Below are 144,179 nucleotides of genomic sequence, written 5' to 3'. Positions count from 1 at the left end.
TACAATCTCCATTAATGAGTATTTGGAGCTCTAAGTTGGTGAAGGAAAAAGGATATAATAATAATACAAATTATGTTTTCTCTTTCTACAAATGTGTCCTCCTCTAAAGTGTGTCCCCCTTTCTCTCTCCTGCCTTTCTCTTTATATAGGTGTTTACATAGTGAATGACAGCTAAGATGTAGTGGGATACATCTAATATTTCCCCCTATTTTCGGATCCCTTGTTATGTCCTCGAACGCTAAGGAAGTGAGTGAATCTCGCGCACTAACAAAATGTGTTGTGCAACATTCTGTCCCTACAAATTTATCTCATGTTTGCTTATATATTCCCTTGATATCTGTCTTATCTCGTAGTCTTTTTGTTTTTTTGTTTTTTTTTTTGTTTTTTTTAATCAAAAGGAAAAGCTATCGGGCAGTTTGATGTGATGCATGGACTATAGAATATTCCAAAGACACAGAAGTTGAATGCCATGTTCCTAGTTTAGATCGACAACAACTGGTTTTCTACTAGTCTTACTCAATTATGACGAAATCTATGAGATTCCATACCTTCATTATTACTACACCTTTAAACCCATACATAAGTTATATAGTCTCACAATATCAAATGATCGATATGATGATGAAGATTGGCCAAAAATTATTAATTAATGCGATAAAGCCTGGTTCATAATCTGCTCTTTTGATTTTTATTATTTGAAATAATCTACTCTTTTTATGTAGAAACGTATGGCTATAATTCCTTTTTTTTGATGGAAAAAGAAATATCTTAATCAAGCAATGAAGTATATAAGATTTACAATATCTTTTTTCTCAAAAATATTGAACATCACACTGGATTGAGATATCCTTAGCTGAATTTAGGGTGAGGAATTCCGAATATTCTTTACCCGCGCTTCCATATCCACCTTGTCCGCAGCTGAGTTATATCTTCTGTTAATATATAGCACCTGAGCTTGAGGGAGTTTTTTCATAATTGTTTGAGTCTCCTTTATGGTGTTTTCTGCACTCCAATCTGGTATTTTACATTCCTTATTGATGGTTTCATCTAGCATTTTGCAATCTGTAACTAAAGTAACACTAGATAAAATATTGTCACTCAGCCAAGAGGCGGCTTTTAATAAAGCTTTTGATTCCGCATGGAATGCTGAAGAATCTCTATCTGATCCCGCTGTAATTTGCATAAAAGTTTCGTTTTCCACCGAATATAGGATGAAATCATATCCCATGGTTGAATTCTCTCTTTTAAAAGCCGCATCTATGAATAGAATCCAGTCCGATGTTAATCTTGACCATTTTTCTTTATATATCTTACCTTGTTGAACCTTTTTGTTCTTCTCAATATTCTCTTGAGGATATTGTTGTAAGAATTTTCTTATTTGCTCTATAAGAGAATTTGGGTTTGGTTTAATTTTATCAAAAACTACTGAGCATTTATATTTCCATATAAACCAAGAGATTGTTGCAATTTTATCAGAGAGTTTGTAAAGATCTGGTCTCGTAATCCACTCTTTAATCCATGTTGCGATCGAATCTGTATCATATCTTGAGTTGACCACATCTAGAGAAATCCCAAACCAAACCGCTCTATCAAAAGGGAAAGATCTTAGTAGGTGGTGCTCTGTTTCTGTACTTGAGCGTTACACAATGGGCAATCCGTAATGAAATCTTTGTTATGTGCTCCAAGTCTTGCATTTTTTGGGAGAGATTTTTGAGCTAATTTCCAAATGAATAACTTTATCCTTGGAATTACTTTAATTTTCCAAATCTTTTGCCAAGGACTTCCACTGAGTTGTTGTTTTCTTGGTCTTGGTTAATAAGGAAATTGTAGACATTTTTTGCAGAGAAAATTCCTGAGGAGTGGTGTTTCCATCTAACCTTATCTTGTTCTTGACTATTTGTAAAGATGGCTAGAATTTTTTCTTTTACATCATTCGTGAAGAGAATCTCTAGTTTATCTTGATTCCAACCTTCTTCTTTTGTGATCAGTTCACTCACCCTTTGTGGAATAGGCTCTGTAGAATCAGTTGGTTTTTGAATAGTATTTTCAGTAGGAATCCATTTATCTTCCCAAATTCTGACCGAAGCTCCATTCTTGACTTGCCAAACGAAGTTTCCTTTTATGAGGTTTAACCATTTTTGTATGCTTGTCCAAATCCAGGATAAATTTGTTTTTCTAGAACCTTCTAATGGGTGGTTATTAGGAAAATATTTGGCTTTCAATAATCTAGCCCAAAGTTGATCGTGCTCTAAGATAAGTCTGCTAGCCAGCTTCGTTAGGAGGGAAATATTGAATTGTTGTGGGTTTTTAATTCCAAGTCCTCCTTGTGATATTGGTTTGCAAATGCTGGCCCAAGCCTTAAAATAACCTCCTCTTTTTTTGTTCTTATCTTTATTCCACCAAAAGTATCTTTGGATTTTATCCATTTTGTCTAGGGTTTCCTTAGGAAGGTCAAGGATCTGCATCTTGTAGGTAGGGTAGCCTTGTAGAACCGATTTTATCAGCACCGTTCTTCCATCTTGAGAGAGTAATTTCGATTTCCAACCTTGCAGAGTATGATAGTACTTTTGTAGAAGGGGTTCAAAATTCTCCTTTCTTTTTTTATCAAAAAAGCGGCGTTCCTAAGTATTTATCATTTTTTGTCAACAGAGGGACTTTTAGAATTTTCGCAATAATTTTCCCATGTTTCGGATGAATTCTATGGATGAAATATATTCCGTATTTTTGAAGATTTATCATTTGACCCGTAATTTCACCAAACCTGGATAAGATGTCTAGAATATATTTTGCTTCGCCTAAGTCGGCTTTTGTGAAAAGGAAGTAATCATCGGCGAAGAAAAGGTGGGAAATGTTGGGAGCACTTTTTTTTATCTTTAGACCAGAAATTTTCTTATCAGAAATCGCCTTTTCTAGAAGTCTAGAGAGGATTTCCATGCAGATTAGGAAGAGGTATGGAGAGAGAGGGTCGCCCTGTCTTAGCGCTCTAGAAGTTTTGAAATTTGGACCTGGAGATCCATTTAGAAGGATGGAGAAAGAAGTTGTAGAGATACATTGCATAATGAGATTAACCCAGTGATTGCTAAAGCCTAGCGCTGTAAGGGCCGAATTAATAAAATTCCATTCCACTCTGTCAAAGGGTTTGGAAAGATCTAATTTTAGAGAGAAGTGGCCTTTTCTGGCTTTGGAAGTTTTCATAGTATGGATAAGTTCATGGGCAATGATAATGTTATCCGTGATTTGTCCACCGGGTAGAAAGGATGATTGGTTAGGAGAAATTATTTTATTCAGAATTGGTTTTAGACAGTTGGAAAGAATTTTAGAAATGATTTTGTATATAGTATTACTTAGTCTAATGGGTCTAAAGTCAGCTGGCGTTTGTGGGGTGGAAATTTTTGGGATAAGAGTACTGTAAGAGTAATTTAAACTAGGGTCTAAGGTTCCGGATTTAAAGAAATCTTGTAAAAAATGGATTAAATCTGGTCCTAAAACATCTCAATTGGCTTTAAAGAAACCGTCCGGTCCTGGAGCTCCCCACTAATTCATATTAGAAATAGTGTTCCAAATTTCTTGGTGCGAAGGTATGATGGATAAAGAAAATTTTCCTCTTCGGAAATACATGGATCTATTATATTAGAGAGGTCTTCCAAGTAATTAGGGATCTGAGAAGTGCCTATCTGAGATAAATGATTTATCAGGAGCGAATTGATTTGATCTCTTTTGGAAATCCAAAGGCCTGAAGGTTCTTTAAGAGAATGGATATCATTTATTCTTTTTCTATTAGAAGCGGTGGCGTGGAAATATTCTGTGTTTTGATCATATTACTTGAAGAATTTATCCCTAGAAATTTGGTGATAATAATCATTTTTAATCTTATACCACTCGCCTAGTTCTGTTTGAAGTTTTTTAATTTTTTTAGATTGGCTGCAAAATTACCGGATTTATGAAGGGAATCAATTCAAATGTTTAAGGATTTTATATTTTTGTGAATATTTCCGAATATATCTGAATTCCAATGAGATAGGTCTGTAGACAGAATTTGAAGTTTGGAATGAATGTTATAATTCTGAGCACTACTGGAATGGAGAGACCAAGAATTAGCAATTAATGAGGAGAACGAAGGATGAGAAAGCCAGGATCTAATGCATCTAAAAGGTTTTTGTAATATTAGTTTTTCTGGGTATGAATCAAGCAAAAGTAGAGTGTGATCTGAACCTACTCTAGGAAGATGACTTACCTTGGGATTGGGGAAATTTTGCATCCATTTAACTGATGCCAGGGCTCTGTCAATTCTTTCACATATATTGGCGTCGCCTTTTCTGTTATTTAACCATGTAAAAGGAGCTCCCTCAAATCCCGCATCCTAAAGTCCCATTGAGTCGATGGTATGAATTATGAAAGACTTGTTGCTGGAACTAGTTTTGTTTTCTCCTTGTTTTTCATATGGGTCCAGAATCACATTTAAGTCTCCAATGAGTAACCAAGGCTTGTTTATCTGTTGTGCAATGTTAGCTATATAGGACCATTGTTCTATTTTGTCTTCTGATTCCACTGCACCATAAACACATGTTAAAATCACCTCATTTTCTCTAATTTTTGTATCAAAGTGACATACATTTAAGTTAGATGAAATCAACTTCAACTCTATATTATTATGCCAAGCTACTGCTAACCTTTTTGCGATTCCCACGGACGGAACAATAAACCAATCATAGAAATGGTATTTTTTTTAAAACGGATCCATTCTAGATAATGGGCTTTGGTTTCAGCCAGAAAAACAATATCTAGATTATAGTAAGAATTAAGATGATTGAAATGGTCATGAGTTATAGGAGCCCCAATTCCTTGGACATTCCAAAAAAGAAGCTTCACAACTGAATCAGAAAAAGACTACCAGGCCACTATAAAAAAAAAAAGAGACAGAAGATAAAACCAAAACCAACAAAGCTGGCTGTAAATTGCTGGGAAAACACAAGAAACAAAATGAAAGAAGTGGCAAAGCAGGGGGTCTTAAAAGTGAACACAGGTGTAAGTAGTAACACTGAAAAAAACCTGTGACAGAAGGACTACACATACTAGGAGAAAAGGCGAATTCGAAAACAAAATTAGACTGGTAGAAAGCGCCCCAGAGGAAATAAAGGAATAGTTCAAAGACTAGAGAAACCAGAGATGGGTCAAGATATTCTCAGTCCGGAAGGTTAAAGAAAACAAAAAACTGTACTGAAAAGAGTAATTCAAAAACTAAAACAATACATGTGACAGTTAGAGAATTAAAACCAACTTCACAGGAATGATCACTTATTCTGGAGAAATAAAAAAGAATTAAACTCTTTGTTTACCAGGAAATCTATATCAACAAAACTAACTTTGGCCAATGTTAAACTAAAAGATCAGAACTTCAATTAACCATGATAGGAAAATAGAAAGTTATATTACAAGGGACTAGCAAAAGAAATTACATAGAAGAAAATACAAACCAAGGGAAAATAAAAAGCTATATGTTATATTACAGGTAGGAAAAGAGAAATCTATATGCTAAAAGAAAACTATATTACAAGGGACTGAACTAAAGTTATATTACAAGCAAACTACTAAAAAAACAAACCAAAAAAATAAAGATAGAATAAAATACAAGACAGGAAGCTAGTAAGATATCACAAAAAAAAACATATAAGCCCTAATGGTTTCCTGATGATGTATTTCAAGATATGGATATTCACTTTAAGTTGGATTTGTGGGAGTTGTCATTTCCTTGTACTGCGCCTGAGCTTGATTGACCTTTGAACCATTTGTGTGGAGGATCCGTAAATGTGACAGTTGGTTCAATAACTATAACATCTCTAGATTCAGTTGTTGCAGTGTTTCTTTCAACTTCATTTACCCTCAGTCTTTTAGATGCTGGAAAATTGATGTCTTCATTGAAATACTTCTCCATTGTATTCCAATTGTTCCAGTAGTCTTGTTCAGCTGGAGAAAGTTGATGCTGTGATGAGGATGGTACACTATTTGTATCTGGAGGGTCTAAGAAGTCCAACATGTTGTGCACTTTCTGAAAAGCTACATGATGTGAGCTTTTATCTTCTTGACTTGTTATCTCTTCATCTAACTCTCGCTTTTTGCACCATGGCTGGGTGTACTTCCTCCATATTGTCATATGCAAAAGGATCATGATTCTGAATTTCAGCTTCTTGTTGATGTTGCATGGCTGCCCAGTGAGCTTCCATTTGATCTTGCTGTAGTTCAGCTTCTTGAAGTTCTGCTTGCTGTTGTGCAATCTCAAATCTCGCATATTCACTAATCTTATAGTCAATCAGATCATTGTAACCACAGAATAGTGTTGGGAAATTATGGATTCAAAGCTCACCCATTGAAATTATGGCTATAATTCCTTGATATTTGATAGTTCGTTGTGATGCATTAACTAATGAATATTCCATAGAAAACAGGAGTTGAATGCGATGTTTCCAGTTTAGACCGGCAACTACTGGTTTGTTACTAGTCTTACTCAATATGACGAATCACTGAGGTTCTGACAAATGTATACAAAATCTCATGACGAATCTCTAAGATTTTTTTTCCTTGAAAATCGGAGATATTATGGAAAAAAGAAGAAGAAGAGGAGATTCTAACAAATGTATGCAAAGTTCCAATTATTATGATATGTGAAGCACCGACACACCGGTATTGGTACAATGTCCGTGTCCGACGCGTGGGACACCGACACGACGCACATATAAAAATTTGTACTCTATTTTACTAGTTGGGTAATCTAGTATGTCATGCAAACTAGTATAATAGTTAATTTTACTACATATGGACCAATCTAACAGCATAAAATTGAGTTTTTTTTATATAATTATGTGATTAATGTATTTGATATACCACAACACTATGATTTTAGTATATAAAAATTATCTAATTAATATATATATATATATATAAACGAGTCTGTGTCTTAATAATTTTGAGTTTTTGAAATCCATGTATCTGTATCGCGTCGTGTCTGTGTCCGTGTCAGTGCTTTCCAGATTATGATTAGTCTTTGAGAATTTTTTCTTTCTGAACATTGGAGATATTGTAAAAACAAGAAAGAAGAGGTTCTGACAAATGTACATTATAAAAGTTCCAAGAAAAAACTGGGAACAAAAGCAGACAGAGACTCTAGAAATGTACATCAGGAATCTCTGAGATTCTATACTTCCATGATTACTACACCTTTAAACCCATATATATAATTATATATCCTCACAAGAGGGACCGATATAATGAAGATCTTCCAAAAATGATTACTTAATGTGAAAAATATGGTTCATAATCAACTTTTTTTTGTTGGTGGTGTTATTCGGCTTTCTATTCTCCACCTCCCTGTTTTACTCCCTCTAATTTAAACCCCACATTGAGAAAATGGTGAACCCCATTTACCTGAATGTGATCCAAATCGTAGATATGTGGTGTAGATCGGAGGGAGCAAAGTAGGGAGGTGAAGAATAGGGAGGCGGATAGCATTTCCGCTTTTTTATATACATATAATCCCTTGATATCTGATAGTTCGTTGTGGTGCATTGACTAATGACTACCTGTTGGTCCTCTCTTTGATAGTACGTTGGGATGCATTGACTAATGGATAGTCCTCTCTCAATCTGTCTTCCAATATACCACGTCCTCTAATGATTGAGTTTAGAAATTTCAATTTTTGAAAGGTACATCAGTCATTAGTAACAAAAAGAACAAGATTTTCTTCAAAAAGTAAAAGTGCAGTACAAGAGAAAAGAAGAAGAGCATATGCGCGGCAACATGATGCATTTTTAGTAAAGGTGGATCCACGCCACTTGATGCAATCTCTCCCGGCTACTAGCTGCTATATATATGAGAAGATTGCACTATAGTCGGCCACACTCTCAAAACTTTTAACTCTCCTTTGGATGGTATCAAATTTTCTCTACAATCAAGTGTTTTTTTCTAACTTTCGTACCTGAAGTTCGAAACCACACTCAATATCTTTAGCTTACTGGTTTTCCATGGAAACAGTAGATCAACTTTCATTGTTCTCATCATCAACACTTAATGAAAACAAAATTGAAATCAGTATTGTCTTGGTTAGCATCGTGTTAACTTACATCTTCATGCACAGATGGAATCAAAGGAATCTAAAAGGCCCCAAATCATGGCCATTCATTGGGGTACTAATAGAACTTCTTAGGAACTACCAAAGAATGCATGATTGGTTAACTGAGTACTTTGTTGAATCAAAAACCTTGACGCTTCAACTGCCATTTATAACTTCAGTTTACGTTGCAGATCCCGCAAATGTTGAACATATTCTCAAAACCAACTTCCCCAACTACCCAAAGGGTGAAGATTTTCAAACATGCATGAAAGAGTTGCTTGGAGATGGAATATTTAATGCGGATGGAGAGATATGGAGGCAACAAAGAAAGACTGCTAGTCATGAGTTTGCATCTAGAAACTTGAGAAATTTAAGCACTGTTGTTTTCAGAGACTGTGCACTAACTCTCTCTGGTATTTTACACCGGGCGTCACTCCATAACAAAGAAATCGATATGCAGGTCAGTCACTAACTCTCTCTGGTATTAGACTCAGATTATAGGAGTTCTAAGCTTTTTTACGAAAATCTACATTTTTTTACATAGCAAAAAGCATCTTGCAGTACATATTCATGTAAAACTCTCCTGGTGGATGCTTTATGTAATGAAAAGTTTGTTATTTGTCAGGAACTGTTGCTGAGGATGAATCTAGATTCTATATGTAAAATTGGATTTGGAGTGGACATTGGAACTTTGGCTCATGAATTACCCGATAATCGTTTCGCTAAAGCTTTTGAACAAGCAACTGGTGTCGTATCTTTTAGGTTCAGTAACCCTTTGTGGAAATTACAAAGATTCTTTAATATTGGGTCTGAAGCATTATTTGTTCAAAGTATCCAAGTTATTAATGAATTTACATACGGTTTAATTCGTAAAAGAAAAGCGGAGTTACAAGAAGCTAAGGCAACTGGTGATAATGGTGACAAGCGAAAGCATGATCTTTTATCAAGATTCATTGAGTTGAATGAAAATCTTGAGTTGAATGGTGACAAATACCTTAGAGATGTCATCTTAAGCTTTATTTTAGCGGGACGTGACTCAACGGCATCAACATTGTCTTGGTTGATATACATGATCATGAAGAATCCAAATGTAGAAGAGAAGATCTACGAGGAACTTATAGCCTTCGAAGAAAACCAAACCAAAGAAATGACTGCTTATGATCCTAAGGACCCAACAAAATCATTTCCTGAGAAATTAAAACAATTTGCAAGTCTATTGAATTATGATTCACTTGGAAAGTTATCTTACATGCATGCAACAATCACTGAGACACTACGGTTGTACCCTGCAGTGCCCCAGGTACCAAACCCTCTATCGAAGCCAGATTTTGAGGATTTTTACATATTGTTTTACTAATATAGTATCATATGAAAGTAAAATAAAGTTTCCTACTACACTTGCAGGACTCGAAAGGAGTATTAGAAGACGATGTTTTACCCGATGGAACAAAAGTGAAAGCAGGTGGACGAGTGGTTTATGTTCCATACGCCATGGGGAGAATGGAGTACAATTGGGGGCCGGATGCACTGTCTTTCAACCCCGATAGATGGTTCAACAAAGAGGGTTTATTTGAAAGTGCATCTCCATTCAAATTCTCAGCATTCCAGGTAGGAATCCAACTCCAATGAAATGTTGGTTATATTGACAGTTGTAATATCAATACTTAAATGTGTGAGACTCATGCTGTTGCAGGCTGGACCAAGAATATGCCTAGGGAAAGACTCATCATATCTACAAATGAAGTTGACGCTTGCTATCTTGTGTAGATTCTTTAAATTCCATTTGGTTCCAAACCATCCTGTTACGTACAAAATGATGATAACTATAGCTATGAAGCATGGGTTGAAGCTCACCGTAACTACCAGGCCATCTTGAAATGGTTCGGTAAGAAACATGAAGGGCCTTGTTATCTTGCCCACGTATGCACAAAATAAAGACTCGTGATTAGTCTACCTTTATATTGGGCATTTTAACTTTTGAACTTCTATGAATGTATTTTTATCTATAGAGAGGGTAATGCTTGCGATGATTTCATGGAATAATGGAGCTGCACAACTATAGAGGAATAGTGGTTGCTCGAACCACAAAGTATGATTTAAAATGTAATGACGGTGGTCGACAGAGATGTCTCATTTACTTATTGTTTTGCTTAGCTAGTTCAGTTTTCTTATTATTTTCTCTTTGGAGGTCAGGTTTTTTATCCCCTTCTTGTCCTTTCTTTGGCTTTTTTTGTTCAATAAACGCCTCTCTTTAGCTTTGCTTAAAAAAGGAGTAACTCACTGTGTCCCACTTTTTTTTGTCTGCATTGAGAAAGTGTAAAAAATAAATCGGAAATGCTATGGTGCGTCCTATATAACGCCCTACTCAGCGCCCAAGATGATGTGGCAAGCCTAGCTGTCACAAATTCACGGGAATGTGTTCTTTCCGTTTTTTTGTTTTTTTTATTTTGTTTTCCTCCTGTTTTTTCGTTTATGAACAAAATTCATTCTTCCCAGTTTCTGAAAAATCATGGAAATCATCTTGATAATTAATTCAAACTCATCCCCATCAGAAATGCGAAATTGATTAATCATCCCTGAAAATGCATATCCTATTGACATTTTAGAAAACCCAAAATGAAACGGATTAACCTAAGAGTACAGGATGCAAGTGGAGGAACAGAAGAAGTTCAAAGAGAACATATGCACCAAAACTCATTTTTTTTAACTCAATTTTTATAACCCAAAAAATAATAGTCATAATAGAAGATAAAAATTCTAGGAAAACAATTCTGAAATCCTCTTAGATGTATACTTGGTAGAAAAATATTTTTTAGGAAAACCATAAATCAATCCTAATTGAATTTGAAACGATTGTTTTTTCTTTAAAGCAGAATTATTTTTTAATTGAATCTCTATACGAAAACATGAGACCATTTTTCCAAAAACAAATCAAAATTGAACAACATTCATCTGTTCTTTGTACTTCTATCTAGAAAGGTGTTGATTGTTGAGAGAAGAAAACAATAGAAAAACAAGGTTTAATTGGGGGCCCCAAAAAATAATTAGTGGCCTCACATTAGAGGACGAAAAAGGTCATTAAAACCTATTTTGAGTCACTCTTTATTCAAAAAAATTTAAAATGACTAAATTGCCCATAATTGGTTAGTGTTAATAGGTAATTAACTTAAGTTAATAGTATGGTTAGATTAAAATCAGACTTTAGAATTAAATAATTTTTTGTTTTTTTGAGTAGAGAAGAAGAAGAGGAGATTTTAGAGGGATCATAGACACTATGTCAAAATTCAGAGAAAAAGTCGTTAATGTCGGGGATCTATTCCCTGCCGATTCCGAAATGTCGTCACCATATTGTCACAAAAGTTGATGACTCAAACTTGTAATTTTTGCAGGTTATGAAAAATCGTCAAGATACCATTTTATACCATAACGATTCTAATTATCATTTTATCTTTTTGACAAAAGGATCGTTATCATTTTGTCAAGGAAGGGCCATTATATAACAAACTTGAAAAAGAGTACAAAGATCAAAGGATCGTTGCAGAACGCTTTGTGCGTTAACATTTTTGTCATTAGTGGATAACTAATGTACAAGAGTTTATCATTTTTCTCCCTACATAAACGACTCACATTTTTGTCATTTAGTGGATAAGTAATGTACAAGAGTCGTTAACGACTCAGCCAATAGTCGTTATCATTTTTCGTTATATACTATAACGACCCTTCCATTTTAAGATGACGACCCTTCCATTTTTTCGGTCGGAGTGGTGATTTTGGGTTATATAAAATCGTTAGTGTATAAAAAGGGTCGTCATATTAGGGTTGTTAAATGGTTCTATTATATATTGACGATTCTATTCAGGGGAAAAAATCTTAAACCTAGGAAAAAGGGTCGTTATCTCCTACACCTTAGACATTAACGATTTTTCATACAAATTACATGAAGATGAAAAATTATTAGGGAATATAACTATCGAGGTTGACGACCCTTATTCTGTAATTGCTATTTTTCAGTTAAAAATCGATTATTTATTTTTTTGAGGAGGAGAGGAATGATTATTTTTTTGGGTTTAAAATGAAAATGAGTTTAAAGTTAAGGGTTAATAGAATTTTAAATTTTAAGTTTAGTGAAGGGTAAAATAGTATTTTCATTATATTTTGGGGCGGAAATAAATTATTTGGGGTGGGAATAAAATGGCTAAGACCCCTAATTGTTTTTCGGGACCCCCAATTAAGCCTTGAAAAAGCATCCTTGAATAGAGAGAGAATGCTATTCACGTGATTTTTTACACGTCACCACCCCACATCATTTTGGACGTTGTATAGCATTCCCGTAAATAAAGAAGAGCAAAGAATTTCCCCCTAAACTAATCTTGTTAAACGTCATATTGCCAATGTTAAGAATCACTTAAAATTGATAATATTGTTTTTAATATTCCCTCCATTTCTTATTAAACCTTATATTTCCAATGTTAAGAATCACTTAAAATTGATAATTTTGTTTTTAATACTCCCTCCATTTCAATTTCAATGATCTAGTTAGTTTTACATTTTGTCCCCAAAATAGATGATTTATGTCATAAAATAATGGGTTATTTCTAAAATTACCCTTTTAACTGATTGTTATTAGTATAAGAAATACGGACCGCGAGTTATAATTCCAAAGGTGTCATTATTCATGGACAAAAACTCCAACAAAACAAAATGTTCACAAAAACCCCATTTAACATAAATTGTGTATATTACCCTTCTAATTTAAATCACCCCAACAAAAACAAAAATCAACCCCAGTTTTAATTTTTATTATATTTCACCAACAACAACAACCCACCGCCATCAACTAGCAACACCACCGACCACCATCCGCCGCCGACCACCACCACCAATCGTCGTCGACCACCACCATCACCGACCTCCAGTCGCCACCCACCACCACCGCGCCACCACCGCCACCAACGACCGTCGTCGCCGCCGTCCACTGATAGACGCATTTATGTGTATTTTGTTCTCAATATTCTGTATTGTTAGACTCGATTAAGTACTTATTGTGTTATTTTGTGTTTTTGTAGATGTTTTTAGAGAAATAAGCCTTTGCGGCGAAATGAGCTCGAAAAGTAGTGTTTTACACCCCAGGATAATGTACCGGAGGCACCTCAGAAATGCACCGGAAGCGTCCCAGAAATGTACCAGAGGAACCCAGAAAATTACTATTTCCACCCCAAAATTACTATTTCCACCCCATTTGCTAAAGGGACACCCGTACAGGATTAGGAGGAGGACACTTTTGTTCTCATAATTCAAATTTTGGAAAAAGGCGGGAAAATATTTCTTTTCACTGGCAGTTGGGTCGATCGATTTTGGAGGAGTTAGAGTTCGATTAAACCTCTGATTTTCAATGGGTATTTGTGATATGGATAGAGGAAGACATTTTGGGTGTTAGGATCGATCATAATTGGCTGGAATCATCGCAATCAAGAAATCAGGAAGCACGTTCAAGAAATGAATATCACACGATCACATCAAATTTAGACATGTACTCATGTGTTTGGAGGGTGTTGAATCAATTCTACAGCGTGCAAGATCATGTTTGGAGTGTTTCTACATCATTTCAGCGCGTGGAGAGCTAATTAAAGGAAGAAAATATCCAAAAAATATTTTCTCTTTAAGCTGAGTAAAGAAAGAATTATCTTGAGTTATGGCGTGATTAAATGAGGCTGAGGAGTATAAATAGATTTCTGGTATCAAAGAGAATGGGTGTCGAGAGTTTGGGGTCGAGATAAGGTCAAGAGAAGCAGAAATCAAGAGTTGATGAAACTCTGTTTCTGCTGCTGCTGATGATGAAGAACACCAAGAACACGAAGAACAGACTCGCAAGGACAGTGGTTTATCAACAGTGTCTAAGACGCACAGCCGTGGGTCGCAGTGCAGTCTAAACATCAGCAGCACTTGTGTTTTATCGTTCACTCTGTGACGCTTTTTGTGCATCGCAGATTACAGTTTTACACCATTTTCTCCTTTTCTCTCCATTGTAAACACCATTTGAGCTATAAAAATATATTTTGAGCGTGTTTTCATCATGAGGAGCTAAAACCCAACACTGGGACGACGGAGGAGGCTGAATTTCATCCTTGGGGTAATTTATTTTATTCTTTTTTATGACTTTTGCATTAATCTAAAATTGAAATATGATTTGAATTAATTGGTTGTTATTTAATTTGATGATGTATGCTTAGATTAGGTGTTTTGATACATCATGCTTAGGACTTACAATCGATGTTTTGAGAATCTATCTTGGAAAAATCAGAGTCCATGTTAATTTTATTGAGTTTTAAATTGTCAAAGAATATATGAATGAACCCTGTGTAGTGAATTTGGCCAAATCCTTAGTCCCAGTACCTCTCTCCCATTGTTAATATTTTTGTATATATATTTTTATGAAATCTAAAAATTCCATTTCCTTCACAAGTCTGCAACGAATCCTATTTACTACAATCACAATCAAAAATCATTAATCATCCACCACCATCACCGCGCCACCACCACAGACCACAGACGACGACCACCACCATTATCGCTGGCCGCCACCACCAGCAACCAGCCGCCACCTCCACAAAAAATGAGTTTCATTGATCAGTATTCAATAAAATGAGAAAAATGACGAAACCAAACAGAAAAAATGATGAAACCAAAATTGGTTTCACCAAAATCAGATGAAACCAAAATTTGGTTTCATTATTTTCCACATATTGTAATTTCACCAACACAACTTCAATGATGAAACCAAACACGCCGACTTCCAAGTCAGGCTGAATAAACTTGAAAAAAATAAGATGAAACAAAAATTTGGTTTCATTATAAAAGAAAGGAGAAGGAAGAAAGAAGAAAAAATGAAACACAATAAGATGAAACCTAGCACCACCGTCACTGCACCACCCCTATCGCCGCCACAACCTCCAGCACCATAACCACCACTATAATTACCTCCTCAACTAAATTTAGTTTCAACAAAAAAGAATCCACCTGTGTCTCACCATCAAAAATTGGTTTCATAGAGATATATTCAACAAAATGAAAAAACTACGATGAAACCTAATTAGGTTTCGTTATTTTTCCTAAGATACCTAGGGATTCTCAAGGAACACCACATCGTGTTGCACACACTTTGTACAAAGAGTATACCGACCAACTTCCTTATGTCATCTTAGATCACGTTATATCCACCGACGATGTTGATGGGGATGGGAATTGTGGTTACCATGTTGCAACCGAACAATTAGGACATTTCGAGCAGGCGGACGAACTTAACCTCATCCAAATCGAGTATGCAAGAAAAAAAATGGCGGCTAAACTTGTCGAGGACAAGCAACTCTATTTAACAATGATCATGCAAGGAAATTCAAAAGAGAAATAATTGAATTTCAAAGAGTTGGTATCTAATGTGAAATGGAGGAAGGGGTCGAAGAAGGTCGGTTATAAGTTTTGGATGCAAATGCCTTTTGGTGGTCAACTTTTAGTGGACACATTCACTTCTGTTGTGATTGTATTCTGCAAAGGCTTCCCGAAGGGATCTTGTATGTACGTACCCTCAAGAACTAGGTGTGATGCGGCGATAAAGAAAAGAAGAATTATTATGGCACATGTCAACAATAACCATTACATAGGATTGAATATTTCGGAAGAATGTCCTTTACCACGGGTGGCCTATGGTGATTGGGGAGACTACGGAAAGGAGTGGAAAAACCAGTATGAGTATGGAATGAACTTGTGGAATGCTTTAGAGACACCAAGTTCAATGCATGAACACGTCAGCTTGTGCGACTAAATGGGGTAGGATATGTTTTGTTTTTTTGAGCTTTCTATTTTGAAGTATGATTTTGGAATATGGTTGTATCTACAACTTGGATATTTGTATATCACCTATCCTTAACGAATACAACGTGTTTTATCTTGTGTTATGAACTTCTGATTATAATTCTATTTTTGCAAAATAGGGTCGTTAATATGCTATTCCACTAAACCTAACGACTCTTAGTCTATCAACAAGGGTCGTTAGGTTTCTATTATAAAGAAAACGACTTTAAGTACACGTTTTTCTGGGCGTAAAGGACTCTATCTATTTCCTAATGACTTTAAGCACAACAACTTCTAAACATACTTGTAAACATAATTAACATAAGATACCGATAGTACGAACAACAGGAGATTACTAATGTATCTAAGAAAGACGTAAGTTAAAGTCGACAATACTAAAATACATAAGTTCTAGATGTTAAACCATACACTTTAAAGTTCTAGACATAAGTTCTCCTCACCCACGGATACCACCTCGACCTAGGCCTCGACCTCGTCCTTGCATTCTCTGGCTTCCCTGACTTGATGATGTGCGGATTTTCTTTGAAGGACCCTGTCTAGGACTGCCCCTTGGAGAACCGGCTTCTTCTCCACTAGCTTGATCCTCACCATCTTCGTTTCCTTCACCCTTTTCTGCACGTTCTTGTCTTAGTTGGCGAGTTGTTCTCCTTGTCATCTTACATTGCTTTTCTAGATCAGCAAACATTTTCTTTGCTTATGGATTTTTAATGCGTTGGAAGTACTCAGCGTACATACGACTTTGCTCAGGTTCAATCACTTCTCCTTTGTCGGCTTTGCAACAAAATGACTTCATAAAAATCTTCACTCGTTCCCTCTGTTTGCATTCAAATACCGATTAAGATTAACATAATTAAAATTGTATGTAAATGATTAACACAATTCGAAAAATAAGTACTTACCACAAGTTTAAGAATGGAGGAGTCATCTCTAGTGTCGGCCGCAGAAGCAGAGGAAGATGCTTTGTTGCTCCTCCTACCGGTAGTCTGATCAATCATTATCACCCGACCGTGGGAGAAGCCTTCATAGCATGGCATGCAATCATCGCTTACCTCGTGACCTTCATTAACATGCTCCCACCAAGAGATGTCTACCCTACTAGTACCCAAATGCCTATTATTCCAATGCTCAGTCTCGGGCTTAGGTTCGTAAACAACATCCAACACCTTTTTGTCCGCCTTGCATTTCTTTAAATTATATTTGAATGGTGATACATAATCCTCCTCGGGTGAATCTTGAATATACCCAAGCTGGCGCATTACTCTATTCGGATTGTACATTGAGTATCCATAAGGATAAAACAGAGGTTCATGGTAGTATGCAACATCTTGGAGTCCACCTACTCTACCTTTCTTATAAGGATCAAAGTTTACCTCTTTTCCTGTCATGTTTTCCAATTTTTTGGCGCATGGTTAACAACTTTAACTTCTGAGTTTCCTCCTTATCCTGAATTCCAGTGTACTTGTATCGGGTTCCTCTTGGTTTAGTGTTGTTCCATGTTGACTCCAATTGGATGTCTGCATTGTCTTTGGTCAATGAGGGGAAATGTTCGTAAATCCACACCTGAAACAACATTAAAACAATAAAAGAAAGTTAAATCTAAAAATATTGAACAACAAATATTACAAAAAATAAACGAATTTGATAACTCAAATTACCTGAAGTAAAGTCAAATTCCCGTTCATTTAAGAAGTTCGTTCTCGGGATGCCTTTGCCAGTTGAGCGTTCAAATGTGCTACCATGACAGTCCCCCACGAATACTTACTCACCTCCTCCAAGGGATCCAAAAGTTAAACAAGGTTGATGCTTACTATGTTTCCTTTGCTATCGGGAAATATAACTGAAGCAAGGACATACAACAAGTATGCGGCTGCCGTCGCACGAACTTCTTTCTCAGAGAGTAGTTCATTGTCTCCTTATCCTCCTGAATCTCCTCCTCCTCCTCCTCCTCATCATCATCATCATCATCACCACCACTACTACCATTATTTCTTTCCTTACCATTTTCATCATTACCATCATCTTGATCCCCCTCTTCATCACCGCTCGCACCACCATTTCCATCCTCATCATCATCATTACCTTCATCCTCCTCCTATTTAATCTCCTCCCCCTCCTCCTCCTCAATCTCCTCCTCCTCATTTCCACGAGTACCACCATTCCCACCATCACCACCATTACCATCATTACCATCATCATCATCATAAGCAACATATGCACCTCCTAAAGCAATTTCGTCATGTTATGCGATTTCTTCTTCTTCTTCACTTCCAGTAGTATATATAACAGGAGAGGATGAAGAGGACAATTCAGACGAATCATCACATGGGTCTATGGGTTTGCGGATAAGTAAGGCTACCTCACTCGGTGTTTTTCCTCGTAATAGACCGACATTTAGGTATTTTGTGTTGCAGGGAGGTCTGGATGGAGGAGTTACCATGACAAGCTTGTCTTGTTTTTTATTCTTGCTACTATAGGGCAAAGACAACAAAATGTCAAAGGGTCGTCAGAAAACAATCTTAAAATAAACGACCCTTAGAAATACAAACGACTACATTTAGTTTGTTAACGATTCTCAGTTTATGCTTGACGATTCAAAGATTATTCCTTAACGACCCTTCCAATTTTATTGATAGAGGAGCTACATATGTTTGTTGCAGATCGTTAATAATTACACTTTATGTGGATGACCCTTCCCACTTTAATCGTCAAATGAGAATCGTTAACCATAACAATTTATGTGTACGACTCTTTTATTATTTTGGACAGAGATGTGGTTTGACATATCGTGGAGTCGTTGATAAATAAAAATGGTCGTCCAACACAACCACACTAGAGTCGTTTTCACCTTTTAATAATGGTTAACGATTTTTGAAAAAGTTAACATGCATATCAAAAATCATTAAGAAAATAAAAAATGCCTAACGATTTTAACCTAACTACACCAGGGATCGTTTTATCCTACACCCTAATAGTTGACGATTTCTCCAAATTCAAACATGCAGAAGAAAAATCGTTAAGCAAACTAGCCTCGTGATTACCGACTCAATTTCTGAGAATCCAATTTTTTGGATTCAAACCCTAATTTTCAGTAGGACATCAAATCAAACACAAACCCAAGTTACAATTGGGGGTTTTGGTGGACATACCTTCTGATTGGAGCCATTTCCTTCACCGGCTGATTTGAATTTTGAGACTGTCTCTGATGCGCCTTCGCTGCATTAACTGCTTCCACCAGATTAGATATTTGATTTGTCTTTCTAGCGGTCTGCTTTGTACGAGCCATGTTTCTAGAAGAAGTTAATCGTCGATTGGTGAGTATAACGGATATAGTCATCACGTTTTCGATTGAGGTAGCCTTACTTATTCGCAAACCCATAGACCATATTTTAACAATTGTTTCAATATAAAAATATCATATGATTGACTGTATAAGACAATATCTTCCCAATTAATTTATAAATGTTTCTAAAGTGAGGGGTATAGTTATAAATTTGTTCATTAATTTCATTTTGTATAAATTCTTTAATAATTTTAATAATCTGAACAGATTTGACTGAGTATGATATTTGAAAAATGCACTAATCTCATTTTTGTTGTTACAGTTCGGTAGAAAATGCATTAAAAGAATTGCAACAAAGAGGTTTTTGTCATGGAGAGGTTTGCCCAAAAAATGTCGTAATTGTGTGCAACGGTGCTGAAATTAAAGGGAGCCATCGATAGAAATGTTGAGTGGTGGAGGAATGGTAATTAATCTTAATTAATATAAATCAGGCAATAATTTAAAATTATATTATAATAAATATTCTTTATTTCAGATTTTATCGGCTATGGGAAGATTCTAAATTGTTTTCTATCGGAATTTCCAAATTATATCGAGGGATCAGATTTTGCTCGAAGATTTGATGGATCTGATAGGTATCATAACTCTCTCTAATCGCAATATATATGGCTAGACTTATTTCCCTATCTCCTACAAACTTTGGTTTGTTTATTCATCATTACTGATTACCTTGTGTTTTTTTCCCTCAAGAATCGGAAACAAAAAAATGCTGTTTGCATATTTCGAGGATCCTTTGAATCTTAAGAAGCATCCAGCTCGGTGGAATGGCGTCAGATCTGTGAACTTTTTCTGTAAACTTTATGATTATGTTGATGCTTATCACAAAAGAGTAAGAAAAATCAAGGCCTCCGATAAGCGGTTATACAACAGAATCAGTAATATCACCATAACCGACTGGAAAGCTTCTTTGCCACGTGAATGCAAGGCTGAAGCTATGGAACGTGTAAAGGATTACAGCTCTACTTGGTCAATTCATTTTCTTGGATTTATACGACATTTTTGTCAACACAACGCCACAAGTGATACCCTCATACAGGTATTATTTCGTCTCTTTATATATTAAAATAAAATAAATTATTTGTTTTTTTGTTATTATTATTAGTGTTTCATTCAACAACAAAAATCCTTCGCAGAAATATTTCGGGGTGACCGGTGAGGGATACTAACGAACTTTTCGAGGATTGAATCAACAATTCCACATTCAATGCTTCACAGCCGTAGAGGAAGAATTTGACGGAACCAGTGGTCTGGTCCATCACGACTTCTTTGATGACTATTTAATCGTTCCGAGTGCGGTGGTTAAAGAACGACTTTAATTTAATCGCATGCGAGGAAATGGAAACTGATAGTAGGAGTTTGCGGTTTTCATTTTTGTTGGTTTTTCTGTGTGGTCTCTTTGATTTCGTAACTCTTAAACTATTGTCTGATGATGAACTTAATGTTTTCGTGTGGTGTGATCGACTTTCTAAGCTTATCATATTAGTGTATTATAGATTCAGTTGTACCTCTATGGAGATTTATTTGGCCTTCAGGCTCCAGGATTTTAAACATGAAATTCTGGTCAGCTCAAGCGTTAGGTGATGGGCATATGATCGTGGAAGCAATAGAAATGTTTTTTATTTTTTTAACTTATCAAGGAAAAAAAGAACATAAGAAGCGGTAGGTGAAATTGAAGATGATCCTCCAATTGATCATTATCCCGAACACCGACTACAGTGTTGTATCACTACCTCTATGATCAAGGTTTCCCTTTTTTTGCTAATTGTTCATCAAGACAATTATGCACGAATGAAAGAACCAAGAGGACCGTTACTCTGTTTCGCTCAAAGTGCTAAAACTTTGAGCTTACATGGATTGAAAATCTACAACAAATTCTAAAAATCATGTAATTTTGGTTTTTTCTCGTGTCTTCGGGGTTCGGACAGTTGCTCTTGTGTCTTCGGTATTCAGACAGTTAAAATGTTTGTATTGTATGATAGATTCTGCAGTAAAATCCTTGGCTATTTTTAAAGCGAGGCTTTCAGCTTAGTAATCTTTCAAGTGGACCGACCAGAATGTAAAACACAAAATTCTCAATCCACTCCCATATTAAACACCTTTAATGTACACTGCTGATCTGCAGTGGTATTCGAAGCAACAAAATGCCTGCTTCTTCTTTTGCCTGGATTTTTCTCTACCTTTAATGTTCCTAGCTTCCTGGAATCCATAAACTTCGACGGTAACCTCAGAATAGTAATCATCCTTTATCATGTTGCATAAATATAAAACATGGAAACAATAAAACTGAATGACCACAACTTCAAAGTACGCTACAACATATCCAAGTCACTGCCCCGTTCGTAAAAAAAATACCCATCCCCGCCCCGTTACCCATATGAATTGGGGTGGGGTGGTGTGAAAATGGGGTTGCACACAAAACTTGCAAGTATACAAGGCCAAGCTTTATAGTATAGGGATGAGTAGGGGTTAGTCCACAGGGAATGGGAGCATACAAGAAATTTTCCTAAGCTAGCAATGGAGACAAGGCACTATGGCAGTGAGCAAGGCAAGGTAATATGGCAGATGGGAAAGATGGGAAAACAGTTAACAAAGCAAAGCAAATGACATGTAATAAAAACAGCAAGGAACCAAGGCTGTGAGCCAAGGGCAGGGGTGAGTTTGTGCACTGATTTCAGTGCACAACAGCTTCAAAATGCAAGAAAAAACAGTGAAGGAAGGTAAATTTAGCAGGGAACAAAATAGAACTGAAATTAAGTGACTGTAAAAGGGATTGTGGCTAAGCTAAGGGCTTAGAATCCACCTTTGTGTCCTAGCCAAGCAGTGTGATCCTAGGTTGAGTTGAAAATCCTATGCATACATCTAGAATGGGAGGAAAACTAATTTGCTCACTAGTTTGCCCCTAGCATTGACTGTCTTTTGACAGAACAATCAATCACAGGCACTATGAGCATTAATCTCTTCCCATTGCTCAATCAAAACATACATCAGGACAACTATCCTAGCAATTCACCATTTGACAATGCACTAGGCTTCATCTGAGCCTCAGCCTATGCAGTTAGCTCATGCTAACATGTAACTAGCAATAACATTCATTGAGTATGATAATTCAAGCAACATTCAACATTCAAGATAATTGAAAAACAACCATGCACACATTCCTGTTAACTGCATAAGAAAGAACTGAAATTGGAATTGCATCAAAATAAATTTGTTTCCATTCTCTACTGGCTAGTCCCGAGATTATTACCAACACCACCCACACCTTCTTATTTATACCCAGAAATCAAAATTAGGGTTTACAATGTTTTCCCCAAATTATCAAATTAGGGTTAGATATTTACCTAATTTGATGTGACAAATCACTCAAAACGGTCGACCCATTTCTTCTCTGCCTCTTCTGGTCCTTCTATGCCTTCAATTGACGCCTCTTGCTGCTCTAATTGTTCCCTAGTTCGAGTTATTTTACTCACCCCAAAACCTAGGGTTTCAGTGGTTGTGAGATGGGGAAAATAACTAGGCTAGGGAGATGGGTTTGAGGTGGTGTCGGGGTATGGAGATGGTAGTGAGGAAGAGGGTGGCAGTGGACATGGAAGAGAGGCAGGAGCAGAGCTCGACTGCAACTGTCGGGGAAGAAGAAAGATTTTGGGGAAAAAAGATTTGGGGAAGAAGAACTTGCTTGGTGAAGTCGATGGTTTTGGATGCTAGGGTGTGAGGCGGGTTTAGCGAACTTTGATGAACAACAAGTAAAGACGTTGGATGATCCCATATAGATTGAATCGAACGGCTACGATGGAGAGGTGTGTAGCGACCGTGTGGATTATGAGATACAACAAAATTGACGGCTTCAGATGGAGTTAGGTACTATGTGTTTGACAGGAGCTTCGGATTTTGATGCACAATGATGAGGCGACCGTTGGATGACAAGATGGATCCAATCTGACGGCTCTCATGGAAATGGGTATGGATAATGGAAATGCTTTGGGTAAGGGTTTTGGGCCTTGGGTATGCCAAGCCCATATCTTCTTTAAGAACAATTCTTCCTCTTCAAGCCCACTTCTAGTTTGATCCGGCTCTTGCACATCATTCTTGCGGCTTCCTTGCGTAATTCTTCCCGCTTTCACTCTTTCGCTCCGAGATAACCAGACTTTATTTGTACCTAAAAATGCAAAATTAAGTAAGAAAAATATTTATTCTTGAAAACAATGAAAATACAGAATATGGGATAAAATGTAGAATTAATGCACAAAAGATGAGTTAAATGCCAACAAAAAGGGATAAATATATACTATTTGGCACTCATCAAATACCCCCAAACCTGAATTTTACTTGTCCTCAAGTAAAACAAAACTAAGGAAATCCTAACTATACCACTGTCGCTGGTCTCTCGAATGCATTTAGCGTATGCACTAAGCCTTTTAAACCACTAAGTGTCCCTAGTGGACGAGTTGAAGTCTCGTGAAGGTTTGCTTAGAACGTACCTACAAAGTTCTAGGTCAAAATATAAGCTCAGATTCCATCAAATGTGACATGTGCAAGTCAGTTTAAGCTCACAGCAAAATGGAGATGTCAATCTAGCTATAAGGCACAATCCTAGCACTGATAACAAAAAAGACATGTGATAAGAGTGTAAAGTGTATCTACACATGTGTAAAGAAAGATCTGAAGTTATGACTACTAATCACCAAGAGATAGTTTCTCAGGCTAAGAACCAAGGTCGAAATCTAGCTAGCTGTCCGGACTTTACGAGAATTGTGAATGAGTTGGAGGTATTTCACAATTACTCGCGTTGTACATCAATGGCATACACCCTCCTTGCTTATTACAATGAAACAACAAAATGACTATTTACATGACTCTTATTTACATTGACTACTCTCTTTTATTTTTGGAACAAGAGATGATGGAATTGATAAATACTTGTTTTTTTGTATTTTTCTGATATTTTTTTTTCTGAATATATACATCGTTTTTTTTTTTTTTTTTTTTTTTTTTTTTGTTGATTTTTACATAGGTAGCTCTTTTGATACATAACAAAAAGAAACAAAAATTACATGACACTTTGCAAGAGGTAGCCCTTTTTGATGCACCCAGTTAAATTCGATGGTTGTCTTTCTTAATGTAACCTCCACCTTCTATCCCAACCAACCAAAGAACAAGCTAGTCAAGTTTCGTTCAGTATTCTAAAGTGATTGGCAATCGTAACTTCCTATCAAACACCTTGAAGATCGAGGCATACATGTATTGGTAGATCGTGCGCGTGCAAATTTCTTATCACTATGTGAATTGTGCTAGAATCAGGGTGCCTAAATATCTAGACTAAGACTCCTAAAATTACATATTTGCACAAGAGTCAACATTTCAAGGTAAATGAGCTCCATTTTTATGATTTTTTTTTTTTTATTTTATTTTTTATTTTTTTTTTTTGGAATTTTTCAATTTTTTCAAAAAGAGGAGAGTTTTGTTTTCAATTATGGCATATTATCGTGGTATCTACTCTATACCCCCAAACCTAAACTAAACATTGTCCTCAATGTTTCAAAATATGGAAAGAATTATAAACATATATGAAGAGGAACATGCTGAGTAGAGTAAAAGGAGAGAGAATACCCGATTGTACGGCGAAAGCTCGATTAAAACTCCGTTATTCAAGGCAAAAATCCATCATATTAGGAGTCACAATGGATGAGCACAAAATATATACAAAGGAAATAAATTTAACTAACACATTATCTACAAGAAAATTTGGTTTTTAATGGGATTGGACTTTTTGGGAAAAATTTGGTTTTGTCGGGAGACATTTGGTTTTGATGGGAAAAAGAAAAATTTTGGTTTTTAGGGAAAGATTTGGAAAACTTTTTGGTTATTTAGGGAAAGAGTGGACCAGTTTAGTCCACATAGACGGGTCCTCCAGGTTGGTTGTTTCAATGTCGGGTGGAATGGCTCAAGGAATGGCTTTAATCTCTGCCCGTTGACTTTGAAAACGTTCTTGTTGGAACATCCTCCAGCTCTACAGCTCCATGAGGAAAAACTGTGCGTACTAGGTACGGACCCTTCCATCTGGAACGCAGTTTTCCTGGAAAAAGATGTAATCGGGAGTCATACAGCAAGACTTTCTGACCAGGAGTGAAGGATTTGCGAATACGCTTGTCATGAAACATCTTCATCTTCTGCTATATAACTTGGCACTGTCATAAGCCTCATTTCTCAATTCTTCCAACTCGTTGAGTTGAAGTTTCCTTTGAATTCCAGCTTCGTCCAGAGAGAAGTTCAGCTCTTTGATTGCCCAGTAGGCACGATGTTCTAATTCCACAGGTAGATGGCACGGCTTTCCATACACTAGACGATAGGGGGACATGCCAATTGGTGTCTTATAAGCTGTTCTATAGGCCCACAAAGCATCATTCAATCTTAATGACCAATCTTTCCTAGACGGGTTAACGTCTTCTCGAGAATGTGCTTAATTTCCCTAGAAACTTCTACTTGTCCACTCGTCTGAGGGTGGTGAGTGAGTAGCAACCTTGTGAGTTATGCCATACTTGCGTACTAAAGACTCAAAGTACTTGTTACGAAAATGTGAACCGCCGTCACTGATGATAGCTCTAGGGGTACCAAAACGTGCAAATATGTTTTCCTTTAGAAATGAAAGTACCACCTTGTGGTCATTTGTTCTGGTTGCTATGGCTTCTACCCACTTAGAAACGTAATCAACTGCGACTAGGATGTACAATCTACCGTCAGAAATAGGGAATGGACCCATGAAGTCGATCCCCCAAACATCAAAAATCTCCACAATCAAAATGGGGTTCAATGGCATCATGTTTCTCCTCGAAATGCTTCCTAGCTTTTGACAGCGTTCACAAGCAACACAATAATCATGGCAATCCTTGAACAATGATGGCCAATAGAATCCACACTGCAAGATCTTTGCAGCGGTTTTCTTGGCACTGAAATGGCCTCCACATGCTTGGTCATGACAGAAAGATATCACATCTTTCTGTTCAGTGTTGGGGACACATCTCCTAATGATTTGGTCCGGGCAGTACTTAAACAAATATGGGTCATCCCAAAGGAAATGTTTAACTTCAGCCAGAACTTATAGCGGTCTTGTCTCGACCAACGTGAGGGCATCCTACCTGTAGCGAGGTAGTTAACAATATCAGCAAACCAAGGAAGGTCTGATAGACATCAGCTCATCTGGGAATGATTCTCTAATAGCAGACTCATCAATAGACTCAAGTTAATCTAGACAAATGATCAGCAACCACATTCTCACAACCTTTCTTATCACGGATTTCGAGATCGAATTCCTGTAATAAGAGTATCCATCGAATAAGGCGAGCTTTAGCATCCTTCTTGGAAAGAAGATACTTCAAAGCCGCATGGTCAGTGTATATGATGATCTTAGATATCATGAGTAAGATCTAAACTTGTCTAATGCGAAAACGACGGCAAGCAATTCCTTCTCGGTAGTTGTAATTGAGTTGGCATCATTAAGGGTTTTGCTAGCGTAGTATATCACGTATGGTAGTCTATCAACACGCTGTCCTAAAACAGCACCAACAGCATAATCAGAGGCATCACACATGAGTTCAAACGGTAGTTCCCAGTTGGGTGGTCGGACTATAGGGCGGCGGTGGTGAGAAGGTTTTTAATTCCTCCCAGCTTCACACAAGCATCATCGAAATTGAAGGTAACATCTTTGGCGAGTAGACTACACAGAGGTCTTGAGATTTTGCTAAAGTCTTTGATGAATCGCCGGTAAAAACCAGCATGACCTAAAATGATCGATTTCCCTCACAGAGCGGGGTTTTGGTAAATGTCGGATGAGGTCTACTTTAGCTTTATCTACTTCAATGCCTTTTTCCGAGATGATGTGTCCTAGAACTATTCCTGAATTCACCATAAAATGGCACTTTTCCCAATTTAGAACAAGGTTCCTTTTCTTACATCTGGACAGCACAAGGGTAAGATGTCTTAAACATTTATCAAACGAAGAACCGAACACGGAGAAATCATCCATGAAGATCTCGAGAAAACTATCTATCATGTCAGAAAAAATGCTCATCATGCATCGCTGAAAAGTAGCAGGTGCATTACACAACCCAAAGGGCATGCGTCTATAAGCAAATGTCCCAAAGGGACACGTGAACGTAGTTTTTTCCTGATCTTCTGGTGCAATGTGAATTTGGTTATAACCGGAAAAGCCATCTAGAAAACAGTAGTGACTGTGTCCAGACACACGTTCTAGCATTTGGTCTATGAAAGGGAGCGGGAAGTGATCCTTCCTAGTTACTGTGTTCAACTTTCTGTAGTCGATACATACTCGCCATCCTGTGGTTGTACGTGAAGGGACTAACTCATTCTTGTCGTTCTGAACTACAGTAATGCCTGACTTCTTAGGCACAACTTGAATGGGACTAACCCATTTACTATCTGGTATTGGGTATATGATACCCGCATCAAGTAGTTTCAGGATTTTCCTTTGACTACATCTCTCATGTTAGGATTAAGTCTCCTTTGCATTTCCCTAGATGGTTTGGCATTCTCTTCGAGATTAATGTGGTGCATGCAAATGGTGGGGCTTATTCCTTTGAGGTCTGAGATGGTCCATCCTAAGGCCTCTTTGTGTTCCTTAAGTACTTCTAAAACTTTCCTGTTCCGTGTCTAAACATGATGAAATAATGACAGGTAGAGTATCAGAAGAACCTAGGAATGCGTACTTCAACGTACTAGGCAATGTTTTCAATTCAAGCTTGGGTGGCTCAACAATGGATGGAATGAGCTTGGAATCAGAGAGTAAGGGTGGTTCTACTTCATATTTCCTTTTAGTGACGTCCATTTGAGGTACAGATTCGAGCAGAGATAGGACGTCACTACAGTATGCATCATCATAGGAATCTGAGTTAAAGTTCTCCATACATGCTTGAAAGGGGTCGACGGATAGAATGTTAGTCAACGAGTCTTGTATTAATCCTTCAATCATATTAACTTCATGCACATCATCATCATCAAGATTCACATGTTGTTGACTAATATCGAACACATTCAATTTTACCGTCATGTTGCCAAAAGACAGTTTCAACACTCCATTACGACAATTAATGATTGCGTTGGACGTAGCCAAGAAATGACGTCCTAAGATGACAGGAATGTGACAGTCTGGGTTTTGTACAGGTTGAGTGTCTAAGACAATGAAGTCTACGGGAAAGTAAAATTTGTCAACCTTAATCAAAACGTCTTCGACCACTCCACGAGGAATCTTGACAGATCGGTCTGCCAGTTGTAGAGTGATAGATGTTGGCTTCAACTCCCCAAGACCTAACTGCTCATAAACAGAATATGGCAGTAGGTTAACACTTGCACCTAGGTCTAATAACGCTTTATTGACCGTGTGTTCTCCTATAGTGCAAGAAATTGTTGGACATCCTGGATCCCTAAACTTGGGTGGAGTGTTGTTCAGAATGATGGAACTCACCTGCTCAGTTAAGAAAGCACGTTTGTGCACATTGAGCTTGCGCTTTTGAGTACACAAGTCTTTGAGGAATTTAGCATATGCCGGGATTTGCCTAATTTCCTCAAGAAAAGGAATGTTGATATTGACTCTTTTGAATAGTTCTAACATCTCATTGTAGTAGGTGCTTTTCTGTTGATAAACTAACCTCTGAGGAAATGGGGCGACAGGAGCATGAGTTGGTAAAGGGACATTCACAGCAGTAGAATTGTCAGATTTTCCAACTTGCTCAGGCTCATTGGTTTTCTGGGGTGGTGTATCCAATGATATGTTTGGCTCAGATTCATTTGATTGTGGTATGCCTACATTGTTCTCAACAATCTTACCACTTCGAAGAGTGGTGATGGAATGGCCTTGATCGGGTGAGGTTTCATTGCAAGATGATGTGCCTGCTTGAAATATCCTCTTTGGATTTTGTTGGGTTTGGCTAGGAAGTGTACCCTTTTCTCTCTCGCTCATGGAATCGCAGAGTTGACCCATCTTTTGATCAAGATTTTTCTGACCTTGCACCAGACTCTGGACAATCTCCTCTAGGGAGGATAATCTCTTTTCGGTATTGTGTTGAGGATATGATTGTTGTTGAGAGCTTGATTGTTGTTGAGGGTTTCTCGGGTGTTGATAACCTTGATTGTTTTGATAGCTTTGGTTGGGTTGAGATAGGCCTCCCTGAGTGGGCCCTTTGGACCATGAAAAGTTTGGGTGGTTTCTCCATCCTGGATTGTAGGTCTGTGAATAGGGGTTATGCTCTTGTTTTTGAAACATGGCATGTGACTGTTCAAGCCTAGATTCCTGGACTACAAGCAAATCAGGGCAATTTTGGAATTGATGGTTGGGATCGTTACAAGCGGCACATACAGACGAAGCGACATGTTCTCGGAGAGTAGTGGTGGAAAGTTTTGAATTTTTATGTAGTTCTAACTCTTCTAATCTCCTAACTATTGATGCCATGTTTTCTCTTCCCTCGAAATCTGATTCAATCCTAAAAGCCTTAGCTTCGGATGTAGTCTTTCTGGGTTCACGGATGGATTCCCACTGTTGCGTCTTTTCAGCTACTTCAATCAAGAAGTCCCAAGACGCATCAGCAGTTTTGTCTACGAATAGACCATTACACATTGACTCAACCGTTGTTCGGGTGGACACATCTAGACCTTCATACAAAATTTGCACAAGTCTCCATTTTTCAAAACCATGATGGGGACATTGGAGCAATAATTCATTGAATCTCTCCAAGTATCTAGCTAAGGTCTCACCCTCTAATTGCACAAAGCTATTCAGACTTTGACGAATTGTCGCAGTCTTGTGATTCGGGAAAAACTTTTTGAAAAACTCCTTTATGAGGTTATCCCATGTCATGATGGATTGAGGCTGTAAAGCATAAAGCCAGGCCTTTGCCTTATCTTTCAGGGAGAAAGGAAAGAGCCTTAACTTTAGGGTTTCGTCGGACATTTGAGTGAAACGCAGAGTTCCACAAATTTCCTCGAATTCTCTCACGTGGTGGTACGGGTTTTCATTCTCAACACCTCTAAAAATAGGAAGCATGTGTATTGTGCTCGATTTCAGCTCATAATGGCCATTATCCTCGGGTAGCACAATACAAGAAGGTTGACTGGCTCTAGTTGGGTACATATAATCCTTGAGGGTACGGGGTTCTCCCATTGTTTCGGTTTGATCTGGGCTGTCTACCTCAGAACTCAAAATTTCGATAGGTTCTTCTTGATTAATTCTAACAAGTCTGTTTGTTTGGTCTCTATAGGTCACAATCATGTCCTTGTAGGTACCTCAACTAACATGTTGGTCAGACAGAGTAATCGGAAACAATTTTGGACCACAAAAAGGCCCAATATTTTGGTTTAAAATGGGTTTTGAGTGGGTTTTGGTTTTAATAAGGGATTTTGTTTTTGGTTTAAAATTGGGCTTTGGAAAAAATTTTGAACTAAACCTAGCATAAATTAGCACAACCCATATAAGAAAATTAAAACAATAATAATAATTAAGACAAGCCCATAAAAGAAAAAGAAAAAGAAAAAGAAAAATAAAAGAAAAATAAAGACAAAAAATAATTACAGTCCCAAAGAAAAAGAAAAAGAAAATAAAGGAAAAATAAAAATTATTACAATCCCAAATAAATTAATAAATTAATTATTACAAGCCCGAATTTGAATTTAAATGAGGCCCAAGTGGGTTAACTCATGGGTTAGGCTTACTTGATTTTTGGAGGGAAGCCCAAAAATAGGCTTTTGGTCCCCTTTTAGTTGCACAGCCCAGTTGGGCTTTAGGATCGTCCTTAGCAGCTTCGCGCTCAAGCCCAGCAACAACAGGTGGAACAGAGCCCAGCAGCAGCAGCAACGAAGCCCAGCTCACAGAAGACCACGAGCCCAGCAACAAAAGAAGGCAGAGCCCAGCAGCACTTGGCAAGCCCAGTTCAGTTGAAGTTGGTGAAGCCCAGTTCATAGAAGTACAAGCCCACCAGTAGAAGGAAGAGCCCAGCAGCTTCAGTTGGCAGCCCAGTTGCTTTGGCTTGGCAGCAGCATGCTTGGTTCACCAGCTCCAGCAACAGCAGCAGCAGCAGCAACTCAGTGGCACCTGCAAGTGAACAAGAGTGCAATGATCTCAGAAAACTCTGCAATGATCTTGTGCAATGATTGCAGGGCAGGACAGCAAAGGAAATCAGCAGATGGCAGCACCACTCCCCGGCAGCGGCGCCAAAAACTTGGTGTGAAAATGGGGTTGCACACAAAACTTGCAAGTATACAAGGCCAAGCTTTATAGTATAGGGATAAGTAGGGGTTAGTCCACAGGGAGTGGGAGCATACAAGAAATTTTCCTAAGCTAGCAATGGAGACAAGGCACTATGGCAGTGAGCAAGGCAAGGTAATATGGAAGATGGGAAAGATGGGAAAACAGTTAACAAAGCAAAGCAAATGACATGTAATAAAAACAGTAAGGAACCAAGGCTGTGAGCCAAGGGCAGGGGTAAGTTTGTGCACTGATTTCAGTGCACAACAGCTTCAAAATGCAAGAAAAACAGTGAAGGAAGGTAAATTTAGCAGGGAACAAAATAGAACTGAAATTAAGTGACTGTAAAAGGGATTGTGGCTAAGCTAAGGGCTTAGAATCCACCTTTGTGTCCTAGCCAAGCAGTGTGATCCTAGGTTGAGTTGAAAATCCTATGCATACATCTAGAATGGGAGGAAAACTAATTTGCTCACTAGTTTGCCCCTAGCATTGACTGTCTTTTGACAGAACAATCAATCACAGGCACTATGAGCATTAATCTCTTCCCATTGCTCAATCAAAACATACATCAGGACAACTATCCTAGCAATTCACCATTTGACAATGCACTAGGCTTCATCTGAGCCTCAGCCTAATGCAGTTTAGCCCATGCTAAACATGTAACTAGCAATAACATTCATTGAGTATGATAATTCAAGCAACATTCAACATTCAAGATAATTGAAAACAACATGCACACATTCACTGTTAACTGCATAAGAAGAACTGAAATTGGAATTGCATAAAAATAAATTTGTTTCCATTCTCTACTGGCTAGTCCCGAGATTATTACAACACACACCCACACCTTCTATTTATACCCAGAAATCAAAATTAGGGTTTACAATGTTTTCCCCCAAATTCTCAAAATTAGGGTTACATATTTACCTAATTTGATGTGACAAATCACTCAAAACGGTCGACCCATTTCTTCTCTGCCTCTTCTGGTCCTTCTATGCCTTCAATTGACGCCTCTGCTGCTCTAATTGTTCCCTAGTTCGAGTTATTTTACTCACCCCAAAACCTAGGGTTTCAGTGGTTGTGAGATGGGGAAAATAACTAGGCTAGGGAGATGGGTTTGAGGTGGTGTCGGGGTATGGAGATGGTAGTGAGGCAGAGGGTGGCAGTGGACATGGAAGAGAGGCAGGAGCAGAGCTCGACTGCAACTGTCGGGGGAAGAAGAAAGATTTTGGGGAAAAAAGATTTGGGGAAGAAGAACTTGCTTAGGTGAAGTCGATGGTTTTGGATGCTAGGGTGTGAGGCGGGTGTAGCGAACTTTGATGAACAGCAAGTAAAGAGCGTTGGATGATCCCATATAGATTGAATCGAACGGCTACGATGGAGAGGTATGTAGCGACCGTTGGATTATGAGATACAACAAAATTGACGGCTTCAGATGGAGTTAGGTACTATGGTGTTTGACAGGAGCTTCGGATTTTGATGCACAATGATGAGGCGACCGTTGGATGACAAGATGGATCCAATCTGACGGCTCTCATGGAAATGGGTATGGATAATGGAAATGGCTTTGGGTAAGGGTTTTGGGCCTTGGGTATGCCAAGCCCATATCTTCTTTAAGAACAATTCTTCCTCTTCAAGCCCACTTCTCGTTGATCCGGCTCTTGCAAACATCATTCTTCGCTCCCTCCTAGCGAGAGTCTTTGCCGTTCCTTTGCTCTTTTCGCTCCGTGAGATAACCAGGCTTTATTTAGTACCTAAAAATGCAAAATTAATTAAGAGAAGTATTTATTCTTGAAAACAACGAAAATACAGAATATGGGATAAAATGTAGAATTAATGCACAAACGATGAGCTAAATGCCAACAAAAAGATATAGAAATATGCACTTTTTAGCACTCATCATGGGGCAGGTATGGGGAATACCCATATGAGGCGGATTTTCCATGAGTTACCTGTAAACACTGAGTTAATACATAAATTTGGTTATAATAAAAACTTAAATATGATTCAAACAAAAATAATAATGTAAGAACGACGCATTCTGGAATCTTAAATTCAATAATTTATCTTAAAGTGAACAAAAGAATCTGTTAATGACTTATTAGTTTTTCTGTTTTTTCCTGTCCCGTTCTATCTTCGTCCACGTTAACCATTTCATTATCTGATTCATTTTCTCTATTTTAACTTTTAGAGAATGTGTTTGATCACAAAAAAAAAGAACGAAAGTGATGAATGTACAAGAACGATCGAGAATATCATAAATGAAAGAAAGCTCGACTAAGTGGTGGAAGTATAAAAATTATACAGATTGTTGCATAAAAGTATAAACCCCTAACTTAGTAAGATACGGGGCGGGTATGGGGCGGGGACCTTGAATCCCATCCCCATCCCATCCCCGTAGCTTAGTTTTCGGGTATTACCCATACCAGATCCCATCTCCATTTGTGCGGGTAAAACCCTACCCGAACGGGGCGGGTACCCACAGGGATGAGTTTGGGTGGGGCAAATGGCCATCCCTAAGTACATAACAAAATTATAAACCGTTATTTAATGTCCTATATTACTGCTTCGGGCTAATCCATTTTTTTCCTAGGGGTATTTGGTTTTTGGTACTCATTTTCTGACCAAAAACTGGCTTGAGTCTAACATTTGTCCAGTCTTTGCGTATGGTCCAAAGATCAATGTTGACCCATTTAAGTATTCACTTTCAGTTAATAATTATTAAATAGATTAATTAAAATTTAATTACTAAACAAGTTTACTATTATACCCTTTAAATTTGTATACAGCACTAAGAAAACAAGTTTTCTTTGAAAAAAAATCAATGCAGTTTCTGTGGGTGAGAGGGCCGGTTTGAGGCTGATTTCGATCCTCCTTTTATATTCTTCTTCGCCGGAAAATATGTTTTTCATAGACACATATCCTCGTTACATTTAGGCTGAAACACACTACATATCTCAGCAAACCATGAATGAAATCAACGACAAATGCAGCCACTCAAGGCTATTTTCCCGGTAGCAACAAAATCCAACTCTTCTTGTTTTTTCATTTACCGACAAACTTAAGCCTTTCTTACCAATATTGGCCTCTAAAATCTTGTCAAGCCCTACCGAGAACACCACAAAATTCACAGAACAGCTTGTTAAATGTGACATGGACAACTGCAATGCAGAGACTCCTTTGGAAACTTTCTTCAAACAGCTACAAAGTATGAATTGTTGTGGCTGAGATGAATTTGTTTTGTTCTTCTAACCCTTGTTTATCTCCTTCCCTGCAGAGAATTCAAGCATCAACAACTTCCTTCATCATTCACAAGAAAGAGCAACTTGCTTCTTCACTGATTTTAATGGATCCACAGTAGAGATGTAAACCAACACCACTGCTACCACGTAAGAAGAAGAAATTGATGAAGAGAAATAAAAATTAATCCAATCAACACCAAAAGCACTAAAATTTCCCCAAATCAAAAACCTAAAAATCAGAGAAATCAACCCAATCGCAACAAAATCAAAACCCTATTTTTAAACCTAAATCTCAATCAGCTGCAATTGCAGCAATAACGGTTTTAACAATGGATTCACCATCAATAACAACAGTTTCATCAAATCCACCTTCTTTGCTGGTTGATTATACTCACCAATTCAATCTTAGTATGTATACTGAATTCTCCAATTCACCAGCATCATCAAACACTGATTTCAGTATTGTTCTTCGGCTTCTGAAATTAATCTCTTGCATAAAACCCAGTAGCATCTTGTTCTTCCTCATTTTCTGAATAGCATTTTACTAAAGCAACTAATGTCACAACAAGCTGAAGCAAAAAAATTGATGAGGAAGATAAAAGAGAAGAACGCGCGATTGGGGATATTTAAACTAATCGAGGATATAAATTACTTCCTCCAACCAATCGTATTTGTTAAGAGTGTTTTCTAGAGGCAAAAATACTAAAATATCCTTCTTTCAAGATAAAAATCTAAAAACTTAAACAAAACTAGTGACAAAACACCTAGGTGACCAATTTTGTGGTACAAAAAATCCAACCATATTATTTTTAATAAATTAAAATAATTTCATAAGAAACACAAAAACCCCAGGTCAAATATTTATGAGCAAATTTAGTGTTTGTTATTTTAAAAAAACCCAAACATACCCTTTTACATTCTTCTCCTTCTCTCATTTCTTTTTTTCTTGGTTCTTCCGTCTCCTTCTTCCCACCACAATCACCACCAGCAACAACTTTTTTCTTCGTATCTCACTACTACCACCACCCTCCTCCGCCTCCTTCAATTTCTTCACCACCAACACCATTACCACCACCGTAAACATCACCACCCCAAACTCCTCTCAACGTCACAACAACCATAATAAAAACCCTAACCATAGTTTCATCTTCAAATTCAGAAGGAAATACATGTGGATCTGGTGATGTTGTGATGTTTCCGTAAGATTAGATGAAGAAATTGTTGCGACTGTAACTGCAATTGAAGAACAAGAAGAAAGGAGATGGGGTGGTATCTGTGGTTGAGTTCAGCTTGATATGTTTATCTGTGGTGACTGAAGTTACAGTTGGTATTTGTGATGTTATTGATGGGTCGGAAAATCGACTTTGTTTTACCGCAAGTGCACGGTGTCAAAAAGAGCACACAATAGCAAGCACGGTTCGTTCCCTCAAGGAGAGTGAAAACAACTACCAATCAATATCAAGAACTAACTAACCAATTCAATATTTCAGAGATTGTTGTACAAAGAAATAATCTAATGAACAATATAAAACAAATTTATAAAGATTGTAATCAAGAATATGGAAGTATTAAGGCTGTGGAATCCGTTGTAGGTTAGGTTTCACTCATGTTATATAACAAATGTCTCATTTAGCTCATGTACAATAGCAAACCTAGCTATCAAAACATGGAAGATATATTCAGTTAAGAACAATAGACATGAATTTTCACAATGATATGTCTGTTCTCGACCTAAAGATAGAAATCCAAAGTATTAGGCATACATGGCATACATAATCAAAGAATATTCATAAAGAAATTGTTACCAAGGTTTCTTATGGATGTTGTTCTAGAATTCAACTATGAAATATACATGGCATAAGACATGAAAAACTCATTAAACAAACAACCCATTTTTGAGAAACACAAACATGAAATTAAGCTTTTACTTTTGAAACCATTGTTTAAGAACACAAGAAATATTAACCTACAAGTTTATCCTTCACCCTAACAATAGGTTACCAAATCATAGCTTTCTCAAAAATCATAAAAATTGATAAAGGAAATAAACTAAGCATATTGAAAGTCAAACCCTAGTTTCTCCCTGTGTACCACCTCCTCTTTTTTTAGTCCGTGTAGTGAGTATTTAAAGGCATATGAATCCTTTCTTCATAACCGCTTACAGCACCTCCAAACCCAGTCCAATACTGATCCATTTCTAAGTCTAACTTTGGCCGTAGTACCTACACTTCCTTGTTAAACCTGAACCCAGCACCAGCTCTACCTGTTTGATTTCATAGTGCAATTTTCTCAAGCATTAGACTTGCATCCCTCCGGGAATAAACCCACCAAACTTCAGCACAAGACCACCCACAGCAACAACCCTTCCTGACTGCTTTCACGACACCAAATTCAGGCCAATTTTGACCCATCTGTTTATCCAGCCATCACCAGTATTATTCAGCTCAGCTCACCAGATAAAATACGATGAAGAGGGGGATCTATAGAAAGTTTTTTTCGACGATTGGGACTATTTGGATCATTCGAAAATCGAGGTTAAGTATTATGCTAACTTGCAGAAGTTCATCGATGTTTGGAGCAAGGATCATAAGAAGGTTGTTGAGTATTGCCTGAATACATGGTTGAATCCTTGGAAGGAGAAGTTTGTTTATGCATGGACCAATAGATACAAGCACTTCAAAAATGAGTCTACAAGCCTTGCAGAGCAGTCTCACGGGTGTTTGAAAAAAAATTTGGATCAAAATAGGGTGGGGTAGTAACGGTACAAGAAGCTATTCACGGGCACGCAGAGAATGTCCTAAGAAAAACAGTCACTCAGATGGAGTTGAGTAAAGATCGTTTTTTGATGCAACACATAAGGGACAAAGCTTTGTTACGGTTGGTAGCACACCAAGTATCATGGTGGGAAATTAACTATATGATGGATAAGTTTGCAGATTTTAGAGCTAAATCGGAAGCCGGAAAGGGAAAGATGATGAAGACGAAGTGTAATTGTACAACCGTTTTTTGGCTCGGCCTCCCTTGTAAACATAAACTGGTGGGTATAAAGATTACACTCCTCTTGAAGATATCGTTCCATTCTGGTAGCAACTTTCATTCATCCCAAAGCCTACGGGTTTAGCCAATGGAGAATTTGGAGACTTGGAGATTGGCAAGTACATCAACGAAAAATACCGAAAAATGAATTGTGCAGGAAGGCACATTTTGGTTGCTAACTTTTGGCCGGCCACCCGTAAGAGCTTGAGGTTTGAAGAAGAACCAGTCAAAGAAAAACCACCCGAAAGACCAACAACTAAAATGTCATTTAGAGGAACTGTTAACAATGGAAAGGGTTGCGATAGAGACCTATCACGTCATGAGAATGTCTAGGTGGAATATGAGGAGTACGAAAATTATTTCCTTCCTAAGTATCGAGTCGATCAAAAAAGCAAGAAAATGAAGATATGGATATTGTTGAGCATGTGGTCGAAAACCAGAAAATCCAAACTAGTGGTATGGTGGCAATAAGAGGAATAAAGAGTAATCCTAAGATACCTAGGGATTTTCAAGGAACACCACATCGTGTTGCACACACTTTGTACAAAGAGTATACCGACCAACTTCCTTATGTCATCTTAGATCACGTTATATCCACCGACGATGTTGATGGGGATGGGAATTGTGGTTACCATGTTGCAACCGAACAATTAGGACAATTCGAGAAGGCGGACGAACTTAACCTCATCCAAATCGAGTATGCAAGAAAAAAAATGGCGGCTAAACTTGTCGAGGACAAGCAACTCTATTTAACCATGATCATGCAAGGAGATTCAAAAGAGAAAGAATTGAATTTCAAAGAGTTGGTATCTAATGTGAAATGGAGGAAGGGGTCGAAGAAGGTCGGTTATAAGTTTTGGATGCAAATGCCTTTTGGTGGTCAACTTTTAGTGGACACATTCACTTTTGTTGTGATTGTATTCTGCAAAGGCTTCCCGAAGGGATCTTGTATGTACGTACCCTCAAGAACTAGGTGTGATGCGGCGATAAAGCACATGTCAACAATAACCATTACATAGGATTGAAGATTTCAGAAGAATGTCATTTACCACGGGTGGCCTATAGTGATTGGGGAGACTACGGCAAGCAGTGGACAAACCAGTATGAGTATGGAATGAACTTGTGGAATGCTTTAGAGACACCAAGTTCAATGCATGAACACGTCAGCTTGTGCGACTTAATGGGGTAGGATATGTTTTTTTTGAGCTTTCTATTTTGAAGTATGATTTTGGAATATGGTTGTATCTACAACTTGGATATTTGTATATCACCTATCCTTAACGAATACAACGTGTTTTATCTTGTGTTATGAACTTCTGATTATAATTCTATTTTTGCAAAATAGGGTCGTTAATATGCTATTCCACTAAACCTAACGACTCTTAGTCTATCAACAAGGGTCGTTAGGTTTCTATTATAAAGAAAACGACTTTAAGTACACGTTTGTCTGGTCGTAAAGGACTCTATCTATTTCCTAATGACTTTAAGCACAACAACTTCTAAACATACTTGTAAACATAATTAACATAAGATACCGATAGTACGAACTACAGGAGATTACTAATGTATCTAAGAAAGACGTAAGTTAAAGTCGACAATACTAAAAGACATAAGTTCTAGATCTTAAACCATACACTTTAAAGTTCTAGACATAAGTTCTCCTCACCCACGGATACTACCTCGACCTCGGCCTCGACCTCGTCCTTGCATTCTCTGGCTTCCCTGACTTGATGATGTACGTATTTTCTTTGAAGGACCCTGTCTAGAACTGCCCCTTGGAGAACCGGCTTCTTCTCCACTATCTTGATCCTCACCATCTTCGTTTCCTTCACCCTTTTCTGCACGTTCTTGTCTTAGTTGGCGAGTTGTTCTCCTTGTCCTCTTACATTGCTTTGCTAGATCAGCAAACATTTTCTTTGCTTATGGATTTTTAATGTGTTGGAAGTACTCAGCGTATATACGACTTTGCTCAGGTTCAATCACTTCTCCTTTGTCGGTTTTGCAACAAAATGACTTCATAAAAATCTTCACCCGTTCCCTCTGTTTGCATTCAAATACCGATCAAGATTAACATAATTAAAATTTTATGTAAATGATTAACACAATTCAAAAAATAAGTACTTACCACAAGTTTAAGAATGGAGGAGTCATCTCTAGTGTCGGACGCAGAAGCAGATGAAGATGCTTTGTTGCTCCTCCAACCGGTAGTCTGATCAATCCTTATCACCCGACCGTGGGAGAAGCCTTCATAGCATGGCATGCAATCATCTCTTACCTCGTGACCTTCATTAACATGCTCCCACCAAGAGATGTCTACCCTACTAGTACCCAAATGCCTATTATTCCAATGCTCAGTCTCAGGCTTAGGTTCGTAAACAACATCCAACACCTTTTTGTACGCCTTGCATTTCTTTAAATTATATTTTAACGGTGATACATAATCCTCCTCGGGTGAATCTTGAATATACCCAAGCTGGCGCATTACTCTATTCGGATTGTACATTGAGTATCCATAAGGATAAAACAAAGGTTCATGGTAGTATGCAACATCTTGGAGTCCTCCTACTCTACCTTTCTTATAAGGCTCAAAGTTTACCTCTTTTCATGTCATGTTTTCCAATTTTTGGCGCATGGTTAATAACTTCAACTTCTGAGTTTCCTCCTTATCCTGACTTCCAGTGTACTTGTATCGGGGTCCTCTTGGTTTAGTGTTGTTCCATGTTGACTCCAATTGGATGGCTGCATTGTCTTTGGTCAATGAGGGGAAATGTTCGTAAATCCACACCTGAAACAACATTAAAACAATAAAAGAAAGTTAAATCTAAAAATATTGAACAACAAATATTACAAAAAATAAACGAATTTGATAACTCAAATTACCTGAAGTAAAGTCAAATTCCCGTTCATTTGAGAAGTTCGTTCCCGGGATGCCTTTGCCAGCTGAGCGTTCAAATGTGCTACCATGACAGTCCCCCACGAATACTTACTCACCTCCTCCAAGGGATCCAAAAGTTGAACAAGGTTGATGCTGACTCTGTTTCCTTTGCTATCGGGAAATATAACCGAAGCAAGGACGTACAACAAGTATGCGGCTGCCGTCGCACGAACTTCTTTCTCAGAGAGTAGTTCATTGTCTCCTTATCCTCCTGAATCTCCTCCTCCTCCTCCTCATCATCATCATCACCACTACTACCATTATTTCTTTCCTTACCATTTTCATCATTACCATCATCTTGATCCCCATGACCGCTCGCACCACCATTTCCATCCTCATCATCATCATTACCTTCATCCTCCTCCTCTTGAATCTCCTCCTCCTCCTCCTCCTCAATATCCTCCTCTTCATTTCTATGAGTACCACCATTCCCACCATCACCACCATTACCATCATAAGAAACATATGCACCTCCTAAAGCAATTTTGTCATGTTATGCGATTTCTTCTTCTTCTTCGCTTCCAGTAGCAGATATAACAGGAGAGGATGAAGAGGACAATTCAGACGAATCATCACATGGGTCTATGGGTTTGTGTATAAGTAAGGCTACCTCACTCGGTGTTTTTCCTCGTAATAGACCGATATTTAGGTATAAGCAAAGCTAATCCGATGAATGAGATTGAATTTTAAGACCGGAGTATAGAAAGTCTGAATTCCTCAAATCCTCTTTGAACGACTCTTCAAACCAGTTATCATCTTGCGCATGCAACAAGGCGGACAATGAAAAATTCATGTAATTGGACGTGGAACTGAACATGTTTGTAATCCTCTTTCACTCAAATTCAAATTTCAAATTCATGTAAATTCTAACCACATATTTCCACTGCCAAGGGAACAACGTCCAAGGACCAAAATTGAAGTTAGTACTAGTCCTCATCAGCCTGGACCACAGGAGAAAAAAAATTCTAGCGAATATGGTACGTATCATTATTGCGTGTTGTTGGAATTATAACCTTACCCTGGTTAAAAATTAAAGCTCTGGAACTCACCCAGGTTATAAAATCTTATCTTATATGCATTTACATCTTAGTGATCACTTCTCTCGTTTTCTCTGTCTTAAACACTATGTCGACATTTACTCCACACTTTTTCAATAATTTAACAAAAATAAATAATGGAATTTAGCCTATAAATTACTTCTTCTGTTCTTCTTTTTTTCTCTACCAATTTTCATCGCTCTCCTTCTTTCACTCTCCCCAGTCCCCATTTCAGTTTCACCACCACCACTAAAGTCACACCATAAAAAATGGAGAACTATAATTGAATCGACTAAAGTTCAACGGGAATGTTACGACGAATATGAAGGCTATTTAAAGCAGCGGGGAGGGAGGCAACAACCAGTTCGAACAATGAAATTTCACGATGATTCGAACAACGAGGATATTATCAGATTCTTCATCCCATGGTTCATGCTGGTAGGAAATTCCTTTACTTATATATTAAATTATAAAGGGATTGGTGAGTATAACGGATATAGTCATCACGTTTTCGATTCGTATCAGAGTTCTTTGGAAAGATTTCCATTAGAAACCATGGATAAAGTTAAAACTCAAACCGTCAACGATCAAGAGGTTCCCATGAGTTTGGGTGACATAACAGAATTTACACTGAGGTAATGTTCTAGTGTGATTGATTTCCTTATGTTTCAATTTCGGGTTAATTGATGTTTGATACTTACATATGTTTGACTATATAAGACCATATTTTAACAAACTTTATAATATAAAAATATCATATGTTTGACTGTATAAGACAATATCTTCCCAATTAATTTATAAATGTTTCTAAAGTGAGGGGTATAGTTATAAATTCGTTCATTAATTTTATTTTGTATAAATTCTTTAATAATTTTAATAATCTGAACAGATTTGACTGAGTATGTTATTTGAAAAATGCACTAATCTCATCTTTGTTGTTACAGTCCGGTAGAAAATGTGTTAAAAGAATTGCAACAAAGAGGTTTTTGTCATGGAGAGGTTTGCCCAAAAAATGTCGTAATTGTGTGCAACGGTGCTGAAATTAAAGGGAGCCATCGATAAAATGTTGAGTGGTGGAGGAATGGTAATTAATCTTAATTAATATAAATTAGTCAATAATTTAAAATTATATTATAATAAATATTCTTTATTTCAGATTTTATCGGCTATGGGAAGATTGTAAATTGTTTTCTATCGGAATTTTCAAATTATATCGAGGGATCAGATTTTGCTCGAAGATTTGATGGATCTGATAGGTATCATAACTCTCTCTAATCGCAATATATATGGCTAGACTTATTTCTCTATCTCCTACAAACTTTGGCTTGTTTATTCATCATTACTGATTACCTTGTGTTTTTTTCCCTCAAGAATCGGAAACAAAAAAATGTTGTTTGCATATTTCGAGGATCCTTTTAGTCTTAAGAAGCATCCAGATCGGTGGAATGGCGTAAGATCTGTGAACTTTTTCTGTAAACTTTATGATTATGTTGATGCTTATCACAAAAGAGAAAGAAAAATCAAGGCCTCAGATAAGCGGTTATACAACAGAATCAGTAATATCACCATAACCGACTGGAAAGCTGTTTTTCCACGTGAATGCAAGGCTGAAGCTATGGAACGTGTAAAGGATTACATCTCTACTTGGTCAATTCATTTGTCAACACAGCGCCACAAGTGATACCCTCATACATGTATTATTTCTTCTCTTTATATATTAAAATAAAATAAATTATTTGTTTTTTTGTTATTATTATTAGTGTTTCATTCAACAACAAAAATCCTTCGCAGAAACATTTCTGGGTGACCGGTGAGGGATACTACCAAACTTTTTGAGGATTGAATCAACAATTCCTCATTCAATGCTTCACAGCCGTAGAGGAAGAATTTGACGGAACCAGTGGTCTGGTCCATCACGACTTCTTTGATGACTATTTAATCGTTCCGAGTGCGGTGGTTGCAGATCGACTTTAATTTAATCGCATGCGAGGAAATGGAAACTGATAGTAGGAGTTTGCGGTTTCCATTTTTGTTGGTTTTTCTGTGTGCTCTCTTTGATTTCGTAACTCTTAAACTATTGTCTGATGATGAACTTAATTTTTTCGTGTGGTGTGATCGAATTTCTAAGCTTATCATATTAGTATATTATAGATTCAGTTGGACCTCTATGGACATTTATTTGGCCTTCAGGCTCCAGGATTTTAAACATGAAATTCTGGTCAGCTCAAGCGTTAGGTGATGGGCATATGATCGTGGAAGCAATAGAAATGTTTTTTATTTTTTTAACTTATCAAGGAAAAAAAGAACATAAGAAGCGTTAGATGAAATTGAAGATGATCCTCCAATTGATGTTTGATACTTACATATGTTTGACTATATAAGACCATATTTTAACAAACTTTATAATATAAAAATATCATATGTTTGACTGTATAAGACAATATCTTCCCAATTAATTTATAAATGTTTCTAAAGTGAGGGGTATAATTATAAATTCGTTCATTAATTTTATTTTGTATAAATTCTTTAATAATTTTAATAATCTGAACAGATTTGACTGAGTATGTTATTTGAAAAATGCACTAATCTCATCTTTGTTGTTACAGTCCGGTAGAAAATGTGTTAAAAGAATTGCAACAAAGAGGTTTTTGTCATGGAGAGGTTTGCCCAAAAAATGTCGTAATTGTGTGCAACGGTGCTGAAATTAAAGGGAGCCATCGATAGAAATGTTGAGTGGTGGAGGAATGGTAATTAATCTTAATTAATATAAATTAGTCAATAATTTAAATTTATATTATAATAAATATTCTTTATTTCAGATTTTATCGGCTATGGGAAGATTGTAAATTGTTTTCTATCGGAATTTCCAAATTATATCGAGGGATCAGATTTTGCTCGAAGATTTGATGGATCTGATAGGTATCATAACTCTCTCTAATCGCAATATATATGGCTAGACTTATTTCTCTATCTCCTACAAACTTTGGTTTGTTTATTCATCATTACTGATTACCTTGTGTTTTTTTCCCTCAAGAATCGGAAACAAAAAAATGTTGTTTGCATATTTCGAGGATCCTTTTAATCTTAAAAAGCATCCAGATCGGTGGAATGGCGTAAGATCTGTGAACTTTTTCTGTAAACTTTATGATTATGTTGATTCTTATCACAAAAAAGAAAGAAAAATCAAGGCCTCAGATAAGCGGTTATACAACAGAATCAGTAATATCACCATAACCGACTGGAAAGCTGCTTTTCCACGTGAATGCAAGGCTGAAGCTATGGAACGTGTAAAGGATTACAGCTTTACTTGGTCAATTCATTTTCTTGGATTTATACGGCATTTTTGTCAACACAGCGCCACAAGTGATACCCTCATACATGTATTATTTCTTCTCTTTATATATTAAAATAAAATAAATTATTTGTTTTTTTGTTATTATTATTAGTGTTTCATTCAACAACAAAAATCCTTCGCAGAAACATTTCGGGGTGACCGGTGAGGGATACTACCAAACTTTTTGAGGATTGAATCAACAATTCCTCATTCAATGCTTCACAGCCGTAGAGGAAGAATTTGACGGAACCAGTGGTCTGGTCCATCACGACTTCTTTGATGACTATTTAATCGTTCCGAGTGCGGTGGTTGCAGATCGACTTTAATTTAATCGCATGCGAGGAAATGGAAACTGATAGTAGGAGTTTGCGGTTTCCATTTTTGTTGGTTTTTCTGTGCTCTGTTTGATTTCGTAACTCTTAAATTATTGTCTGATGATGAACTTAATTTTTTCGTGTGGTGTGATCGAATTTCTAAGCTTATCATATTAGTATATTATAGATTCAGTTGGACCTCTATGGACATTTATTTGGCCTTCAGGCTCCAGGATTTTAAACATGAAATTCTGGTCAGCTCAAGCGTTAGGTGATGGGCATATGATCGTGGAAGCAATAGAAATGTTTTTTATTTTTTTAACTTATCAAGGAAAAAAAGAACATAAGAAGCGTTAGATGAAATTGAAGATGATCCTCCAATTGATCATTATCCCGAACACCGACTACAGTGTTGTATCACTACCTCTATGATCAAGGTTTCCATTTTTTTGCTAATTGTTCATCAAGACAATTATGCACGAATGAAAGAACCAAGAGGACCGTTACTCTGTTTCGCTCAAAGTGCTAAAACTTTGAGCTTACATGGATTGAAAGGCTACAACAAATTCCAAAAATCATGTAATTTTGGTTTTTTCTCGTGTCTTCGGGGTTCGGACAGTTGTTCTTGTGTCTTCGGTATTCGGACAGTTAAAATGTTTGTATTGTATGATAGATTCTGCAGTAAAATCCTTGGCTATTTTTAAAGCGCGGCTTTCAGCTTAGTAATCTTTCAAGTGGACCGACCAGAATGTAAAACACAAAATTCTCAATCCACTCCCATATTAAACACCTTTAATGTACACTGCTGATTTGCAGTGGTATTCGAAGCAACAAAATGCCTGCTTCTTCTTTTGCCTGGATTTTTCTCTACCTTTAATGTTCCTAGCTTCCTGGAATCCATAGACTTCGACGGTAACCTCAGAATAGTAATCATCCTTTATCATGTTGCGTAAATATAAAACATGGAAACAATAAAACTGAATGACCACAACTTCAAAGTACGCTACAACATATCCAAGTACTCTCCCTGCGTGCTCAGCACATTTCAGCTTATCAGTACATGGTCAAGGGGCGGGTAGTGTAAATCCCAGTCACTGCCCTGTTCGTAAAAAAAAATACCCATCCCCGCCCCGTTACCTATATAAATTGGGGCGGGGCAGGTATAGGGAATACCCATATGGGGCGGGGTTTTCATGGGTTACCCTTAACACTGAGTTAATACATAAATTTGATTATAATCAAAACTTAAATAAGATTCAAACAAAAATAATAATGTAAGAACGACGCATTCTGGAATCTTAAATTCAGTAATTTATCTTAAAGTGAACAAAAAAATCTGTTAATGACTTATTAGTTTTTCTGTTTTTTCCTGTCCCGTTCTATCTTCGTCCACGTTAACCATTTCATTATCTGATTCATTTTCTCTATTTTAACTTTTAGAGAATGTGTTTGATCACAAAAAAAAAAAAGAACGAAAGTGATGAATGTACAAGAACGATCGAGAATATGATAAATGAAAGAAAGCTCGACTAAGTGGTGGAAGTATAAAAATCATACACATTGTTGCATAAAAGTCTAAACCCCTAACTTGTGAAAGATACGGGGCGGGTATGGGGCGGGGACCTTGAATCCCATCCCCACCCCATCCCCGTAGCTTAGTTTTCGGGTATTACCCATACCCGATCCCATCTCCATTTGTGCGGGTAAAACCCTACCCGAACGGGGTGGGTACCCACGGGGATGGGTTTGGGTGGGGCAAATGGCCATCCCTAAGTACATAACAAAATTATAAACCGTTATTTAATGTCCTATATTACTGCTTCGGGCTAATCCATTTTTTTCCTTGGGGTATTTGGTTTTTGGTACTCATTTTCTGACCAAAAACTGGCTTGAGTCTAACATTTGTCCAGTCTTTGCGTATGGTCCAAAGATCAACGTTGACCCGTTTAAGTATTCACTTTAAGTTAATAATTATTAAATAGATTAATTAAAATTTAATTACTAAACAAGTTTACTATTATACCCTTTAAATTTGTATACAGCACTAAGAAAACAAGTTTTCTTTGAAAAAAAATCAATGCAGTTTCTGTGGGTGAGAGGGCCGGTTTGAGGCTGATTTCGATCCTCCTTTTATATTCTTCTTCGCCGGAAAATATGTTTTTCATAGACACATATCCTCGTTACATTTAGGCTGAAACACACTACATATCTCAGCAAACCATGAATGAAATCAACGACAAATGCAGCCACTCAAGGCTATTTTCCCGGTAGCAACAAAATCCAACTCTTCTTGTTTTTTCATTTACCGACAAACTTAAGCCTTTCTTACCAATATTGGCCTCTAAAATCTTGTCAAGCCCTACCGAGAACACCACAAAATTCACAGAACAGCTTGTTAAATGTGACATGGACAACTGCAATGCAGAGACTCCTTTGGAAACTTTCTTCAAACAGCTACAAAGTATGAATTGTTGTGGCTGAGATGAATTTGTTTTGTTCTTCTAACCCTTGTTTATCTCCTTCCCTGCAGAGAATTCAAGCATCAACAACTTCCTTCATCATTCACAAGAAAGAGCAACTTGCTTCTTCACTGATTTTAATGGATCCACAGTAGAGATTTAAACCAACACCACTGCTTCCACGTAAGAAGAAGAAATTGATGAAGAGAAATAAAAATTAATCCAATCAACACCAAAAGCACTAAAATTTCCCCAAATCAAAAACCTAAAAATCAGAGAAATCAACCCAATCGCAACAAAATCAAAACCCTATTTTTAAACCTAAATCTCAATCAGCTGCAATTGCAGCAATAACGGTTTTAACAATGGATTCACCATCAATAACAACAGTTTCATCAAATCCACCTTCTTTGCTGGTTGATTATACTCACCAATTCAATCTTAGTATGTATACTGAATTCTCCAATTCACCAGCATCATCAAACACTGATTTCAGCATTGTTCTTCGGCTTCTGAAATTAATCTCTTGCATAAACCCAGTAGCATCTTGTTCTTCCTCATTTTCTGAATAGCATTTTACTAAAGCAACTAATGTCACAACAAGCTGAAGCAAAAAAATTGATGAGGCAGATAAAAGAGAAAACGCGCGATTGGGGATATTTAAACTAATCGAGGATATAAATTACTTCCTCCAACCAATCGTATTTGTTAAGGGTGTTTTCTAGAGGCAAAAATACTAAAATATCCTTCTTTCAAGATAAAAATCTAAAAACTTAAACAAAACTAGTGACAAAACATCTAGGTGACCAATTTTGTGGTACAAAAAATCCAACCATATTATTTTTAATAAATTAAAATAATTTCATAAGAAACACAAAAACCCCAGGTCAAATATTTATGAGCAAATTTAGTGTTTGTTATTTTAAAAAAACCCAAACATACCCTTTTACATTCTTCTTCTTCTCTCATTTCTTTTTTTCTTGGTTCTTCCGTCTCCTTCTTCCCACCACAATCACCACCAGCAACAACTTTTTTCTTCGTATCTCACTACTACCACCACCCTCCTCCGCCTCCTTCAATTTCTTCACCATCAACACACATTACCACCACCGTAAACATCACCCCCCAAACTCCTCTCAACGTCACAACAACCATAATAAAAACCCTAACCATAGTTTCATCTTCAAATTCAGAAGGAAATACATGTGGATCTGGTGATGTTGTGATGTTTCCGTAAGATTAGATGAAGAAATTGTTGCGACTGTAACTGCAATTGAAGAACAAGAAGAAGGGAGATGGGTTGGTGACGAATTATGTCGTTCAACAAAAAACATCAAATCGCCCAAGATCTTAAACTTTTCCGGTAAATCATCTCTTGTTTACAACTAATCTTAGATTCACAGAAAAGGTAAATCGGAGGTCAAATTTAGGGTTTCTTTTTTGATTGATTCTTTTTTATTAAATCTCAATGGTTTGTTAGAATGGGTTTTAACATAAATTGAAGTTAGGGTTTGTAGTGAATCTGTGTTTGAGATTTGATTGAGAAGCTGGGAGGAATTGATTTTTGTAGATTGGTGCTCTGGTGAAACTGAAATGGGTTTTGTGGTTGAGTTCTAATTACAGAGAACTGGCAGTGAAGTTGCTCGATTTTGGAAGTGTACTGGATGAACATGATTGTACTGAACCTGAAATGCAATTGTAAATGGTATGTTTTTTCTTGTGATTCATGTCAGGGATAGTTGTTATGGCTAATGGCTGCAGTTATCAGTGTTGGTGACGGGTAATTATGTTGCAGGTGATAAAGATGAAATGGCAAAAGTTCAAGTTACAAGATGAATAGATGTATGCCTAGGTTGTGTGTTGTGAATTGCAGGAACACATGGAGCTGTAAATTGAATTGCATTGAGAGGAGGCAGTGATGTTGATTGCAATTGCAGGGAGAACTGGAGCTATGAGACCGCAGTTCAGATAGAGGTTTGTGATGCTGTGTAGAGGGGTGGTATCTGTGGTTGAGTTCAGCTTGATATGTTTATCTGTGGTGACTGAAGTTACAGTTGGTATTTGTGATGTTATTGATGGGTCGGAAAATCGACTTTGTTTTACCGCAAGTGCACGGTGTCAAAAAGAGCACACAATAGCAAGCACGGTTCGTTCCCTCAAGGAGAGTGAAAACTACTACCAATCAATATCAAGAACTAACTAACCAATTCAATATTTCAGAGATTGTTGTACAAAGAAAATAATCTAATGAACAATATAAAACAAATTTATAAAGATTGTAATCAAGAATATGGAAGTATTAAGGCTGTGGAATCCGTTGTAGGTTAGGTTTCACTCATGTTATATAACAAATGTCTCATTTAGCTCATGTACAATAGCAAACCTAGCTATCAAAACATGGAAGATATATTCAGTTAAGAACAATAGACATGAATTTTCACAATGATATGTCTGTTCTCGACCTAAAGATAGAAATCCAAAGTATTAGGCATACATGGCATACATAATCAAAGAATATTCATAAAGAAATTTTTACCAAGGTTTCTTATGGATGTTGTTCTAGAATTCAACTATGAAATATACATGGCATAAGACATGAAAAACTCATTAAACAAACAACCCATTTTTGAGAAACACAAACATGAAATTAAGCTTTTACTTTTGAAACCATTGTTTAAGAACACAAGAAATATTAACCTACAAGTTTATCCTTCACCCTAACAATAGGTTACCAAATCATAGCTTTCTCAAAAATCATAAAAATTGATAAAGGAAATAAACTAAGCATATTAAAAGTCAAACCCTAGTTTCTCCCTGTGTACCACCTCCTCTTTTTTAGTCCGTGTAGTGAGTATTTAAAGGCATATGAATCCTTTCTTCATAACCGCTTACAGCACCTCCAAACCCAGTCCAATACTGATCCATTTCTAAGTCTAACTTTGGCCGTAGTACCTACACTTCCTTGTTAAACCTGAACCCATCACCAGCTCTACCTGTTTGATTTCATAGTGCAATTTTCTCAAGCATTAGACTTGCAAAACTCCGGGAATAAACCCACCAAACTTCAGCACAAGACCACCCACAGCAACAACCCTTCCTGACTGCTTTCACGACACCAAATTCAGGCCAATTTTGACCCATCTGTTTATCCAGCCATCACCAGTATTATTCAGCTCAGCTCACCAGATAAAATACGATGAAGAGGGGGATCTATAGAAAGTTTTTTTCGACGATTGGGACTATTTGGCTCATTCGAAAATCGAGGTTAAGTATTATGCTAACTTGCAGAAGTTCATCGATGTTTGGAGCAAGGATCATAAGAAGGTTGTTGAGTATTGCCTGAATACATGGTTGAATCCTTGGAAGGAGAAGTTTTTTTATGCATGGACCAATAGATACAAGCACTTCAAAAATGAGTCTACAAGCCTTGCAGAGCAGTCTCACGGGTGTTTGAAAAAAAAATTGGATCAAAATAGGGTGGGGTAGTAACGGTACAAGAAGCTATTCACGGGCACGCAGAGGATGTCCTAAGAAAAACAGTCACTCAGATGGAGTTGAGTAAAGATCGTTTTTTGATGAAACACATAAGGGACAAAGCTTTGTTATGGTTGGTAGCACACCAAGTATCATGGTGGGAAATTAACTATATGATGGATAAGTTTGCAGATTTTAGAGCTAAATCGGAAGCCGGAAAGGGAAAGATGATGAAGACGAAGTGTAATTGTACAACCGTTTTTTGGCTCGGCCTCCCTTGTAAACATAAACTGGTGGGTATAAAGATTACACTCCTCTTGAAGATATTGTTCCATTCTGGTAGCAACTTTCATTCATCCCAAAGCCTACGGGTTTAGCCAATGGAGAATTTGGAGACTTGGAGATTGGAAAGTACATCAACGAAAAATACAGAAAAATGAATTGTGCAGGAAGGCACATTTTGGTTGCTAACTTTTGGCCGGCCACCCGTAAGAGCTTGAGGTTTGAAGAAGAACCAGTCAAAGAAAAACCACCCGAAAGACCAACAACTAAAATGTCATTTAGAGGAACTGTTAACAATGGAAAGGGTTGGGATAGAGACCTATCACGTCATGAGCATGTCTAGGTGGAATATGAGGAGTACGAAAATTATTTCCTTCCTAAGTATCGAGTCGATCAAAAAAGCAAGAAAATGAAGATATGGATATTGTTGAGCATGTGGTCGAAAACCAGAAAATCCAAACTAGTGGTATGGTGACAATAAGAGGAATAAAGAGTAATCCTAAGATACCTAGGGATTTTCAAGGAACACCACATCGTGTTGCACACACTTTGTACAAAGAGTATACCGACCAACTTCCTTATGTCATCTTAGATCACGTTATATCCACCGACGATGTTGATGGGGATGGGAAATGTGGTTACCATGTTGCAACCGAACAATTAGGACAATTCGAGAAGGCGGACGAACTTAACCTCATCCAAATCGAGTATGCAAGAAAAAAAATGGCGGCTAAACTTGTCGAGGACAAGCAACTCTATTTAACCATGATCATGCAAGGAGATTCAAAAGAGAAAGAATTGAATTTCAAAGAGTTGGTATCTAATGTGAAATGGAGGAAGGGGTCGAAGAAGGTCGGTTATAAGTTTTGGATGCAAATTCCTTTTGGTGGTCAACTTTTAGTGGACGCATTCACTTTTGTTGTGATTGTATTCTGCAAAGGCTTCCCGAAGGGATCTTGTATGTACGTACCCTCAAGAACTAGGTGTGATGCGGCGATAAAGCACATGTCAACAATAACCATTACATAGGATTGAAGATTTCAGAAGAATGTCCTTTACCACGGGTGGCCTATAGTGATTGGGGAGACTACGGCAAGCAGTGGACAAACCAGTATGAGTATGGAATGAACTTGTGGAATGCTTTAGAGACACCAAGTTCAATGCATGAACACGTCAGCTTGTGCGACTTAATGGGGTAGGATATGTTTTTTTTGAGCTTTCTATTTTGAAGTATGATTTTGGAATATGGTTGTATCTACAACTTGGATATTTGTATATCACCTATCCTTAACGAATACAACGTGTTTTATCTTGTGTTATGAACTTCTGATTATAATTCTCTTTTTGCAAAATAGGGTCGTTAATATGCTATTCCACTAAACCTAACGACTCTTAGTCTATCAACAAGGGTCGTTAGGTTTCTATTATAAAGAAAACGACTTTAAGTACACGTTTGTCTGGTCGTAAAGGACTCTATCTATTTCCTAATAACTTTAAGCACAACAACTTCTAAACATACTTGTAAACATAATTAACATAAGATACCGATAGTACGAACTACAAGAGATTACTAATGTATCTAAGAAAGACGTAAGTTAAAGTCGACAATACTAAAAGACATAAGTTCTAGATGTTAAACCATACACTTTAAAGTTCTAGACATAAGTTCTCCTCACCCACGGATACCACCTCGACCTCGGCCTCGACCTCGTCCTTGCATTCTCTGGCTTCCCTGACTTGATGATGTGCGTATTTTCTTTGAAGGACCCTGTCTAGAACTGCCCCTTGGAGAACCGGCTTCTTCTCCACTATCTTGATCCTCACCATCTTCGTTTCCTTCACCCTTTTCTGCACGTTCTTGTCTTAGTTGGCGAGTTTTTCTCCTTGTCCTCTTACATTGCTTTGCTAGATCAGCAAACATTTTCTTTGCTTATGGATTTTTAATGTGTTGGAAGTACTCAGCGTATATACGACTTTGCTCAGGTTCAATCACTTCTCCTTTGTCGGCTTTGCAACAAAGTGACTTCATAAAAATCTTCACCCGTTCCCTCTGTTTGCATTCAAATACCGATCAAGATTAACATAATTAAAATTTTATGTAAATGATTAACACAATTCAAAAAATAAGTACTTACCACAAGTTTAAGAATGGAGGAGTCATCTCTAGTGTCGGACGCAGAAGCAGATGAAGATGCTTTGTTGCTCCTCCAACCGGTAGTCTGATCAATCCTTATCACCCTACCGTGGGGGACGCCTTCATAGCATGGCATGCAATCATCTCTTACCTCGTGACCTTCATTAACATGCTCCCACCAAGAGATGTCTACCCTACTAGTACCCAAATGCCTATTATTCCAATGCTCAGTCTCAGGCTTAGGTTCGTAAACAACATCCAACATCTTTTTGTACGCCTTGCATTTCTTTAAATTATATTTTAACGGTGATACATAATCTTCCTCGGGTGAATCTTGAATATACCCAAGCTGGCGCATTACTCTATTCGGATTGTACATTGAGTATCCATAAGGATAAAACAAAGGTTCATGGTAGTATGCAACATCTTGGAGTCCTCCTACTCTACCTTTCTTATAAGGCTCAAAGTTTACCTCTTTTCATGTCATGTTTTCCAATTTTTGGCGCATGGTTAACAACTTCAACTTCTGAGTTTCCTCCTTATCCTGACTTCCAGTGTACTTGTATCGGGGTCCTCTTGGTTTAGTGTTGTTCCACGTTGACTCCAATTGGATGGCTGCATTGTCTTTGGTCAATGAGGGGAAATGTTCGTAAATCCACACCTGAAACAACATTAAAACAATAAAAGAAAGTTAAATCTAAAAATATTGAACAACAAATATTACAAAAAATAAACGAATTTGATAACTCAAATTACCTGAAGTAAAGTCAAATTCCCGTTCATTTGAGAAGTTCGTTCCCGGGATGCCTTTGCCAGCTGAGCGTTCAAATGTGCTACCATGACAGTCCCCCACGAATACTTACTCACCTCCTCCAAGGGATCCAAAAGTTGAACAAGGTTGATGCTGACTCTGTTTCCTTTGCTATCGGGAAATATAACCGAAGCAAGGACGTACAACAAGTATGCGGCTGCCGTCGCACGAACTTCTTTCTCAGAGAGTAGTTCATTGTCTCCTTATCCTCCTGAATCTCCTCCTCCTCCTCCTCATCATCATCATCATCATCACCACTACTACCATTATTTCTTTCCTTACCATTTTCATCATTACCATCATCTTGATCCCCCTCTTCATGACCGCTCGCACCACCATTTCCATCCTCATCATCATCATTACCTTCATCCTCCTCCTCTTGAATCTCCTCCTCCTCCTCCTCCTCAATATCCTCCTCTTCATTTCTATGAGTACCACCATTCCCACCATCACCACCATTACCATCATAAGAAACATATGCACCTCCTAAAGCAATTTTGTCATGTTATGCGATTCTTCTTCTTCTTCGCTTCCAGTAGCAGATATAACAGGAGAGGATGAAGAGGACAATTCAGACGAATCATCACATGGGTCTATGGGTTTGTGTATAAGTAAGGCTACCTCACTCGGTGTTTTTCCTCGTAATAGACCGATATTTAGGTATAAGCAAAGCTAATCCGATGAATGAGATTGAATTTTAAGACCGGAGTATAGAAAGTCTGAATTCCTCAAATCCTCTTTGAACGACTCTTCAAACCAGTTATCATCTTGCGCATGCAACAAGGCGGACAATGAAAAATTCATGTAATTGGACGTGGAACTGAACATGTTTGTAATCCTCTTTCACTCAAATTCAAATTTCAAATTCATGTAAATTCTAACCACATATTTCCACTGCCAAGGGAACAACGTCCAAGGACCAAAATTGAAGTTAGTACTAGTCCTCATCAGCCTGGACCACAGGAGAAAAAAAATTCTAGCGAATATGGTACGTATCATTATTGCGTGTTGTTGGAATTATAACCTTACCCTGGTTAAAAATTAAAGCTCTGGAACTCACCCAGGTTATAAATCTTATCTTATATGCATTTACATCTTAGTGATCACTTCTCTCGTTTTCTCTGTCTTAAACACTATGTCGACATTTACTCCACACTTTTTCAATAATTTAACAAAAATAAATAATGGAACTTAGCCTATAAATTACTTCTTCTGTTTTTGTCATGGAGAGGTTTGCCCAAAAATGTCGTAATTGTGTGCAACGGTGCTGAAATTAAAGGGAGCCATCGATAGAAATGTTGAGTGGTGGAGGAATGGTAATTAATCTTAATTAATATAAATTAGTCAATAATTTAAAATTATATTATAATAAATATTCTTTATTTCAGATTTTATCGGCTATGGGAAGATTGTAAATTGTTTTCTATCGGAATTTCCAAATTATATCGAGGGATCAGATTTTGCTCGAAGATTTGATGGATCTGATAGGTATCATAACTCTCTCTAATCGCAATATATATGGCTAGACTTATTTCTCTATCTCCTACAAACTTTGGTTTGTTTATTCATCATTACTGATTACCTTGTGTTTTTTTCCCTCAAGAATCGGAAACAAAAAAATGTTGTTTGCATATTTCGAGGATCCTTTTAGTCTTAAAAGCATCCAGATCGGTGGAATGGCGTAAGATCTGTGAACTTTTTCTGTAAACTTTATGATTATGTTGATTCTTATCACAAAAAAGAAAGAAAAATCAAGGCCTCAGATAAGCGGTTATACAACAGAATCAGTAATATCACCATAACCGACTGGAAAGCTGCTTTGCCACGTGAATGCAAGGCTGAAGCTATGGAACGTGTAAAGGATTACAGCTTACTTGGTCAATTCATTTGTCAACACAGCGCCACAAGTGATACCCTCATACATGTATTATTTCTTCTCTTTATATATTAAAATAAAATAAATTATTTGTTTTTTGTTATTATTATTAGTGTTTCATTCAACAACAAAAATCCTTCGCAGAAACATTTCGGGGTGACCGGTGAGGGATACTACCAAACTTTTTGAGGATTGAATCAACAATTCCTCATTCAATGCTTCACAGCCGTAGAGGAAGAATTTGACGGAACCAGTGGTCTGGTCCATCACGACTTCTTTGATGACTATTTAATCGTTCCGAGTGCGGTGGTTGCAGATCGACTTTAATTTAATCGCATGCGAGGAAATGGAAACTGATAGTAGGAGTTTGCGGTTTCCATTTTTGTTGGTTTTTCTGTGTGCTCTCTTTGATTTCGTAACTCTTAAACTATTGTCTGATGATGAACTTAATTTTTTCGTGTGGTGTGATCGAATTTCTAAGCTTATCATATTAGTATATTATAGATTCAGTTGGACCTCTATGGACATTTATTTGGCCTTCAGGCTCCCGGATTTTAAACATGAAATTCTGGTCAGCTCAAGCGTTAGGTGATGGGCATATGATCGTGGAAGCAATAGAAATGTTTTTTATTTTTTTAACTTATCAAGGAAAAAAAGAACATAAGAAGCGTTAGATGAAATTGAAGATGATCCTCCAATTGATGTTTGATACTTACATATGTTTGACTATATAAGACCATATTTTAACAAACTTTATAATATAAAAATATCATATGTTTGACTGTATAAGACAATATCTTCCCAATTAATTTATAAATGTTTCTAAAGTGAGGGGTATAGTTATAAATTCGTTCATTAATTTTATTTTGTATAAATTCTTTAATAATTTTAATAATCTAAACAGATTTGACTGAGTATGTTATTTGAAAAATGCACTAATCTCATCTTTGTTGTTACAGTCCGGTAGAAAATGTGTTAAAAGAATTGCAACAAAGAGGTTTTTGTCATGGAGAGGTTTGCCCAAAAAATGTCGTAATTGTGTGCAACGGTGCTGAAATTAAAGGGAGCCATCGATAGAAATGTTGAGTGGTGGAGGAATGGTAATTAATCTTAATTAATATAAATTAGTCAATAATTTAAAATTATATTATAATAAATATTCTTTATTTCAGATTTTATCGGCTATGGGAAGATTGTAAATTGTTTTCTATCGGAATTTCCAAATTATATCGAGGGATCAGATTTTGCTCGAAGATTTGATGGATCTGATAGGTATCATAACTCTCTCTAATCGCAATATATATGGCTAGACTTATTTCTCTATCTCCTACAAACTTTGGTTTGTTTATTCATCATTACTGATTACCTTGTGTTTTTTTTCCTCAAGAATCGGAAACAAAAAAATGTTGTTTGCATATTTCGAGGATCCTTTTAGTCTTAAAAAGCATCCAGATCGGTGGAATGGCGTAAGATCTGTGAACTTTTTCTGTAAACTTTATGATTATGTTGATTCTTATCACAAAAAAGAAAGAAAAATCAAGGCCTCAGATAAGCGGTTATACAACAGAATCAGTAATATCACCATAACCGACTGGAAAGCTGCTTTGCCACGTGAATGCAAGGCTGAAGCTATGGAACGTGTAAAGGATTACAGCTTTACTTGGTCAATTCATTTTCTTGGATTTATATAGCATTTTTGTCAACACAGCGCCACAAGTGATACCCTCATACATGTATTATTTCTTCTCTTTATATATTAAAATAAAATAAATTATTTGTTTTTTTGTTATTATTATTAGTGTTTCATTCAACAACAAAAATCCTTCGCAGAAACATTTCGGGGTGACCGGTGAGGGATACTACCAAACTTTTTGAGGATTGAATCAACAATTCCTCATTCAATGCTTCACAGCCGTAGAGGAAGAATTTGACGGAACCAGTGGTCTGGTCCATCACGACTTCTTTGATGACTATTTAATCGTTCCGAGTGCGGTGGTTGCAGATCGACTTTAATTTAATCGCATGCGAGGAAATGGAAACTGATAGTAGGAGTTTGCGGTTTCCATTTTTGTTGGTTTTTCTGTGTGCTCTCTTTGATTTCGTAACTCTTAAACTATTGTCTGATGATGAACTTAATTTTTTCGTGTGGTGTGCTCGAATTTCTAATCTTATCATATTAGTATATTATAGATTCAGTTGGACCTCTATGGACATTTATTTGGCCTTCAGGCTCCAGGATTTTAAACATGAAATTCTGGTCAGCTCAAGCGTTAGGTGATGGGCATATGATCGTGGAAGCAATAGAAATGTTTTTTATTTTTTTAACTTATCAAGGAAAAAAAGAACATAAGAAGCGTTAGATGAAATTGAAGATGATCCTCCAATTGATGTTTGATACTTACATATGTTTGACTATATAAGACCATATTTTAACAAACTTTATAATATAAAAATATCATATGTTTGACTGTATAAGACAATATCTTCCCAATTAATTTATAAATGTTTCTAAAGTGAGGGGTATAGTTATAAATTCGTTCATTAATTTTATTTTGTATAAATTCTTTAATAATTTTAATAATCTGAACAGATTTGACTGAGTATGTTATTTGAAAAATGCACTAATCTCATCTTTGTTGTTACAGTCCGGTAGAAAATGTGTTAAAAGAATTGCAACAAAGAGGTTTTTGTCATTGAGAGGTTTGCCCAAAAAATATCGTAATTGTGTGCAACGGTGCTGAAATTAAAGGGAGCCATCGATAGAAATGTTGAGTGGTGGAGGAATGGTAATTAATCTTAATTAATATAAATTAGTCAATAATTTAATATTATATTATAATAAATATTCTTTATTTCAGATTTTATCGGCTATGGGAAGATTGTAAATTGTTTTCTATCGGAATTTCCAAATTATATCGAGGGATCAGATTTTGCTCGAAGATTTGATGGATCTGATAGGTATCATAACTCTCTCTAATCGCAATATATATGGCTAGACTTATTTCTCTATCTCCTACAAACTTTGGTTTGTTTATTCATCATTACTGATTACCTTGTGTTTTTTTCCCTCAAGAATCGGAAACAAAAAAATGTTGTTTGCATATTTCGAGGATCCTTTTAATCTTAAAAAGCATCCAGATCGGTGGAATGGCGTAAGATCTGTGAACTTTTTCTGTAAACTTTATGATTATGTTGATTCTTATCACAAAAAAGAAAGAAAAATCAAGGCCTCAGATAAGCGGTTATACAACAGAATCAGTAATATCACCATAACCGACTGGAAAGCTGCTTTTCCACGTGAATGCAAGGCTGAAGCTATGGAACGTGTAAAGGATTACAGCTTTACTTGGTCAATTCATTTTCTTGGATTTATACGGCATTTTTGTCAACACAGCGCCACAAGTGATACCCTCATACATGTATTATTTCTTCTCTTTATATATTAAAATAAAATAAATTATTTGTTTTTTTGTTATTATTATTAGTGTTTCATTCAACAACAAAAATCCTTCGCAGAAACATTTCGGGGTGACCGGTGAGGGATACTACCAAACTTTTTGAGGATTGAATCAACAATTCCTCATTCAATGCTTCACAGCCGTAGAGGAAGAATTTGACGGAACCAGTGGTCTGGTCCATCACGACTTCTTTGATGACTATTTAATCGTTCCGAGTGCGGTGGTTGCAGATCGACTTTAATTTAATCGCATGCGAGGAAATGGAAACTGATAGTAGGAGTTTGCGGTTTCCATTTTTGTTGGTTTTTCTGTGTGCTCTCTTTGATTTCGTAACTCTTAAACTATTGTCTGATGATGAACTTAATTTTTTCGTGTGGTGTGATCGAATTTCTAAGCTTATCATATTAGTATATTATAGATTCAGTTGGACCTCTATGGACATTTATTTGGCCTTCAGGCTCCAGGATTTTAAACATGAAATTCTGGTCAGCTCAAGCGTTAGGTGATGGGCATATGATCGTGGAAGCAATAGAAATGTTTTTTATTTTTTTAACTTATCAAGGAAAAAAAGAACATAAGAAGCGTTAGATGAAATTGAAGATGATCCTCCAATTGATGTTTGATACTTACATATGTTTGACTATATAAGACCATATTTTAACAAACTTTATAATATAAAAATATCATATGTTTGACTGTATAAGACAATATCTTCCCAATTAATTTATAAATGTTTCTAAAGTGAGGGGTATAGTTATAAATTCGTTCATTAATTTTATTTTGTATAAATTCTTTAATAATTTTAATAATCTAAACAGATTTGACTGAGTATGTTATTTGAAAAATGCACTAATCTCATCTTTGTTGTTACAGTCCGGTAGAAAATGTGTTAAAAGAATTGCAACAAAGAGGTTTTTGTCATGGAGAGGTTTGCCCAAAAAATGTCGTAATTGTGTGCAACGGTGCTGAAATTAAAGGGAGCCATCGATAGAAATGTTGAGTGGTGGAGGAATGGTAATTAATCTTAATTAATATAAATTAGTCAATAATTTAAAATTATATTATAATAAATATTCTTTATTTCAGATTTTATCGGCTATGGGAAGATTGTAAATTGTTTTCTATCGGAATTTCCAAATTATATCGAGGGATCAGATTTTGCTCGAAGATTTGATGGATCTGATAGGTATCATAACTCTCTCTAATCGCAATATATATGGCTAGACTTATTTCTCTATCTCCTACAAACTTTGGTTTGTTTATTCATCATTACTGATTACCTTGTGTTTTTTTCCCTCAAGAATCGGAAACAAAAAAATGTTGTTTGCATATTTCGAGGATCCTTTTAGTCTTAAAAAGCATCCAGATCGGTGGAATGGCGTAAGATCTGTGAACTTTTTCTGTAAACTTTATGATTATGTTGATTCTTATCACAAAAAAGAAAGAAAAATCAAGGCCTCAGATAAGCGGTTATACAACAGAATCAGTAATATCACCATAACCGACTGGAAAGCTGCTTTGCCACGTGAATGCAAGGCTGAAGCTATGGAACGTGTAAAGGATTACAGCTTTACTTGGTCAATTCATTTTCTTGGATTTATACGGCATTTTTGTCAACACAGCGCCACAAGTGATACCCTCATACATGTATTATTTCTTCTCTTTATATATTAAAATAAAATAAATTATTTGTTTTTTGTTATTATTATTAGTGTTTCATTCAACAACAAAAATCCTTCGCAGAAACATTTCGGGGTGACCGGTGAGGGATACTACCAAACTTTTTGAGGATTGAATCAACAATTCCTCATTCAATGCTTCACAGCCGTAGAGGAAGAATTTGACGGAACCAGTGGTCTGGTCCATCACGACTTCTTTGATGACTATTTAATCGTTCCGAGTGCGGTGGTTGCAGATCGACTTTAATTTAATCGCATGCGAGGAAATGGAAACTGATAGTAGGAGTTTGCGGTTTCCATTTTTGTTGGTTTTTCTGTGTGCTCTCTTTGATTTCGTAACTCTTAAACTATTGTCTGATGATGAACTTAATTTTTTCGTGTGGTGTGATCGAATTTCTAATCTTATCATATTAGTATATTATAGATTCAGTTGGACCTCTATGGACATTTATTTGGCCTTCAGGCTCCAGGATTTTAAACATGAAATTCTGGTCAGCTCAAGCGTTAGGTGATGGGCATATGATCGTGGAAGCAATAGAAATGTTTTTTATTTTTTTAACTTATCAAGGAAAAAAAGAACATAAGAAGCGTTAGATGAAATTGAAGATGATCCTCCAATTGATGTTTGATACTTACATATGTTTGACTATATAAGACCATATTTTAACAAACTTTATAATATAAAAATATCATATGTTTGACTGTATAAGACAATATCTTCCCAATTAATTTATAAATGTTTCTAAAGTGAGGGGTAATTATAAATTCGTTCATTAATTTTTTTTGTATAAATTCTTTAATAATTTTAATAATCTGAACAGATTTGACTGAGTATGTTATTTGAAAAATGCACTAATCTCATCTTTGTTGTTACAGTCCGGTAGAAAATGTGTTAAAAGAATTGCAACAAAGAGGTTTTTGTCATGGAGAGGTTTGCCCAAAAAATGTCGTAATTGTGTGCAACGGTGCTGAAATTAAAGGGAGCCATCGATAGAAATGTTGAGTGGTGGAGGAATGGTAATTAATCTTAATTAATATAAATTAGTCAATAATTTAAATTTATATTATAATAAATATTCTTTATTTCAGATTTTATCGGCTATGGGAAGATTGTAAATTGTTTTCTATCGGAATTTCCAAATTATATCGAGGGATCAGATTTTGCTCGAAGATTTGATGGATCTGATAGGTATCATAACTCTCTCTAATCGCAATATATATGGCTAGACTTATTTCTCTATCTCCTACAAACTTTGGTTTGTTTATTCATCATTACTGATTACCTTGTGTTTTTTTCCCTCAAGAATCGGAAACAAAAAAATGTTGTTTGCATATTTCGAGGATCCTTTTAATCTTAAAAAGCATCCAGATCGGTGGAATGGCGTAAGATCTGTGAACTTTTTCTGTAAACTTTATGATTATGTTGATTCTTATCACAAAAAAGAAAGAAAAATCAAGGCCTCAGATAAGCGGTTATACAACAGAATCAGTAATATCACCATAACCGACTGGAAAGCTGCTTTGCCACGTGAATGCAAGGCTGAAGCTATGGAACGTGTAAAGGATTACAGCTTTACTTGGTCAATTCATTTTCTTGGATTTATACGGCATTTTTGTCAACACAGCGCCACAAGTGATACCCTCATACATGTATTATTTCTTCTCTTTATATATTAAAATAAAATAACCAAGAGGACCGTTACTCTGTTTCGCTCAAAGTGCTAAAACTTTGAGCTTACATGGATTGAAAGGCTACAACAAATTCCAAAAATCATGTAATTTTGTTTTTTCTCGTGTCTTCGGGGTTCGGACAGTTGTTCTTGTGTCTTCGGTATTCGGACAGTTAAAATGTTTGTATTGTATGATAGATTCTGCAGTAAAATCCTTGGCTATTTTTAAAGCGCGGCTTTCAGCTTAGTAATCTTTCAAGTGGACCGACCAGAATGTAAAACACAAAATTCTCAATCCACTCCCATATTAAACACCTTTAATGTACACTGCTGATTTGCAGTGGTATTCGAAGCAACAAAATGCCTGCTTCTTCTTTTGCCTGGATTTTTCTCTACCTTTAATGTTCCTAGCTTCCTGGAATCCATAGACTTCGACGGTAACCTCAGAATAGTAATCATCCTTTATCATGTTGCGTAAATATAAAACATGGAAACAATAAAACTGAATGACCACAACTTCAAAGTACGCTACAACATATCCAAGTACTCTCCCTGCGTGCTCAGCACATTTCAGCTTATCAGTACATGGTCAAGGGGCGGGTAGTGTAAATCCCAGTCACTGCCCTGTTCGTAAAAAAAAATACCCATCCCCGCCCCGTTACCTATATAAATTGGGGCGGGGCAGGTATAGGGAATACCCATATGGGGCGGGGTTTTCATGGGTTACCCTTAACACTGAGTTAATACATAAATTTGATTATAATCAAAACTTAAATAAGATTCAAACAAAAATAATAATGTAAGAACGACGCATTCTGGAATCTTAAATTCAGTAATTTATCTTAAAGTGAACAAAAAAATCTGTTAATGACTTATTAGTTTTTCTGTTTTTTCCTGTCCCGTTCTATCTTCGTCCACGTTAACCATTTCATTATCTGATTCATTTTCTCTATTTTAACTTTTAGAGAATGTGTTTGATCACAAAAAAAAAAAAACGAAAGTGATGAATGTACAAGAACGATCGAGAATATGATAAATGAAAGAAAGCTCGACTAAGTGGTGGAAGTATAAAAATCATACACATTGTTGCATAAAAGTCTAAACCTCTAACTTATGAAAGATACGGGGCGGGTATGGGGCGGGGACCTTGAATCCCATCCCCACCCCATCCCCGTAGCTTAGTTTTCGCGTATTACCCATACCCGATCCCATCTCCATTTGTGCGGGTAAAACCCTACCCGAACGGGGTGGGTACCCACGGGGATGGGTTTGGGTGGGGCAAATGGCCATCCCTAAGTACATAACAAAATTATAAACCGTTATTTAATGTCCTATATTACTGCTTCGGGCTAATCCATTTTTTTCCTTGGGGTATTTGGTTTTTGGTACTCATTTTCTGACCAAAAACTGGCTTGAGTCTAACATTTGTCCAGTCTTTGCGTATGGTCCAAAGATCAACGTTGACCCGTTTAAGTATTCACTTTAAGTTAATAATTATTAAATAGATTAATTAAAATTTAATTACTAAACAAGTTTACTATTATACCCTTTAAATTTGTATACAGCACTAAGAAAACAAGTTTTCTTTGAAAAAAAATCAATGCAGTTTCTGTGGGTGAGAGGGCCGGTTTGAGGCTGATTTCGATCCTCCTTTTATATTCTTCTTCGCCGGAAAATATGTTTTTCATAGACACATATCCTCGTTACATTTAGGCTGAAAACACTACATATCTCAGCAAACCATGAATGAAATCAACGACAAATGCAGCCACTCAAGGCTATTTTCCCGGTAGCAACAAAATCCAACTCTTCTTGTTTTTTCATTTACCGACAAACTTAAGCCTTTCTTACCAATATTGGCCTCTAAAATCTTGTCAAGCCCTACCGAGAACACCACAAAATTCACAGAACAGCTTGTTAAATGTGACATGGACAACTGCAATGCAGAGACTCCTTTGGAAACTTTCTTCAAACAGCTACAAAGTATGAATTGTTGTGGCTGAGATGAATTTGTTTTGTTCTTCTAACCCTTGTTTATCTCCTTCCCTGCAGAGAATTCAAGCATCAACAACTTCCTTCATCATTCACAAGAAAGAGCAACTTGCTTCTTCACTGATTTTAATGGATCCACAGTAGAGATTTAAACCAACACCACTGCTTCCACGTAAGAAGAAGAAATTGATGAAGAGAAATAAAAATTAATCCAATCAACACCAAAAGCACTAAAATTTCCCCAAATCAAAAACCTAAAAATCAGAGAAATCAACCCAATCGCAACAAAATCAAAACCCTATTTTTAAACCTAAATCTCAATCAGCTGCAATTGCAGCAATAACGGTTTTAACAATGGATTCACCATCAATAACAACAGTTTCATCAAATCCACCTTCTTTGCTGGTTGATTATACTCACCAATTCAATCTTAGTATGTATACTGAATTCTCCAATTCACCAGCATCATCAAACACTGATTTCAGCATTGTTCTTCGGCTTCTGAAATTAATCTCTTGCATAAACCCAGTAGCATCTTGTTCTTCCTCATTTTCTGAATAGCATTTTACTAAAGCAACTAATGTCACAACAAGCTGAAGCAAAAAAATTGATGAGGCAGATAAAAGAGAAGAACGCGCGATTGGGGATATTTAAACTAATCGAGGATATAAATTACTTCCTCCAACCAATCGTATTTGTTAAGGGTGTTTTCTAGAGGCAAAAATACTAAAATATCCTTCTTTCAAGATAAAAATCTAAAAACTTAAACAAAACTAGTGACAAAACATCTAGGTGACCAATTTTGTGGTACAAAAAATCCAACCATATTATTTTTAATAAATTAAAATAATTTCATAAGAAACACAAAAACCCCAGGTCAAATATTTATGAGCAAATTTAGTGTTTGTTATTTTAAAAAAACCCAAACATACCCTTTTACATTCTTCTCTCATTTCTTTTTTTCTTGGTTCTTCCGTCTCCTTCTTCCCACCACAATCACCACCAGCAACAACTTTTTTCTTCGTATCTCACTACTACCACCACCCTCCTCCGCCTCCTTCAATTTCTTCACCATCAACACCATTACCACCACCGTAAACATCACCACCCCAAACTCCTCTCAACGTCACAACAACCATAATAAAAACCCTAACCATAGTTTCATCTTCAAATTCAGAAGGAAGGAAATACATGTGGATCTGGTGATGTTGTGATGTTTCCGTAAGATTAGATGAAGAAATTGTTGCGACTGTAACTGCAATTGAAGAACAGAAGAAGGGAGATGGGTTGGTGACGAATTATGTCGTTCAACAAAAAACATCAAATCGCCCAAGATCTTAAACTTTTCCGGTAAATCATCTCTTGTTTACAACTAATCTTAGATTCACAGAAAAGGTAAATCGGAGGTCAAATTTAGGGTTTTTTTGATTGATTCTTTTTTATTAAATCTCAATGGTTTGTTAGAATGGGTTTTAACATAAATTGAAGTTAGGGTTTGTAGTGAATCTGTGTTTGAGATTTGATTGAGAAGCTGGGAGGAATTGATTTTTGTAGATTGGTGTTGCTCTGGTGAAACTGAAATGGGTTTTGTGGTTGAGTTCTAATTACAGAGAACTGGCAGTGAAGTTGCTCGATTTTGGAAGTGTACTGGATGAACATGATTGTACTGAACCTGAAATGCAATTGTAAATGGTATGTTTTTTCTTGTGATTCATGTCAGGGATAGTTGTTATGGCTAATGGCTGCAGTTATCAGTGTTGGTGACGGGTAATTATGTTGCAGGTGATAAAGATGAAATGGCAAAAGTTCAAGTTACAAGATGAATAGATGTATGCCTAGGTTGTGTGTTGTGAATTGCAGGAACACATGGAGCTGTAAATTGAATTGCATTGAGAGGAGGCAGTGATGTTGATTGCAATTGCAGGGAGAACTGGAGCTATGAGACCGCAGTTCAGATAGAGGTTTGTGATGCTGTGTAGAGGGGTGGTATCTGTGGTTGAGTTCAGCTTGATATGTTTATCTGTGGTGACTGAAGTTACAGTTGGTATTTGTGATGTTATTGATGGGTCGGAAAATCGACTTTGTTTTACCGCAAGTGCACGGTGTCAAAAAGAGCACACAATAGCAAGCACGGTTCGTTCCCTCAAGGAGAGTGAAAACTACTACCAATCAATATCAAGAACTAACTAACCAATTCAATATTTCAGAGATTGTTGTACAAAGAAAATAATCTAATGAACAATAAAACAAATTTATAAAGATTGTAATCAAGAATATGGAAGTATTAAGGCTGTGGAATCCGTTGTAGGTTAGGTTTCACTCATGTTATATAACAAATGTCTCATTTAGCTCATGTACAATAGCAAACCTAGCTATCAAAACATGGAAGATATATTCAGTTAAGAACAATAGACATGAATTTTCACAATGATATGTCTGTTCTCGACCTAAAGATAGAAATCCAAAGTATTAGGCATACATGGCATACATAATCAAAGAATATTCATAAAGAAATTTTTACCAAGGTTTCTTATGGATGTTGTTCTAGAATTCAACTATGAAATATACATGGCATAAGACATGAAAAACTCATTAAACAAACAACCCATTTTTGAGAAACACAAACATGAAATTAAGCTTTTACTTTTGAAACCATTGTTTAAGAACACAAGAAATATTAACCTACAAGTTTATCCTTCACCCTAACAATAGGTTACCAAATCATAGCTTTCTCAAAAATCATAAAAATTGATAAAGGAAATAAACTAAGCATATTAAAAGTCAAACCCTAGTTTCTCCCTGTGTACCACCTCCTCTTTTTTAGTCCGTGTAGTGAGTTAAAGGCATATGAATCCTTTCTTCATAACCGCTTACAGCACCTCCAAACCCAGTCCAATACTGATCCATTTCTAAGTCTAACTTTGGCCGTAGTACCTACACTTCCTTGTTAAACCTGAACCCATCACCAGCTCTACCTGTTTGATTTCATAGTGCAATTTTCTCAAGCATTAGACTTGCAAAACTCCGGGAATAAACCCACCAAACTTCAGCACAAGACCACCCACAGCAACAACCCTTCCTGACTGCTTTCACGACACCAAATTCAGGCCAATTTTGACCCATCTGTTTATCCAGCCATCACCAGTATTATTCAGCTCAGCTCACCAGATAAAATACGATGAAGAGGGGGATCTATAGAAAGTTTTTTTCGACGATTGGGACTTTGGCTCATTCGAAAATCGAGGTTAAGTATTATGCTAACTTGCAGAAGTTCATCGATGTTTGGAGCAAGGATCATAAGAAGGTTGTTGAGTATTGCCTGAATACATGGTTGAATCCTTGGAAGGAGAAGTTTTTTTATGCATGGACCAATAGATACAAGCACTTCAAAAATGAGTCTACAAGCCTTGCAGAGCAGTCTCACGGGTGTTTGAAAAAAAAATTGGATCAAAATAGGGTGGGGTAGTAACGGTACAAGAAGCTATTCACGGGCACGCAGAGGATGTCCTAAGAAAAACAGTCACTCAGATGGAGTTGAGTAAAGATCGTTTTTTGATGAAACACATAAGGGACAAAGCTTTGTTATGGTTGGTAGCACACCAAGTATCATGGTGGGAAATTAACTATATGATGGATAAGTTTGCAGATTTTAGAGCTAAATCGGAAGCCGGAAAGGGAAAGATGATGAAGACGAAGTGTAATTGTACAACCGTTTTTTGGCTCGGCCTCCCTTGTAAACATAAACTGGTGGGTATAAAGATTACACTCCTCTTGAAGATATTGTTCCATTCTGGTAGCAACTTTCATTCATCCCAAAGCCTACGGGTTTAGCCAATGGAGAATTTGGAGACTTGGAGATTGGAAAGTACATCAACGAAAAATACAGAAAAATGAATTGTGCAGGAAGGCACATTTTGGTTGCTAACTTTTGGCCGGCCACCCGTAAGAGCTTGAGGTTTGAAGAAGAACCAGTCAAAGAAAAACCACCCGAAAGACCAACAACTAAAATGTCATTTAGAGGAACTGTTAACAATGGAAAGGGTTGGGATAGAGACCTATCACGTCATGAGCATGTCTAGGTGGAATATGAGGAGTACGAAAATTATTTCCTTCCTAAGTATCGAGTCGATCAAAAAAGCAAGAAAATGAAGATATGGATATTGTTGAGCATGTGGTCGAAAACCAGAAATCCAAACTAGTGGTATGGTGACAATAAGAGGAATAAAGAGTAATCCTAAGATACCTAGGGATTTTCAAGGAACACCACATCGTGTTGCACACACTTTGTACAAAGAGTATACCGACCAACTTCCTTATGTCATCTTAGATCACGTTATATCCACCGACGATGTTGATGGGGATGGGAAATGTGGTTACCATGTTGCAACCGAACAATTAGGACAATTCGAGAAGGCGGACGAACTTAACCTCATCCAAATCGAGTATGCAAGAAAAAAAATGGCGGCTAAACTTGTCGAGGACAAGCAACTCTATTTAACCATGATCATGCAAGGAGATTCAAAAGAGAAAGAATTGAATTTCAAAGAGTTGGTATCTAATGTGAAATGGAGGAAGGGGTCGAAGAAGGTCGGTTATAAGTTTTGGATGCAAATTCCTTTTGGTGGTCAACTTTTAGTGGACGCATTCACTTTTGTTGTGATTGTATTCTGCAAAGGCTTCCCGAAGGGATCTTGTATGTACGTACCCTCAAGAACTAGGTGTGATGCGGCGATAAAGCACATGTCAACAATAACCATTACATAGGATTGAAGATTTCAGAAGAATGTCCTTTACCACGGGTGGCCTATAGTGATTGGGGAGACTACGGCAAGCAGTGGACAAACCAGTATGAGTATGGAATGAACTTGTGGAATGCTTTAGAGACACCAAGTTCAATGCATGAACACGTCAGCTTGTGCGACTTAATGGGGTAGGATATGTTTTTTTTGAGCTTTCTATTTTGAAGTATGATTTTGGAATATGGTTGTATCTACAACTTGGATATTTGTATATCACCTATCCTTAACGAATACAACGTGTTTTATCTTGTGTTATGAACTTCTGATTATAATTCTCTTTTTGCAAAATAGGGTCGTTAATATGCTATTCCACTAAACCTAACGACTCTTAGTCTATCAACAAGGGTCGTTAGGTTTCTATTATAAAGAAAACGACTTTAAGTACACGTTTGTCTGGTCGTAAAGGACTCTATCTATTTCCTAATAACTTTAAGCACAACAACTTCTAAACATACTTGTAAACATAATTAACATAAGATACCGATAGTACGAACTACAAGAGATTACTAATGTATCTAAGAAAGACGTAAGTTAAAGTCGACAATACTAAAAGACATAAGTTCTAGATGTTAAACCATACACTTTAAAGTTCTAGACATAAGTTCTCCTCACCCACGGATACCACCTCGACCTCGGCCTCGACCTCGTCCTTGCATTCTCTGGCTTCCCTGACTTGATGATGTGCGTATTTTCTTTGAAGGACCCTGTCTAGAACTGCCCCTTGGAGAACCGGCTTCTTCTCCACTATCTTGATCCTCACCATCTTCGTTTCCTTCACCCTTTTCTGCACGTTCTTGTCTTAGTTGGCGAGTTTTTCTCCTTGTCCTCTTACATTGCTTTGCTAGATCAGCAAACATTTTCTTTGCTTATGGATTTTTAATGTGTTGGAAGTACTCAGCGTATATACGACTTTGCTCAGGTTCAATCACTTCTCCTTTGTCGGCTTTGCAACAAAGTGACTTCATAAAAATCTTCACCCGTTCCCTCTGTTTGCATTCAAATACCGATCAAGATTAACATAATTAAAATTTTATGTAAATGATTAACACAATTCAAAAAATAAGTACTTACCACAAGTTTAAGAATGGAGGAGTCATCTCTAGTGTCGGACGCAGAAGCAGATGAAGATGCTTTGTTGCTCCTCCAACCGGTAGTCTGATCAATCCTTATCACCCTACCGTGGGGGACGCCTTCATAGCATGGCATGCAATCATCTCTTACCTCGTGACCTTCATTAACATGCTCCCACCAAGAGATGTCTACCCTACTAGTACCCAAATGCCTATTATTCCAATGCTCAGTCTCAGGCTTAGGTTCGTAAACAACATCCAACATCTTTTTGTACGCCTTGCATTTCTTTAAATTATATTTTAACGGTGATACATAATCTTCCTCGGGTGAATCTTGAATATACCCAAGCTGGCGCATTACTCTATTCGGATTGTACATTGAGTATCCATAAGGATAAAACAAAGGTTCATGGTAGTATGCAACATCTTGGAGTCCTCCTACTCTACCTTTCTTATAAGGCTCAAAGTTTACCTCTTTTCATGTCATGTTTTCCAATTTTTGGCGCATGGTTAACAACTTCAACTTCTGAGTTTCCTCCTTATCCTGACTTCCAGTGTACTTGTATCGGGGTCCTCTTGGTTTAGTGTTGTTCCACGTTGACTCCAATTGGATGGCTGCATTGTCTTTGGTCAATGAGGGGAAATGTTCGTAAATCCACACCTGAAACAACATTAAAACAATAAAAGAAAGTTAAATCTAAAAATATTGAACAACAAATATTACAAAAAATAAACGAATTTGATAACTCAAATTACCTGAAGTAAAGTCAAATTCCCGTTCATTTGAGAAGTTCGTTCCCGGGATGCCTTTGCCAGCTGAGCGTTCAAATGTGCTACCATGACAGTCCCCCACGAATACTTACTCACCTCCTCCAAGGGATCCAAAAGTTGAACAAGGTTGATGCTGACTCTGTTTCCTTTGCTATCGGGAAATATAACCGAAGCAAGGACGTACAACAAGTATGCGGCTGCCGTCGCACGAACTTCTTTCTCAGAGAGTAGTTCATTGTCTCCTTATCCTCCTGAATCTCCTCCTCCTCCTCCTCATCATCATCATCATCATCACCACTACTACCATTATTTCTTTCCTTACCATTTTCATCATTACCATCATCTTGATCCCCCTCTTCATGACCGCTCGCACCACCATTTCCATCCTCATCATCATCATTACCTTCATCCTCCTCCTCTTGAATCTCCTCCTCCTCCTCCTCCTCAATATCCTCCTCTTCATTTCTATGAGTACCACCATTCCCACCATCACCACCATTACCATCATAAGAAACATATGCACCTCCTAAAGCAATTTTGTCATGTTATGCGATTTCTTCTTCTTCTTCGCTTCCAGTAGCAGATATAACAGGAGAGGATGAAGAGGACAATTCAGACGAATCATCACATGGGTCTATGGGTTTGTGTATAAGTAAGGCTACCTCACTCGGTGTTTTTCCTCGTAATAGACCGATATTTAGGTATAAGCAAAGCTAATCCGATGAATGAGATTGAATTTTAAGACCGGAGTATAGAAAGTCTGAATTCCTCAAATCCTCTTTGAACGACTCTTCAAACCAGTTATCATCTTGCGCATGCAACAAGGCGGACAATGAAAAATTCATGTAATTGGACGTGGAACTGAACATGTTTGTAATCCTCTTTCACTCAAATTCAAATTTCAAATTCATGTAAATTCTAACCACATATTTCCACTGCCAAGGGAACAACGTCCAAGGACCAAAATTGAAGTTAGTACTAGTCCTCATCAGCCTGGACCACAGGAGAAAAAAAATTCTAGCGAATATGGTACGTATCATTATTGCGTGTTGTTGGAATTATAACCTTACCCTGGTTAAAAATTAAAGCTCTGGAACTCACCCAGGTTATAAATCTTATCTTATATGCATTTACATCTTAGTGATCACTTCTCTCGTTTTCTCTGTCTTAAACACTATGTCGACATTTACTCCACACTTTTTCAATAATTTAACAAAAATAAATAATGGAACTTAGCCTATAAATTACTTCTTCTGTTTTTGTCATGGAGAGGTTTGCCCAAAAAATGTCGTAATTGTGTGCAACGGTGCTGAAATTAAAGGGAGCCATCGATAGAAATGTTGAGTGGTGGAGGAATGGTAATTAATCTTAATTAATATAAATTAGTCAATAATTTTAATTATAATAAATATTCTTTATTTCAGATTTTATCGGCTATGGGAAGATTGTAAATTGTTTTCTATCGGAATTTTCAAATTATATCGAGGGATCAGATTTTGCTCGAAGATTTGATGGATCTGATAGGTATCATAACTCTCTCTAATCGCAATATATATGGCTAGACTTATTTCTCTATCTCCTACAAACTTTGGCTTGTTTATTCATCATTACTGATTACCTTGTGTTTTTTTCCCTCAAGAATCGGAAACAAAAAAATGTTGTTTGCATATTTCGAGGATCCTTTTAGTCTTAAGAAGCATCCAGATCGGTGGAATGGCGTAAGATCTGTGAACTTTTTCTGTAAACTTTATGATTATGTTGATGCTTATCACAAAAGAGAAAGAAAAATCAAGGCCTCAGATAAGCGGTTATACAACAGAATCAGTAATATCACCATAACCGACTGGAAAGCTTTTCCACGTGAATGCAAGGCTGAAGCTATGGAACGTGTAAAGGATTACATCTCTACTTGGTCAATTCATTGTCAACACAGCGCCACAAGTGATACCCTCATACATGTATTATTTCTTCTCTTTATATATTAAAATAAAATAAATTATTTGTTTTTTTGTTATTATTATTAGTGTTTCATTCAACAACAAAAATCCTTCGCAGAAACATTTCGGGGTGACCGGTGAGGGATACTACCAAACTTTTTGAGGATTGAATCAACAATTCCTCATTCAATGCTTCACAGCCGTAGAGGAAGAATTTGACGGAACCAGTGGTCTGGTCCATCACGACTTCTTTGATGACTATTTAATCGTTCCGAGTGCGGTGGTTGCAGATCGACTTTAATTTAATCGCATGCGAGGAAATGGAAACTGATAGTAGGAGTTTGCGGTTTCCATTTTTGTTGGTTTTTCTGTGTGCTCTCTTTGATTTCGTAACTCTTAAACTATTGTCTGATGATGAACTTAATTTTTTCGTGTGGTGTGATCGAATTTCTAAGCTTATCATATTAGTATATTATAGATTCAGTTGGACCTCTATGGACATTTATTTGGCCTTCAGGCTCCAGGATTTTAAACATGAAATTCTGGTCAGCTCAAGCGTTAGGTGATGGGCATATGATCGTGGAAGCAATAGAAATGTTTTTTATTTTTTTAACTTATCAAGGAAAAAAAGAACATAAGAAGCGTTAGATGAAATTGAAGATGATCCTCCAATTGATGTTTGATACTTACATATGTTTGACTATATAAGACCATATTTTAACAAACTTTATAATATAAAAATATCATATGTTTGACTGTATAAGACAATATCTTCCCAATTAATTTATAAATGTTTCTAAAGTGAGGGGTATAGTTATAAATTCGTTCATTAATTTTATTTTGTATAAATTCTTTAATAATTTTAATAATCTAAACAGATTTACTGAGTATGTTATTTGAAAAATGCACTAATCTCATCTTTGTTGTTACAGTCCGGTAGAAAATGTGTTAAAAGAATTGCAACAAAGAGGTTTTTGTCATGGAGAGGTTTGCCCAAAAAATGTCGTAATTGTGTGCAACGGTGCTGAAATTAAAGGGAGCCATCGATAGAAATGTTGAGTGGTGGAGGAATGGTAATTAATCTTAATTAATATAAATTAGTCAATAATTTAAAATTATATTATAATAATATTCTTTATTTCAGATTTTATCGGCTATGGGAAGATTGTAAATTGTTTTCTATCGGAATTTCCAAATTATATCGAGGGATCAGATTTTGCTCGAAGATTTGATGGATCTGATAGGTATCATAACTCTCTCTAATCGCAATATATATGGCTAGACTTATTTCTCTATCTCCTACAAACTTTGGTTTGTTTATTCATCATTACTGATTACCTTGTGTTTTTTTCCCTCAAGAATCGGAAACAAAAAAATGTTGTTTGCATATTTCGAGGATCCTTTTAGTCTTAAAAAGCATCCAGATCGGTGGAATGGCGTAAGATCTGTGAACTTTTTCTGTAAACTTTATGATTATGTTGATTCTTATCACAAAAAGAAAGAAAAATCAAGGCCTCAGATAAGCGGTTATACAACAGAATCAGTAATATCACCATAACCGACTGGAAAGCTGCTTTGCCACGTGAATGCAAGGCTGAAGCTATGGAACGTGTAAAGGATTACAGCTTTACTTGGTCAATTCATTTTCTTGGATTTATACGGCATTTTGTCAACACAGCGCCACAAGTGATACCCTCATACATGTATTATTTCTTCTCTTTATATATTAAAATAAAATAAATTATTTGTTTTTTTGTTATTATTATTAGTGTTTCATTCAACAACAAAAATCCTTCGCAGAAACATTTCGGGGTGACCGGTGAGGGATACTACCAAACTTTTTGAGGATTGAATCAACAATTCCTCATTCAATGCTTCACAGCCGTAGAGGAAGAATTTGACGGAACCAGTGGTCTGGTCCATCACGACTTCTTTGATGACTATTTAATCGTTCCGAGTGCGGTGGTTGCAGATCGACTTTAATTTAATCGCATGCGAGGAAATGGAAACTGATAGTAGGAGTTTGCGGTTTCCATTTTTGTTGGTTTTTCTGTGTGCTCTCTTTGATTTCGTAACTCTTAAACTATTGTCTGATGATGAACTTAATTTTTTCGTGTGGTGTGATCGAATTTCTAAGCTTATCATATTAGTATATTATAGATTCAGTTGGACCTCTATGGACATTTATTTGGCCTTCAGGCTCCAGGATTTTAAACATGAAATTCTGGTCAGCTCAAGCGTTAGGTGATGGGCATATGATCGTGGAAGCAATAGAAATGTTTTTTATTTTTTTAACTTATCAAGGAAAAAAAGAACATAAGAAGCGTTAGATGAAATTGAAGATGATCCTCCAATTGATGTTTGATACTTACATATGTTTGACTATATAAGACCATATTTTAACAAACTTTATAATATAAAAATATCATATGTTTGACTGTATAAGACAATATCTTCCCAATTAATTTATAAATGTTTCTAAAGTGAGGGGTATAGTTATAAATTCGTTCATTAATTTTATTTTGTATAAATTCTTTAATAATTTTAATAATCTAAACAGATTTACTGAGTATGTTATTTGAAAAATGCACTAATCTCATCTTTGTTGTTACAGTCCGGTAGAAAATGTGTTAAAAGAATTGCAACAAAGAGGTTTTTGTCATGGAGAGGTTTGCCCAAAAAATGTCGTAATTGTGTGCAACGGTGCTGAAATTAAAGGGAGCCATCGATAGAAATGTTGAGTGGTGGAGGAATGGTAATTAATCTTAATTAATATAAATTAGTCAATAATTTAAAATTATATTATAATAAATATTCTTTATTTCAGATTTTATCGGCTATGGGAAGATTGTAAATTGTTTTCTATCGGAATTTCCAAATTATATCGAGGGATCAGATTTTGCTCGAAGATTTGATGGATCTGATAGGTATCATAACTCTCTCTAATCGCAATATATATGGCTAGACTTATTTCTCTATCTCCTACAAACTTTGGTTTGTTTATTCATCATTACTGATTACCTTGTGTTTTTTTCCCTCAAGAATCGGAAACAAAAAAATGTTGTTTGCATATTTCGAGGATCCTTTTAGTCTTAAAAAGCATCCAGATCGGTGGAATGGCGTAAGATCTGTGAACTTTTTCTGTAAACTTTATGATTATGTTGATTCTTATCACAAAAAAGAAAGAAAAATCAAGGCCTCAGATAAGCGGTTATACAACAGAATCAGTAATATCACCATAACCGACTGGAAAGCTGCTTTGCCACGTGAATGCAAGGCTGAAGCTATGGAACGTGTAAAGGATTACAGCTTTACTTGGTCAATTCATTTTCTTGGATTTATACGGCATTTTTGTCAACACAGCGCCACAAGTGATACCCTCATACATGTATTATTTCTTCTCTTTATATTAAAATAAAATAAATTATTTGTTTTTTTGTTATTATTATTAGTGTTTCATTCAACAACAAAAATCCTTCGCAGAAACATTTCGGGGTGACCGGTGAGGGATACTACCAAACTTTTTGAGGATTGAATCAACAATTCCTCATTCAATGCTTCACAGCCGTAGAGGAAGAATTTGACGGAACCAGTGGTCTGGTCCATCACGACTTCTTTGATGACTATTTAATCGTTCCGAGTGCGGTGGTTGCAGATCGACTTTAATTTAATCGCATGCGAGGAAATGGAAACTGATAGTAGGAGTTTGCGGTTTCCATTTTTGTTGGTTTTTCTGTGTGCTCTCTTTGATTTCGTAACTCTTAAACTATTGTCTGATGATGAACTTAATTTTTTCGTGTGGTGTGCTCGAATTTCTAATCTTATCATATTAGTATATTAGATTCAGTTGGACCTCTATGGACATTTATTTGGCCTTCAGGCTCCAGGATTTTAAACATGAAATTCTGGTCAGCTCAAGCGTTAGGTGATGGGCATATGATCGTGGAAGCAATAGAAATGTTTTTTATTTTTTTAACTTATCAAGGAAAAAAAGAACATAAGAAGCGTTAGATGAAATTGAAGATGATCCTCCAATTGATGTTTGATACTTACATATGTTTGACTATATAAGACCATATTTTAACAAACTTTATAATATAAAAATATCATATGTTTGACTGTATAAGACAATATCTTCCCAATTAATTTATAAATGTTTCTAAAGTGAGGGGTATAGTTATAAATTCGTTCATTAATTTTATTTTGTATAAATTCTTTAATAATTTTAATAATCTGAACAGATTTGACTGAGTATGTTATTTGAAAAATGCACTAATCTCATCTTTGTTGTTACAGTCCGGTAGAAAATGTGTTAAAAGAATTGCAACAAAGAGGTTTTTGTCATTGAGAGGTTTGCCCAAAAAATCGTAATTGTGTGCAACGGTGCTGAAATTAAAGGGAGCCATCGATAGAAATGTTGAGTGGTGGAGGAATGGTAATTAATCTTAATTAATATAAATTAGTCAATAATTTAATATTATATTATAATAAATATTCTTTATTTCAGATTTTATCGGCTATGGGAAGATTGTAAATTGTTTTCTATCGGAATTTCCAAATTATATCGAGGGATCAGATTTTGCTCGAAGATTTGATGGATCTGATAGGTATCATAACTCTCTCTAATCGCAATATATATGGCTAGACTTATTTCTCTATCTCCTACAAACTTTGGTTTGTTTATTCATCATTACTGATTACCTTGTGTTTTTTTCCCTCAAGAATCGGAAACAAAAAAATGTTGTTTGCATATTTCGAGGATCCTTTTAATCTTAAAAAGCATCCAGATCGGTGGAATGGCGTAAGATCTGTGAACTTTTTCTGTAAACTTTATGATTATGTTGATTCTTATCACAAAAAGAAAGAAAAATCAAGGCCTCAGATAAGCGGTTATACAACAGAATCAGTAATATCACCATAACCGACTGGAAAGCTGCTTTGCCACGTGAATGCAAGGCTGAAGCTATGGAACGTGTAAAGGATTACAGCTTTACTTGGTCAATTCATTTTCTTGGATTTATACGGCATTTTTGTCAACACAGCGCCACAAGTGATACCCTCATACATGTATTATTTCTTCTCTTTATATATTAAAATAAAATAAATTATTTGTTTTTTTGTTATTATTATTAGTGTTTCATTCAACAACAAAAATCCTTCGCAGAAACATTTCGGGGTGACCGGTGAGGGATACTACCAAACTTTTTGAGGATTGAATCAACAATTCCTCATTCAATGCTTCACAGCCGTAGAGGAAGAATTTGACGGAACCAGTGGTCTGGTCCATCACGACTTCTTTGATGACTATTTAATCGTTCCGAGTGCGGTGGTTGCAGATCGACTTTAATTTAATCGCATGCGAGGAAATGGAAACTGATAGTAGGAGTTTGCGGTTTCCATTTTGTTGGTTTTTCTGTGTGCTCTCTTTGATTTCGTAACTCTTAAACTATTGTCTGATGATGAACTTAATTTTTTCGTGTGGTGTGATCGAATTTCTAAGCTTATCATATTAGTATATTATAGATTCAGTTGGACCTCTATGGACATTTATTTGGCCTTCAGGCTCCAGGATTTTAAACATGAAATTCTGGTCAGCTCAAGCGTTAGGTGATGGGCATATGATCGTGGAAGCAATAGAAATGTTTTTTATTTTTTTAACTTATCAAGGAAAAAAAGAACATAAGAAGCGTTAGATGAAATTGAAGATGATCCTCCAATTGATGTTTGATACTTACATATGTTTGACTATATAAGACCATATTTTAACAAACTTTATAATAAAAATATCATATGTTTGACTGTATAAGACAATATCTTCCCAATTAATTTATAAATGTTTCTAAAGTGAGGGGTATAGTTATAAATTCGTTCATTAATTTTATTTTGTATAAATTCTTTAATAATTTTAATAATCTAAACAGATTTGACTGAGTATGTTATTTGAAAAATGCACTAATCTCATCTTTGTTGTTACAGTCCGGTAGAAAATGTGTTAAAAGAATTGCAACAAAGAGGTTTTTGTCATGGAGAGGTTTGCCCAAAAAATGTCGTAATTGTGTGCAACGGTGCTGAAATTAAAGGGAGCCATCGATAGAAATGTTGAGTGGTGGAGGAATGGTAATTAATCTTAATTAATATAAATTAGTCAATAATTTAAAATTATATTATAATAAATATTCTTTATTTCAGATTTTATCGGCTATGGGAAGATTGTAAATTGTTTTCTATCGGAATTTCCAAATTATATCGAGGGATCAGATTTTGCTCGAAGATTTGATGGATCTGATAGGTATCATAACTCTCTCTAATCGCAATATATGGCTAGACTTATTTCTCTATCTCCTACAAACTTTGGTTTGTTTATTCATCATTACTGATTACCTTGTGTTTTTTTCCCTCAAGAATCGGAAACAAAAAAATGTTGTTTGCATATTTCGAGGATCCTTTTAGTCTTAAAAAGCATCCAGATCGGTGGAATGGCGTAAGATCTGTGAACTTTTTCTGTAAACTTTATGATTATGTTGATTCTTATCACAAAAAAGAAAGAAAAATCAAGGCCTCAGATAAGCGGTTATACAACAGAATCAGTAATATCACCATAACCGACTGGAAAGCTGCTTTGCCACGTGAATGCAAGGCTGAAGCTATGGAACGTGTAAAGGATTACAGCTTTACTTGGTCAATTCATTTTCTTGGATTTATACGGCATTTTTGTCAACACAGCGCCACAAGTGATACCCTCATACATGTATTATTTCTTCTCTTTATATATTAAAATAAAATAAATTATTTGTTTTTTGTTATTATTATTAGTGTTTCATTCAACAACAAAAATCCTTCGCAGAAACATTTCGGGGTGACCGGTGAGGGATACTACCAACTTTTGAGGATTGAATCAACAATTCCTCATTCAATGCTTCACAGCCGTAGAGGAAGAATTTGACGGAACCAGTGGTCTGGTCCATCACGACTTCTTTGATGACTATTTAATCGTTCCGAGTGCGGTGGTTGCAGATCGACTTTAATTTAATCGCATGCGAGGAAATGGAAACTGATAGTAGGAGTTTGCGGTTTCCATTTTTGTTGGTTTTTCTGTGTGCTCTCTTTGATTTCGTAACTCTTAAACTATTGTCTGATGATGAACTTAATTTTTTCGTGTGGTGTGATCGAATTTCTAATCTTATCATATTAGTATATTATAGATTCAGTTGGACCTCTATGGACATTTATTTGGCCTTCAGGCTCCAGGATTTTAAACATGAAATTCTGGTCAGCTCAAGCGTTAGGTGATGGGCATATGATCGTGGAAGCAATAGAAATGTTTTTTATTTTTTTAACTTATCAAGGAAAAAAAGAACATAAGAAGCGTTAGATGAAATTGAAGATGATCCTCCAATTGATGTTTGATACTTACATATGTTTGACTATATAAGACCATATTTTAACAAACTTTATAATATAAAATATCATATGTTTGACTGTATAAGACAATATCTTCCCAATTAATTTATAAATGTTTCTAAAGTGAGGGGTATAATTATAAATTCGTTCATTAATTTTATTTTGTATAAATTCTTTAATAATTTTAATAATCTGAACAGATTTGACTGAGTATGTTATTTGAAAAATGCACTAATCTCATCTTTGTTGTTACAGTCCGGTAGAAAATGTGTTAAAAGAATTGCAACAAAGAGGTTTTTGTCATGGAGAGGTTTGCCCAAAAAATGTCGTAATTGTGTGCAACGGTGCTGAAATTAAAGGGAGCCATCGATAGAAATGTTGAGTGGTGGAGGAATGGTAATTAATCTTAATTAATATAAATTAGTCAATAATTTAAATTTATATTATAATAAATATTCTTTATTTCAGATTTTATCGGCTATGGGAAGATTGTAAATTGTTTTCTATCGGAATTTCCAAATTATATCGAGGGATCAGATTTTGCTCGAAGATTTGATGGATCTGATAGGTATCATAACTCTCTCTAATCGCAAATATATGGCTAGACTTATTTCTCTATCTCCTACAAACTTTGGTTTGTTTATTCATCATTACTGATTACCTTGTGTTTTTTTCCCTCAAGAATCGGAAACAAAAAATGTTGTTTGCATATTTCGAGGATCCTTTTAATCTTAAAAAGCATCCAGATCGGTGGAATGGCGTAAGATCTGTGAACTTTTTCTGTAAACTTTATGATTATGTTGATTCTTATCACAAAAAAGAAAGAAAAATCAAGGCCTCAGATAAGCGGTTATACAACAGAATCAGTAATATCACCATAACCGACTGGAAAGCTGCTTTGCCACGTGAATGCAAGGCTGAAGCTATGGAACGTGTAAAGGATTACAGCTTTACTTGGTCAATTCATTTTCTTGGATTTATACGGCATTTTTGTCAACACAGCGCCACAAGTGATACCCTCATACATGTATTATTTCTTCTCTTTATATATTAAAATAAAATAACCAAGAGGACCGTTACTCTGTTTCGCTCAAAGTGCTAAAACTTTGAGCTTACATGGATTGAAAGGCTACAACAAATTCCAAAAATCATGTAATTTTGTTTTTTCTCGTGTCTTCGGGGTTCGGACAGTTGTTCTTGTGTCTTCGGTATTCGGACAGTTAAAATGTTTGTATTGTATGATAGATTCTGCAGTAAAATCCTTGGCTATTTTTAAAGCGCGGCTTTCAGCTTAGTAATCTTTCAAGTGGACCGACCAGAATGTAAAACACAAAATTCTCAATCCACTCCCATATTAAACACCTTTAATGTACACTGCTGATTTGCAGTGGTATTCGAAGCAACAAAATGCCTGCTTCTTTTTTGCCTGGATTTTTCTCTACCTTTAATGTTCCTAGCTTCCTGGAATCCATAGACTTCGACGGTAACCTCAGAATAGTAATCATCCTTTATCATGTTGCGTAAATATAAAACATGGAAACAATAAAACTGAATGACCACAACTTCAAAGTACGCTACAACATATCCAAGTACTCTCCCTGCGTGCTCAGCACATTTCAGCTTATCAGTACATGGTCAAGGGGCGGGTAGTGTAAATCCCAGTCACTGCCCTGTTCGTAAAAAAAAATACCCATCCCCGCCCCGTTACCTATATAAATTGGGGCGGGGCAGGTATAGGGAATACCCATATGGGGCGGGGTTTTCATGGGTTACCCTTAACACTGAGTTAATACATAAATTTGATTATAATCAAAACTTAAATAAGATTCAAACAAAAATAATAATGTAAGAACGACGCATTCTGGAATCTTAAATTCAGTAATTTATCTTAAAGTGAACAAAAAAATCTGTTAATGACTTATTAGTTTTTCTGTTTTTTCCTGTCCCGTTCTATCTTCGTCCACGTTAACCATTTCATTATCTGATTCATTTTCTCTATTTTAACTTTTAGAGAATGTGTTTGATCACAAAAAAAAAAAAACGAAAGTGATGAATGTACAAGAACGATCGAGAATATGATAAATGAAAGAAAGCTCGACTAAGTGGTGGAAGTATAAAAATCATACACATTGTTGCATAAAAGTCTAAACCTCTAACTTATGAAAGATACGGGGCGGGTATGGGGCGGGGACCTTGAATCCCATCCCCACCCCATCCCCGTAGCTTAGTTTTCGGTATTACCCATACCCGATCCCATCTCCATTTGTGCGGGTAAAACCCTACCCGAACGGGGTGGGTACCCACGGGGATGGGTTTGGGTGGGGCAAATGGCCATCCCTAAGTACATAACAAAATTATAAACCGTTATTTAATGTCCTATATTACTGCTTCGGGCTAATCCATTTTTTTCCTTGGGGTATTTGGTTTTTGGTACTCATTTTCTGACCAAAAACTGGCTTGAGTCTAACATTTGTCCAGTCTTTGCGTATGGTCCAAAGATCAACGTTGACCCGTTTAAGTATTCACTTTAAGTTAATAATTATTAAATAGATTAATTAAAATTTAATTACTAAACAAGTTTACTATTATACCCTTTAAATTTGTATACAGCACTAAGAAAACAAGTTTTCTTTGAAAAAAAATCAATGCAGTTTCTGTGGGTGAGAGGGCCGGTTTGAGGCTGATTTCGATCCTCCTTTTATATTCTTCTTCGCCGGAAAATATGTTTTTCATAGACACATATCCTCGTTACATTTAGGCTGAAACACACTACATATCTCAGCAAACCATGAATGAAATCAACGACAAATGCAGCCACTCAAGGCTATTTTCCCGGTAGCAACAAAATCCAACTCTTTTTTTTTCATTTACCGACAAACTTAAGCCTTTCTTACCAATATTGGCCTCTAAAATCTTGTCAAGCCCTACCGAGAACACCACAAAATTCACAGAACAGCTTGTTAAATGTGACATGGACAACTGCAATGCAGAGACTCCTTTGGAAACTTTCTTCAAACAGCTACAAAGTATGAATTGTTGTGGCTGAGATGAATTTGTTTTGTTCTTCTAACCCTTGTTTATCTCCTTCCCTGCAGAGAATTCAAGCATCAACAACTTCCTTCATCATTCACAAGAAAGAGCAACTTGCTTCTTCACTGATTTTAATGGATCCACAGTAGAGATTTAAACCAACACCACTGCTTCCACGTAAGAAGAAGAAATTGATGAAGAGAAATAAAAATTAATCCAATCAACACCAAAAGCACTAAAATTTCCCCAAATCAAAAACCTAAAAATCAGAGAAATCAACCCAATCGCAACAAAATCAAAACCCTATTTTTAAACCTAAATCTCAATCAGCTGCAATTGCAGCAATAACGGTTTTAACAATGGATTCACCATCAATAACAACAGTTTCATCAAATCCACCTTCTTTGCTGGTTGATTATACTCACCAATTCAATCTTAGTATGTATACTGAATTCTCCAATTCACCAGCATCATCAAACACTGATTTCAGCATTGTTCTTCGGCTTCTGAAATTAATCTCTTGCATAAACCCAGTAGCATCTTGTTCTTCCTCATTTTCTGAATAGCATTTTACTAAAGCAACTAATGTCACAACAAGCTGAAGCAAAAAAATTGATGAGGCAGATAAAAGAGAAGAACGCGCGATTGGGGATATTTAAACTAATCGAGGATATAAATTACTTCCTCCAACCAATCGTATTTGTTAAGGGTGTTTTCTAGAGGCAAAAATACTAAAATATCCTTCTTTCAAGATAAAAATCTAAAAACTTAAACAAAACTAGTGACAAAACATCTAGGTGACCAATTTTGTGGTACAAAAAATCCAACCATATTATTTTTAATAAATTAAAATAATTTCATAAGAAACACAAAAACCCCAGGTCAAATATTTATGAGCAAATTTAGTGTTTGTTATTTTAAAAAAACCCAAACATACCCTTTTACATTCTTCTTCTTCTCTCATTTCTTTTTTTCTTGGTTCTTCCGTCTCCTTCTTCCCACCACAATCACCACCAGCAACAACTTTTTTCTTCGTATCTCACTACTACCACCACCCTCCTCCGCCTCCTTCAATTTCTTCACCATCAACACCATTACCACCACCGTAAACATCACCACCCCAAACTCCTCTCAACGTCACAACAACCATAAAAAAACCCTAACCATAGTTTCATCTTCAAATTCAGAAGGAAATACATGTGGATCTGGTGATGTTGTGATGTTTCCGTAAGATTAGATGAAGAAATTGTTGCGACTGTAACTGCAATTGAAGAACAAGAAGAAGGGAGATGGGTTGGTGACGAATTATGTCGTTCAACAAAAAACATCAAATCGCCCAAGATCTTAAACTTTTCCGGTAAATCATCTCTTGTTTACAACTAATCTTAGATTCACAGAAAAGGTAAATCGGAGGTCAAATTTAGGGTTTCTTTTTTGATTGATTCTTTTTTATTAAATCTCAATGGTTTGTTAGAATGGGTTTTAACATAAATTGAAGTTAGGGTTTGTAGTGAATCTGTGTTTGAGATTTGATTGAGAAGCTGGGAGGAATTGATTTTTGTAGATTGGTGTTGCTCTGGTGAAACTGAAATGGGTTTTGTGGTTGAGTTCTAATTACAGAGAACTGGCAGTGAAGTTGCTCGATTTTGGAAGTGTACTGGATGAACATGATTGTACTGAACCTGAAATGCAATTGTAAATGGTATGTTTTTTCTTGTGATTCATGTCAGGGATAGTTGTTATGGCTAATGGCTGCAGTTATCAGTGTTGGTGACGGGTAATTATGTTGCAGGTGATAAAGATGAAATGGCAAAAGTTCAAGTTACAAGATGAATAGATGTATGCCTAGGTTGTGTGTTGTGAATTGCAGGAACACATGGAGCTGTAAATTGAATTGCATTGAGAGGAGGCAGTGATGTTGATTGCAATTGCAGGGAGAACTGGAGCTATGAGACCGCAGTTCAGATAGAGGTTTGTGATGCTGTGTAGAGGGGTGGTATCTGTGGTTGAGTTCAGCTTGATATGTTTATCTGTGGTGACTGAAGTTACAGTTGGTATTTGTGATGTTATTGATGGGTCGGAAAATCGACTTTGTTTTACCGCAAGTGCACGGTGTCAAAAAGAGCACACAATAGCAAGCACGGTTCGTTCCCTCAAGGAGAGTGAAAACTACTACCAATCAATATCAAGAACTAACTAACCAATTCAATATTTCAGAGATTGTTGTACAAAGAAAATAATCTAATGAACAATATAAAACAAATTTATAAAGATTGTAATCAAGAATATGGAAGTATTAAGGCTGTGGAATCCGTTGTAGGTTAGGTTTCACTCATGTTATATAACAAATGTCTCATTTAGCTCATGTACAATAGCAAACCTAGCTATCAAAACATGGAAGATATATTCAGTTAAGAACAATAGACATGAATTTTCACAATGATATGTCTGTTCTCGACCTAAAGATAGAAATCCAAAGTATTAGGCATACATGGCATACATAATCAAAGAATATTCATAAAGAAATTTTACCAAGGTTTCTTATGGATGTTGTTCTAGAATTCAACTATGAAATATACATGGCATAAGACATGAAAAACTCATTAAACAAACAACCCATTTTTGAGAAACACAAACATGAAATTAAGCTTTTACTTTTGAAACCATTGTTTAAGAACACAAGAAATATTAACCTACAAGTTTATCCTTCACCCTAACAATAGGTTACCAAATCATAGCTTTCTCAAAAATCATAAAAATTGATAAAGGAAATAAACTAAGCATATTAAAAGTCAAACCCTAGTTTCTCCCTGTGTACCACCTCCCTCTTTTTTAGTCCGTGTAGTGAGTATTTAAAGGCATATGAATCCTTTCTTCATAACCGCTTACAGCACCTCCAAACCCAGTCCAATACTGATCCATTTCTAAGTCTAACTTTGGCCGTAGTACCTACACTTCCTTGTTAAACCTGAACCCATCACCAGCTCTACCTGTTTGATTTCATAGTGCAATTTTCTCAAGCATTAGACTTGCAAAACTCCGGGAATAAACCCACCAAACTTCAGCACAAGACCACCCACAGCAACAACCCTTCCTGACTGCTTTCACGACACCAAATTCAGGCCAATTTTGACCCATCTGTTTATCCAGCCATCACCAGTATTATTCAGCTCAGCTCACCAGATAAAATACGATGAAGAGGGGGATCTATAGAAAGTTTTTTTCGACGATTGGGACTATTTGGCTCATTCGAAAATCGAGGTTAAGTATTATGCTAACTTGCAGAAGTTCATCGATGTTTGGAGCAAGGATCATAAGAAGGTTGTTGAGTATTGCCTGAATACATGGTTGAATCCTTGGAAGGAGAAGTTTTTTTATGCATGGACCAATAGATACAAGCACTTCAAAAATGAGTCTACAAGCCTTGCAGAGCAGTCTCACGGGTGTTTGAAAAAAAAATTGGATCAAAATAGGGTGGGGGTAGTAACGGTACAAGAAGCTATTCACGGGCACGCAGAGGATGTCCTAAGAAAAACAGTCACTCAGATGGAGTTGAGTAAAGATCGTTTTTTGATGAAACACATAAGGGACAAAGCTTTGTTATGGTTGGTAGCACACCAAGTATCATGGTGGGAAATTAACTATATGATGGATAAGTTTGCAGATTTTAGAGCTAAATCGGAAGCCGGAAAGGGAAAGATGATGAAGACGAAGTGTAATTGTACAACCGTTTTTTGGCTCGGCCTCCCTTGTAAACATAAACTGGTGGGTATAAAGATTACACTCCTCTTGAAGATATTGTTCCATTCTGGTAGCAACTTTCATTCATCCCAAAGCCTACGGGTTTAGCCAATGGAGAATTTGGAGACTTGGAGATTGGAAAGTACATCAACGAAAAATACAGAAAAATGAATTGTGCAGGAAGGCACATTTTGGTTGCTAACTTTTGGCCGGCCACCCGTAAGAGCTTGAGGTTTGAAGAAGAACCAGTCAAAGAAAAACCACCCGAAAGACCAACAACTAAAATGTCATTTAGAGGAACTGTTAACAATGGAAAGGGTTGGGATAGAGACCTATCACGTCATGAGCATGTCTAGGTGGAATATGAGGAGTACGAAAATTATTTCCTTCCTAAGTATCGAGTCGATCAAAAAAGCAAGAAAATGAAGATATGGATATTGTTGAGCATGTGGTCGAAAACCAGAAAATCCAAACTAGTGGTATGGTGACAATAAGAGGAATAAAGAGTAATCCTAAGATACCTAGGGATTTTCAAGGAACACCACATCGTGTTGCACACACTTTGTACAAAGAGTATACCGACCAACTTCCTTATGTCATCTTAGATCACGTTATATCCACCGACGATGTTGATGGGGATGGGAAATGTGGTTACCATGTTGCAACCGAACAATTAGGACAATTCGAGAAGGGGACGAACTTAACCTCATCCAAATCGAGTATGCAAGAAAAAAAATGGCGGCTAAACTTGTCGAGGACAAGCAACTCTATTTAACCATGATCATGCAAGGAGATTCAAAAGAGAAAGAATTGAATTTCAAAGAGTTGGTATCTAATGTGAAATGGAGGAAGGGGTCGAAGAAGGTCGGTTATAAGTTTTGGATGCAAATTCCTTTTGGTGGTCAACTTTTAGTGGACGCATTCACTTTTGTTGTGATTGTATTCTGCAAAGGCTTCCCGAAGGGATCTTGTATGTACGTACCCTCAAGAACTAGGTGTGATGCGGCGATAAAGCACATGTCAACAATAACCATTACATAGGATTGAAGATTTCAGAAGAATGTCCTTTACCACGGGTGGCCTATAGTGATTGGGGAGACTACGGCAAGCAGTGGACAAACCAGTATGAGTATGGAATGAACTTGTGGAATGCTTTAGAGACACCAAGTTCAATGCATGAACACGTCAGCTTGTGCGACTTAATGGGGTAGGATATGTTTTTTTTGAGCTTTCTATTTTGAAGTATGATTTTGGAATATGGTTGTATCTACAACTTGGATATTTGTATATCACCTATCCTTAACGAATACAACGTGTTTTATCTTGTGTTATGAACTTCTGATTATAATTCTCTTTTTGCAAAATAGGGTCGTTAATATGCTATTCCACTAAACCTAACGACTCTTAGTCTATCAACAAGGGTCGTTAGGTTTCTATTATAAAGAAAACGACTTTAAGTACACGTTTGTCTGGTCGTAAAGGACTCTATCTATTTCCTAATAACTTTAAGCACAACAACTTCTAAACATACTTGTAAACATAATTAACATAAGATACCGATAGTACGAACTACAGAGATTACTAATGTATCTAAGAAAGACGTAAGTTAAAGTCGACAATACTAAAAGACATAAGTTCTAGATGTTAAACCATACACTTTAAAGTTCTAGACATAAGTTCTCCTCACCCACGGATACCACCTCGACCTCGGCCTCGACCTCGTCCTTGCATTCTCTGGCTTCCCTGACTTGATGATGTGCGTATTTTCTTTGAAGGACCCTGTCTAGAACTGCCCCTTGGAGAACCGGCTTCTTCTCCACTATCTTGATCCTCACCATCTTCGTTTCCTTCACCCTTTTCTGCACGTTCTTGTCTTAGTTGGCGAGTTTTTCTCCTTGTCCTCTTACATTGCTTTGCTAGATCAGCAAACATTTTCTTTGCTTATGGATTTTTAATGTGTTGGAAGTACTCAGCGTATATACGACTTTGCTCAGGTTCAATCACTTCTCCTTTGTCGGCTTTGCAACAAAGTGACTTCATAAAAATCTTCACCCGTTCCCTCTGTTTGCATTCAAATACCGATCAAGATTAACATAATTAAAATTTTATGTAAATGATTAACACAATTCAAAAAATAAGTACTTACCACAAGTTTAAGAATGGAGGAGTCATCTCTAGTGTCGGACGCAGAAGCAGATGAAGATGCTTTGTTGCTCCTCCAACCGGTAGTCTGATCAATCCTTATCACCCTACCGTGGGGGACGCCTTCATAGCATGGCATGCAATCATCTCTTACCTCGTGACCTTCATTAACATGCTCCCACCAAGAGATGTCTACCCTACTAGTACCCAAATGCCTATTATTCCAATGCTCAGTCTCAGGCTTAGGTTCGTAAACAACATCCAACATCTTTTTGTACGCCTTGCATTTCTTTAAATTATATTTTAACGGTGATACATAATCTTCCTCGGGTGAATCTTGAATATACCCAAGCTGGCGCATTACTCTATTCGGATTGTACATTGAGTATCCATAAGGATAAAACAAAGGTTCATGGTAGTATGCAACATCTTGGAGTCCTCCTACTCTACCTTTCTTATAAGGCTCAAAGTTTACCTCTTTTCATGTCATGTTTTCCAATTTTTGGCGCATGGTTAACAACTTCAACTTCTGAGTTTCCTCCTTATCCTGACTTCCAGTGTACTTGTATCGGGGTCCTCTTGGTTTAGTGTTGTTCCACGTTGACTCCAATTGGATGGCTGCATTGTCTTTGGTCAATGAGGGGAAATGTTCGTAAATCCACACCTGAAACAACATTAAAACAATAAAAGAAAGTTAAATCTAAAAATATTGAACAACAAATATTACAAAAAATAAACGAATTTGATAACTCAAATTACCTGAAGTAAAGTCAAATTCCCGTTCATTTGAGAAGTTCGTTCCCGGGATGCCTTTGCCAGCTGAGCGTTCAAATGTGCTACCATGACAGTCCCCCACGAATACTTACTCACCTCCTCCAAGGGATCCAAAAGTTGAACAAGGTTGATGCTGACTCTGTTTCCTTTGCTATCGGGAAATATAACCGAAGCAAGGACGTACAACAAGTATGCGGCTGCCGTCGCACGAACTTCTTTCTCAGAGAGTAGTTCATTGTCTCCTTATCCTCCTGAATCTCCTCCTCCTCCTCCTCATCATCATCATCATCATCACCACTACTACCATTATTTCTTTCCTTACCATTTTCATCATTACCATCATCTTGATCCCCCTCTTCATGACCGCTCGCACCACCATTTCCATCCTCATCATCATCATTACCTTCATCCTCCTCCTCTTGAATCTCCTCCTCCTCCTCCTCCTCAATATCCTCCTCTTCATTTCTATGAGTACCACCATTCCCACCATCACCACCACCATTACATCATCATAAGAAACATATGCACCTCCTAAAGCAATTTGTCATGTTATGCGATTTCTTCTTCTTCTTCGCTTCCAGTAGCAGATATAACAGGAGAGGATGAAGAGGACAATTCAGACGAATCATCACATGGGTCTATGGGTTTGTGTATAAGTAAGGCTACCTCACTCGGTGTTTTTCCTCGTAATAGACCGATATTTAGGTATAAGCAAAGCTAATCCGATGAATGAGATTGAATTTTAAGACCGGAGTATAGAAAGTCTGAATTCCTCAAATCCTCTTTGAACGACTCTTCAAACCAGTTATCATCTTGCGCATGCAACAAGGCGGACAATGAAAAATTCATGTAATTGGACGTGGAACTGAACATGTTTGTAATCCTCTTTCACTCAAATTCAAATTTCAAATTCATGTAAATTCTAACCACATATTTCCACTGCCAAGGGAACAACGTCCAAGGACCAAAATTGAAGTTAGTACTAGTCCTCATCAGCCTGGACCACAGGAGAAAAAAAATTCTAGCGAATATGGTACGTATCATTATTGCGTGTTGTTGGAATTATAACCTTACCCTGGTTAAAAATTAAAGCTCTGGAACTCACCCAGGTTATAAAATCTTATCTTATATGCATTTACATCTTAGTGATCACTTCTCTCGTTTTCTCTGTCTTAAACACTATGTCGACATTTACTCCACACTTTTTCAATAATTTAACAAAAATAAATAATGGAACTTAGCCTATAAATTACTTCTTCTGTTTTTGTCATGGAGAGGTTTGCCCAAAAAATGTCGTAATTGTGTGCAACGGTGCTGAAATTAAAGGGAGCCATCGATAGAAATGTTGAGTGGTGGAGGAATGGTAATTAATCTTAATTAATATAAATTAGTCAATAATTTAAAATTATATTATAATAAATATTCTTTATTTCAGATTTTATCGGCTATGGGAAGATTGTAAATTGTTTTCTATCGGAATTTTCAAATTATATCGAGGGATCAGATTTTGCTCGAAGATTTGATGGATCTGATAGGTATCATAACTCTCTCTAATCGCAATATATATGGCTAGACTTATTTCTCTATCTCCTACAAACTTTGGCTTGTTTATTCATCATTACTGATTACCTTGTGTTTTTTTCCCTCAAGAATCGGAAACAAAAAAATGTTGTTTGCATATTTCGAGGATCCTTTTAGTCTTAAAAGCATCCAGATCGGTGGAATGGCGTAAGATCTGTGAACTTTTTCTGTAAACTTTATGATTATGTTGATGCTTATCAAAAAAGAAAGAAAAATCAAGGCCTCAGATAAGCGGTTATACAACAGAATCAGTAATATCACCATAACCGACTGGAAAGCTGTTTTTCCACGTGAATGCAAGGCTGAAGCTATGGAACGTGTAAAGGATTACATCTCTACTTGGTCAATTCAATACATTTGTCAACACAGCGCCACAAGTGATACCCTCATACATGTATTATTTCTTCTCTTTATATATTAAAATAAAATAAATTATTTGTTTTTTTGTTATTATTATTAGTGTTTCATTCAACAACAAAAATCCTTCGCAGAAACATTTCGGGGTGACCGGTGAGGGATACTACCAAACTTTTTGAGGATTGAATCAACAATTCCTCATTCAATGCTTCACAGCCGTAGAGGAAGAATTTGACGGAACCAGTGGTCTGGTCCATCACGACTTCTTTGATGACTATTTAATCGTTCCGAGTGCGGTGGTTGCAGATCGACTTTAATTTAATCGCATGCGAGGAAATGGAAACTGATAGTAGGAGTTTGCGGTTTCCATTTTTGTTGGTTTTTCTGTGTGCTCTCTTTGATTTCGTAACTCTTAAACTATTGTCTGATGATGAACTTAATTTTTTCGTGTGGTGTGATCGAATTTCTAAGCTTATCATATTAGTATATTATAGATTCAGTTGGACCTCTATGGACATTTATTTGGCCTTCAGGCTCCAGGATTTTAAACATGAAATTCTGGTCAGCTCAAGCGTTAGGTGATGGGCATATGATCGTGGAAGCAATAGAAATGTTTTTTATTTTTTTAACTTATCAAGGAAAAAAAGAACATAAGAAGCGTTAGATGAAATTGAAGATGATCCTCCAATTGATGTTTGATACTTACATATGTTTGACTATATAAGACCATATTTTAACAAACTTTATAATATAAAAATATCATATGTTTGACTGTATAAGACAATATCTTCCCAATTAATTTATAAATGTTTCTAAAGTGAGGGGTATAGTTATAAATTCGTTCATTAATTTTATTTTGTATAAATTCTTTAATAATTTTAATAATCTAAACAGATTTGACTGAGTATGTTATTTGAAAAATGCACTAATCTCATCTTTGTTGTTACAGTCCGGTAGAAAATGTGTTAAAAGAATTGCAACAAAGAGGTTTTTGTCATGGAGAGGTTTGCCCAAAAAATGTCGTAATTGTGTGCAACGGTGCTGAAATTAAAGGGAGCCATCGATAGAAATGTTGAGTGGTGGAGGAATGGTAATTAATCTTAATTAATATAAATTAGTCAATAATTTAAAATTATATTATAATAAATATTCTTTATTTCAGATTTTATCGGCTATGGGAAGATTGTAAATTGTTTTCTATCGGAATTTCCAAATTATATCGAGGGATCAGATTTTGCTCGAAGATTTGATGGATCTGATAGGTATCATAACTCTCTCTAATCGCAATATATATGGCTAGACTTATTTCTCTATCTCCTACAAACTTTGGTTTGTTTATTCATCATTACTGATTACCTTGTGTTTTTTTCCCTCAAGAATCGGAAACAAAAAAATGTTGTTTGCATATTTCGAGGATCCTTTTAGTCTTAAAAAGCATCCAGATCGGTGGAATGGCGTAAGATCTGTGAACTTTTTCTGTAAACTTTATGATTATGTTGATTCTTATCACAAAAAAGAAAGAAAAATCAAGGCCTCAGATAAGCGGTTATACAACAGAATCAGTAATATCACCATAACCGACTGGAAAGCTGCTTTGCCACGTGAATGCAAGGCTGAAGCTATGGAACGTGTAAAGGATTACAGCTTTACTTGGTCAATTCATTTTCTTGGATTTATACGGCATTTTTGTCAACACAGCGCCACAAGTGATACCCTCATACATGTATTATTTCTTCTCTTTATATATTAAAATAAAATAAATTATTTGTTTTTTTGTTATTATTATTAGTGTTTCATTCAACAACAAAAATCCTTCGCAGAAACATTTCGGGGTGACCGGTGAGGGATACTACCAAACTTTTTGAGGATTGAATCAACAATTCCTCATTCAATGCTTCACAGCCGTAGAGGAAGAATTTGACGGAACCAGTGGTCTGGTCCATCACGACTTCTTTGATGACTATTTAATCGTTCCGAGTGCGGTGGTTGCAGATCGACTTTAATTTAATCGCATGCGAGGAAATGGAAACTGATAGTAGGAGTTTGCGGTTTCCATTTTTGTTGGTTTTTCTGTGTGCTCTCTTTGATTTCGTAACTCTTAAACTATTGTCTGATGATGAACTTAATTTTTTCGTGTGGTGTGATCGAATTTCTAAGCTTATCATATTAGTATATTATAGATTCAGTTGGACCTCTATGGACATTTATTTGGCCTTCAGGCTCCAGGATTTTAAACATGAAATTCTGGTCAGCTCAAGCGTTAGGTGATGGGCATGATCGTGGATAGTGAAGCAATAGAAATGTTTTTTATTTTTTTAACTTATCAAGGAAAAAAAGAACATAAGAAGCGTTAGATGAAATTGAAGATGATCCTCCAATTGATGTTTGATACTTACATATGTTTGACTATATAAGACCATATTTTAACAAACTTTATAATATAAAAATATCATATGTTTGACTGTATAAGACAATATCTTCCCAATTAATTATAAATGTTTCTAAAGTGAGGGGTATAGTTATAAATTCGTTCATTAATTTTATTTTGTATAAATTCTTTAATAATTTTAATAATCTAAACAGATTTGACTGAGTATGTTATTTGAAAAATGCACTAATCTCATCTTTGTTGTTACAGTCCGGTAGAAAATGTGTTAAAAGAATTGCAACAAAGAGGTTTTTGTCATGGAGAGGTTTGCCCAAAAAATGTCGTAATTGTGTGCAACGGTGCTGAAATTAAAGGGAGCCATCGATAGAAATGTTGAGTGGTGGAGGAATGGTAATTAATCTTAATTAATATAAATTAGTCAATAATTTAAAATTATATTATAATAAATATTCTTTATTTCAGATTTTATCGGCTATGGGAAGATTGTAAATTGTTTTCTATCGGAATTTCCAAATTATATCGAGGGATCAGATTTTGCTCGAAGATTTGATGGATCTGATAGGTATCATAACTCTCTCTAATCGCAATATATATGGCTAGACTTATTTCTCTATCTCCTACAAACTTTGGTTTGTTTATTCATCATTACTGATTACCTTGTGTTTTTTTCCCTCAAGAATCGGAAACAAAAAAATGTTGTTTGCATATTTCGAGGATCCTTTTATCTTAAAAAGCATCCAGATCGGTGGAATGGCGTAAGATCTGTGAACTTTTTCTGTAAACTTTATGATTATGTTGATTCTTATCACAAAAAAGAAAGAAAAATCAAGGCCTCAGATAAGCGGTTATACAACAGAATCAGTAATATCACCATAACCGACTGGAAAGCTGCTTTGCCACGTGAATGCAAGGCTGAAGCTATGGAACGTGTAAAGGATTACAGCTTTACTTGGTCAATTCATTTTCTTGGATTTATACGGCATTTTTGTCAACACAGCGCCACAAGTGATACCCTCATACATGTATTATTTCTTCTCTTTATATATTAAAATAAAATAAATTATTTGTTTTTTTGTTATTATTATTAGTGTTTCATTCAACAACAAAAATCCTTCGCAGAAACATTTCGGGGTGACCGGTGAGGGATACTACCAAACTTTTTGAGGATTGAATCAACAATTCCTCATTCAATGCTTCACAGCCGTAGAGGAAGAATTTGACGGAACCAGTGGTCTGGTCCATCACGACTTCTTTGATGACTATTTAATCGTTCCGAGTGCGGTGGTTGCAGATCGACTTTAATTTAATCGCATGCGAGGAAATGGAAACTGATAGTAGGAGTTTGCGGTTTCCATTTTTGTTGGTTTTTCTGTGTGCTCTCTTTGATTTCGTAACTCTTAAACTATTGTCTGATGATGAACTTAATTTTTTCGTGTGGTGTGATCGAATTTCTAAGCTTATCATATTAGTATATTATAGATTCAGTTGGACCTCTATGGACATTTATTTGGCCTTCAGGCTCCAGGATTTTAAACATGAAATTCTGGTCAGCTCAAGCGTTAGGTGATGGGCATATGATCGTGGAAGCAATAGAAATGTTTTTTATTTTTTTAACTTATCAAGGAAAAAAAGAACATAAGAAGCGTTAGATGAAATTGAAGATGATCCTCCAATTGATGTTTGATACTTACATATGTTTGACTATATAAGACCATATTTTAACAAACTTTATAATATAAAAATATCATATGTTTGACTGTATAAGACAATATCTTCCCAATTAATTTATAAATGTTTCTAAAGTGAGGGGTATAGTTATAAATTCGTTCATTAATTTTATTTTGTATAAATTCTTTAATAATTTTAATAATCTAAACAGATTTGACTGAGTATGTTATTTGAAAAATGCACTAATCTCATCTTTGTTGTTACAGTCCGGTAGAAAATGTGTTAAAAGAATTGCAACAAAGAGGTTTTTGTCATGGAGAGGTTTGCCCAAAAAATGTCGTAATTGTGTGCAACGGTGCTGAAATTAAAGGGAGCCATCGATAGAAATGTTGAGTGGTGGAGGAATGGTAATTAATCTTAATTAATATAAATTAGTCAATAATTTAAAATTATATTATAATAAATATTCTTTATTTCAGATTTTATCGGCTATGGGAAGATTGTAAATTGTTTTCTATCGGAATTTCCAAATTATATCGAGGGATCAGATTTTGCTCGAAGATTTGATGGATCTGATAGGTATCATAACTCTCTCTAATCGCAATATATATGGCTAGACTTATTTCTCTATCTCCTACAAACTTTGGTTTGTTTATTCATCATTACTGATTACCTTGTGTTTTTTTCCCTCAAGAATCGGAAACAAAAAAATGTTGTTTGCATATTTCGAGGATCCTTTTAATCTTAAAAAGCATCCAGATCGGTGGAATGGCGTAAGATCTGTGAACTTTTTCTGTAAACTTTATGATTATGTTGATTCTTATCACAAAAAAGAAAGAAAAATCAAGGCCTCAGATAAGCGGTTATACAACAGAATCAGTAATATCACCATAACCGACTGGAAAGCTGCTTTGCCACGTGAATGCAAGGCTGAAGCTATGGAACGTGTAAAGGATTACAGCTTTACTTGGTCAATTCATTTTCTTGGATTTATACGGCATTTTTGTCAACACAGCGCCACAAGTGATACCCTCATACATGTATTATTTCTTCTCTTTATATATTAAAATAAAATAAATTATTTGTTTTTTTGTTATTATTATTAGTGTTTCATTCAACAACAAAAATCCTTCGCAGAAACATTTCGGGGTGACCGGTGAGGGATACTACCAAACTTTTTGAGGATTGAATCAACAATTCCTCATTCAATGCTTCACAGCCGTAGAGGAAGAATTTGACGGAACCAGTGGTCTGGTCCATCACGACTTCTTTGATGACTATTTAATCGTTCCGAGTGCGGTGGTTGCAGATCGACTTTAATTTAATCGCATGCGAGGAAATGGAAACTGATAGTAGGAGTTTGCGGTTTCCATTTTTGTTGGTTTTTCTGTGTGCTCTCTTTGATTTCGTAACTCTTAAACTATTGTCTGATGATGAACTTAATTTTTTCGTGTGGTGTGATCGAATTTCTAAGCTTATCATATTAGTATATTATAGATTCAGTTGGACCTCTATGGACATTTATTTGGCCTTCAGGCTCCAGGATTTTAAACATGAAATTCTGGTCAGCTCAAGCGTTAGGTGATGGGCATATGATCGTGGAAGCAATAGAAATGTTTTTTATTTTTTTAACTTATCAAGGAAAAAAAGAACATAAGAAGCGTTAGATGAAATTGAAGATGATCCTCCAATTGATGTTTGATACTTACATATGTTTGACTATATAAGACCATATTTTAACAAACTTTATAATATAAAAATATCATATGTTTGACTGTATAAGACAATATCTTCCCAATTAATTTATAAATGTTTCTAAAGTGAGGGGTATAGTTATAAATTCGTTCATTAATTTTATTTTGTATAAATTCTTTAATAATTTTAATAATCTAAACAGATTTGACTGAGTATGTTATTTGAAAAATGCACTAATCTCATCTTTGTTGTTACAGTCCGGTAGAAAATGTGTTAAAAGAATTGCAACAAAGAGGTTTTTGTCATGGAGAGGTTTGCCCAAAAAATGTCGTAATTGTGTGCAACGGTGCTGAAATTAAAGGGAGCCATCGATAGAAATGTTGAGTGGTGGAGGAATGGTAATTAATCTTAATTAATATAAATTAGTCAATAATTTAAAATTATATTATAATAAATATTCTTTATTTCAGATTTTATCGGCTATGGGAAGATTGTAAATTGTTTTCTATCGGAATTTCCAAATTATATCGAGGGATCAGATTTGCTCGAAGATTTGATGGATCTGATAGGTATCATAACTCTCTCTAATCGCAATATATATGGCTAGACTTATTTCTCTATCTCCTACAAACTTTGGTTTGTTTATTCATCATTACTGATTACCTTGTGTTTTTTTCCCTCAAGAATCGGAAACAAAAAAATGTTGTTTGCATATTTCGAGGATCCTTTTAGTCTTAAAAAGCATCCAGATCGGTGGAATGGCGTAAGATCTGTGAACTTTTTCTGTAAACTTTATGATTATGTTGATTCTTATCACAAAAAAGAAAGAAAAATCAAGGCCTCAGATAAGCGGTTATACAACAGAATCAGTAATATCACCATAACCGACTGGAAAGCTGCTTTGCCACGTGAATGCAAGGCTGAAGCTATGGAACGTGTAAAGGATTACAGCTTTACTTGGTCAATTCATTTTCTTGGATTTATACGGCATTTTTGTCAACACAGCGCCACAAGTGATACCCTCATACATGTATTATTTCTTCTCTTTATATATTAAAATAAAATAAATTATTTGTTTTTTTGTTATTATTATTAGTGTTTCATTCAACAACAAAAATCCTTCGCAGAAACATTTCGGGGTGACCGGTGAGGGATACTACCAAACTTTTTGAGGATTGAATCAACAATTCCTCATTCAATGCTTCACAGCCGTAGAGGAAGAATTTGACGGAACCAGTGGTCTGGTCCATCACGACTTCTTTGATGACTATTTAATCGTTCCGAGTGCGGTGGTTGCAGATCGACTTTAATTTAATCGCATGCGAGGAAATGGAAACTGATAGTAGGAGTTTGCGGTTTCCATTTTTGTTGGTTTTTCTGTGTGCTCTCTTTGATTTCGTAACTCTTAAACTATTGTCTGATGATGAACTTAATTTTTTCGTGTGGTGTGATCGAATTTCTAATCTTATCATATTAGTATATTATAGATTCAGTTGGACCTCTATGGACATTTATTTGGCCTTCAGGCTCCAGGATTTTAAACATGAAATTCTGGTCAGCTCAAGCGTTAGGTGATGGGCATATGATCGTGGAAGCAATAGAAATGTTTTTTATTTTTTTAACTTATCAAGGAAAAAAAGAACATAAGAAGCGTTAGATGAAATTGAAGATGATCCTCCAATTGATGTTTGATACTTACATATGTTTGACTATATAAGACCATATTTTAACAAACTTTATAATATAAAAATATCATATGTTTGACTGTATAAGACAATATCTTCCCAATTAATTTATAAATGTTTCTAAAGTGAGGGGTATAGTTATAAATTCGTTCATTAATTTTATTTTGTATAAATTCTTTAATAATTTTAATAATCTGAACAGATTTGACTGAGTATGTTATTTGAAAAATGCACTAATCTCATCTTTGTTGTTACAGTCCGGTAGAAAATGTGTTAAAAGAATTGCAACAAAGAGGTTTTTGTCATGAGAGGTTTGCCCAAAAAATGTCGTAATTGTGTGCAACGGTGCTGAAATTAAAGGGAGCCATCGATAGAAATGTTGAGTGGTGGAGGAATGGTAATTAATCTTAATTAATATAAATTAGTCAATAATTTAAATTATATTATAATAAATATTCTTTATTTCAGATTTTATCGGCTATGGGAAGATTGTAAATTGTTTTCTATCGGAATTTCCAAATTATATCGAGGGATCAGATTTTGCTCGAAGATTTGATGGATCTGATAGGTATCATAACTCTCTCTAATCGCAATATATATGGCTAGACTTATTTCTCTATCTCCTACAAACTTTGGTTTGTTTATTCATCATTACTGATTACCTTGTGTTTTTTTCCTCAAGAATCGGAAACAAAAAAATGTTGTTTGCATATTTCGAGGATCCTTTTAATCTTAAAAAGCATCCAGATCGGTGGAATGGCGTAAGATCTGTGAACTTTTTCTGTAAACTTTATGATTATGTTGATTCTTATCACAAAAAAGAAAGAAAAATCAAGGCCTCAGATAAGCGGTTATACAACAGAATCAGTAATATCACCATAACCGACTGGAAAGCTGCTTTGCCACGTGAATGCAAGGCTGAAGCTATGGAACGTGTAAAGGATTACAGCTTTACTTGGTCAATTCATTTTCTTGGATTTATACGGCATTTTTGTCAACACAGCGCCACAAGTGATACCCTCATACATGTATTATTTCTTCTCTTTATATATTAAATAAAATAAATTATTTGTTTTTTTGTTATTATTATTAGTGTTTCATTCAACAACAAAAATCCTTCGCAGAAACATTTCGGGGTGACCGGTGAGGGATACTACCAAACTTTTTGAGGATTGAATCAACAATTCCTCATTCAATGCTTCACAGCCGTAGAGGAAGAATTTGACGGAACCAGTGGTCTGGTCCATCACGACTTCTTTGATGACTATTTAATCGTTCCGAGTGCGGTGGTTGCAGATCGACTTTAATTTAATCGCATGCGAGGAAATGGAAACTGATAGTAGGAGTTTGCGGTTTCCATTTTTGTTGGTTTTTCTGTGTGCTCTGTTTGATTTCGTAACTCTTAAACTATTGTCTGATGATGAACTTAATTTTTTCGTGTGGTGTGATCGAATTTCTAAGCTTATCATATTAGTATATTATAGATTCAGTTGGACCTCTATGGACATTTATTTGTCCTTCAGGCTCCAGGATTTTAAACATGAAATTCTGGTCAGCTCAAGCGTTAGGTGATGGGCATATGATCGTGGAAGCAATAGAAATGTTTTTTATTTTTTTAACTTATCAAGGAAAAAAAGAACATAAGAAGCGTTAGATGAAATTGAAGATGATCCTCCAATTGATCATTATCCCGAACACCGACTACAGTGTTGTATCACTACCTCTATGATCAAGGTTTCCATTTTTTTGCTAATTGTTCATCAAGACAATTATGCACGAATGAAAGAACCAAGAGGACCGTTACTCTGTTTCGCTCAAAGTGCTAAAACTTTGAGCTATATGGATTGAAAGGCTACAACAAATTCCAAAAATCATGTAATTTTGGTTTTTTCTCGTGTCTTCGGGGTTCGGACAGTTGTTCTTGTGTCTTCGGTATTCGGACAGTTAAAATGTTTGTATTGTATGATAGATTCTGCAGTAAAATCCTTGGCTATTTTTAAAGCGCGGCTTTCAGCTTAGTAATCTTTCAAGTGGACCGACCAGAATGTAAAACACAAAATTCTCAATCCACTCCCATATTAAACACCTTTAATGTACACTGCTGATTTGCAGTGGTATTCGAAGCAACAAAATGCCTGCTTCTTTTGCCTGGATTTTTCTCTACCTTTAATGTTCCTAGCTTCCTGGAATCCATAGACTTCGACGGTAACCTCAGAATAGTAATCATCCTTTATCATGTTGCGTAAATATAAAACATGGAAACAAAAAACTGAATGACCACAACTTCAAAGTACGCTACAACATATCCAAGTACTCTCCCTGCGTGCTCAGCACATTTCAGCTTATCAGTACATGGTCAAGGGGCGGGTAGTGTAAATCCCAGTCACTGCCCTGTTCGTAAAAAAAATACCCATCCCCGCCCCGTTACCTATATAAATTGGGGCGGGGCAGGTATAGGGAATACCCATATGGGGCGGGGTTTTCATGGGTTACCCTTAACACTGAGTTAATACATAAATTTGATTATAATCAAAACTTAAATAAGATTCAAACAAAAATAATAATGTAAGAACGACGCATTCTGGAATCTTAAATTCAGTAATTTATCTTAAAGTGAACAAAAAAATCTGTTAATGACTTATTAGTTTTTCTGTTTTTTCCTGTCCCGTTCTATCTTCGTCCACGTTAACCATTTCATTATCTGATTCATTTTCTCTATTTTAACTTTTAGAGAATGTGTTTGATCACAAAAAAAAAAGAACGAAAGTGATGAATGTACAAGAACGATCGAGAATATGATAAATGAAAGAAAGCTCGACTAAGTGGTGGAAGTATAAAATCATACACATTGTTGCATAAAAGTCTAAACCCTAACTTGTGAAAGATACGGGGCGGGTATGGGGCGGGGACCTTGAATCCCATCCCCACCCCATCCCCGTAGCTTAGTTTTCGGGTATTACCCATACCCGATCCCATCTCCATTTGTGCGGGTAAAACCCTACCCGAACGGGGTGGGTACCCACGGGGATGGGTTTGGGTGGGGCAAATGGCCATCCCTAAGTACATAACAAAATTATAAACCGTTATTTAATGTCCTATATTACTGCTTCGGGCTAATCCATTTTTTTCCTTGGGGTATTTGGTTTTTGGTACTCATTTTCTGACCAAAAACTGGCTTGAGTCTAACATTTGTCCAGTCTTTGCGTATGGTCCAAAGATCAACGTTGACCCGTTTAAGTATTCACTTTAAGTTAATAATTATTAAATAGATTAATTAAAATTTAATTACTAAACAAGTTTACTATTATACCCTTTAAATTTGTATACAGCACTAAGAAAACAAGTTTTCTTTGAAAAAAAATCAATGCAGTTTCTGTGGGTGAGAGGGCCGGTTTGAGGCTGATTTCGATCCTCCTTTTATATTCTTCTTCGCCGGAAAATATGTTTTTCATAGACACATATCCTCGTTACATTTAGGCTGAAACACACTACATATCTCAGCAAACCATGAATGAAATCAACGACAAATGCAGCCACTCAAGGCTATTTTCCCGGTAGCAACAAAATCCAACTCTTCTTGTTTTTTCATTTACCGACAAACTTAAGCCTTTCTTACCAATATTGGCCTCTAAAATCTTGTCAAGCCCTACCGAGAACACCACAAAATTCACAGAACAGCTTGTTAAATGTGACATGGACAACTGCAATGCAGAGACTCCTTTGGAAACTTTCTTCAAACAGCTACAAAGTATGAATTGTTGTGGCTGAGATGAATTTGTTTTGTTCTTCTAACCCTTGTTTATCTCCTTCCCTGCAGAGAATTCAAGCATCAACAACTTCCTTCATCATTCACAAGAAAGAGCAACTTGCTTCTTCACTGATTTTAATGGATCCACAGTAGAGATTAAACCAACACCACTGCTTCCACGTAAGAAGAAGAAATTGATGAAGAGAAATAAAAATTAATCCAATCAACACCAAAAGCACTAAAATTTCCCCAAATCAAAAACCTAAAAATCAGAGAAATCAACCCAATCGCAACAAAATCAAAACCCTATTTTTAAACCTAAATCTCAATCAGCTGCAATTGCAGCAATAACGGTTTTAACAATGGATTCACCATCAATAACAACAGTTTCATCAAATCCACCTTCTTTGCTGGTTGATTATACTCACCAATTCAATCTTAGTATGTATACTGAATTCTCCAATTCACCAGCATCATCAAACACTGATTTCAGCATTGTTCTTCGGCTTCTGAAATTAATCTCTTGCATAAACCCAGTAGCATCTTGTCTTCCTCATTTTCTGAATAGCATTTTACTAAAGCAACTAATGTCACAACAAGCTGAAGCAAAAAAATTGATGAGGCAGATAAAAGAGAAGAACGCGCGATTGGGGATATTTAAACTAATCGAGGATATAAATTACTTCCTCCAACCAATCGTATTTGTTAAGGGTGTTTTCTAGAGGCAAAAATACTAAAATATCCTTCTTTCAAGATAAAAATCTAAAAACTTAAACAAAACTAGTGACAAAACATCTAGGTGACCAATTTTGTGGTACAAAAAATCCAACCATATTATTTTTAATAAATTAAAATAATTTCATAAGAAACACAAAAACCCCAGGTCAAATATTTATGAGCAAATTTAGTGTTTGTTATTTTAAAAAAACCCAAACATACCCTTTTACATTCTTCTTCTTCTCTCATTTCTTTTTTTCTTGGTTCTTCCGTCCTTTCCCACCACAATCACCACCAGCAACAACTTTTTTCTTCGTATCTCACTACTACCACCACCCTCCTCCGCCTCCTTCAATTTCTTCACCATCAACACCATTACCACCACCGTAAACATCACCACCCCAAACTCCTCTCAACGTCACAACAACCATAATAAAAACCCTAACCATAGTTTCATCTTCAAATTCAGAAGGAAATACATGTGGATCTGGTGATGTTGTGATGTTTCCGTAAGATTAGATGAAGAAATTGTTGCGACTGTAACTGCAATTGAAGAACAAGAAGAAGGAGATGGGTTGGTGACGAATTATGTCGTTCAACAAAAAACATCAAATCGCCCAAGATCTTAAACTTTTCCGGTAAATCATCTCTTGTTTACAACTATCTTAGATTCACAGAAAAGGTAAATCGGAGGTCAAATTTAGGGTTTCTTTTTGATTGATTCTTTTTTATTAAATCTCAATGGTTTGTTAGAATGGTTTTAACATAAATTGAAGTTAGGGTTTGTAGTGAATCTGTGTTGAGATTTGATTGAGAAGCTGGGAGGAATTGATTTTTGTAGATTGGTGTTGCTCTGGTGAAACTGAAATGGGTTTTGTGGTTGAGTTCTAATTACAGAGAACTGGCAGTGAAGTTGCTCGATTTTGGAAGTGTACTGGATGAACAGGATTGTACTGAACCTGAAATGCAATTGTAAATGGTATTTTTTTTGTGATTCATGTCAGGGATAGTTGTTATGGCTAATGGCTGCAGTTATCAGTGTTGGTGACGGGTAATTATGTTGCAGGTGATAAAGATGAAATGGCAAAAGTTCAAGTTACAAGATGAATAGATGTATGCCTAGGTTGTGTGTTGTGAATTGCAGGAACACATGGAGATGTAAATTGAATTGCATTGAGAGGAGGCAGTGATGTTGATTGCAATTGCAGGGAGAACTGGAGCTATGAGACCGCAGTTCAGATAGAGGTTTGTGATGCTGTGTAGAGGGGTGGTATCTGTGGTTGAGTTCAGCTTGATATGTTTATCTGTGGTGACTGAAGTTACAGTTGGTATTTGTGATGTTATTGATGGTCGGAAAATCGACTTTGTTTTACCGCAAGTGCACGGTGTCAAAAAGAGCACACAATAGCAAGCACGGTTCGTTCCCTCAAGGAGAGTGAAAACTACTACCAATCAATATCAAGAACTAACTAACCAATTCAATATTTCAGAGATTGTTGTACAAAGAAAATAATCTAATGACAATATAAAACAAATTTATAAAGATTGTAATCAAGAATATGGAAGTATTAAGGCTGTGGAATCCGTTGTAGGTTAGGTTTCACTCATGTTATATAACAAATGTCTCATTTACTCATGTACAATAGCAAACCTAGCTATCAAAACATGGAAGATATATTCAGTTAAGAACAATAGACATGAATTTTCACAATGATATGTTGTTCTCGACCTAAAGATAGAAATCCAAAGTATTAGGCATACATGGCATACATAATCAAAGAATATTCATAAAGAAATTTTTACCAAGGTTTCTTATGGATGTTGTTCTAGAATTCAACTATGAAATATACATGGCATAAGACATGAAAAACTCATTAAACAAACAACCCATTTTTGAGAAACACAAACATGAAATTAAGCTTTTACTTTTGAAACCATTGTTTAAGAACACAAGAAATATTAACCTACAAGTTTATCCTTCACCCTAACAATAGGTTACCAAATCATAGCTTCTCAAAAATCATAAAATTGATAAAGGAAATAAACTAAGCATATTAAAAGTCAAACCCTAGTTTCTCCCTGTGTACCACCTCCTCTTTTTAGTCCGTGTAGTGAGTATTTAAAGGCATATGAATCCTTTCTTCATAACCGCTTACAGCACCTCCAAACCCAGTCCAATACTGATCCATTTCTAAGTCTAACTTTGGCCGTAGTACCTACACTTCCTTGTTAAACCTGAACCCATCACCAGCTCTACCTGTTTGATTTCATAGTGCAATTTTCTCAAGCATTAGACTTGCAAAACTCCGGGAATAAACCCACCAAACTTCAGCACAAGACCACCCACAGCAACAACCCTTCCTGACTGCTTTCACGACACCAAATTCAGCCAATTTTGACCCATCTGTTTATCCAGCCATCACCAGTATTATTCAGCTCAGCTCACCAGATAAAATACGATGAAGAGGGGGATCTATAGAAAGTTTTTTCGACGATTGGGACTATTTGGCTCATTCGAAAATCGAGGTTAAGTATTATGCTAACTTGCAGAAGTTCATCGATGTTTGGAGCAAGGATCATAAGAAGGTTGTTGAGTATTGCCTGAATACATGGTTGAATCCTTGGAAGGAGAAGTTTTTTTATGCATGGACCAATAGATACAAGCACTTCAAAAATGAGTCTACAAGCCTTGCAGAGCAGTCTCACGGGTGTTTGAAAAAAAATTGGATCAAAATAGGGTGGGGTAGTAACGGTACAAGAAGCTATTCACGGGCACGCAGAGGATGTCCTAAGAAAAACAGTCACTCAGATGGAGTTGAGTAAAGATCGTTTTTTGATGAAACACATAAGGGACAAAGCTTTGTTATGGTTGGTAGCACACCAAGTATCATGGTGGGAAATTAACTATATGATGGATAAGTTTGCAGATTTTAGAGCTAAATCGGAAGCCGGAAAGGGAAAGATGATGAAGACGAAGTGTAATTGTACAACCGTTTTTTGGCTCGGCCTCCCTTGTAAACATAAACTGGTGGGTATAAAGATTACACTCCTCTTGAAGATATTGTTCCATTCTGGTAGCAACTTTCATTCATCCCAAAGCCTACGGGTTTAGCCAATGGAGAATTTGGAGACTTGGAGATTGGAAAGTACATCAACGAAAAATACAAAAATGAATTGTGCAGGAAGGCACATTTTGGTTGCTAACTTTTGGCCGGCCACCCGTAAGAGCTTGAGGTTTGAAGAAGAACCAGTCAAAGAAAAACCACCCGAAAGACCAACAACTAAAATGTCATTTAGAGGAACTGTTAACAATGGAAAGGGTTGGGATAGAGACCTATCACGTCATGAGCATGTCTAGGTGGAATATGAGGAGTACGAAAATTATTTCCTTCCTAAGTATCGAGTCGATCAAAAAAGCAAGAAAATGAAGATATGGATATTGTTGAGCATGTGGTCGAAACCAGAAAATCCAAACTAGTGGTATGGTGACAATAAGAGGAATAAAGAGTAATCCTAAGATACCTAGGGATTTTCAAGGAACACCACATCGTGTTGCACACACTTTGTACAAAGAGTATACCGACCAACTTCCTTATGTCATCTTAGATCACGTTATATCCACCGACGATGTTGATGGGGATGGGATGGAAATGTGGTTACCATGTTGCAACCGAACAATTAGGACAATTCGAGAAGGCGACGAACTTAACCTCATCCAAATCGAGTATGCAAGAAAAAAAATGGCGGCTAAACTTGTCGAGGACAAGCAACTCTATTTAACCATGATCATGCAAGGAGATTCAAAAGAGAAAGAATTGAATTTCAAAGAGTTGGTATCTAATGTGAAATGGAGGAAGGGGTCGAAGAAGGTCGGTTATAAGTTTTGGATGCAAATTCCTTTTGGTGGTCAACTTTTAGTGGACGCATTCACTTTTGTTGTGATTGTATTCTGCAAAGGCTTCCCGAAGGGATCTTGTATGTACGTACCCTCAAGAACTAGGTGTGATGCGGCGATAAAGCACATGTCAACAATAACCATTACATAGGATTGAAGATTTCAGAAGAATGTCCTTTACCACGGGTGGCCTATAGTGATTGGGGAGACTACGGCAAGCAGTGGACAAACCAGTATGAGTATGGAATGAACTTGTGGAATGCTTTAGAGACACCAAGTTCAATGCATGAACACGTCAGCTTGTGCGACTTAATGGGGTAGGATATGTTTTTTTTGAGCTTTCTATTTTGAAGTATGATTTTGGAATATGGTTGTATCTACAACTTGGATATTTGTATATCACCTATCCTTAACGAATACAACGTGTTTTATCTTGTGTTATGAACTTCTGATTATAATTCTCTTTTTGCAAAATAGGGTCGTTAATATGCTATTCCACTAAACCTAACGACTCTTAGTCTATCAACAAGGGTCGTTAGGTTTCTATTATAAAGAAAACGACTTTAAGTACACGTTTGTCTGGTCGTAAAGGACTCTATCTATTTCCTAATAACTTTAAGCACAACAACTTCTAAACATACTTGTAAACATAATTAACATAAGATACCGATAGTACGAACTACAAGATTACTAATGTATCTAAGAAAGACGTAAGTTAAAGTCGACAATACTAAAAGACATAAGTTCTAGATGTTAAACCATACACTTTAAAGTTCTAGACATAAGTTCTCCTCACCCACGGATACCACCTCGACCTCGGCCTCGACCTCGTCCTTGCATTCTCTGGCTTCCCTGACTTGATGATGTGCGTATTTTCTTTGAAGGACCCTGTCTAGAACTGCCCCTTGGAGAACCGGCTTCTTCTCCACTATCTTGATCCTCACCATCTTCGTTTCCTTCACCCTTTTCTGCACGTTCTTGTCTTAGTTGGCGAGTTTTTCTCCTTGTCCTCTTACATTGCTTTGCTAGATCAGCAAACATTTTCTTTGCTTATGGATTTTTAATGTGTTGGAAGTACTCAGCGTATATACGACTTTGCTCAGGTTCAATCACTTCTCCTTTGTCGGCTTTGCAACAAAGTGACTTCATAAAAATCTTCACCCGTTCCCTCTGTTTGCATTCAAATACCGATCAAGATTAACATAATTAAAATTTTATGTAAATGATTAACACAATTCAAAAAATAAGTACTTACCACAAGTTTAAGAATGGAGGAGTCATCTCTAGTGTCGGACGCAGAAGCAGATGAAGATGCTTTGTTGCTCCTCCAACCGGTAGTCTGATCAATCCTTATCACCCTACCGTGGGGACGCCTTCATAGCATGGCATGCAATCATCTCTTACCTCGTGACCTTCATTAACATGCTCCCACCAAGAGATGTCTACCCTACTAGTACCCAAATGCCTATTATTCCAATGCTCAGTCTCAGGCTTAGGTTCGTAAACAACATCCAACATCTTTTTGTACGCCTTGCATTTCTTTAAATTATATTTTAACGGTGATACATAATCTTCCTCGGGTGAATCTTGAATATACCCAAGCTGGCGCATTACTCTATTCGGATTGTACATTGAGTATCCATAAGGATAAAACAAAGGTTCATGGTAGTATGCAACATCTTGGAGTCCTCCTACTCTACCTTTCTTATAAGGCTCAAAGTTTACCTCTTTTCATGTCATGTTTTCCAATTTTTGGCGCATGGTTAACAACTTCAACTTCTGAGTTTCCTCCTTATCCTGACTTCCAGTGTACTTGTATCGGGGTCCTCTTGGTTTAGTGTTGTTCCACGTTGACTCCAATTGGATGGCTGCATTGTCTTTGGTCAATGAGGGGAAATGTTCGTAAATCCACACCTGAAACAACATTAAAACAATAAAAGAAAGTTAAATCTAAAAATATTGAACAACAAATATTACAAAAAATAAACGAATTTGATAACTCAAATTACCTGAAGTAAAGTCAAATTCCCGTTCATTTGAGAAGTTCGTTCCCGGGATGCCTTTGCCAGCTGAGCGTTCAAATGTGCTACCATGACAGTCCCCCACGAATACTTACTCACCTCCTCCAAGGGATCCAAAAGTTGAACAAGGTTGATGCTGACTCTGTTTCCTTTGCTATCGGGAAATATAACCGAAGCAAGGACGTACAACAAGTATGCGGCTGCCGTCGCACGAACTTCTTTCTCAGAGAGTAGTTCATTGTCTCCTTATCCTCCTGAATCTCCTCCTCCTCCTCCTCATCATCATCATCATCATCACCACTACTACCATTATTTCTTTCCTTACCATTTTCATCATTACCATCATCTTGATCCCCCTCTTCATGACCGCTCGCACCACCATTTCCATCCTCATCATCATCATTACCTTCATCCTCCTCCTCTTGAATCTCCTCCTCCTCCTCCTCCTCAATATCCTCCTCTTCATTTCTATGAGTACCACCATTCCCACCATCACCACCATTACCATCATAAGAAACATATGCACCTCCTAAAGCAATTTTGTCATGTTATGCGATTTCTTCTTCTTCTTCGCTTCCAGTAGCAGATATAACAGGAGAGGATGAAGAGGACAATTCAGACGAATCATCACATGGGTCTATGGGTTTGTGTATAAGTAAGGCTACCTCACTCGGTGTTTTTCCTCGTAATAGACCGATATTTAGGTATAAGCAAAGCTAATCCGATGAATGAGATTGAATTTTAAGACCGGAGTATAGAAAGTCTGAATTCCTCAAATCCTCTTTGAACGACTCTTCAAACCAGTTATCATCTTGCGCATGCAACAAGGCGGACAATGAAAAATTCATGTAATTGGACGTGGAACTGAACATGTTTGTAATCCTCTTTCACTCAAATTCAAATTTCAAATTCATGTAAATTCTAACCACATATTTCCACTGCCAAGGGAACAACGTCCAAGGACCAAAATTGAAGTTAGTACTAGTCCTCATCAGCCTGGACCACAGGAGAAAAAAAATTCTAGCGAATATGGTACGTATCATTATTGCGTGTTGTTGGAATTATAACCTTACCCTGGTTAAAAATTAAAGCTCTGGAACTCACCCAGGTTATAAAATCTTATCTTATATGCATTTACATCTTAGTGATCACTTCTCTCGTTTTCTCTGTCTTAAACACTATGTCGACATTTACTCCACACTTTTTCAATAATTTAACAAAAATAAATAATGGAACTTAGCCTATAAATTACTTCTTCTGTTTTTGTCATGGAGAGGTTTGCCCAAAAAATGTCGTAATTGTGTGCAACGGTGCTGAAATTAAAGGGAGCCATCGATAGAAATGTTGAGTGGTGGAGGAATGGTAATTAATCTTAATTAATATAAATTAGTCAATAATTTAAAATTATATTATAATAAATATTCTTTATTTCAGATTTTATCGGCTATGGGAAGATTGTAAATTGTTTTCTATCGGAATTTTCAAATTATATCGAGGGATCAGATTTTGCTCGAAGATTTGATGGATCTGATAGGTATCATAACTCTCTCTAATCGCAATATATATGGCTAGACTTATTTCTCTATCTCCTACAAACTTTGGCTTGTTTATTCATCATTACTGATTACCTTGTGTTTTTTTCCCTCAAGAATCGGAAACAAAAAAATGTTGTTTGCATATTTCGAGGATCCTTTTAGTCTTAAGAAGCATCCAGATCGGTGGAATGGCGTAAGATCTGTGAACTTTTTCTGTAAACTTTATGATTATGTTGATGCTTATCACAAAAGAAAGAAAAATCAAGGCCTCAGATAAGCGGTTATACAACAGAATCAGTAATATCACCATAACCGACTGGAAAGCTGTTTTTCCACGTGAATGCAAGGCTGAAGCTATGGAACGTGTAAAGGATTACATCTCTACTTGGTCAATTCATTTCAACACAGCGCCACAAGTGATACCCTCATACATGTATTATTTCTTCTCTTTATATTTAAAATAAAATAAATTATTTGTTTTTTTGTTATTATTATTAGTGTTTCATTCAACAACAAAAATCCTTCGCAGAAACATTTCGGGGTGACCGGTGAGGGATACTACCAAACTTTTTGAGGATTGAATCAACAATTCCTCATTCAATGCTTCACAGCCGTAGAGGAAGAATTTGACGGAACCAGTGGTCTGGTCCATCACGACTTCTTTGATGACTATTTAATCGTTCCGAGTGCGGTGGTTGCAGATCGACTTTAATTTAATCGCATGCGAGGAAATGGAAACTGATAGTAGGAGTTTGCGGTTTCCATTTTTGTTGGTTTTTCTGTGTGCTCTCTTTGATTTCGTAACTCTTAAACTATTGTCTGATGATGAACTTAATTTTTTCGTGTGGTGTGATCGAATTTCTAAGCTTATCATATTAGTATATTATAGATTCAGTTGGACCTCTATGGACATTTATTTGGCCTTCAGGCTCCAGGATTTTAAACATGAAATTCTGGTCAGCTCAAGCGTTAGGTGATGGGCATATGATCGTGGAAGCAATAGAAATGTTTTTTATTTTTTTAACTTATCAAGGAAAAAAAGAACATAAGAAGCGTTAGATGAAATTGAAGATGATCCTCCAATTGATGTTTGATACTTACATATGTTTGACTATATAAGACCATATTTTAACAAACTTTATAATATAAAATATCATATGTTTGACTGTATAAGACAATATCTTCCCAATTAATTTATAAATGTTTCTAAAGTGAGGGGTATAGTTATAAATTCGTTCATTAATTTTATTTTGTATAAATTCTTTAATAATTTTAATAATCTAAACAGATTTACTGAGTATGTTATTTGAAAAATGCACTAATCTCATCTTTGTTGTTACAGTCCGGTAGAAAATGTGTTAAAAGAATTGCAACAAAGAGGTTTTTGTCATGGAGAGGTTTGCCCAAAAAATGTCGTAATTGTGTGCAACGGTGCTGAAATTAAAGGGAGCCATCGATAGAAATGTTGAGTGGTGGAGGAATGGTAATTAATCTTAATTAATATAAATTAGTCAATAATTTAAAATTATATTATAATAAATATTCTTTATTTCAGATTTTATCGGCTATGGGAAGATTGTAAATTGTTTTCTATCGGAATTTCCAAATTATATCGAGGGATCAGATTTTGCTCGAAGATTTGATGGATCTGATAGGTATCATAACTCTCTCTAATCGCAATATATATGGCTAGACTTATTTCTCTATCTCCTACAAACTTTGGTTTGTTTATTCATCATTACTGATTACCTTGTGTTTTTTTCCCTCAAGAATCGGAAACAAAAAAATGTTGTTTGCATATTTCGAGGATCCTTTTAGTCTTAAAAAGCATCCAGATCGGTGGAATGGCGTAAGATCTGTGAACTTTTTCTGTAAACTTTATGATTATGTTGATTCTTATCACAAAAAAGAAAGAAAAATCAAGGCCTCAGATAAGCGGTTATACAACAGAATCAGTAATATCACCATAACCGACTGGAAAGCTGCTTTGCCACGTGAATGCAAGGCTGAAGCTATGGAACGTGTAAAGGATTACAGCTTTACTTGGTCAATTCATTTTCTTGGATTTATACGGCATTTTTGTCAACACAGCGCCACAAGTGATACCCTCATACATGTATTATTTCTTCTCTTTATATATTAAAATAAAATAAATTATTTGTTTTTTTGTTATTATTATTAGTGTTTCATTCAACAACAAAAATCCTTCGCAGAAACATTTCGGGGTGACCGGTGAGGGATACTACCAAACTTTTTGAGGATTGAATCAACAATTCCTCATTCAATGCTTCACAGCCGTAGAGGAAGAATTTGACGGAACCAGTGGTCTGGTCCATCACGACTTCTTTGATGACTATTTAATCGTTCCGAGTGCGGTGGTTGCAGATCGACTTTAATTTAATCGCATGCGAGGAAATGGAAACTGATAGTAGGAGTTTGCGGTTTCCATTTTTGTTGGTTTTTCTGTGTGCTCTCTTTGATTTCGTAACTCTTAAACTATTGTCTGATGATGAACTTAATTTTTTCGTGTGGTGTGATCGAATTTCTAAGCTTATCATATTAGTATATTATAGATTCAGTTGGACCTCTATGGACATTTATTTGGCCTTCAGGCTCCAGGATTTTAAACATGAAATTCTGGTCAGCTCAAGCGTTAGGTGATGGGCATATGATCGTGGAAGCAATAGAAATGTTTTTTATTTTTTTAACTTATCAAGGAAAAAAAAACATAAGAAGCGTTAGATGAAATTGAAGATGATCCTCCAATTGATGTTTGATACTTACATATGTTTGACTATATAAGACCATATTTTAACAAACTTTATAATATAAAAATATCATATGTTTGACTGTATAAGACAATATCTTCCCAATTAATTTATAAATGTTTCTAAAGTGAGGGGTATAGTTATAAATTCGTTCATTAATTTTATTTTGTATAAATTCTTTAATAATTTTAATAATCTAACAGATTTGACTGAGTATGTTATTTGAAAAATGCACTAATCTCATCTTTGTTGTTACAGTCCGGTAGAAAATGTGTTAAAAGAATTGCAACAAAGAGGTTTTTGTCATGGAGAGGTTTGCCCAAAAAATGTCGTAATTGTGTGCAACGGTGCTGAAATTAAAGGGAGCCATCGATAGAAATGTTGAGTGGTGGAGGAATGGTAATTAATCTTAATTAATATAAATTAGTCAATAATTTAAATTATATTATAATAAATATTCTTTATTTCAGATTTTATCGGCTATGGGAAGATTGTAAATTGTTTTCTATCGGAATTTCCAAATTATATCGAGGGATCAGATTTTGCTCGAAGATTTGATGGATCTGATAGGTATCATAACTCTCTCTAATCGCAATATATATGGCTAGACTTATTTCTCTATCTCCTACAAACTTTGGTTTGTTTATTCATCATTACTGATTACCTTGTGTTTTTTTCCCTCAAGAATCGGAAACAAAAAAATGTTGTTTGCATATTTCGAGGATCCTTTTAGTCTTAAAAAGCATCCAGATCGGTGGAATGGCGTAAGATCTGTGAACTTTTTCTGTAAACTTTATGATTATGTTGATTCTTATCACAAAAAAGAAAGAAAAATCAAGGCCTCAGATAAGCGGTTATACAACAGAATCAGTAATATCACCATAACCGACTGGAAAGCTGCTTTGCCACGTGAATGCAAGGCTGAAGCTATGGAACGTGTAAAGGATTACAGCTTTACTTGGTCAATTCATTTTCTTGGATTTATACGGCATTTTTGTCAACACAGCGCCACAAGTGATACCCTCATACATGTATTATTTCTTCTCTTTATATATTAAAATAAAATAAATTATTTGTTTTTTTGTTATTATTATTAGTGTTTCATTCAACAACAAAAATCCTTCGCAGAAACATTTCGGGGTGACCGGTGAGGGATACTACCAAACTTTTTGAGGATTGAATCAACAATTCCTCATTCAATGCTTCACAGCCGTAGAGGAAGAATTTGACGGAACCAGTGGTCTGGTCCATCACGACTTCTTTGATGACTATTTAATCGTTCCGAGTGCGGTGGTTGCAGATCGACTTTAATTTAATCGCATGCGAGGAAATGGAAACTGATAGTAGGAGTTTGCGGTTTCCATTTTGTTGGTTTTTCTGTGTGCTCTCTTTGATTTCGTAACTCTTAAACTATTGTCTGATGATGAACTTAATTTTTTCGTGTGGTGTGATCGAATTTCTAATCTTATCATATTAGTATATTATAGATTCAGTTGGACCTCTATGGACATTTATTTGGCCTTCAGGCTCCAGGATTTTAAACATGAAATTCTGGTCAGCTCAAGCGTTAGGTGATGGGCATATGATCGTGGAAGCAATAGAAATGTTTTTTATTTTTTTAACTTATCAAGGAAAAAAAGAACATAAGAAGCGTTAGATGAAATTGAAGATGATCCTCCAATTGATGTTTGATACTTACATATGTTTGACTATATAAGACCATATTTTAACAAACTTTATAATATAAAAATATCATATGTTTGACTGTATAAGACAATATCTTCCCAATTAATTTATAAATGTTTCTAAAGTGAGGGGTATAGTTATAAATTCGTTCATTAATTTTATTTTGTATAAATTCTTTAATAATTTTAATAATCTGAACAGATTTGACTGAGTATGTTATTTGAAAAATGCACTAATCTCATCTTTGTTGTTACAGTCCGGTAGAAAATGTGTTAAAAGAATTGCAACAAAGAGGTTTTTGTCATGGAGGTTTGCCCAAAAAATATCGTAATTGTGTGCAACGGTGCTGAAATTAAAGGGAGCCATCGATAGAAATGTTGAGTGGTGGAGGAATGGTAATTAATCTTAATTAATATAAATTAGTCAATAATTTAAATTATATTATAATAAATATTCTTTATTTCAGATTTTATCGGCTATGGGAAGATTGTAAATTGTTTTCTATCGGAATTTCCAAATTATATCGAGGGATCAGATTTTGCTCGAAGATTTGATGGATCTGATAGGTATCATAACTCTCTCTAATCGCAATATATATGGCTAGACTTATTTCTCTATCTCCTACAAACTTTGGTTTGTTTATTCATCATTACTGATTACCTTGTGTTTTTTTCCCTCAAGAATCGGAAACAAAAAAATGTTGTTTGCATATTTCGAGGATCCTTTTAATCTTAAAAAGCATCCAGATCGGTGGAATGGCGTAAGATCTGTGAACTTTTTCTGTAAACTTTATGATTATGTTGATTCTTATCACAAAAAAGAAAGAAAAATCAAGGCCTCAGATAAGCGGTTATACAACAGAATCAGTAATATCACCATAACCGACTGGAAAGCTGCTTTGCCACGTGAATGCAAGGCTGAAGCTATGGAACGTGTAAAGGATTACAGCTTTACTTGGTCAATTCATTTTCTTGGATTTATACGGCATTTTTGTCAACACAGCGCCACAAGTGATACCCTCATACATGTATTATTTCTTCTCTTTATATATTAAAATAAAATAAATTATTTGTTTTTTTGTTATTATTATTAGTGTTTCATTCAACAACAAAAATCCTTCGCAGAAACATTTCGGGGTGACCGGTGAGGGATACTACCAAACTTTTTGAGGATTGAATCAACAATTCCTCATTCAATGCTTCACAGCCGTAGAGGAAGAATTTGACGGAACCAGTGGTCTGGTCCATCACGACTTCTTTGATGACTATTTAATCGTTCCGAGTGCGGTGGTTGCAGATCGACTTTAATTTAATCGCATGCGAGGAAATGGAAACTGATAGTAGGAGTTTGCGGTTTCCATTTTTGTTGGTTTTTCTGTGTGCTCTCTTTGATTTCGTAACTCTTAAACTATTGTCTGATGATGAACTTAATTTTTTCGTGTGTGTGATCGAATTTCTAAGCTTATCATATTAGTATATTATAGATTCAGTTGGACCTCTATGGACATTTATTTGGCCTTCAGGCTCCAGGATTTTAAACATGAAATTCTGGTCAGCTCAAGCGTTAGGTGATGGGCATATGATCGTGGAAGCAATAGAAATGTTTTTTATTTTTTTAACTTATCAAGGAAAAAAAGAACATAAGAAGCGTTAGATGAAATTGAAGATGATCCTCCAATTGATGTTTGATACTTACATATGTTTGACTATATAAGACCATATTTTAACAAACTTTATAATATAAAAATATCATATGTTTGACTGTATAAGACAATATCTTCCCAATTAATTTATAAATGTTTCTAAAGTGAGGGGTATAGTTATAAATTCGTTCATTAATTTTATTTTGTATAAATTCTTTAATAATTTTAATAATCTAAACAGATTTGACTGAGTATGTTATTTGAAAAATGCACTAATCTCATCTTTGTTGTTACAGTCCGGTAGAAAATGTGTTAAAAGAATTGCAACAAAGAGGTTTTTGTCATGGAGAGGTTTGCCCAAAAAATGTCGTAATTGTGTGCAACGGTGCTGAAATTAAAGGGAGCCATCGATAGAAATGTTGAGTGGTGGAGGAATGGTAATTAATCTTAATTAATATAAATTAGTCAATAATTTAAAATTATATTATAATAAATATTCTTTATTTCAGATTTTATCGGCTATGGGAAGATTGTAAATTGTTTTCTATCGGAATTTCCAAATTATATCGAGGGATCAGATTTTGCTCGAAGATTTGATGGATCTGATAGGTATCATAACTCTCTCTAATCGCAATATATATGGCTAGACTTATTTCTCTATCTCCTACAAACTTTGGTTTGTTTATTCATCATTACTGATTACCTTGTGTTTTTTTCCCTCAAGAATCGGAAACAAAAAATGTTGTTTGCATATTTCGAGGATCCTTTTAGTCTTAAAAAGCATCCAGATCGGTGGAATGGCGTAAGATCTGTGAACTTTTTCTGTAAACTTTATGATTATGTTGATTCTTATCACAAAAAAGAAAGAAAAATCAAGGCCTCAGATAAGCGGTTATACAACAGAATCAGTAATATCACCATAACCGACTGGAAAGCTGCTTTGCCACGTGAATGCAAGGCTGAAGCTATGGAACGTGTAAAGGATTACAGCTTTACTTGGTCAATTCATTTTCTTGGATTTATACGGCATTTTTGTCAACACAGCGCCACAAGTGATACCCTCATACATGTATTATTTCTTCTCTTTATATATTAAAATAAAATAAATTATTTGTTTTTTGTTATTATTATTAGTGTTTCATTCAACAACAAAAATCCTTCGCAGAAACATTTCGGGGTGACCGGTGAGGGATACTACCAAACTTTTTGAGGATTGAATCAACAATTCCTCATTCAATGCTTCACAGCCGTAGAGGAAGAATTTGACGGAACCAGTGGTCTGGTCCATCACGACTTCTTTGATGACTATTTAATCGTTCCGAGTGCGGTGGTTGCAGATCGACTTTAATTTAATCGCATGCGAGGAAATGGAAACTGATAGTAGGAGTTTGCGGTTTCCATTTTTGTTGGTTTTTCTGTGTGCTCTCTTTGATTTCGTAACTCTTAAACTATTGTCTGATGATGAACTTAATTTTTTCGTGTGGTGTGATCGAATTTCTAATCTTATCATATTAGTATATTATAGATTCAGTTGGACCTCTATGGACATTTATTTGGCCTTCAGGCTCCAGGATTTTAAACATGAAATTCTGGTCAGCTCAAGCGTTAGGTGATGGGCATATGATCGTGGAAGCAATAGAAATGTTTTTTATTTTTTTAACTTATCAAGGAAAAAAAGAACATAAGAAGCGTTAGATGAAATTGAAGATGATCCTCCAATTGATGTTTGATACTTACATATGTTTGACTATATAAGACCATATTTTAACAAACTTTATAATATAAAAATATCATATGTTTGACTGTATAAGACAATATCTTCCCAATTAATTTATAAATGTTTCTAAAGTGAGGGGTATAATTATAAATTCGTTCATTAATTTTATTTTGTATAAATTCTTTAATAATTTTAATAATCTGAACAGATTTGACTGAGTATGTTATTTGAAAAATGCACTAATCTCATCTTTGTTGTTACAGTCCGGTAGAAAATGTGTTAAAAGAATTGCAACAAAGAGGTTTTTGTCATGGAGAGGTTTGCCCAAAAAATGTCGTAATTGTGTGCAACGGTGCTGAAATTAAAGGGAGCCATCGATAGAAATGTTGAGTGGTGGAGGAATGGTAATTAATCTTAATTAATATAAATTAGTCAATAATTTAAATTTATATTATAATAAATATTCTTTATTTCAGATTTTATCGGCTATGGGAAGATTGTAAATTGTTTTCTATCGGAATTTCCAAATTATATCGAGGGATCAGATTTTGCTCGAAGATTTGATGGATCTGATAGGTATCATAACTCTCTCTAATCGCAATATATATGGCTAGACTTATTTCTCTATCTCCTACAAACTTTGGTTTGTTTATTCATCATTACTGATTACCTTGTGTTTTTTTCCCTCAAGAATCGGAAACAAAAAAATGTTGTTTGCATATTTCGAGGATCCTTTTAATCTTAAAAAGCATCCAGATCGGTGGAATGGCGTAAGATCTGTGAACTTTTTCTGTAAACTTTATGATTATGTTGATTCTTATCACAAAAAAGAAAGAAAAATCAAGGCCTCAGATAAGCGGTTATACAACAGAATCAGTAATATCACCATAACCGACTGGAAAGCTGCTTTGCCACGTGAATGCAAGGCTGAAGCTATGGAACGTGTAAAGGATTACAGCTTTACTTGGTCAATTCATTTTCTTGGATTTATACGGCATTTTTGTCAACACAGCGCCACAAGTGATACCCTCACATGTATTATTTCTTCTCTTTATATATTAAAATAAAATAACCAAGAGGACCGTTACTCTGTTTCGCTCAAAGTGCTAAAACTTTGAGCTTACATGGATTGAAAGGCTACAACAAATTCCAAAAATCATGTAATTTTTGTTTTTTCTCGTGTCTTCGGGTTCGGACAGTTGTTCTTGTGTCTTCGGTATTCGGACAGTTAAAATGTTTGTATTGTATGATAGATTCTGCAGTAAAATCCTTGGCTATTTTTAAAGCGCGGCTTTCAGCTTAGTAATCTTTCAAGTGGACCGACCAGAATGTAAAACACAAAATTCTCAATCCACTCCCATATTAAACACCTTTAATGTACACTGCTGATTTGCAGTGGTATTCGAAGCAACAAAATGCCTGCTTCTTCTTTTGCCTGGATTTTTCTCTACCTTTAATGTTCCTAGCTTCCTGGAATCCATAGACTTCGACGGTAACCTCAGAATAGTAATCATCCTTTATCATGTTGCGTAAATATAAAACATGGAAACAATAAAACTGAATGACCACAACTTCAAAGTACGCTACAACATATCCAAGTACTCTCCCTGCGTGCTCAGCACATTTCAGCTTATCAGTACATGGTCAAGGGGCGGGTAGTGTAAATCCCAGTCACTGCCCTGTTCGTAAAAAAAATACCCATCCCCGCCCCGTTACCTATATAAATTGGGGCGGGGCAGGTATAGGGAATACCCATATGGGGCGGGGTTTTCATGGGTTACCCTTAACACTGAGTTAATACATAAATTTGATTATAATCAAAACTTAAATAAGATTCAAACAAAAATAATAATGTAAGAACGACGCATTCTGGAATCTTAAATTCAGTAATTTATCTTAAAGTGAACAAAAAAATCTGTTAATGACTTATTAGTTTTTCTGTTTTTTCCTGTCCCGTTCTATCTTCGTCCACGTTAACCATTTCATTATCTGATTCATTTCTCTATTTTAACTTTTAGAGAATGTGTTTGATCACAAAAAAAAAAAACGAAAGTGATGAATGTACAAGAACGATCGAGAATATGATAAATGAAAGAAAGCTCGACTAAGTGGTGGAAGTATAAAAATCATACACATTGTTGCATAAAAGTCTAAACCTCTAACTTATGAAAGATACGGGGCGGGTATGGGGCGGGGACCTTGAATCCCATCCCCACCCCATCCCCGTAGCTTAGTTTTCGCGTATTACCCATACCCGATCCCATCTCCATTTGTGCGGGTAAAACCCTACCCGAACGGGGTGGGTACCCACGGGGATGGGTTTGGGTGGGGCAAATGGCCATCCCTAAGTACATAACAAAATTATAAACCGTTATTTAATGTCCTATATTACTGCTTCGGGCTAATCCATTTTTTCCTTGGGGTATTTGGTTTTTGGTACTCATTTTCTGACCAAAAACTGGCTTGAGTCTAACATTTGTCCAGTCTTTGCGTATGGTCCAAAGATCAACGTTGACCCGTTTAAGTATTCACTTTAAGTTAATAATTATTAAATAGATTAATTAAAATTTAATTACTAAACAAGTTTACTATTATACCCTTTAAATTTGTATACAGCACTAAGAAAACAAGTTTTCTTTGAAAAAAAATCAATGCAGTTTCTGTGGGTGAGAGGGCCGGTTTGAGGCTGATTTCGATCCTCCTTTTATATTCTTCTTCGCCGGAAAATATGTTTTTCATAGACACATATCCTCGTTACATTTAGGCTGAAACACACTACATATCTCAGCAAACCATGAATGAAATCAACGACAAATGCAGCCACTCAAGGCTATTTTCCCGGTAGCAACAAAATCCAACTCTTCTTGTTTTTCATTTACCGACAAACTTAAGCCTTTCTTACCAATATTGGCCTCTAAAATCTTGTCAAGCCCTACCGAGAACACCACAAAATTCACAGAACAGCTTGTTAAATGTGACATGGACAACTGCAATGCAGAGACTCCTTTGGAAACTTTCTTCAAACAGCTACAAAGTATGAATTGTTGTGGCTGAGATGAATTTGTTTTGTTCTTCTAACCCTTGTTTATCTCCTTCCCTGCAGAGAATTCAAGCATCAACAACTTCCTTCATCATTCACAAGAAAGAGCAACTTGCTTCTTCACTGATTTTAATGGATCCACAGTAGAGATTTAAACCAACACCACTGCTTCCACGTAAGAAGAAGAAATTGATGAAGAGAAATAAAAATTAATCCAATCAACACCAAAAGCACTAAAATTTCCCCAAATCAAAAACCTAAAAATCAGAGAAATCAACCCAATCGCAACAAAATCAAAACCCTATTTTTAAACCTAAATCTCAATCAGCTGCAATTGCAGCAATAACGGTTTTAACAATGGATTCACCATCAATAACAACAGTTTCATCAAATCCACCTTCTTTGCTGGTTGATTATACTCACCAATTCAATCTTAGTATGTATACTGAATTCTCCAATTCACCAGCATCATCAAACACTGATTTCAGCATTGTTCTTCGGCTTCTGAAATTAATCTCTTGCATAAACCCAGTAGCATCTTGTTCTTCCTCATTTTCTGAATAGCATTTTACTAAAGCAACTAATGTCACAACAAGCTGAAGCAAAAAAATTGATGAGGCAGATAAAAGAGAAGAACGCGCGATTGGGGATATTTAAACTAATCGAGGATATAAATTACTTCCTCCAACCAATCGTATTTGTTAAGGGTGTTTTCTAGAGGCAAAAATACTAAAATATCCTTCTTTCAAGATAAAAATCTAAAAACTTAAACAAAACTAGTGACAAAACATCTAGGTGACCAATTTTGTGGTACAAAAAATCCAACCATATTATTTTTAATAAATTAAAATAATTTCATAAGAAACACAAAAACCCCAGGTCAAATATTTATGAGCAAATTTAGTGTTTGTTATTTTAAAAAAACCCAAACATACCCTTTTACATTCTTCTTCTTCTCTCATTTCTTTTTTTCTTGGTTCTTCCGTCTCCTTCTTCCCACCACAATCACCACCAGCAACAACTTTTTTCTTCGTATCTCACTACTACCACCACCCTCCTCCGCCTCCTTCAATTTCTTCACCATCAACACCATTACCACCACCGTAAACATCACCACCCCAAACTCCTCTCAACGTCACAACAACCATAATAAAAACCCTAACCATAGTTTCATCTTCAAATTCAGAAGGAAATACATGTGGATCTGGTGATGTTGTGATGTTTCCGTAAGATTAGATGAAGAAATTGTTGCGACTGTAACTGCAATTGAAGAACAAGAAGAAGGGAGATGGGTTGGTGACGAATTATGTCGTTCAACAAAAAACATCAAATCGCCCAAGATCTTAAACTTTTCCGGTAAATCATCTCTTGTTTACAACTAATCTTAGATTCACAGAAAAGGTAAATCGGAGGTCAAATTTAGGGTTTCTTTTTTGATTGATTCTTTTTTATTAAATCTCAATGGTTTGTTAGAATGGGTTTTAACATAAATTGAAGTTAGGGTTTGTAGTGAATCTGTGTTTGAGATTTGATTGAGAAGCTGGGAGGAATTGATTTTTGTAGATTGGTGTTGCTCTGGTGAAACTGAAATGGGTTTTGTGGTTGAGTTCTAATTACAGAGAACTGGCAGTGAAGTTGCTCGATTTTGGAAGTGTACTGGATGAACATGATTGTACTGAACCTGAAATGCAATTGTAAATGGTATGTTTTTTCTTGTGATTCATGTCAGGATAGTTGTTATGGCTAATGGCTGCAGTTATCAGTGTTGGTGACGGGTAATTATGTTGCAGGTGATAAAGATGAAATGGCAAAAGTTCAAGTTACAAGATGAATAGATGTATGCCTAGGTTGTGTGTTGTGAATTGCAGGAACACATGGAGCTGTAAATTGAATTGCATTGAGAGGAGGCAGTGATGTTGATTGCAATTGCAGGGAGAACTGGAGCTATGAGACCGCAGTTCAATAGAGGTTTGTGATGCTGTGTAGAGGGGTGGTATCTGTGGTTGAGTTCAGCTTGATATGTTTATCTGTGGTGACTGAAGTTACAGTTGGTATTTGTGATGTTATTGATGGGTCGGAAAATCGACTTTGTTTTACCGCAAGTGCACGGTGTCAAAAAGAGCACACAATAGCAAGCACGGTTCGTTCCCTCAAGGAGAGTGAAAACTACTACCAATCAATATCAAGAACTAACTAACCAATTCAATATTTCAGAGATTGTTGTACAAAGAAAATAATCTAATGAACAATATAAAACAAATTTATAAAGATTGTAATCAAGAATATGGAAGTATTAAGGCTGTGGAATCCGTTGTAGGTTAGGTTTCACTCATGTTATATAACAAATGTCTCATTTAGCTCATGTACAATAGCAAACCTAGCTATCAAAACATGGAAGATATATTCAGTTAAGAACAATAGACATGAATTTTCACAATGATATGTCTGTTCTCGACCTAAAGATAGAAATCCAAAGTATTAGGCATACATGGCATACATAATCAAAGAATATTCATAAAGAAATTTTACCAAGGTTTCTTATGGATGTTGTTCTAGAATTCAACTATGAAATATACATGGCATAAGACATGAAAAACTCATTAAACAAACAACCCATTTTTGAGAAACACAAACATGAAATTAAGCTTTACTTTTGAAACCATTGTTTAAGAACACAAGAAATATTAACCTACAAGTTTATCCTTCACCCTAACAATAGGTTACCAAATCATAGCTTTCAAAAATCATAAAAATTGATAAAGGAAATAAACTAAGCATATTAAAAGTCAAACCCTAGTTTCTCCCTGTGTACCACCTCCTCTTTTTCCGTGTAGTGAGTATTTAAAGGCATATGAATCCTTTCTTCATAACCGCTTACAGCACCTCCAAACCCAGTCCAATACTGATCCATTTCTAAGTCTAACTTTGGCCGTAGTACCTACACTTCCTTGTTAAACCTGAACCCATCACCAGCTCTACCTGTTTGATTTCATAGTGCAATTTTCTCAAGCATTAGACTTGCAAAACTCCGGGAATAAACCCACCAAACTTCAGCACAAGACCACCCACGCAACAACCCTTCCTGACTGCTTTCACGACACCAAATTCAGGCCAATTTTGACCCATCTGTTTATCCAGCCATCACCAGTATTATTCAGCTCAGCTCACCAGATAAAATACGATGAAGAGGGGGATCTATAGAAAGTTTTTTTCGACGATTGGGACTATTTGGCTCATTCGAAAATCGAGGTTAAGTATTATGCTAACTTGCAGAAGTTCATCGATGTTTGGAGCAAGGATCATAAGAAGGTTGTTGAGTATTGCCTGAATACATGGTTGAATCCTTGGAAGGAGAAGTTTTTTTATGCATGGACCAATAGATACAAGCACTTCAAAAATGAGTCTACAAGCCTTGCAGAGCAGTCTCACGGGTGTTTGAAAAAAAAATTGGATCAAAATAGGGTGGGGTAGTAACGGTACAAGAAGCTATTCACGGGCACGCAGAGGATGTCCTAAGAAAAACAGTCACTCAGATGGAGTTGAGTAAAGATCGTTTTTTGATGAAACACATAAGGGACAAAGCTTTGTTATGGTTGGTAGCACACCAAGTATCATGGTGGGAAATTAACTATATGATGGATAAGTTTGCAGATTTTAGAGCTAAATCGGAAGCCGGAAAGGGAAAGATGATGAAGACGAAGTGTAATTGTACAACCGTTTTTTGGCTCGGCCTCCCTTGTAAACATAAACTGGTGGGTATAAAGATTACACTCCTCTTGAAGATATTGTTCCATTCTGGTAGCAACTTTCATTCATCCCAAAGCCTACGGGTTTAGCCAATGGAGAATTTGGAGACTTGGAGATTGGAAAGTACATCAACGAAAAATACAGAAAAATGAATTGTGCAGGAAGGCACATTTTGGTTGCTAACTTTTGGCCGGCCACCCGTAAGAGCTTGAGGTTTGAAGAAGAACCAGTCAAAGAAAAACCACCCGAAAGACCAACAACTAAAATGTCATTTAGAGGAACTGTTAACAATGGAAAGGGTTGGGATAGAGACCTATCACGTCATGAGCATGTCTAGGTGGAATATGAGGAGTACGAAAATTATTTCCTTCCTAAGTATCGAGTCGATCAAAAAAGCAAGAAAATGAAGATATGGATATTGTTGAGCATGTGGTCGAAAACCAGAAAATCCAAACTAGTGGTATGGTGACAATAAGAGGAATAAAGAGTAATCCTAAGATACCTAGGGATTTTCAAGGAACACCACATCGTGTTGCACACACTTTGTACAAAGAGTATACCGACCAACTTCCTTATGTCATCTTAGATCACGTTATATCCACCGACGATGTTGATGGGGATGGGAAATGTGGTTACCATGTTGCAACCGAACAATTAGGACAATTCGAGAAGGCGGACGAACTTAACCTCATCCAAATCGAGTATGCAAGAAAAAAATGGCGGCTAAACTTGTCGAGGACAAGCAACTCTATTTAACCATGATCATGCAAGGAGATTCAAAAGAGAAAGAATTGAATTTCAAAGAGTTGGTATCTAATGTGAAATGGAGGAAGGGGTCGAAGAAGGTCGGTTATAAGTTTTGGATGCAAATTCCTTTTGGTGGTCAACTTTTAGTGGACGCATTCACTTTTGTTGTGATTGTATTCTGCAAAGGCTTCCCGAAGGGATCTTGTATGTACGTACCCTCAAGAACTAGGTGTGATGCGGCGATAAAGCACATGTCAACAATAACCATTACATAGGATTGAAGATTTCAGAAGAATGTCCTTTACCACGGGTGGCCTATAGTGATTGGGGAGACTACGGCAAGCAGTGGACAAACCAGTATGAGTATGGAATGAACTTGTGGAATGCTTTAGAGACACCAAGTTCAATGCATGAACACGTCAGCTTGTGCGACTTAATGGGGTAGGATATGTTTTTTTTGAGCTTTCTATTTTGAAGTATGATTTTGGAATATGGTTGTATCTACAACTTGGATATTTGTATATCACCTATCCTTAACGAATACAACGTGTTTTATCTTGTGTTATGAACTTCTGATTATAATTCTCTTTTTGCAAAATAGGGTCGTTAATATGCTATTCCACTAAACCTAACGACTCTTAGTCTATCAACAAGGGTCGTTAGGTTTCTATTATAAAGAAAACGACTTTAAGTACACGTTTGTCTGGTCGTAAAGGACTCTATCTATTTCCTAATAACTTTAAGCACAACAACTTCTAAACATACTTGTAAACATAATTAACATAAGATACCGATAGTACGAACTACAAGAGATTACTAATGTATCTAAGAAAGACGTAAGTTAAAGTCGACAATACTAAAAGACATAAGTTCTAGATGTTAAACCATACACTTTAAAGTTCTAGACATAAGTTCTCCTCACCCACGGATACCACCTCGACCTCGGCCTCGACCTCGTCCTTGCATTCTCTGGCTTCCCTGACTTGATGATGTGCGTATTTTCTTTGAAGGACCCTGTCTAGAACTGCCCCTTGGAGAACCGGCTTCTTCTCCACTATCTTGATCCTCACCATCTTCGTTTCCTTCACCCTTTTCTGCACGTTCTTGTCTTAGTTGGCGAGTTTTTCTCCTTGTCCTCTTACATTGCTTTGCTAGATCAGCAAACATTTTCTTTGCTTATGGATTTTTAATGTGTTGGAAGTACTCAGCGTATATACGACTTTGCTCAGGTTCAATCACTTCTCCTTTGTCGGCTTTGCAACAAAGTGACTTCATAAAAATCTTCACCCGTTCCCTCTGTTTGCATTCAAATACCGATCAAGATTAACATAATTAAAATTTTATGTAAATGATTAACACAATTCAAAAAATAAGTACTTACCACAAGTTTAAGAATGGAGGAGTCATCTCTAGTGTCGGACGCAGAAGCAGATGAAGATGCTTTGTTGCTCCTCCAACCGGTAGTCTGATCAATCCTTATCACCCTACCGTGGGGGACGCCTTCATAGCATGGCATGCAATCATCTCTTACCTCGTGACCTTCATTAACATGCTCCCACCAAGAGATGTCTACCCTACTAGTACCCAAATGCCTATTATTCCAATGCTCAGTCTCAGGCTTAGGTTCGTAAACAACATCCAACATCTTTTTGTACGCCTTGCATTTCTTTAAATTATATTTTAACGGTGATACATAATCTTCCTCGGGTGAATCTTGAATATACCCAAGCTGGCGCATTACTCTATTCGGATTGTACATTGAGTATCCATAAGGATAAAACAAAGGTTCATGGTAGTATGCAACATCTTGGAGTCCTCCTACTCTACCTTTCTTATAAGGCTCAAAGTTTACCTCTTTTCATGTCATGTTTTCCAATTTTTGGCGCATGGTTAACAACTTCAACTTCTGAGTTTCCTCCTTATCCTGACTTCCAGTGTACTTGTATCGGGGTCCTCTTGGTTTAGTGTTGTTCCACGTTGACTCCAATTGGATGGCTGCATTGTCTTTGGTCAATGAGGGGAAATGTTCGTAAATCCACACCTGAAACAACATTAAAACAATAAAAGAAAGTTAAATCTAAAAATATTGAACAACAAATATTACAAAAAATAAACGAATTTGATAACTCAAATTACCTGAAGTAAAGTCAAATTCCCGTTCATTTGAGAAGTTCGTTCCCGGGATGCCTTTGCCAGCTGAGCGTTCAAATGTGCTACCATGACAGTCCCCCACGAATACTTACTCACCTCCTCCAAGGGATCCAAAAGTTGAACAAGGTTGATGCTGACTCTGTTTCCTTTGCTATCGGGAAATATAACCGAAGCAAGGACGTACAACAAGTATGCGGCTGCCGTCGCACGAACTTCTTTCTCAGAGAGTAGTTCATTGTCTCCTTATCCTCCTGAATCTCCTCCTCCTCCTCCCATCATCATCATCATCATCACCACTACTACCATTATTTCTTTCCTTACCATTTTCATCATTACCATCATCTTGATCCCCCTCTTCATGACCGCTCGCACCACCATTTCCATCCTCATCATCATCATTACCTTCATCCTCCTCCTCTTGAATCTCCTCCTCCTCCTCCTCCTCAATATCCTCCTCTTCATTTCTATGAGTACCACCATTCCCACCATCACCACCATTACCATCATAAGAAACATATGCACCTCCTAAAGCAATTTTGTCATGTTATGCGATTTCTTCTTCTTCTTCGCTTCCAGTAGCAGATATAACAGGAGAGGATGAAGAGGACAATTCAGACGAATCATCACATGGGTCTATGGGTTTGTGTATAAGTAAGGCTACCTCACTCGGTGTTTTTCCTCGTAATAGACCGATATTTAGGTATAAGCAAAGCTAATCCGATGAATGAGATTGAATTTTAAGACCGGAGTATAGAAAGTCTGAATTCCTCAAATCCTCTTTGAACGACTCTTCAAACCAGTTATCATCTTGCGCATGCAACAAGGCGGACAATGAAAAATTCATGTAATTGGACGTGGAACTGAACATGTTTGTAATCCTCTTTCACTCAAATTCAAATTTCAAATTCATGTAAATTCTAACCACATATTTCCACTGCCAAGGGAACAACGTCCAAGGACCAAAATTGAAGTTAGTACTAGTCCTCATCAGCCTGGACCACAGGAGAAAAAAAATTCTAGCGAATATGGTACGTATCATTATTGCGTGTTGTTGGAATTATAACCTTACCCTGGTTAAAAATTAAAGCTCTGGAACTCACCCAGGTTATAAAATCTTATCTTATATGCATTTACATCTTAGTGATCACTTCTCTCGTTTTCTCTGTCTTAAACACTATGTCGACATTTACTCCACACTTTTTCAATAATTTAACAAAAATAAATAATGGAACTTAGCCTATAAATTACTTCTTCTGTTTTTGTCATGGAGAGGTTTGCCCAAAAAATGTCGTAATTGTGTGCAACGGTGCTGAAATTAAAGGGAGCCATCGATAGAAATGTTGAGTGGTGGAGGAATGGTAATTAATCTTAATTAATATAAATTAGTCAATAATTTAAAATTATATTATAATAAATATTCTTTATTTCAGATTTTATCGGCTATGGGAAGATTGTAAATTGTTTTCTATCGGAATTTTCAAATTATATCGAGGGATCAGATTTTGCTCGAAGATTTGATGGATCTGATAGGTATCATAACTCTCTCTAATCGCAATATATATGGCTAGACTTATTTCTCTATCTCCTACAAACTTTGGCTTGTTTATTCATCATTACTGATTACCTTGTGTTTTTTTCCCTCAAGAATCGGAAACAAAAAAATGTTGTTTGCATATTTCGAGGATCCTTTTAGTCTTAAGAAGCATCCAGATCGGTGGAATGGCGTAAGATCTGTGAACTTTTTCTGTAAACTTTATGATTATGTTGATGCTTATCACAAAAGAGAAAGAAAAATCAAGGCCTCAGATAAGCGGTTATACAACAGAATCAGTAATATCACCATAACCGACTGGAAAGCTGTTTTTCCACGTGAATGCAAGGCTGAAGCTATGGAACGTGTAAAGGATTACATCTCTACTTGGTCAATTCATTTGTCAACACAGCGCCACAAGTGATACCCTCATACATGTATTATTTCTTCTCTTTATATATTAAAATAAAATAAATTATTTGTTTTTTTGTTATTATTATTAGTGTTTCATTCAACAACAAAAATCCTTCGCAGAAACATTTCGGGGTGACCGGTGAGGGATACTACCAAACTTTTTGAGGATTGAATCAACAATTCCTCATTCAATGCTTCACAGCCGTAGAGGAAGAATTTGACGGAACCAGTGGTCTGGTCCATCACGACTTCTTTGATGACTATTTAATCGTTCCGAGTGCGGTGGTTGCAGATCGACTTTAATTTAATCGCATGCGAGGAAATGGAAACTGATAGTAGGAGTTTGCGGTTTCCATTTTTGTTGGTTTTTCTGTGTGCTCTCTTTGATTTCGTAACTCTTAAACTATTGTCTGATGATGAACTTAATTTTTTCGTGTGGTGTGATCGAATTTCTAAGCTTATCATATTAGTATATTATAGATTCAGTTGGACCTCTATGGACATTTATTTGGCCTTCAGGCTCCAGGATTTTAAACATGAAATTCTGGTCAGCTCAAGCGTTAGGTGATGGGCATATGATCGTGGAAGCAATAGAAATGTTTTTTATTTTTTTAACTTATCAAGGAAAAAAAGAACATAAGAAGCGTTAGATGAAATTGAAGATGATCCTCCAATTGATGTTTGATACTTACATATGTTTGACTATATAAGACCATATTTTAACAAACTTTATAATAAAAAAATATCATATGTTTGACTGTATAAGACAATATCTTCCCAATTAATTTATAAATGTTTCTAAAGTGAGGGGTATAGTTATAAATTCGTTCATTAATTTTATTTTGTATAAATTCTTTAATAATTTTAATAATCTAAACAGATTTACTGAGTATGTTATTTGAAAAATCACAAAAAAAAAAAAAAAAAAAAAAATAAAAAAAAAAGAATCTCATCTTTGTTGTTACAGTCCGTAGAAAATGGTAAAGAATGCAACAAAGAGGTTTTTGTCATGGAGAGGTTTGCCCAAAAAATGTCGTAATTGTGTGCAACGGTGCTGAAATTAAAGGGAGCATCGATAGAAATGTGTGGTGGAGGAATGGTAATTAATCTTAATTAATATAAATTAGTCAATAATTTAAATTATATTATAATAATATTCTTTATTTCAGATTTTATCGGCTATGGGAAGATTGTAAATTGTTTTCTATCGGAATTTCCAAATTATATCGAGGGATCAGATTTTGCTCGAAGATTTGATGGATCTGATAGGTATCATAACTCTCTCTAATCGCAATATATATGGCTAGACTTATTTCTCTATCTCCTACAAACTTTGGTTGTTTATTCATCATTACTGATTACCTTGTGTTTTTTTCCCTCAAGAATCGGAAACAAAAAAATGTTGTTTGCATATTTCGAGGATCCTTTTAGTCTTAAAAGCATCCAGATCGGTGGAATGGCTAAGATCTGTGAACTTTTTCTGTAAACTTTAATTATGTTGATTCTTATCACAAAAAGAAAGAAAAATCAAGGCCTCAGATAAGCGGTTATACAACAGAATCAGTAATATCACCATAACCGACTGGAAAGCTGCTTTTCCACGTGAATGCAAGGCTGAAGCTATGGAACGTGTAAAGGATTACAGCTCTACTTGGTCAATTCATTTTCTTGGATTTATACGCATTTGTCAACACAGCGCCACAAGTGATACCCATACATGTATTATTTCTTCTCTTATATATTAAAATAAAATAAATTATTTGTTTTTGTTATTATTATAGTGTTTCATTCAACAACAAAAATCCTTCGCAGAAACATTTCGGGGTGACCGGTGAGGGATACTACCAAACTTTTTGAGGATTGAATCAACAATTCCTCATTCAATGCTTCACAGCCGTAGAGGAAGAATTTGACGGAACCAGTGGTCTGGTCCATCACGACTTCTTTGATGACTATTTAATCGTTCCGAGTGCGGTGGTTGCAGATCGACTTTAATTTAATCGCATGCGAGGAAATGGAAACTGATAGTAGGAGTTTGCGGTTTCCATTTTTGTTGGTTTTTCTGTGTGCTCTCTTTGATTTCGTAACTCTTAAACTATTGTCTGATGATGAACTTAATTTTCGTGTGGTGTGATCGAATTTCTAAGCTTATCAATAGTATATTATAGATTCAGTTGGACCTCTATGGACATTTATTTGGCCTTCAGGCTCCAGGATTTTAAACATGAAATTCTGGTCAGCTCAAGCGTTAGGTGATGGGCATATGATCGTGGAAGCAATAGAAATGTTTTTTTTTTTTTAACTTATCAAGGAAAAAAAGAACATAAGAAGCGTTAGATGAAATTGAAGATGATCCTCCAATTGATGTTTGATACTTACATATGTTTGACTATATAAGACCATATTTTAACAAACTTTATAATATAAAAATATCATATGTTTGACTGTATAAGACAATATCTTCCCAATTAATTTATAAATGTTTCTAAAGTGAGGGGTATAGTTATAAATTCGTTCATTAATTTTATTTTGTATAAATTCTTTAATAATTTTAATAATCTGAACAGATTTGACTGAGTATGTTATTTGAAAAATGCACTAATCTCATCTTTGTTGTTACAGTCCGGTAGAAAATGTGTTAAAAGAATTGCAACAAAGAGGTTTTTGTCATTGAGAGGTTTGCCCAAAAAATGTCGTAATTGTGTGCAACGGTGCTGAAATTAAAGGGAGCCATCGATAGAAATGTTGAGTGGTGGAGGAATGATAATTAATCTTAATTAATATAAATTAGTCAATAATTTAAATTTATATTATAATAAATATTCTTTATTTCAGATTTTATCGGCTATGGGAAGATTGTAAATTGTTTTCTATCGGAATTTCCAAATTATATCGAGGGATCAGATTTTGCTCGAAGATTTGATGGATCTGATAGGTATCATAACTCTCTCTAATCGCAATATATATGGCTAGACTTATTTCTCTATCTCCTACAAACTTTGGTTTGTTTATTCATCATTACTGATTACCTTGTGTTTTTTTCTCTCAAGAATCGGAAACAAAAAAATGTTGTTTGCATATTTCGAGGATCCTTTTAATCTTAAAAAGCATCCAGATCGGTGGAATGGCGTAAGATCTGTGAACTTTTTCTGTAAACTTTATGATATGTTGATTCTTATCACAAAAAAGAAAGAAAAATCAAGGCCTCAGATAAGCGGTTATACAACAGAATCAGTAATATCACCATAACCGACTGGAAAGCTGCTTTGCCACGTGAATGCAAGGCTGAAGCTATGGAACGTGTAAAGGATTACAGCTTTACTTGGTCAATTCATTTTCTTGGATTTATACGGCATTTTTGTCAACACAGCGCCACAAGTGATACCCTCATACATGTATTATTTCTTCTCTTTATATATTAAAATAAAATAAATTATTTGTTTTTTTGTTATTATTATTAGTGTTTCATTCAACAACAAAAATCCTTCGCAGAAACATTTCGGGGTGACCGGTGAGGGATACTACCAAACTTTTTGAGGATTGAATCAACAATTCCTCATTCAATGCTTCACAGCCGTAGAGGAAGAATTTGACGGAACCAGTGGTCTGGTCCATCACGACTTCTTTGATGACTATTTAATCGTTCCGAGTGCGGTGGTTGCAGATCGACTTTAATTTAATCGCATGCGAGGAAATGGAAACTGATAGTAGGAGTTTGCGGTTTCCATTTTTGTTGGTTTTTCTGTGTGCTCTGTTTGATTTCGTAACTCTTAAACTATTGTCTGATGATGAACTTAATTTTTTCGTGTGTGTGATCGAATTTCTAAGCTTATCATATTAGTATATTATAGATTCAGTTGGACCTCTATGGACATTTATTTGTCCTTCAGGCTCCAGGATTTTAAACATGAAATTCTGGTCAGCTCAAGCGTTAGGTGATGGGCATATGATCGTGGAAGCAATAGAAATGTTTTTTATTTTTTTAACTTATCAAGGAAAAAAAGAACATAAGAAGCGTTAGATGAAATTGAAGATGATCCTCCAATTGATCATTATCCCGAACACCGACTACAGTGTTGTATCACTACCTCTATGATCAAGGTTTCCATTTTTTTGCTAATTGTTCATCAAGACAATTATGCACGAATGAAAGAACCAAGAGGACCGTTACTCTGTTTCGCTCAAAGTGCTAAAACTTTGAGCTTATATGGATTGAAAGGCTACAACAAATTCCAAAAATCATGTAATTTTGGTTTTTTCTCGTGTCTTCGGGGTTCGGACAGTTGTTCTTGTGTCTTCGGTATTCGGACAGTTAAAATGTTTGTATTGTATGATAGATTCTGCAGTAAAATCCTTGGCTATTTTTAAAGCGCGGCTTTCAGCTTAGTAATCTTTCAAGTGGACCGACCAGAATGTAAAACACAAAATTCTCAATCCACTCCCATATTAAACACCTTTAATGTACACTGCTGATTTGCAGTGGTATTCGAAGCAACAAAATGCCTGCTTCTTCTTTTGCCTGGATTTTTCTCTACCTTTAATGTTCCTAGCTTCCTGGAATCCATAGACTTCGACGGTAACCTCAGAATAGTAATCATCCTTTATCATGTTGCGTAAATATAAAACATGGAAACAATAAAACTGAATGACCACAACTTCAAAGTACGCTACAACATATCCAAGTACTCTCCCTGCGTGCTCAGCACATTTCAGCTTATCAGTACATGGTCAAGGGGCGGGTAGTGTAAATCCCAGTCACTGCCCTGTTCGTAAAAAAAATACCCATCCCCGCCCCGTTACCTATATAAATTGGGGCGGGGCAGGTATAGGGAATACCCATATGGGGCGGGGTTTTCATGGGTTACCCTTAACACTGAGTTAATACATAAATTTGATTATAATCAAAACTTAAATAAGATTCAAACAAAATAATAATGTAAGAACGACGCATTCTGGAATCTTAAATTCAGTAATTTATCTTAAAGTGAACAAAAAAATCTGTTAATGACTTATTAGTTTTTCTGTTTTTTCCTGTCCCGTTCTATCTTCGTCCACGTTAACCATTTCATTATCTGATTCATTTTCTCTATTTTAACTTTTAGAGAATGTGTTTGATCACAAAAAAAAAAAGAACGAAAGTGATGAATGTACAAGAACGATCGAGAATATGATAAATGAAAGAAAGCTCGACTAAGTGGTGGAAGTATAAAAATCATACACATTGTTGCATAAAAGTCTAAACCCTAACTTGTGAAAGATACGGGGCGGGTATGGGGCGGGGACCTTGAATCCCATCCCCACCCCATCCCCGTAGCTTAGTTTTCGGTATTACCCATACCCGATCCCATCTCCATTTGTGCGGGTAAAACCCTACCCGAACGGGGTGGGTACCCACGGGGATGGGTTTGGGTGGGGCAAATGGCCATCCCTAAGTACATAACAAAATTATAAACCGTTATTTAATGTCCTATATTACTGCTTCGGGCTAATCCATTTTTTTCCTTGGGGTATTTGGTTTTTGGTACTCATTTTCTGACCAAAAACTGGCTTGAGTCTAACATTTGTCCAGTCTTTGCGTATGGTCCAAAGATCAACGTTGACCCGTTTAAGTATTCACTTTAAGTTAATAATTATTAAATAGATTAATTAAAATTTAATTACTAAACAAGTTTACTATTATACCCTTTAAATTTGTATACAGCACTAAGAAAACAAGTTTTCTTTGAAAAAAAATCAATGCAGTTTCTGTGGGTGAGAGGGCCGGTTTGAGGCTGATTTCGATCCTCCTTTTATATTCTTCTTCGCCGGAAAATATGTTTTTCATAGACACATATCCTCGTTACATTTAGGCTGAAACACACTACATATCTCAGCAAACCATGAATGAAATCAACGACAAATGCAGCCACTCAAGGCTATTTTCCCGGTAGCAACAAAATCCAACTCTTCTTGTTTTTTCATTTACCGACAAACTTAAGCCTTTCTTACCAATATTGGCCTCTAAAATCTTGTCAAGCCCTACCGAGAACACCACAAAATTCACAGAACAGCTTGTTAAATGTGACATGGACAACTGCAATGCAGAGACTCCTTTGGAAACTTTCTTCAAACAGCTACAAAGTATGAATTGTTGTGGCTGAGATGAATTTGTTTTGTTCTTCTAACCCTTGTTTATCTCCTTCCCTGCAGAGAATTCAAGCATCAACAACTTCCTTCATCATTCACAAGAAAGAGCAACTTGCTTCTTCACTGATTTTAATGGATCCACAGTAGAGATGTAAACCAACACCACTGCTACCACGTAAGAAGAAGAAATTGATGAAGAGAAATAAAAATTAATCCAATCAACACCAAAAGCACTAAAATTTCCCCAAATCAAAAACCTAAAAATCAGAGAAATCAACCCAATCGTAACAAAATCAAAACCCTATTTTTAAACCTAAATCTCAATCAGCTGCAATTGCAGCAATAACGGTTTTAACAATGGATTCACCATCAATAAAAACAGTTTCATCAAATCCACCTTCTTTGCTGGTTGATTATACTCACCAATTCAATCTTAGTATGTATATTGAATTCTCCAATTCACCAGCATCATCAAACACTGATTTCAGCATTGTTCTTCGGCTTCTGAAATTAATCTCTTGCATAAAACCCAGTAGCATCTTGTCTTCCTCATTTTCTGAATAGCATTTTACTAAAGCAACTAATGTCACAACAAGCTGAAGCAAAAAAATTGATGAGGCAGAGAAAAGAGAAGAACGCGCGATTGGGGATATTTAAACTAATCGAGGATATAAATTACTTCCTCCAACCAATCGTATTTGTTAAGGGTGTTTTCTAGAGGCAAAAATACTAAAATATCCTTCTTTCAAGATAAAAATCTAAAAACTTAAACAAAACTAGTGACAAAACACCTAGGTGACCAATTTTGTGGTACAAAAAATCCAACCATATTATTTTTAATAAATAAAATAATTTCATAAGAAAGTGACACAAAAACCCCAGGTCAAATATTTATGAGAAAATTTAGTGTTTGTTATTTTAAAAAAACCCAAACATACCCTTTTACATTCTTCTTCTTCTCTCATTTCTTTTTTTCTTGGTTCATCCGTCTCTTTCTTCCAACCACAATCACCACCAGCAACAACTTTTTTCTTCGTATCTCACTACTACCACCACCCTCCTCCGCCTCCTTCAATTTCTTCACCACCAACACCAGTACCACCACCGTAAACATCACCACCCCAAACTCCTCTCAACGTTACAAAAACCATAATAAAAACCCTAACCATAGTTTCATCTTAAAATTCAGAAGGAAATACATGTGGATCTGGTGATGTTGTGATGTTTCTGTAAGATTAGATGAAGAAATTGTTGAAATTAGGGTTGCGACTGTAACTGCAATTGAAGAACAAGAATAAAGGAGATGGGTTGGTGACGAATTATGTCGTTCAACAAAAAACATCAAATCGCCCAAGATCTTAAATTTTTCGGTAAATCATCTCTTGTTTACAACTAATCTTAGATTCACAGAAAAATTAAATCGGAGGTCAAATTTAGGGTTTCTGTTTTGATTGATTCTTTTTTATTAAATCTCAATGGTTTGTTAGAATGCGTTTTAACAGAAATTGAAGTTAGGGTTTGTAGTGAATCTGTGTTTGAGATTTGATTGAGAAGCTGGGAGGAATTGATTTGTGCAGATTGGTGTTGCTCTGGTGAAATTGAGATGGGTTTTGTAGTTGAGTTCGAATTACAGAGAACTGGCAGTGAAGTTGCTCGATTCTGGGGGTGTATTGGATGAACAGGATTGTACTGAACCTGAAATGCAACTGTAAATGGTATATTTTTTATGGTGATTCATGTCAGGGATAGTTGTTATGGCTAATGGCTGCAGTTATCAGTGTTGGTGCCGGATAATTATGTTGCAGGTGATAAAGCTGAAATGGAAAAAGTTCAAGTTACAAGATGAATAGATGTATGCCTAGGTTGTGTGTTGTGAATTGCAGGAACACATGGAGATGTAAATTGAATTGCATTGAGAGGAGGCAGTGATGTTGATTACAATTGCAGGGAGAACTGGAGCTGTGAGACCGCAGTTCAGATAGAGGTTTGTGATGCTGTGTAGAGGGGTGGTATCTGTGGTTGAGTTCTGCTTGATATGTTTATCTGTGGTGACTGAAGTTACAGTTGGTATTTGTGATGTTATTGATGTGTCGGAAAACCGACTTTGTTTTACCGCAAGTGCACGGTGTCAAAAAGAGCACACAATATCAAGCACGGTTCGTTCCCTCTAGGAGAGTGAAACCTACTACCAATCAATATCAAGAACTAACTAACCAATTCAATATTTCAGAGATTGTTGTACAAAGAAAATAATCTAATGAGCAATATAAAACAAATTTATAAAGATTGTAATCAAGAATATGGAAGTATTAAGGCTATGAAATCCGTTGTAGGTTAGGTTTCACTCATGTTCTATCACAAATGTCTCATTTGACTCATGTACAATAGCAAACCTAGCTATCAAAACATGGAAGATATATTCAGTTAAGAACAATAGACATGAATTTTCACAATGATATGTTTGTTCTCGACCTAAAGATAGAAATCCAAAGTACTAGGCATACATGGCATACATAATCAAAGAATATTCATAAAGCAAGTGTTACCAAGGTTTATTATGGATGTTGTTCTAGAATTCAACTACGAAGTATACATGGCATAAGACATGAAAAACTCATTAAACAAACAACCCATTTTTGAGAAACACAAACATGAAATTAAGCTTTTAATTTTGAAACCATTGTTTAAGAACACAAGCAATATTAACCTACAAGTTTATCCTTCACCCTAACAATAGGTTACCAAATCATAGCATTCTCAAAAATCATAGAAATTGATAAAGGAAATAAACTAAGCATATTAAAAGTCAAACCCTAGTTTCTCCCTGTGTACCACCTCCTCTTTTTAGTCCGTGTAGTAAGTATTTAAAGGCATATGAATCCTTCCTTCATAACCGCTTACAGCACCTCCAAACCCAGTCCAATACTGATCCATTTCTAAGTCTAACTTTGGTCGTAGTACCTAGATTTCCTTGTTAAACCTGAACCCAGCACCAGCTCTACCTGTTTGATTTCATAGTGCAATTTTCTCAAGCATTAGACTTGCATCCCTCCGGGCATAAACCCACCAAGCTTCAGCACAAGACCACCCACATCAACAACCCTTCCTGACTGCTTTCACGACACCAAATTCAGACAATTTTGACCCATCTGTTTATCCATCCATCACCTGTATTATTCAGCTCAGCTCACCAGGAAAAATACGATGAAGAGGGGGATCTATAGAAAGTTTTTTGCGAAGATTGGGACTATTTGGCTCATTCGAAAATCGAGGTTAAGTATTATGCTAACTTGCAGAAGTTCATCGATGTTTGGAGCAAGGATCATAAGAAGGTTGTTGAGTATTGCCTGAATACATGGTTGAATCCTTGGAAGGAGAAGTTTGTTTATGCATGGACCAATAGATACAAGCACTTCAAAAATGAGTCTACAAGCCTTGCAGAGCAGTCTCATGGGCGTTTGAAAAAAAATTTGGATCAAAATAGGGTGGGGTAGTAACGGTACAAGAAGCTATTCACGGGCACGCAGAGGATGTCCTAAGAAAAACAGTCACTCAGATGGAGTTGAGTAAAGATCGTTTTTTGATGCAACACATAAGGGACAAAGCTTTGTTACGGTTGGTAGCACACCAAGTATCATGGTGGGAAATTAACTATATGATGGATGAGTTTACAGATTTTAGAGCTAAATCGGAAGCCGGAAAGGGAAAGATGATGAAGACGAAGTGTAATTGTACAACCGTTTTTTGGCTCGGCCTCCCTTGTAAACATAAACTGGGTGGGTATAAAGATTACACTCCTCTTGAAGATATTGATCCATTCTGGTAGCAACTTTCATTCATCCCAAAGCCTACGGGTTTAGCCAATGAAGAATTTGGAGACTTGGAGATTGGCAAGTACATCAAAGAAAAATACTGAAAAATGAATTGTGCAGGAAGACACATTTTGGTTGCTAACTTGTGGCCGGCCACCCGTAAGAGATTGAGGTTTGAAGAAGAGCCAGTCAAACAAAAACCACCCGAGAGACCAACAACTAAAATGTCATTTAGAGGAACTGTTAACAATGGAAAGGGTTGAGATAGAGACCTATCACATCATGAGCATGTCCAGGTGGAATATGAGGAGTACGAAAATTATTTCCTTCCTAAGAATCGAGGTCGATCAAAAAAGCAAGAAAATGAAGATATGGATATTGTTGAGCATGTGGTCGATAACCAGAAAATCCAAACTAGTGGTATGGTGACAATAAGAGGAATAAAGAGTAATCCACATTTTTTCATTTAACCAACATAACATCAATGACGAAACCAAACTCGCTGATTTCCAAGTTAGACCTAATAAACTAGGCAAAAATCAGGTGAAACCAAAATTTGGTTTCTTTTTAAACTTAATTTTCATCATTAAAATATTTGGTTTCAAGATAGAAAATAGGCAAGTTTATGATGAAACCAAATTTGGTTTCATCATAAATTTACTGTTTTCATCAACCAAAACTATTAGAATTTGATGAAACCAATTTGAAGGTATTGGTGATAGTTTTAGATGATAGAAGGAGGAGGCATAAGTAGTGTTGGTGGCATATCTGACATGTAATGATGGGAAAAAACATAAGTAAGAGGAGGCGGTGTTGTTGATGGAAAATCAGGACGTAGAAAGAGAAGAAGGTGATGATTGTGAATGGAGGAGACGAAGGTGTTGTTGGTTGCTGATCTAGACATAGCGGTTTTTTTGATGGTGGCGAAGATACTGTTGGTGATATATATCTGAACATAAAAGTAGAACAAAAGAGAAGGAGGTGTTTGTGGAGAAGATGGAGGTGTTGTTGGTAACGGATCTGGACATAACGGCTGGTGTGGTGGTGGCGGAGCTACTGTTGGTGATAGATCTGAACATAAAAGTAGAAAAAAATAGACTGAAGTGTTCGTAGAGGAGACCGAGGCGTTCGTGGAGCTGACGAAGGTGTTGCTGTTGGTGGTGACGGAGGTATTGCTTCTGGTGTTCGTGGAGATATTTGTTGCTGCTGGTGGTGATGGTGGTGGGGAGAAGGAGACGGGAGAAATAAGAAGAAAGAAGAAGAAGAAGAAGAAGAAAGATGAAAAGGGTATGTTTGGTTTTTTCTAAATAATAAAAACTAAATTTACTCATTATTATTTGACCTGGGGTTTTTGTGCCACTTTTTAATCAAATGGTTTTATTTATTAAAAATAATATGGATGGATGTTTTCCATCGCGCCCCCTAAGCTAGTAGCTGACTAATCAAAGAGATTGACTAAATAAAGAGGTACTAAGAATCTAAATCATTTACTTAAACATTCAATTAAGAAATCTTCTACAAAACTTAACCCAATAACTAACCTCGCTCAGAAATATATAAATAAGAACTCCTCTCAAATGATACATATACAATAGTCATTTGGTTTACAAACAGAATATACAACATAATAAACATAACAAAACTTAACCAACTAACGAAATGAACCCTTGAAGCTTTCACTGCACAACTCTGATCTGTCTCTGAAACTGAAAGTGGGAATGGGTGAGCACATCATTCCTAAAAGGGGTGCCCCGCAGGAATAACATTTAACTTTTAAGTAATCATGGAAAGATTTAGAAAACAATAATATTTTCCCAAACATTAAAAAGTGACCAAGTCACTGAAATAAACAAACATGAATATGGACAAGCTCTTTCTTCAAACAATGTATAATATTCGTGCTAACCACACTCATTATCTATTGATATCACCAAGATCATGATGACCCACTCTAAGCATTAAAAGCTGAATTCATGTAGGTATAAATGTGAAAGAGCCTATCCTCACTGAAATAAAAAAACATGTATATGGACAAACTCCTTTTTTAAACAATGTATAATATTCGTGCTAACCACACTCAATAGCTATTGATATCACCAAGATCATGATGACCCACTCTAAGCAATAAAATCTGAATTCATGTAGATATAAATGTGAAGGAGCGTATCCTATATACCACAAGTGGAAATTCTCATTTCCCATAATAATTCATATTGACAACAAAACATTACAAGTCCTTTCCAAACAATGGAAAGATTAACATAAACAACAGAATTATCGTAATGCAATTTAAACAAAGCATGGAATGCACAACTAGACAATGCATGAATTTGATAAACATAAATCTTTGTAAAAGAAAACATCGATGGTTACAAGAGAGTTAAAAGTATTCCCACCTCTTTTGATGACAAGCCACCCCTACCTCGAGATCCACGATCCACTGGTTCATCCTTGAATCGATCATTGTTAATATAGACTAATTGTTAATCATACAAGAATCATAGAAGTCTATCTAATGGTTCTAAGCCCATTTATTCTTCTACACCATT

At 36.1% G+C, this 144,179-nt stretch overlaps 1 protein-coding gene and 9 long non-coding RNA genes across 10 annotated transcripts; all 10 read left to right on the top strand.

Annotated features, from left to right (window-relative positions):
• Positions 1-7,904: 7,904 nt before the first annotated feature.
• On the top strand, positions 7,905-10,305 carry LOC113277819 (cytochrome P450 704B1-like). Its single transcript, XM_026526810.1, has 4 exons — positions 7,905-8,564; positions 8,730-9,404; positions 9,509-9,712; positions 9,798-10,305. Exons 1-4 carry the CDS (start codon positions 8,016-8,018, stop codon positions 9,978-9,980), a joined length of 1,611 nt encoding a protein of 536 aa, XP_026382595.1. The 5' UTR covers positions 7,905-8,015; the 3' UTR covers positions 9,981-10,305.
• A 50,957-nt stretch (positions 10,306-61,262) lies between these two features.
• LOC113325133 lies at positions 61,263-62,024 on the top strand. Its single transcript, XR_003347983.1, has 2 exons — positions 61,263-61,599; positions 61,696-62,024. It is a non-coding gene; the product is annotated as an uncharacterized LOC113325133 (long non-coding RNA).
• Positions 62,025-62,870: 846 nt separating this feature from the next.
• LOC113325128 lies at positions 62,871-74,312 on the top strand. Its single transcript, XR_003347982.1, has 2 exons — positions 62,871-63,281; positions 73,989-74,312. It is a non-coding gene; the product is annotated as an uncharacterized LOC113325128 (long non-coding RNA).
• A 7,657-nt stretch (positions 74,313-81,969) lies between these two features.
• Positions 81,970-93,354, top strand: LOC113325122. The gene is made up of 2 exons (XR_003347981.1): positions 81,970-82,298; positions 93,031-93,354. It is a non-coding gene; the product is annotated as an uncharacterized LOC113325122 (long non-coding RNA).
• Positions 93,355-94,282: 928 nt separating this feature from the next.
• Positions 94,283-95,040, top strand: LOC113325117. Its single transcript, XR_003347980.1, has 2 exons — positions 94,283-94,619; positions 94,717-95,040. It is a non-coding gene; the product is annotated as an uncharacterized LOC113325117 (long non-coding RNA).
• Positions 95,041-96,111: 1,071 nt separating this feature from the next.
• On the top strand, positions 96,112-96,728 carry LOC113325113. The gene is made up of 2 exons (XR_003347979.1): positions 96,112-96,307; positions 96,405-96,728. It is a non-coding gene; the product is annotated as an uncharacterized LOC113325113 (long non-coding RNA).
• Positions 96,729-97,582: 854 nt separating this feature from the next.
• Positions 97,583-98,414, top strand: LOC113325109. The gene is made up of 2 exons (XR_003347978.1): positions 97,583-97,993; positions 98,091-98,414. It is a non-coding gene; the product is annotated as an uncharacterized LOC113325109 (long non-coding RNA).
• A 1,067-nt stretch (positions 98,415-99,481) lies between these two features.
• On the top strand, positions 99,482-100,140 carry LOC113325104. The gene is made up of 2 exons (XR_003347977.1): positions 99,482-99,678; positions 99,776-100,140. It is a non-coding gene; the product is annotated as an uncharacterized LOC113325104 (long non-coding RNA).
• Positions 100,141-114,028: 13,888 nt separating this feature from the next.
• On the top strand, positions 114,029-114,791 carry LOC113325098. The gene is made up of 2 exons (XR_003347976.1): positions 114,029-114,365; positions 114,463-114,791. It is a non-coding gene; the product is annotated as an uncharacterized LOC113325098 (long non-coding RNA).
• A 4,426-nt stretch (positions 114,792-119,217) lies between these two features.
• Positions 119,218-119,875, top strand: LOC113325092. Its single transcript, XR_003347975.1, has 2 exons — positions 119,218-119,414; positions 119,511-119,875. It is a non-coding gene; the product is annotated as an uncharacterized LOC113325092 (long non-coding RNA).
• The last annotated feature ends 24,304 nt before the right edge of the window (positions 119,876-144,179 follow it).

This window comes from Papaver somniferum, chromosome 1 (assembly GCF_003573695.1).
Source record: "Papaver somniferum cultivar HN1 chromosome 1, ASM357369v1, whole genome shotgun sequence".
Taxonomy (NCBI): domain Eukaryota; kingdom Viridiplantae; phylum Streptophyta; class Magnoliopsida; order Ranunculales; family Papaveraceae; genus Papaver; species Papaver somniferum.
The sequence above is the reverse complement of the archived record's forward strand: the minus strand, read 5'-3'. Positions and strand labels throughout refer to the sequence as shown.

Bases quoted from the DNA above. Each gene is read 5' to 3' on its own strand.
- LOC113277819 (XM_026526810.1), top strand. From the start codon at position 8,016: ATGGAAACAGTAGATCAACTTTCATTGTTCTCATCATCAACACTTAAT. The intron at 8,565-8,729 runs GTCAGTCACTAA...GTTATTTGTCAG, and splicing joins ACAAAGAAATCGATATGCAG to GAACTGTTGCTGAGGATGAA. The intron at 9,405-9,508 runs GTACCAAACCCT...CTACACTTGCAG, and splicing joins TGTACCCTGCAGTGCCCCAG to GACTCGAAAGGAGTATTAGA.